Source organism: Myxine glutinosa, chromosome 1 (assembly GCF_964187855.1).
Source record: "Myxine glutinosa chromosome 1, kmMyxGlut1.1, whole genome shotgun sequence".
NCBI classification, from domain to species: domain Eukaryota; kingdom Metazoa; phylum Chordata; class Myxini; order Myxiniformes; family Myxinidae; genus Myxine; species Myxine glutinosa.
The window spans coordinates 209,922,753-210,064,224 of NC_136261.1; the positions used below are offsets into that span (position 1 = coordinate 209,922,753).

Genomic DNA, 141,472 nt, shown 5'->3' on the forward strand with positions numbered 1-141,472 from the left:
GATGGGTGTACCGTTGGTGGCAAGCAAAGCGGGGCCCCGGCCCGCGGTTTGCTTGTCGGACGTGGAGGCAGGTAGGACGCTTACCTGTGCTCCTGTGTCGCAAAGGAAACGGCGCCCGGACAAGGTGTCCGTGATGAACAGGAGGCTGCCGGAATGGCCGACACTCAGGGCCGCTAATGAGCGCCGGCCCGGTCGTTTCCCGACCCGTCAAAAGAGCACGGCGGGCGACGCGTTTTAGCCTTGCGGCCGAACCTGGCGTGGTAGGAGCACCAGGTTTGCGGCGGTGACGGCCTCGGCGGCCATGGTGGTGGCGTCGGCGGTAGTGGGCGGGGCGCAGCAACGGCCATGAGGGAAGCCGGGGGCGCTGTAGCCTCTGCTTCGGGATCCACTACGGCAGCACCGTAAACCGACCGCGTGTCGCAGGCCGCGAAAAACTTGTCGGCCTCTCCGGCCAGGTCGCGGGGTTCCGTGATTTTGGAACCGGCCAGCGTGAGGCGCACCTGTATCGGTAGCTGGCGGAGGAAAAGCGCGCGAAACAAGAAATCCGGGCGCTGGTCTCCAAGCAGCGACAGCATGTAATCCATCCGACGGATGGTCGTGTGTCGCCGAGGGCGGGAAGGTCCAGGAGGCGGTCGGCCCGTTCGATCTCTGTGAGCCCGAACGTGGCGAGGAGGAGATGTTTAAGCGCCTCGTACTTGTTGTCGCCCGGCGGGCGCCGAAGGATGGACACGACTCGGGCGGCAGTGCCGGGCCCGAGGGCGGCTACCACGTGGTAGTACCGGGTCTCGTCCGCCGTGATGCCTCGAAGCTGAAATTGGGCTTCGGCCTGCACAAGCCAAACGTCGGCCTGTGCTTCCCAAAACTCCGGGAGTTTGACGGCGACGGCGTTGGTAGCCATAATAATAATAATAATAATTCATTTATTTTGTATAGCGCTTTTCCAGAAGCCCAAAGGCGCTTTGACAGAGTGGCAAACATAATGCATAACAATACATGAAAACAACAATTTCAAAAAAGACAAGAATCAATAGGGAAATATTTAAAGCAAAAGGAGGGAGAAGGAGAAGAGATAGTCAGGGGTTAAATGCTGTGGGTTGAATGTTGAATGCAGTGTTGAACAGGTGGGTCTTTAGTGATGTTTTGAATGTGGTGAGTGAGGAGGAGTCTCTGATGGTGTGAGGTAGTGAGTTCCAGAGGGTGGGCGCAGCGATGGAGAAGGCCCTGTCCCCCCAGGATCTGAATTTGGTCCGGATGGAGGGGGTCAGGAGGTTTGTACCAGCAGAGCGGAGGTTGCGGGTGGGAGTGTGTCTGGAGAGGAGGTCAGCCAGGTAGGATGGGGCCAGGTTATGGAGGGCTTTGTATGTCAAGAGGAGGATTTTGTACTGGATTCTCTGGGGGATGGGGAGCCAGTGAAGCTTGTAAAGGACGGGGGTGATGTGGTCACGGGTCCGGGAATGGGTGAGTAGACGGGTAGCCATGGCGCGTTCGGGGGTCAGCAACGGCTGAACCAATCGGGGTCACCAGTGTGGTGCTGCGCACACACTACTCAATTGCCAGAGAGGTAGGCCACAACGCGTTGGTACAACAAAGAGTCTTTATTCAAAGCTCGCACTTCAGCACTGGGCGGGCTCGAGCTTAGAGCCCGCATATATGTCCCGAGGCCACGCCTTGCCCCCGGGCGTGGCCGATCGGCCGATAGGCGGGGCATGCGTTACAGTTCCCCGCCTGGACGTTCGCGCCACCTGCTGGTGCGCTGAATTATTGCCCCTTGTGTCCGCCACAATATAGCATTACATTTCACACCTTCACACCATAATTCACTCCAGGGCAAACAAGAGTTTGTCAGTATTGATCACCTGAAAGAAGCACACCTCGAGCCGAGGGTGATTACTTCACTAAATCAGAATCGGCGGGAGAAAATCGCCATTCCTCAACTGCGGGACGAACAACTCCTACTACGACATCGACTCCGGTGACTCAACCTGCTCTGTGCTTATTTTGCATTGCATGTAATTGTTTCGTCACACGACAAGTACAGGATCATCGATTGCTGCTTTCATCCTTTCACGATGGATTTACCCGCCGAGACCTTTGACCAGCTTCTGGGGAGCATTGGCTGCATCTCGGTGGAACATCCGGACCTTCACACCTGCTTCACCAGGTTTGTCGAGAAAAACGGAGACGGAGGATTGCCAGGAAGCACATGTAACCACCTTATGACCACACGTAACCACCTTATGACCACACGTGAGTAGAAATGTAACCACCTTATGACCACACGTGAGTAGAAATGTAACCACCTTATGACCACACGTGAGTAGAAATCTAACCACTTTATGACTACACGTGAGTAGAAATGTAACCACCTTATGACCACACGTGAGTAGAAATCTAACCACTTTATGACCACGTGAGTAGAAATGTAACCACCTTATGACCACACGTGAGTAGAAATGTAACCACCTTATGACCACACGTGAGTAGAAATGTAACCACCTTATGACCACACGTGAGTAGAAATGTAACCACCTTATGACCACACATGAGTAGAAATGTAACCACCTTATGACCACACGTAACCACCTTATGACTACACGTGAGTAGAAATCTAACCACCTTATGACTACACGTGAGTAGAAATGTAACCACCTTATGACCACACGTAACCACCTTATGACCACACGTGAGTAGAAATCTAACCACTTTATGACTACACATGAGTAGAAATGTAACCACCTTATGGCCACACGTAACCACCTTATGACCACACGTGAGTAGAAATGTAACCACCTTATGACCACACGTGAGTAGAAATGTAACCACCTTATGACCACACGTGAGTAGAAATCTAACCACTTTATGACTACACGTGAGTAGAAATGTAACCACCTTATGACCACACGTGAGTAGAAATCTAACCACTTTATGACTACACGTGAGTAGAAATGTAACCACCTTATGACCACACGTGAGTAGAAATGTAACCACCTTATGACCACACGTGAGTAGAAATCTAACCACTTTATGACCACACGTGAGTAGAAATGTAACCACCTTATGACCACACGTGAGTAGAAATGTAACCACCTTATGACCACACGTGAGTAGAAATGTAACCACCTTATGACCACACGTGAGTAGAAATGTAACCATCTTATGACCACACGTGAGTAGAAATGTAACCACCTTATGACCACACGTAACCACCTTATGACCACACGTGAGTAGAAATCTAACCACTTTATGACTACACATGAGTAGAAATGTAACCACCTTATGGCCACACGTAACCACCTTATGACCACACGTGAGTAGAAATGTAACCACCTTATGACCACACGTGAGTAGAAATGTAACCACCTTATGACCACACGTGAGTAGAAATCTAACCACTTTATGACTACACGTGAGTAGAAATGTAACCACCTTATGACCACACGTGAGTAGAAATCTAACCACTTTATGACTACACGTGAGTAGAAATGTAACCACCTTATGACCACACGTGAGTAGAAATGTAACCACCTTATGACCACACGTGAGTAGAAATCTAACCACTTTATGACCACACGTGAGTAGAAATGTAACCACCTTATGACCACACGTGAGTAGAAATGTAACCACCTTATGACCACACGTGAGTAGAAATGTAACCACCTTATGACCACACGTGAGTAGAAATGTAACCACCTTATGACCACACGTAACCACCTTATGACTACACGTGAGTAGAAATCTAACCACCTTATGACTACACGTGAGTAGAAATGTAACCACCTTATGACCACACGTAACCACCTTATGACCACACGTGAGTAGAAATCTAACCACTTTATGACTACACGTGAGTAGAAATGTAACCACCTTATGACCACACGTAACCACCTTATGACCACACGTGAGTAGAAATGTAACCACCTTATGACCACACGTGAGTAGAAATCTAACCACTTTATGACTACACGTGAGTAGAAATGTAACCACCTTATGACCACACGTGAGTAGAAATGTAACCACCTTATGACCACATGTGAGTAGAAATCTAACCACTTTATGACGACACGTGAGTAGAAATCTAACCACTTTATGACCACACGTGAGGAGAAATCTAACCACCTTATGACCACACGTGAGTAGAAATGTAACCACCTTATGACCACACGTGAGTAGAAATGTAACCACCTTATGACCACACGTGAGTAGAAATGTAACCACCTTATGACCACACGTGAGTAGAAATGTAACCACCCAATGACCACACATGAGTAGAAATGTAACCACCTTATGACCACACGTGAGTAGAAATCTAACCACCTTATGACCACACTTGAGTAGAAATCTAACCACCTATGACCACACTTGAGTAGAAATCTAACCACCTATGACCACACGTGAGTAGAAATGTAACCACCTTATGACCACACGTGAGTAGAAATGTAACCACCTATGACCACACGTGAGTAGAAATGTAACCACCTATGACCACACGTGAGTAGAAATGTAACCACCTATGACCACACGTGAGTAGAAATGTAACCACCTTATGACCACACGTGAGTAGAAATCTAACCACCTTATGACCACACGTGAGTAGAAATCTAACCACTTTATGACCACACGTGAGTAGAAATCTAACCACTTGGTGACCACACGTGAGTATAAATCGAACCACTTGGTGACCACACGTGAGTAGAAATCTAACCACTTTATGACCACACGTGAGCAGAAATCTACCCACTTTATGACCACACGTGAGTAGAAATCTAACCACTTGGTGACCACACGTGAGTAGAAATCGAACCACTTGGTGACCACACGTGAGTAGAAATGTAACCACCCTATGACCACACGTGAGTAGAAATTCACACATCATTTCAACAGGTTGTTTGTTGTTGTTCTTGTTGGTTGTACAGGATTGTTGTGTTTTCACCCCTGTCTGTGAACAAGGTACTGTATCTCAAAAAAAGTATGGACGGATTCGGACAAAATTTGCTGTGGAGGTTGGGTGTGTGACAAGGACGAATTTTTTAGATTTTGGTGAAGATGCGGATCCACATGTGGATCTGAGAATTTTAAAAGTCATTCTTCACCATTGATTGAAAGGGCCAAAAATGATAAATAGCATCATATTTCGAAAAGTTATGGACGAGTTATGACAAAACTTGGTGGACGAGTTGGGTCGGTGACAAGAACAAGCCGATTCGATTTTGGTTGAGGTTAGAATCCGGATCTGGCCTCTCAGTGGGATACAAACTGTAAACTGTTCAGCCTGGTGGTAGTTTAATCTGAAACAACTCGATCAGGGACAATAAAACTCATGCCATTTATCAAGGTCTTTGTCCGAGTAGTTCTGTGAATCTTGCGAGTTTGTGAAAGAAAACATCCAACATGATATGTACGATCCATGCTGTTGCTATTTCAATCACGGTTGCTGTGAAGTCAATGATAGTAAGATGGGGAGAGGGAAGAGTTCAATATTCCACTGTTTCAATGAGGTAATGAAGAAATATGAAATGATGGATAGGTGGAATGTCGAGAGGATAGGGGAGGACATAGTTGGGGTTGGGAGGTGTGCAGAGCAAAGATTGGGAGGGGCAGGTTGAAAAATTGTGGGGGGAGGGGTAGGCATTAAGGACTATCGGTGGAGGGGGGAGGTTGAAAAGTTGTGGTGGTGTGTGTGGGGAAGGAGTGCCGGGGTTTTAAAGCTTGGAGTATGCAGGGGATTAAGGTCTTATTGTTGGGAAGGGGAGGTTGAGGACTTGGGGGTTTGGGTTGGGGGGTTGAAGTCTTGAAGTCACATTTGACATTGCGTGGATGTTCCCAGGTCGCTGCCAGTGACGTCATAATATATTTTGTTTGGCTAAGCACCAAATGTGACAATTAGCATTCTTTTACAAGAGATAGGTGCTCCAAAACAGTTACCTGCATGGCAAAGAAATCGCTGGACATTCACAACAACATCCCTCCTAGAGCATGATGAATGCCTTGTATACAAACAATATTACGTAGTTATCTTTCCCCAGAGCACCCTAGCCATCAAGCAGCCTATTCCAATTCCCATATCCTACAATTCGATACCAATGTGTACCAATCATTCTCAGATTGGATAATTTGAAAGGCAGGTACGCCACTTTTGAGTTACCCTGCACTCATGTTTCCACATGAGTCCACACAAGATGGTCACAAAGTCCTCTGGCCACTCTGTGGTATTATTGGGAAATGGTATGGAAATCTGGGAACATCAGCACATGGGAGACAAGACGAGCTCAGATGTTGTTATTCAGCCTTGATAATTCAAGTTATGCAAAGTAAATTTCACAATTGTCTCCGTTTTGCTTGTACATGGTTTGCTTTGCGGCAGGTCAACAGGAGTACTGTGGGACACGAACCATCCTGGAGAAACGGCATAAAAAACATGATTTACACTTTGTTCTTATTTTTTGGTATACAGAAATCTCATTTCATGGTGGAGCATATATATATATATATATATATACATACACAGTATAGAGCCTGTGATTGATGCTGTGAAGAGGAACAGGTTGAGATGGTTTGGTCATGTGTTGAGGAAGGATGAAAGTGACTGGTTGAGAAGAGTGATGGAAATGAATGTATAAGGAAGTAGAGGACGGGGAAGACCGAAAAAGACTTGGCTAAAGATGGTGGAAGAAGAAATGCGGGCAAGGGGGTTAACAAGGAGAGATGCAGAAAATAGGGCAAAATGGAGAAGATCGTCATGGGGACCGCAAGGCTAACCCCCGCTCTAGCAGGGAAAATGGCCTTAAAATGCATGTTGTTGTTGTTGTTGTTGTATACACAGTGCATTCAGAAAGTATTCAGACCCCTTCACTTTTTTCACATTTTGTTATGTTGCAGCCTTATGCTGAAATCGTTGAAATTCATTTTTTCCCTCATCAATCTACACTCAATACCCCATAATGACAAAGAGAAAACAGGATTTTAGAAAGTTTTGCAAATTTATAAAAAATATAAAACTGAAATATCACCTTGACGTAAGTATTCAGACCCTTTGCTATGATACTTGAAATTTAGCTCGGGTGCCTCCCATTTCTCTTGATCATCTTTGAGATGTTTCTACACCTTGATTGGAGTCCACCTGTGGTAAATTCAATTGATTGGACATGATTAGGAAAGGCACACACCTGTCTATATAAGGTCTCACAGCTGACAATGCATATCAGAGCAAAAACCAAGCCATGAGGTCGAAGGAACTGCCTGCAGAGCTCAGACAGGATTGTGTTGAGGCACGGATTTGGGGAAGCCTACAAAAAAAAATTCTACTGCATTGAAGGTTTCCAACAGCACAGCGGCCTCCATAATTCTTAAATGCAAGAAGTTTGGAACAACCAGGACTCTTTCTAGAACTGGCCACCCGGCCAAACTGAGCAATCGGGGGAGGGGGGCCTTGGTAAGAGAGGTGACCAAGAACCCGATGGTCACTCTGGCTGAGCTCCAGAGATCCTGTGTGGAGATGGGAGAAACTTCCAGGACAACCATCACTGCAACACTCCACCAATCTGGGCTTTATGGCAGAGTGGCCAGACGGAAGCCTCTCCTCAATGAAAGACACATGAAAGCCCGCTTGGAGTTTGCAAAAAAGCACCTAAAGGACTCTCAGACTGTGAGAAACAAGATTCTGTGGTTTGATGAAACCAAGATTGAACTGTTTGGCCTCAATTCTAAGCGTTATGTCTGAAGGAAACCAGGCACCGCTCATCACCTGCCCAATACCATCCCAATGGTGAAGCATGGTGGAGGCAGCATCATGCTGTGGGGGTGTTTTTCAGCAGCAGGGACTGGGGGACTGGTCAGGGTTGAGGGAACAATGAACGGAGCAAAGTACAGAGATATCCTTAATGAAAACCTGAAACAGAGCGCTCAGGACCTCAGACTGGGCCGAAGGTTCACCTTCCAACAGGACAATGACCCGAAGCACACAGCCAAGACAATGCAGGAGTGGCTCAGGGACAACTATGTGAAGGTCCTTGAGTGGCCCAGCCAGAGCCCTGACTTGAACCCAATCGAACATCTCTGGAGAGACCGAAAAAGGGCTGTCCACCGACAGTCCCCATCCAACCTGACAGAGCTTGAGAGGATCTGCAGAGAAGAATGGCAGAAAAATCCCCAAATCCAGGTGTGCAAAGCTTGTCGCATCATACCCAAGAAGACTCGAGGCTGTAATCGCTGCCAACGGTGCTTCAACTAAGTACTGAGTGAAGGGTCTGAATACTTATGTCAATGTGATATTTCACTTTTTTCTTTTTAATAAATTTTCAAAACTTTCTAAAATCCTGTTTTCTCTTTGTCATTATGGGGTATTGAGTGTAGATTGATGAGGGAAAAATGAATTTAAACGCTTTCAGCATAAGGCTGCAACATAACAAAATGTGAAAAAAGTGAAGGGGTCTGAATACTTTCTGAATGCATGAGATATATATATTATATATATATATATATATATATATATATATATATATATATATATATATATATATATATATATATATATATATACACACACACACACACACACACAGACTTGGCATTTAATATGGAATATTTTTTTTTTCTTGACAGGTTTACTTTCTTAACTCAGTATATCAATCTGGTGAGTTTCTTTTACACTTTGGTGATTTATTTGTTAAAAGAACCATGTCACTGATTGTCTGTTGCAGCAAGACGTCAACAACAGGATTATATCACAGGTGGCGTGGCAAAATGTATGGGCAGGTGCATTTGATGATTGGCTTCACAGTCGGGTATACAATGGTTGTTGCGTTCTGTATTTGTGGAAAACAACTGCTGCCAGCTGCATGTCTCCAAAAGTTATTGCCGCTTCCTCTGGAGATGGTCCGTCAACTCGACAATGCTGTTTGTCATGGAGTGGTGGCTTTACGAAATTACGGCATGAAACAGCGTGCTATTGCTCGGCAGTATGGCATCACTCAAGGTCAGGTGTCAAAGATCCTGAAACGAAATGCTCAGAGGGGTGTCCCTACTCCAATACCGAGGCCAGGACATCCCCGCAGAACCACAAGGAGGGATGATCGCCAGCTGCACCGGTTAGTCCGCAATGGCCGTACCAAATCAGCTAATCGGCTTCGGGCTGAGTGGCAGCAACTGACAAATGTGCCTGTATCCAGAAGGCTAGTCAACCAACGACTGGTTCAAGCAGGCTATCGTGCCAGGCGTTCCCTGAGAAAGCCACGCCTGACCAGACAACACCACCAGCGCCGATTGCAGTGGGCCAGAGAGCACCATCAATGGCAGCCAGGACACTGGAATCACGTGATCTTCAGTGACAAGTCTAGATTTCTGGTCTATCGTCAAGATGGCCTCGTCGAGTGCGCAGACAAGTGCATGAAGCCTACAACAAAGATTGTATAGTGCCAAGAGTCCAAGCTGGAGGTGGTGGGGTGACCGTTTGGGCTGCTTTTCATGCAGGGGGCAAAACTGACCTGGTTGTTCTGAATGGAAACCTGAACCAGTTCAACTACAGGGCCATTCTGGAAGAAACATTGCTTCCATTTGCTCATGCAGCCTTTCGAGGAAACTTTGTCTTCCAAAATGACAATGCACGGCCTCATCGTGCTCGCATGATCCAACACTTTCTTGCTGACCGTAGTGTAGAGCATATGGAGTGGCCTGCCATGTCCCCGGATATGAATCCGATAGAGAACTTGTGGGCAAAATTAACGCGTCAAATCGACCACTTGGACCAGCAGCCGACCTCTGTGCGTGAATTGCAGCAGGCTATTGTCACTGCATGGCAAGCAATTCCTGTCCAAACCTTGGCAAATCTCGTGAACAGCATGCCTCAACGTGTACGTGCTCTACTGAATGCTCGTGGGGGTTACACGAAGTACTGAACTGTAATTTTACTGTCTGTAATCCCAGTCGTAATTTAACTTTTGTTTTTGTTAAAAAAAAAAATTGGCTAATGTGCAAAATAAAGAGATACTTCTGGAAAACGTACAGAAGTTTAACACAGTACTGTCCATGAATTGAGTTCGATATCAGTTTCCATCACTTTCAAGGATCAATTTATTTGTTTCGAAATGTAAAATGTGGTTTTTGTTTCTTTTAAAGGTCACATTAACAAAATCTAGAATAATTTCAACATAATTCCAATGAATTTTTGGTTGTAAGACATCTTGAAAAGTAAGTTCACCCCCACAAAAAAAATATTCCATATTAAATGCAAAGTCTGTGTATATATATATATATATATATATATATATATATATATATATATATATATATATATATATATATATATATATATATATTGTTGCAGTTTTGAGTTTTGTATAATAAAGGTTAAATTTCCCCTCATAGTTAGTCACACAACAACACGTAGCCTCGCGATAGTTCAGTTATTTCTTAGTATTTGTGAGCATAGTCCTTTTCCTGTGTTAGTTTTGCGTTGAGTTAGTATTTGTTTTTTAATAATGTTAGTTAGTTTGTTAGTTTAATAAGTTAGTTTGTTAGTTAATAATGAGAGTTAGGTCCTTTTCATTGTTTCATTGCCTTATGCCGCCTCCATTGCCTTACGCCTCTTTGTGCTGCCTTTGGCTTTTTGGCGCGAATTAACACGAGGCAGGCCTGGCACATCGAGCAGGGACCGAATGAGGGCGGCAGAGAAGCTGACGGTAAGCGCGAGCCGCCAATCAGGGCTCAGAGGGAGTGGCTGCGGCAATGCGTCACAGGGTGTGGTTGGAACGTTCGAGAGGGCTCAGGGCGTGGCAATAAAACCCGTCGCGCGAAGCCCCCACCAGCAGTTCGGGGAGAGATGAGCTTGTGCATTGAGCTATTGGAGAGGCGCGTATTGATGAGAGTTACGAGTTCGGAGAAAAGACGCACATGAACCAAGTATAAGCGCTCGTATTAAATGACGCTTGGTTGAGCTTGAGGCCGAGCCTCTATTGGGTTACGCGTGGGATAGCGCGCCGGTAACTCAACGCGCTGTGGAAAGCCGCCGAGAGACACGTACATTCCCTCCCGCCTTCCTGCCTCATCTGCCCTTTGTTCGAGAGACGCGCTACGAGGATCCTTTCCACCACCTGCTTGCCTTCATTGCGGGACGTGGTGTGACCGTGGAGAGCCACGCCGGGCGACGCCGTTCCTGGACGACTAAGGCAGCGCGTGAACATCATCCTGCCTGCATTTCCCCTTTGTGAGTGTGATCGGGCCCGTGTCTGGGAATAAGCATAAGACTGTATAAGGCTGCTCTGTGTCTCTGTCTTCCACCGAATTGTACATAAAAGTGTAAATACTAATTAAACCTGTTATTTCTTTATTCGACCGTTTCGTCCCTTCCATCATTGACGAAGCATGGTACGAATAGAACCGCTCGAATCGGGTTCCAATACTAACGGTAACTGCACGGACCACGTGGTACGCAATCCGCTCGGTGTACCCAAATTACACGTGGCTCGTGCGAGGCTTGCTTCCCCGCTTCCGTGGTGGCGCAGGTATTTAGGTACGTGCCAGACTTGTCCCAAAACCCTACCTTGCGTTTGCCCGGAAAGGACGTTTCAAGTCTCGGTTACGCCGGCCCAGGAAGAACAAGGGGCTTAATCTCCCCTTGGTAAGGGTAGGAAGGGTGGCGGAAAACCGTAACAATATATATATATATATATATATATATATATATATATATATATATATATATATATATATCCACAGGGCATTTTCAAAGTGATACGAAAAGTAGTCCAAGTTATGACAAAAAATATAATGATATTTATATATAATATAAAAAATATAAAAATATAAAAATATAATGAATTGATACTATAAGAGAGCCGTTTGTCTGTCTGTGTGTGGCTATTTTTCCTCAGAGATGACTGAACAGATCTTTGTTAAACTTTCACGAATTCATCAGTGACTGTCGCAGGTTGTTTTGGCAGAAAGAAAAAATGGGAAAATAATTGTTTTGGTATTTGTTTATGAAAAGAAAAATGTGATTTTTGGGGCATTTTTCTTTTAATTGCTCCATTGTGGGTGTTGGAAAGAGTGTAGGGACCCCATTCCTTAGTGGGTGTAGGGAAGTGTTTAAGGTCCCCACAAAAGTAGACCAGGCAATGCCAAGTTCCCCTGCTAGTATAATATAAAATATGTTTTTTCACTAATACATCTTACTATAATTGCAAAGGATCGTCTGAGACTGTTGTCTAAAGTTGTGGTTCACAGAGGTTATGTGTTAGCTCTTGTTTGTCTGTTAGCTGAGTATCTCAAAAAGTTATGGACGGATTCAGATGAAACTTGGTGGAAAGGTTGGGTGTGTGACAAAGACAAATTGATTCCATTTTGGAGAAGACCCGAATCCAGACCCAGCCTTTCAGTTGGATACAAAATGTAAACTGTTCAGGAGGTATGTGCTCTACCTCGTGCCATTCTCTCATTTACTTGTAAATTGTAGAAAGATGAAGCCATTGGAATTTCTTTGACTATTATGAGTATCTCGTTCACAGAACATTTTAAATGCACATCGTACATTGGATTGCAACAAGATGAACTGAAATGTGAGCCCGTCTAAAAAATTTGACATTTTATAAAACAACATGATGCAAATTAGAGTTTGGAGAGCTACAAGTTTTGTTTTGTTTGTCATCGCCATTTCTGTTGAGCAGAAGGGGATCTGCATGACGGAGGGAGACACGGATCAAGCAGAAAGAAAAGCGGAAGAAAAATTTTTTTTTAAAAAAGAAGAAAGAAAGAAAGCGGCAGATTCAAGCAAAAACAACATGAATTACCTGTTCTCCTCCCCCTCAAGGAGCTTCCTGTACGTGGCGATCTCTACGTCCAGCGCCAGCTTGACGTTCATCAGCTCCTGGTAGTCACGTACGTGCCGAGCCATATCGTTCTTGGCCTTTGCCAACTCATCCTCTAAGGTAGTAATGGCAGACTTCCCTTCTCGGACCGATGTCTGCCCACGCTCCTCTGCCTCCTGAATGGCACTTTCCATCTGGTTACGCTGTCAACACAACAAGAACATTTGTTTTCTAATCTCTTTCTGTTCGCACAACAAGACATGATCTGAAATATCTGGGTTGAGTTCATTAAAAATCATACAATCCTAGAACAAAACCTTTCTGCTCTGGCATCAGATGTGCTCCCATTATATCTCTAAAGGCACATTTATATTGCTCCAAATGGCGAAACAGAGGCAGACCAAGCGAGATGACGATCCGCGGAAGGCCAGTTTGGTTGGCATTTATTCAGTGAGAGGTTATCCTTGCAAACACTCATCAATTCTGCCTTTGTTCAAAGGTAAGAATAATGGGAAATGCCCAAATGTGGGGACGAAAGCACCCAACGTCTCTCTGGGCCACTCCTTGACCTAAATCTTGCAAATGACTCAAGGTTCCCACCAGGTTTGCCGATCGGATGGGTTTAAAACACATATAAATGCTTGCAAGTGGCCTAGACAGAATTGACTGTTCAAGCACAATATAAGCACACCTAAAAAGGCCACTAAGATCTTCATGCTAAGATGCTAATAGGTTCTTCATAGATAAGATGTTCATAGACAGATACTACAGATAAGTGATGTACCATACTCTGAAATTGCTTCCACAGCAGCTTCTTGGCAAGGGTTATACTGGATGGTTTGCCATTGCCTTCCCAGCAGTATTTAAGGCAGGAAGTTGGAATTTGACCAAGATGCGGCGATAACTCGCCTACTTTTCGCACAGGACAGCATGGGATATTTAACGTCCAATAACATGCCGGCAGAAGCAACACCCAGTTTAACGTCCATCCGAAGGAAGGCACATACATTGATGAAGCATGTGAAACACTGGGGTGACAGTTTATAGCTGGGCCGAGATTCAAACCCAGGCTAGACAGGTTTGAGGCAAGTATGAGATAAGGAAATAGAATAGTTATTTTCTCAGCTCGTCAACCAGCCTATTCCAATCCACAACAGTACAAAGGCCGCCCTCAACTTATGTTGAAGGGTGTTTGACATCTTCATCACACTTGCCAACATGAAGGGTGTTGGAAGCAGGGGGTGGCGGAGGGGCAAGTGTCTCCAATTTCCAATTGTTTGTGCTCTCCCCAAAAGAGAGAGGTGTGGGAGAAGAAAAAAAAAAACCAAAGAGAGCAATAGAAGAAACTTAAAACTTAGCAGAGAAAGGAACTCTTTATGGAAGTTAAAGTTTTTTTTAAAACAAGGAGAAAAAGACATAAAATGTCATAGTGCCCGTGGTTTTAATAATTTTGCTGTACGGAGTAAAAGGGCTTGCCCATATTTACAAGATTATAATTTATGTTTCTTTGGACAGATTACAAAACAAAATCTTCTGCATCTTTATACTCTCATCTCTCATGTCTTGTCTTTGTGCCAATGTTGAACAAAATTGGTTCATGCATGTCCGAGAAATGGATGGGGACACACTTGAGTAACGAAATGTCCGCCAGTCGGCCATCTTGGATCTGATATCGAAAAAAAAATGACACATATGTAAGCCATCATTCATTATCTGTGTGCCATGGATGAACAAAGTCCGTAAATGCATGTCCGAGAAATGGTTGAGGATGTGTTCAACATCGGGTTTTGTACAACTAAAATGGCCGTCAGTCTACCAGTTGGCCATCTTTGATCAGATCGTAAAATAAAGTGAGGGGCATGTGTATGCCGTCATGTACTGGGCTTGTACCAAGTTTGAACAAAATCGGAACATGCATGTCCGAGATATGGTTGGGGACATGTTTATGTAACAAAATGGACACCAATGGGCCATTTTGGATTTGATCTCGAAAAGAAATGATGTGCATATGTAAGCCATCATTCATTATCTGTGTGAAAAGTCTGAACAAGATCAGTAAATGCATGTCTGAGAAATGATTGAGAACGTGTTCAACACCAGGTTTTTATAACTAAAATAGCTGCCAGTCGGCTATCTTCGATCGCACCACGAAACAAAATTATGTGCATATGTATACCAACATGTACTGTCTTTGTGCGAAGTTTGAACAAAATCGGTCCATACATCTCCGAGATATGGCTGCGGGCGGATGGACACATGGACGGACGGATGAGACCCAATCCATAAGCCCCCTTTTTGGACTAGGTCCAACGGGGACTAATAGTAAAATGGGTGCCCTTTTCATGGTGAAAGGGACCATTTTTCGGGAGGGGGAGGCACCATATCTCAGGGAAAAGACACCCTTTTTGTAATGAAAAAAAAAATGCTCTTTTGATAATTTTCTTTGCCCCTTACCCAATCCTGAAATGCTTCCGGCACACCTCCTTGCCAAGGATAGGATGGCAAGAGTGAGCAGCCTTGGGAATAAAACCCACACCAGAAAGTGAAGAACGAAAGAAGCCTTCAAACACTCGACCAAACAGCAGACTCATATAGAAAGCCTGATATACTTATACAATGGATAACAAACTTTCCATGTCAATTTTCAGTTGACTTATCCCTTTTTAAGTTGGTCATTTTAATCAGTCGTATATTTTGAGTAATGATTTTCAAGTCACCAAATATAATAATTACCTCCACCCAGGTGCATCCTCGGAGACATGCTGAATGTAGAAGGTGGATCAGACTCGGCAACGGTTGCAAGAGTGAGATGTGCATGGAAGAAGTTTCGGGAACTGAGTGGCGTGCTGATGAGGAGGGGAGTGTCGTTGAAGCTGAAGGGAAAGGTGTATGCTGCATGTGTGAGAAGTGTTATGATTTATGGGAGCGAGACATGGGTAATGAACGTAGAGCAGCAACAAAGGGTGGAAAGGGTGGAAATGCGAATGGTTCGACGGATGTGCGGAGTATCGTTGAGAGAGAGGAAGACAAATGATGAATTGCGAAAGATGATGGGAATAGAGCCTGTGATTGATGCTGTGAAGAGGAACAGGTTGAGATGGTTTGGTCATGTGTTGAGGAAGGATGAAAGTGACTGGTTGAAAAGAGTGATGGAAATGAATGTAGAAGGAAGTAGAGGACGGGGAAGACCGAGAAAGACTTGGCTAAAGATGGTGGAAGAAGAAATGCGGGCAAGGGGGTTAACAAGGAGAGATGCAGAAAATAGGGCAAAATGGAGAAGATTGTCATGGGGACCGCAAGGCTAACCCCCGCTCTAGCAGGGAAAATGGCCTTAAAATGCCTGTTGTTGTTGTTGTTGTTGTTGTTGTACCCAGGCGTCGAGAGCCAGCATGGGCCCCCGAGGCAAACAACTTCGGGGCCCCCACCCTCACCCTTTCTCTCTTTTATAACTTTTTAAAGTAACTTTCTTGAATGAAAAACAAAAAACTTTTTTAACATATGGTCATTTTTATTTAGCTGTATGATCGAAAACAAAGGAGATAGCGGGACGTTTGGACCGATTGACTCAATTCGCACCCTTGACTGTTGAACAGGATTTTATCCATATGATTGGCAAAAAAAAATGCGTGAGAAGATGGTTAATATTTTCTTTGGACAAAGACGATATAAACCCATTTCTTTGTAACGCACATTTCTGGTTAATAACCATTTTCTGTAAAGTTTGAAACTGTACCATTAACACCGATAAATGTTCTTTTGTTTCCGGCAAGGAAAGCAAAATCAGCTTCTGGGTTTAAATGTAACGATGAGCAAGTGAGGGTGAGCCGATTAGGGGCTTCGCTGTACTGTTTGTCCAAACCTCGACTCCTTGCCTTGTTGGTCACTTATTTGCTTACCTGCCTCTGCAGGGTGTCCATCTCACACTTAAAACGCTGTACACGATGGCGAAGCTCCTCAATTTCACTCTTTGCGTTGCGGAGTTCACGGCAGTTTCGTTCAGTTGATTCATTCATGTCAGTGATCTAAATGCAAAAAGACAACGGTTGATATCTATCATTGTACAATGTGGAAGATAGTCAAAAAAATTTAAATCATGTTTTTTTATACAGGATCTAAGGCTCATGGAGGAGTTGGACCACAAACACGAAGACAAATACATGAGACTTGACTTCAGACCTGCACCGCCACTGAGCTTGGTGGAAGTGACATCTCTACCCAGAGCACTCTGCACAGGTGGCGCCATCTTTTTTTAAAGTCACTTTTTCTCTGCACTCAGTTAGGCAACTAAGAGGGAATTTCCTCCTCCCCATGGATGCCAACCGATGGGGTTTGTCAGTACTCTAACTGCTTTATCCTCATAAATGCTGTTCATGAAGCAAGGAGCAGCACATACAATTTTTAAGTCTTTGGTGTGAGGCATGACTCAGCCAGGACTTAAATCAAACCGTTCATCTCCCCCGAAACATAGCGGATGCTTTAACTAAAAACTAAGGTCATGGTAGATCGAGGTGACATAGAGTGATAAATGTAAAACACTGATATTGGGGTAGTGGAGCCACATTTGGACAAAACAAGCAAGAGAAAGAATGAACAAGACAAGAGGAAAGAGAGGAGGGGAACAAACAGTAGCCTGTAAGAGGTTGGGTTAGGTAAGGTTAATGTGGTAGAGATATTATGGTAGTGAGCTACCTGTGTGAATTCCTCGAGGGAAGGGTGGAATTGAATGACCTCTGGAAGACAGTTCCACAAATGGGAGAAAAGAGGAACACAATAATTGAGCACTACTGCTGTCAAGGCTAATTGGAAATAAGCGTGCTGGAACGTGGTTGAGAGAACATGTTTTTGCAACTTCCTTGCGAATGGGAATGATGTTAGCAGACAGGCAGATTGGTTGTGGCCAAACAAAGTGCGAGCAGACTGAAGAGAGCAGGCAAATTATAAGTATGAGCACATTATTCATAGGGTGATTGCGTCACCCCTCTACACACACATATGTGTACACACACACACAATTACATTTTTACTCTGAGTAAATTTACACATGCAATTCTGACAACTCCTCAAAAAGCCTCTTGTCGGAAATAATAGCAAGGACAAAGGGTAAAATAGGGTAAGAGGGTAAAATAAGGGTTCTAACGGGTAAATGCTAAATGGTTCTAGAGGGTAAATTCTAAAGTTCTAAAGGGTTCCTAAATCAGTGGCCGTAGTATAGAAATTGTGGGTGGAGTCAGGTGTACTGTCTAACCAATAGGTGGAACTCACACGCACGCACGCACAGCTCCTTTTATGTATAGAAGAGTAGCGGATCAGGCTTTCAGGGCATGGATACTGATGCTATTTTGGCTTGTCACAGATGAAGAGTTCAGGGTGGACACAACTTTTTATTTTTGTGAGTAAAAGACACAGAGACAAGTAGGCTGTGTTAATTTTGGCCAGAAATGGATTGGTTGAGAACATGAGATAGGGAGGTAAACACTGAGTTGCGACAATCTGCTTTTGCCTCTCTCGAGTCTGATGTGAGGTTGTTTAAGGTGACAAATGGGATGGAGAGGAGGGGAGAGGGTAGTAAGACACTAAAGATGGACTAGACATGGCACTAACAGAAAATTGAGGAAGGAGTCTGTCTGGAAAGTTCAATCTTGAAAGTAGAAAGAAGTTATTTTCTGGCTTGCCTAAGGATGGACACACACAATGTGAGCCTTAAATAGTGACCAAGTCTCCCTAAGCTGGGTTCACCTCCTATGTTGAGAAAACAAGCTGCATGAACACAACTGCCTCACTACAGGATTCAGTTTACCAGAGCCAAGAGGATGGATAGGATATCCACAGAAGGAATAGGTTAAACTGGTGCATGTGTGACAGTCGACATTTGTGGAAGTATTCCCAGTTGGCATAAATATCGGATGCTATGGAGATGGCAGCCCAATATCCTTGAGAGTGTGCAGATTGCCGTCCTAGCCTGGTGGCCTGTGCAAACAAGCAAGTCTCTGCAGTGTTCAGCTCATTCTATAACAATAGGCAATATTACCAAGAGGAGCCAAAGAGGAGAGATTGTGTGGAAAGCTAAACATGACCAGGTTCAGGAGGGAAGTCCAAGCAGTTGCAGAAATTTGCAATGGAAGTTTGTCGATTGGGTCAGTCCCAGAGTCACAGAAGGTCTTCGCTGCAATGCCGTGGCTGGTTGTTGCAGAACTGACTGATGCCTAGTCACCTGGAATGGTGGCAAGTCACCACAGATGAGGAACACAGTTGGGATGGATTGTTATGAGTTGGTCCATATTTGCAGAAATAGAGGTGTTTTAGAGTCATCATCATCATCTCGTCTGCCTGCCTGCCCGTGTTTCTCCCTTTGCCCTGTGCCTCGTCGCCTCCTCATCACCTCCTGTTCACCTCTTCATTGTCACCTCACCGTCTCCTCATCACCTTCTCATCGCCTGCTCGTTCGGCCTGTCCACGGCTGCTTCAGCGCCAACCTCCTCCCCCCCCTCCTACGACGTCTCCACCACCAGAGATAAGTCACCTGGTTCTTGTTCGTCTGTGATTGAGTCTGGAGTGAGGCGCCTTAGATTTCTTTAGATTGATTTTACTCAATTGTATATAGTTACATATTATTTATGACTTGTTGCATGTTTCCCCATTTTTTTCCTTCCCCCATCCCGCCATCAAATTCTCCACCGTCGGATTCAATCTTCCCTGTTTTGTTTGTGTTCAGGAATAAACCCGTTGGTTTTACTAGAGCTAAGGTGCTCGTGTTTCTCCTCACAACCCCATGTGCGTAAAGCCACCATAATTGACGCCGTTTAAGGGAGTAAAGCCAGTTCGGCCTATCCGCTCAGTGGTCTGTGTTAACACACCACTTGAACACAACAATATTTTCCTTCTGTATTAAAATAATAGTTTAAAGTTGGCTTAATCTGAGTTTGAGCTTCATGATCAAAACGTCCTTAAAAAGCATCGAGTTTGTACGCATTGATGCAACGTGTGGCAAAAACATACAATGGAGGTAATCTGGGACCATCATCGGTTTGAGTACATTTTTATCTGGTTGTAATGCACAATGGGGAGTGGATAACAACATTGACACTCAGCAGCACAACTGACAAGTAAACGATTTACAAGCAATGATGTTATGCACACAAGGTTCAAGTCAGTATCAAATGGTGGGTTGAATTTCACCAAAGTAGTGATGAAAGTGTCCGTAGTAGTGATGAAAGAAGTGATGGAATTGGAATGAACACCTATTTGGAACACCTATTCCAAAGTAGTGATGAAAGAAGTGGAATGATGGTAATGAGAAGGAAGAGTTGGGAGACGAAAACTGTTGCTACATCGACAAGGTTTTCAGATTGAAATGCCTCTTAGTTCCTCTGCTGCTGACATCATAAATGGCCACCTATATGGAGCAAAGATTATGGTGCCATCATATCCGGTGATACCTATACTTTCAGAGAGACGTTTCTCTGTGTGTCTGTCTGTGTCGCCATTTTTCTCAGGTATGGCTGAACAGATCTTTATCAAACTTTCAGAAGTTCATCAGTGAGTTATTGGGAGTGTTTAAAGGCAAAAAGTTTTTTTTTAATTTTTAAGAAAAAAAAAGTTTGATTTTTTGGGGGATTTAACAAAAACATCGCTCTGAACGTATAGTGCCTTAGCCTTTGTAGCTATGTGAAAGGTAATATAAAATGATCCCCAGTGTGTGTGTAATATTTTCCTTCGTGGGTGCAGGGAAGTGTTTTAGGTACCCACAAAAAAATTTGATTTCTTCAAAATGCCAACAGGATTAGAACATCACCGGGCAATGCCGGGTACTCTTGTTAGTTACCTCCACCACCGAAGGTGGATGGAGGTTGTTTTCACCCCTGTCTGTTTGTGAACAACATATCTCAAAAGTTGTGGACGAATTTGGACGAAACTTGGTGGAGAGGTTGTGTGTGTGACAAGGGCTAATGTATTCGATTTTGGTGAAGATCTGAATATGGATTCAGATACGAGAATTATTTAATTTTTGAAGTAATTCTTCACCATTGAGAGATCGGGCGAAAAGCGATATATAACATATTTTTAAATGTCGTGGACGAGTTATGACTAAACTTGGTGGACGAGTTGGTTAGATGACAAGAACAAGCCGATTCGATTTTGGTTCAGGTCCGAATCCAGATTCGGCCTATCAGTGGGATAGAAACCATAAACTGTTCAGCCTGGCGGAGGTATGCGCTCTTTCTCGGATTTAATATTTAACCTTACAATTATAAGGTACAGGTGAAACTGCTGAGATGTTCAATCTTCCGAGGAGCATGTGGACAACCCTCAACAGCGAAAGGACTGGACAAGCCAACATGGCCACCCGATGTACCATTGGCACCTCAAAACCTCACGTGGCTGCAACTGTGGAAACCCTGTCCAAACGATGGAGTACATCATAACATCCTGTCCCAGACATAAGTTTCAGGATGACATCTTGGAGGTAAACTCTCTCTCCAGCAGGGCATATTGGATTGTCTGAGGGATTTATAACTAAAACTGTGATGATAGCTTCCGCTCACCCATAAGAAGAATATATATGATCCAAAATTATGTACATGCAGATGACAACTGTATTTGACCACATACAACATTCGATTGGAGAGAGCTTGTAGAGAGCAGGGTGGTAAGTGGTGGAGTTGGAAGGAAGACAGAGATCTAACTATCATGAACCTCTTTTGTTTGATTTGAAAATTAACAATTCAATATTCATTCAGAAATGCCAAAAACATTTATCTATAGCTTGTTCACTGCAAAACTAAATCCAAGTTTCATATTGAAGCATTTATTAATTATTTTTAGAGATAATGTTTTAACCCATAAATGCAGTGTACATTTGGAACTGGTGAAATCATGTGTACTGATTGGCATTAGAAAGATCGCATTCATTGAAATGGCTTTGCACAAAGATGAGCATGTTATGTAGTCAAACTCACTTTACTTTTGTACCAGCATTCCACCTCCTGACGACTTTTCGATGCAATGAGTCCGTAGTTTGACCTCACTTCATCAACTAGTGACTCCAAGTTAAAGTTGACACCAGCATCTTCTAGCTCAAGTGTCACAGTCATGTCCTGCACACGTTGCTCCATCTCATGTCTCTCCTGCATTAACGCACTCACACCTTCACTTGCCATTTTTACGCATCATATGTGGCACAGTAAGTTATAGACAAAGTATGTACATGCGGTGAAACAAAACCCTTACTGCAATGAACAGATGTCTCAGGAATTCCAACTGAGAATTGAGTTCGTTCAATCTGGTCTCCATCGCAACCTTGGATATGTGAGATTCGTCCACAGCCTGAAGAGAATATATATACACGAGTGGGGTATGCTTACTCATTGTGTAAGCAAAAACAAACCATGGTTCGTACGTACGCACATAATAAATAGAAGCTTTATGATGATAGGCAAGCATCACCGACCTGCTGTAGAAATATAAATTTAGGTTTATTTATTTATTTTAAGGACGTATTACTGTTTTTATGTAAATTTTCATTGAGATTTTTATTTCACAGAGTTTACAGTTATAGAAATTACAATTTTCAAATGCTATATATTGATTGAGGTAAAAAAAAAAATTTTAATTTATGTGTTTGCAGTTTTTAACGTAAATTTTCATTTACAGACGCTTTCCAAAGGTTCTGGGATTTTCTCAGTGTACCTACCGGCTTTGCCAAATTTCAGCTTTCTCTGACACCCAGAAGGTACCAAATATTAATATCAGTCAGTGGTTAGAAAAAGCTTTATATTATAATATGTATATGCTGGCGTGACTCAGCTCGCTACGCTCACTTCACCAAACGTCGCTGCAGAGGCATGGGCTTGTTCAAACTGAGGATAATGACTATGTGAGTTGCTGCGTTATCATGATTTACACCAATCATAATACAAACTTTTTTTTGTCCAAATTTATTTGTAATATCGGTAATATTTATTTATAATTTATTTGTAATCAAAAAAGGTCCAAGTGGTGTAAAGCTCTAAATGGTCAAGGGTCGAAGCTGTCTAATTGGGTTGAAGGGTGTAAGGGGTCAAAATGGCGTTAAGGTCTAAGCTAAGGGGTCGAAAGGGACGTAAGGAACTTGAGGGGTGTAAAGGCTTAAAGGGTATAAAAGGTTGGAAGGGTGAAGGGATCTCAAGGTATCTAAAGTATTGAAAGGGTCTTAAAGGTAAAAGTGGTCTAAAAGATCTTGAGAGTTTTCAGGATATTGGGATTTCATGGGTCTAAAGGGTCTTACAAGTCTTCAGGGTCTTTTGGGACTTTTGGGTCTTTTTGGGTATTTCAGGATATTTTGGGTATTCGGGGTATATTGGGTCTTCTGGGTCTTTAAGGGTCTTCAGCGTATATTGGGTCTTCAGGGTCTTTTGAGGTCGAAGTCTTGTAATTCTACTGTCGAAGTCTTCTGCAAACGGTAGATTGTGATACTTTCACCCCTGCACTCTCGACGTTGTTGATGATGTCACTGACAGTTGTTTTAGAGTTTTTCTTCACAGCTCTGATGATTTTTCCATCATCAGCTGCAGTTGTTTTCCTTCGACGACCTGGTCGTTGTCTATTGCTAAGTACACTTGTGGTTTCTTTATTTTTCAAGATATTCCAAATTGTTGTATTTGCTATTCCCCAATTTGTGTGCTGTGGTTCTAATTTAATTATTCTATTGTTTCAGCTTCCAAATTGCTTGCTTTTCTTTCATAGGCATTATTTGTCTTAATGTTGACTCGTCTTAATGTTGGTTTTTGTCTACTGACTCCAAAGTCAGACTCCCAAGGGAAAAGCAAAGGCTAAAACCAAGACTAGACATCCACAGCTCTTCTACGTGTGAATAATCAATGCAACAAGAAACACCTGAGCAACAAGAAACACCTGTCATTTGTTGCTGTCAGTCATTTGTTCCAATACTTATGATGCTGACCTAGAATGGGGGGGTTAACATAAAAAGTGGTATTGTTTTACAATGGTAAACCATAAATGTATAGAAATACCAATAAATAAAAGCTGACCTTCTGTATATAGTCTTGCCTCATATTCATATTTTGATCTCAAATCAAAACTTTAGTATATACAAATCATAATAAATTTGACTTCACTGTTCCAATACTTATGGAGAGCACTATATATTGGTATACACGAGTGAAGGAGGGAAAGTTTGAGATTTAATTGAAAAAGAAATGGATGAGTGGGAAATATAAAGGAATAAGAGTATTTGGAATGGTAGAAGAAAGGTGAAAACTTGGGGGTTGGGGTGGAGAGTTGGGGAGTATTGGAAGGGAGTGGTATGGAATGTATGGAAAAAGGGTTGGGTCAAAACTTGCGTGAACCTGCATAAATATGAAGTAGACAGCCCATTTTACTTCTTGAATGGTCGTCATCTATCTATAATTCCAGTAATCTCTGTATGTCTGTGTGTATGTCTGTGTGTCTGTGACCGCTGTTTCTCGACAACCACGGGTCCGATATACTTTAAACTTGCCAGGTATATTGCTGGGGACCTGAGGATGTGCCTTTTCAAGGTTTCATATTAATCGGACAAGTAGTTACCGAGCTATGTCCAAAAAAACGATTCAACCAATCAGAGAGCAGCGAGCTATCACGTGTGCCGAACGTGCCGAACAGACTCTGCCTCGGACGGCACATTTGAGAGCGTATTCATTTATTTCACGTTGGCAAACTATGTTGCCGCTATGTTGGCGTTAAACTATGTTTTAAAACTAATTAAAACTAATTTGCGATTCTTTTGCTTTCCTGCGCGTTTGTGCACGCTATGGCGATTTCTTTACCAAACTCCGCAAGCCGTTCGCTTTGGACCAAACCATTTCATGTAAATAGAGGGGGGGGGGGGGGGGGGGGGATTGTCACCGTACTCGCAAGCCGTTCGCTTTGGACCAAACCATTTCATGTAAATAGAGGGGGGGGATTGTCACCGTACTCGCAAGCCGTTCGCTTTGGCTTTGCGAATGGACCAAACCATTTCATGTAAATAGAGGGGGGGGATATAATTTTACATATATATATAGTACGGGCATGCCCTAGTTTTAAATAATAACAATCCGAGTTATTTTCTTTCCAATGTATTGGCGTGAAATGAGTAGGTACCCACCGATTTAGTGCGCATGTATTCGTTTTCCAAGTCGATACGAAGATCGTTCTCCTTTTGATACCTAGAACATATTGTTTGAAATATTGGTAAGAGGTCAGAAATTCATGAACTTAAGAAGAAATATTTCTTGTAAATTATATATAAAAGATATAATGAAAAATAAAAACTGCATTTCTTAGACTATTGTGAGTATCTTGCTCCAAGAACATTTGAACGCCTCATGTATTAATGGTTCCGTCATCATAGTTACAATTATGTAAATTTTACAAGGGTAGTTATAAGTACATGCATGTTATTTCAATAAATACCTTGAAGGACCTTCCATTGTACTGTATATTTTTTTGGGTTATTTACTTATTTATCATATGATGCTGATGTCTGGACGTGTATGCGAGGTCAATATTTCGTATACCGGGCCAAGTCATACTAAGGATTAAAAAACAACAATAAGGTAAATCTCAAGTCTGTGGTGTTTGTAGTTATCATTTTATTCGTTTATAAAATGTAACTGCCGCTGGGGCATGCTCAGAGGGCCTTGATTTGTGCTAGGCCACAACAGGTATTAACTAATAAATGTGTCAAAATTATTATTATTTTAAACAAATAATGCATTTCATGTCATGCCTGACTTGTGTAGCTAAGAGATGATACATAGATGGTGCATGGATGGCTCATAATCCATATTTTAGGACTTAATATATAATCATGCAATAAAATCATGATCATGCCCTAAAAAAAATGAAGACCATGCAATAAAAACATAGGGGCAATACCCCTGGCGCTCACCTGGTAGAATAAACAGTATACTACACCGACTAAAGGTATTTTAAACCAATTTCAATGGTTGCTAGAAGACCGGGCAGCATGTAGAATCATACTAACATAATCATAAGACTTTAAACAAACAAACAAACAAACACCTATTTTGGGGGCACGTGAAAGAGATCACAGGAAACACATGTGAAAGTTTAGGTCTACAATTGGGGTCCTTCAGAGAACAGGAAAATAAACGAAAAATGATATTGCTTGATGAAGCATTCTTTTCGCAATAATAAACAAAAATTTAACTAATCTTGTGTATTTACTATTATTAGACAAAAACAAACAAAATCGACCAACAATAAAAAAAATTGTAGTTTAAACAAAAGCTGCACATCATTTTGAACCTGCCTTGTAAACCCACATCATGAAGCCAAAGAAGCAATTAGCAGCCTTTTAGAGGGTATTCGTGATTCATTCGGTCCCACCGCCCCCCGCACGTTGAAGGAATGACCCACTTGCTCTTTAACTCATCAACCAGAGCGACTGTCTGACTGAGCTCGCTCTTCAGCCGCGGCCGCTCCGCCAAGGTTCCCTCGTGTTCCTGTTTCAACTTGCCCGTGTACGCTCCCAGTATGCAGTCTGTGTCCACTGTGACGTTTCTTCTCTGCAAGCACTGCCACTGGGTCTCCAGCACCCTGTTCTGGTGCTCCAGGTAACGCACCTGTGCCACACCATCCCAATGTTCATGCAACATTAAGATGATCAATATTTAGGACAATGTAGCTTTATTACATACGCAATTATATATGGTGAATTATGTCACCTTCTCTCTCCCACCCCAATTACTCCTTTCCTCAAACCCCTATCTACTCTTTAACCTCATATTTATCCCACAACCCCAATCTCTTCGTTTTTTGTCAATCAAAATTTTCTCAATCAAGCGTTAATCCCAGAGTGCATACGCAATATACAGTATATACAGTATATACAGTATATATATATATATATATATATATATATATATATATATATATATATATATATATATATATATTACCTCTGCATATACGATAAAATGCTTTGTAAAATTTATTTCCCATCTAGATATTCAAGTGGCGCATTTTATTTACTAATCCAACCATTCCGTATGGGAGCGGCAGAAAGGGTCATGCTATGATTATTATTATTATTGTCCCCTCTGGGGTATATAGATTACAGTAGATCTAAGCTCGGGCCTCAAGAATGTCGGGAGTGTGTTCAGTTACCAAGTTTATTGTAGATCGCTCGCCAAGTGGCTTAAGCATTCCAGCAAGCACTCCATTCCAGCAAGCACTCCATTCCAGCATTCCAGCAAGCACTCCATTCCAGCATTCCAGCAAGCACTCCATTCCAGAAAGCACTCCATTCCAGCAAGCACTCCATTCCAGCAAGCACTCCATTCCAGCAAGCACTCCATTCCAGCAAGCACTCCATTCCAGCATTCCAGCAAGCACTACATTCCAGCAAGCATTCCATTCCAGCATTCCAGCAAGCACTCCATTCCAGCAAGCACTCCATTCCAGCATTCCAGCAAGCACTCCATTCCAGCATTCCAGCAAGCACTCCATTCCAGCATTCCAGCAAGCACTCTATTCCAACAAGCACTCTATTCCAGCAAGCACTCCATTCCAGCAAGCACTCTATTCCAGCAAGCACTCCATTCCAGCATTCCAGCAAGCACTCCATTCCAACATTCCAGCAAGCACTCCATTCCAGCATTCCAGCAAGCACTCCATTCCAACAAGCACTCTATTCCAGCAAGCACTCCATTCCAGAAAGCACTCCATTCCAGCAAGCACTCCATTCCAGCAAGCACTCCATTCCAGCAAGCACTCCATTCCAGCATTCCAGCAAGCACTACATTCCAGCAAGCATTCCATTCCAGCATTCCAGCAAGCACTCCATTCCAGCAAGCACTCCATTCCAGCATTCCAGCAAGCACTCCATTCCAGCATTCCAGCAAGCACTCCATTCCAGCATTCCAGCAAGCACTCTATTCCAACAAGCACTCTATTCCAGCAGCACTCTATTCCAGCAAGCACTATTCCAGCAAGCACTCCATTCCAGCATTCCAGCAAGCACTCCATTCCAGCATTCCAGCAAGCACTCCATTCCAGCATTCCAGCAAGCACTCCATTCCAGCATTCCAGCAAGCACTCCATTCCAGCATTCCAGCAAGCACTCTATTCCAGCAAGCATTCCATTCCAGCATTCCAGCAAGCACTCCATTCCAGCATCCCAGCAAGCACTCCATTCCAGCATTCCAGCAAGCACTCCATTCCAGCATTCCAGCAAGCACTCCATTCCAGCATTCCAGCAAGCACTCCATTCCAGCATTCCAGCAAGCACTCCATTCCAGCATTCCAGCAAGCACTCCATTCCAGCAAGCACTCCATTCCAGCATTCCAGCAAGCACTCCATTCCAGCATTCCAGCAAGCACTCCATTCCAGCATTCCAGCAAGCACTCCATTCCAGCATTCCAGCAAGCACTCCATTCCAGCATTCCAGCAAGCACTCCATTCCAGAATTCCAGCAAGCACTCCATTCCAGCAAGCACTCCATTCCAGCAAGCACTCCATTCCAGCAAGCACTCCATTCCAGCATTCCAGCAAGCACTCCATTCCAGCATTCCAGCAAGCACTCCATTCCAGCATTCCAGCAAGCACTCCATTCCAGCATTCCAGCAAGCACTCCATTCCAGCATTCCAGCAAGCACTCCATTCCAGCATTCCAGCAAGCACTCCATTCCAGCATTCCAGCAAGCACTCCATTCCAGCAAGCACTCCATTCCAGCAAGCACTCCATTCCAGCAAGCACTCTATTCCAGCAAGCACTCTATTCCAGCAAGCACTCTATTCCAGCAAGCACTCTATTCCAGCAAGCACTCTATTCCAGCAAGCACTCTATTCCAGCAAGCACTCTATTCCAGCAAGCACTCTATTCCAGCAAGCACGCTATTGCAGCAAGCACTCCATTGCAGCAAGCACTCCATTGCAGCAAGCACTCCATTCCAGCAAGCACTCCATTGCAGCAAGCACTCCATTCCAGCAAGCACTCCATTCAAGCAAGCACTCCATTCCAGCAAGCACTCCATTGCAGCAAGCACTCCATTCCAGCAAGCACTCCATTCAAGCAAGCACTCCATTCCAGCAAGCAGCACTGGATAACTGCTTGATAACTGAGCACACCCCAGGTTTCCTTCCTTTCAGTTTTGTGTTAAACAGCAGGGGTGACTGTTTCAAAAGACAATCAAATGTGTTTGTGGTTTATAATATTTTTACCTCTGGTAGGGGTGCTCCCACGAAATGCCACAATAAGCTATTTATTCACGTTTAACACGTTGTTTGTTCAAGGAGGAGAAAGCCCTTGGGGAGATGGGATATTATTAGTATTAATATTGTTCTGTAATAACATTAATATTATGATGTTATTAGTATCAATATTATGGCCATCAATAATGTTATTACTTTTGTTATTAGAAGCGGATTTGGAAAAATGCCACGATGAGCTATCTTAACACGGATTAACTTAACACCTTAGCACGGATTTTGCCCAAAGCAGAAAATGCACTTTGGGAATGGGGGTGGGTTATGCAAATGAATCCTCTACATCCTCCATCATGTGACCCTGAGTCCTGTCAAGTTTGGTTGAGATTGGATCAGTAATGACCGAATGTATTGTGGTCAGGCAGACAAATTATTGTGGTCAGGCAGACAAATTATTGTGGTCAGGCAGACAAATTATTGTGGTCAGGCAGACTCATTATTGTGGTCAGGCAGACAGACAGACACCAAATTGCGTGGTCTAGTTTGGTGATGATGCAGTGTACATAGTAACATCTCCTTTGAGCTTTACTGATAAATTACAGTGCCACCAATAAAATGAATGCAGTATACCGTACATGCATAGAACATATATATGTAGGTGTATAGTCTTTGGAGGACCTTGTCGATGAAGCTGGCGAAGCGGTTGTTGAGACATTTGAGAGCGTCCTTCTCCTGAGATCGAGCGAATTCTCCACTACGATCGAGCCTGATTCCGGGTGCCGGGTAGATTGGATCCACCTCCAGCTTCGGGATGCATACGGGGGCTGGATTGGTGGGATCATCCTGTACCCTGCGAGGAGACACGTGCAGCGGCGTGGATCGAGGACTCGTCATCGTGTGGTCACTGTGACTACTGCACGCGCACCTGGGACAGCAACACACTCCGCACGTGCACCGCCGACCGTCGGGCGAGCAAGGTCCCGAGGTGCAGGATCTTACGGGACTACACGGGGAGCAGTCACTGCGGGCCGGGACGTTATGGTAGCTTATAGGAGCAGGATGGTAGCTTATGGGAGCAGGATGGTAGCTTATGGGAGCAGGATGGTAGTAGGGCTTTCCGCCGAGGGTTCTATAGGGCGAGCTGGACGATGTAGGCCTATGTGTGCTCGGTGGGGAAGAGCTGTACGTCTGGCCGTTCTTTCGTGGCGAGCATGCGAGCGTCGGACACGTACAGTCATCGGACACATGCACATAGTCTCTCAACGACATTTTGTCCCAAATCTGGGACAATAATACAGTACAGTATATAAAAACAACAAAAACATGCACACAGTACAGTATAGCAATGGTGTTAATCCGGGAGAAAATCCGGTATTTATACTCCAGGTATAATTATGTTTAATCAGCTTTGTAATTGCAAAGTAATCACCAAAATAACGCTAACGCTTGTAATTAGGTTAATATTCATTTCACGGATTGTTTGTTGGATTCGTGAGAACATTCTGCATTGCATATGCATGACCACGTTCACAGGTATGCAAACCCTCCGTACAAGTACGCATGTCTACCCATTCGATTTGATATACTACACTCTTTTTACAGAGCTTGCTTTTACAGGTTTCTTGGAAAGAGTTATACGAGGTTGTTTGCCATTGCCTTCCCAGAGTTGTTCGTCCATGCTCTATCCTTTTTAAATGCTGAGCATCAAGCAAGGAATCAGAGCGTACTTTTTAAAGTCGGCATGACTCGGCCATGGTTTGAACCACTGACCTCTCAGATTCAGAACGGACACTAGAACCAATATGCCACGTCCCGTTTGTATGTAGTGTGTATGTATGTATATATATATATATATATATATATATATATATATATATATATATATATATATATATATATATATATATATATATATATATATATATATATATATATATATATAGTTGCGGATCTCTAACGTCGGCCTTCCCCTTATCAAGGGAGGATTAATCCCCTTGTCCTTTTACTGGCCGACGCGATCCCGGGGCTATCATGTCCCTTCCGGTCAGTGTTAAATAGGGTTGTTGGTCGAATTAGTCATATTACCTAAGTACTAACACCGGCCGTGAAGCAAGGAAATAACCCCACCCGAACCACGGCGTTAGTGGACACGCCGAGCGAAGCGAGCCACGATTTGGGCCGTTATCAGGAACTAACCCGATTGGAGCGGTTATGATCGTGCCACGCTTACCCAATGGAGAAATCACTAAGACGGTCGAATCAGGAAAGACAGGAAGAACAGATTGGTTTATTAACTATTTACACAGGAAGAAGAGGAAGATAAATGGCAATGTACAATGAAGAGGAAGAAGCAGATACACAGGGCAGCCTTATACAGACTTATACTTATCCCTGGACATGGGCCCGTTCGCACTCAAACTCGCTCTCAGACTCACTCACTCACAGGAATGGAGATGGTCGGGTTGAGGGTCCAAAGATGGTGTCCACAGCTCATCCGGTCCCCAACTCGTACCGTGCAGCGATGGAAGATGGCAGGCAGCTCTCCGCGTGGCGTAGGCGTGAGGCGGACAATTATATATCGGGGAAAGGTAAGCTGGGCGATTATATTGCGTATGTAATACTTGTACCGGCGCCTTTATACGCGCTCCCGGTATCGCTGGGTACAATATGCCACTTCCCCAAGTCCTCCGCAATGCCACGTAAACCCTTCAATGCTGGCGCCTTCCACAAAAGTCCTTCTCCACGCTGCAATCCTCTGCAATGCATGCCCACGCGCCAGTCCTTTGTAAAGCGCAATCAACCCTTTCAATTCTTGTCACAGCGCGTCTCTCCTCATAACTCAACTCAATTCAGCGCGTCTCCTCTCGTAACTCGAGCGCCTGCCTCTCCCTTCTCATAACTCGTTACACGAACCAAGTGCCTCTCCCATCATAACTCCACTCAATTCAGCGCGTCTCCTCTCGTAACTCGAGCGCCTGCCTCTCCCTTCTCATAACTGAGGTGTGGGCCTCGCGCGAAGGGTTTTATTGCCACGCCCAGCGAACCCTCTCGAATGTCCAGCCACACCCTGTCAGGCGATGTTGCCTCAGCCCTGATTGGCTGTTGAGGTCTTACCGGCTCCGCCTTTGATGGCTGGCTGATGTGGCCACACCCCCAACCTTGCGCTCCGCCCCTTGTCCAGGCCTTACCTTGTGGCATTTGGGCTGGTTTGAGCGAGCAACTGGCAGCTAACGCTGCCGGCCCAACGCGTAACAAACTGCGAGAGGCCATGGGGTACAGACTGGATCGGCGCAATGGAGTCGGTTGGAGGGAGGCTGCAAAATGGTCGGGGCCTACTCTTATTTGTTTTACACAACGCAGATGCAACTATTGGACATGGCCTTATCCTAAACACATACTAAGAAATAACTAACGTTCTAAGGTGACCTACGTGTTGCATGTGGCCTAACTATGGGGTGCAACCTTTAACCTTTAATGATGTTACCTGTGTGGGTTCTCAAAACCTCAACAATATATATATATTGTGGATATGAGGATTGTATTTTTTTTATTGTGTTGTATTGTAGTAAATTGTTGTGAATTATTGCTTAAGTCTGGACCCTCCTTACTCCAGTTATGTATAAAGGTCAAAGGGCGTCCCATAATTAGTCCATAAAGCATACACGTCAGCCAATCATAGATTTCCCCCTGGTTGATAGTTATATCTTTATTATGTGTATTAGGGTAAGGCCTTGTCTCCCATTAAGATGACACTCCATTGCACTGCATTAAATAAGAGTAGATCCCCTTCCTTTCACTTTCCCCTTTCATCATGGCCAAGCCTCGATTGCCAATTACATCCCCTCCAAAACCACCATTGAACATGTGCTCGGGTCGGGGAAGAAAGGCGTGCCCGCCCGTCGTCATCAAGGGCGGAGCCAGAGGGTCGCGCGACCAACCAGGGCCGAGGTGAGCACACCGATGGGCGTGTCCTGAAGGCCGGCGGCTTGATCGCCGGAGGCGCTATAAAAGCGCGCGCGCAAGGACGTTGTGGAGTGGAGTAGTTGCTGAGTTGTGTAAAAAGATCATCCAGAGAGAACCAACTGTAAGAGAACCAACTGCGAGAGTACATTGAGATCACCCAAGGAAGCTTTGTACACAGCAACGGCTGATCAAGTGGGCCGATGTTTGTTCCTGAGCTGGTGCCTTTCCGAGCAGAGTCCGAGGCTGGCATGTGAGCAAAAGAACATAGAGAACATTAAGGAGGTCATCATCCAGGGAAGCACAAAGCCTGTTGTAGTCCTGGCAAAGCACGCGACGTCCACAGCAGCAGCAGCATCGGCAGCCACAGCAGCAACAACACTCAACAGCCGCTTGGGGCCTGGACGGCGGTTTTGAGCAGGGCCGCGAAGGAACGGCGGCTGCTAAACACGCCGATCATGCTGCAGGACCCCTTGGACTTTCCTCTCCCTCCAGCCATCCACCTCCTGCCTTTCCATCCTTTTGGTGTACGTGAGTTTGTTCTGTTTGTTTTGTCCCTGGGTAGTTAATTAAGCTCGTATAAGCTAGCGTTGGTTGCACTGTGTCTCTAAAATCTTCTGTATATTATTTTCTTATCTTTCCTTCTCCTTGGTTTTTTTGAGCCTGTAAATAGCAAATAAATTATATTCGTATTTCCAACCTTTTTTTGTCTGCTTCTTCTTCACATCCGTGTCGCCTTAGTCTTTTCCCTATTGAATATCTGTGGCGCGATCCGGCCAACGTTCGGGAATCGGGTTAGTTGGGGTAACTGTACGACCGCGGGGCCATCCGCTCGGCAAACACAACATCTTATCCGCGGGCCGTAACAATTGGTGTCTGGGAGTGAGATACGAGGCCCGAACCAAATTTTTAAAACATCTATAAAAAATTTGGTCAAAATTTGGAGCGGCCGAAATTTGGTTTGTTTTAAAGAAAAACCCGAATTTTGAAATCGCGCCATGGCTGGTCAAGGCGACGGGATGTCGGTGGGAGAGATAGACTGGGTAGAATCGACCCAGGACCTGGGGGAAATGTATGTGGAGGAGGGCAATGAGGAGGTGGTTGAGGAGATTTCAGGCGCGCAAAATGGCGCTCTCGCGCACGAGGTTACGGGCGCGCAAAATGGCGCCTCGCACATGGCTACGGCGACCGCACCCGTGACCGTAGCAGCGCCACCGGTGGATTTGAACCTTTTTATGATGCAAATGAAGGCCCTTATGGACAAGAATAGTGAGCAATTGGGAAACCAAATCGGAGGATTGGAAAACAGAATGGGGGAACGGCTAGAAGCTAAATTTGAGGGGTTAGACAACGGGATAAAAGAGGTAAAACATGGGTTAACGGGGGTGGAAAATAGAATGGCTGCCCAGGAGAATCAGATAAAAGAGGTAAAACATGGGTTAACGAGGGTGGAAAATAGAATGGCTGCCCAGGAGAATCAGATAAAAAAGGTAAAACATGGGTTAACGAGGGTGGAAAATAGAATGGCTGCCCAGGAGAATCAGATAAAAGAGGTAAAACATGGGTTAACGGGGGTGGAAAATAGAATGGCTGCCCAGGAGAATCAGATAGAGGGGGTGAAAAATGGGTTAGAGGGGTTAGAAAACAAGATGGAAAACAAATTGCGGGAAATAGGGGAGCAATCCGCCCGAGAAATTAAACAAATGGGAGAGCAGATAGAGGAGGTGAAAATCGGGGTAGAAACCAAATTGGATGCTCAGAGGGATGAATTGGGACAGATGAGGGTGGCATCTACAAAAGAGAGGGAGGAGATGAAGGAGGAGATACGACGAGGTGTAAGTGAGGAGGTCTCGGGGGTACACGAGGAGGTAAAGCGAGGTGAAAAGCGTATGGAGAAAGAGGTGAGAAATGGGACGGCAAAGTTACAAGGGGGCATAGAGGACCTGACGGAGGAGGTGGAACAGCTGACGGTGGGACAGACGGAGTTAGTGGAGCAGGTTCAAAGGAACACTGCGGTACTAGGAGGGTTAAAAGCGACACAAAACGACATTAAAAATGACTTAATAGCGACACAGAGGCAATGTCAGATGGTACGTGAGGGACTGACAACGAGGTTGGACGAGGTGACAGAACTAATGGAGACGAAGGACCGGAAGGTGAGGACGCACATAGAGACGGTCAAGGTAGCCTTAGAGGACGAGATTGAGGAGACGCACCGGGAGATAAAAGAGGTGAAGCAAAAGTTAAAGGAGGTGGAAGAGGGGGTGAGTGAAATTAAGAAGAGACGGACAGAAACTAAGAGAGAAATACAGGAGGAGGTGATGGAATATGTACAAGGTCGGTGCTCAAATCGTGATGATGTGCTCGCTAACCAAATAAAGAGTTTGCAGGTGGCGAAGGAGGTGCGGAGACGAGGTGCCAAGGTGAGTGGCGATATACGTGGAAATGTACATGATGTGAGGGGAGCTTCAGTCGGCTTGGGGGTTGATTTGGATCCGGGTGTTCGTGAGAGGCCGTTGGTGAAGTGTGCGACAGGTACGGTGTGCGAAGGAGGAGGTGTGCGAGAATGTCCGACTATGGGGTGTGTGAGGAAAAAGTGCGCGCCGAGGAGTGAGTGTGCTGTCAAGAGTGAGTTGGTCGTAGCGCGTGTGCGAGGGGGCACATGGAAGCGCGGAGTGGGGAGTGTTACAGAGGATGTAACGAGAGAGTGTACACCTGTGGTGAGTGTTACAGAGGGAGTAACGAGAGAGTGTGCGCAAGAGGATGCGCGAGAAAGGTGTGTAACGGACAGCTGCATGAGGAAAGAGTGCGCTGTCAAAAGTAAGGGAGAATGCACGCCTGTGGTGAGTGTTACGGAGGGAGTAACGAGAGAGTGTGCGCAAGAGTGTGCGCGAGAAAGGTGTGTAACGGACGGGTTCATGGGGAAAGAGTGCGCGACCGAGTGTGGAGGTAAGAGTGACACAGAGCGTGAGTTGGTTGTGGCAGGTGAGAGAGGATGTACACCTGGAATGGAAGGATGCGCACCTGGAATGGTAGAGCGTGTGTGGGAATGCACACTTGAGTTGGTAGTGAGGCACGTGGTTGGGTGTGTGAGTGAGAGCACACCTGTGATTGTCACAGAGGAGGTGACCGAGAAGGGGGCGAGAAGAGGTGTGTTGGTGAGGTGTGCGAACGACGAGTGTGCGCAAAGGTGTGCGGTGGTCAGGTGTGTGACCAAGTCTGTAAGCGGATTGAGTGTACCTGGGTGTGTCAGGGAAGGTGCAATGACCAAGAGCATGGAGACGGCTGGATGTGTGAGCAAGGAAGGGGCTGCGGGATGTAAGCAAGCGAATGGAGCATCGACGGTGACCAGGTTAGCGGTTAGAGCGACGTATAGCCGAATCGGGCCTTCGGTGCGAACCGGGCAGCTTTGCGTGCCGCGGGGATCCGCGGCGGTTTCGAAAGGACCGCCGTGCGGGATCCACGCCGGCCGCGCTTTGAACGGCCGCGTCCGTGCTCCACTAGGCGGAGCGGGCAGCCCGATAGGAAGGGTCGTCATGGCGACCCCTTTTTGTTGAGGCGTTCCGGCAGGTCGAGATCGGGCCATTGGATGGCTCCGTGCCGAGGTGGTGCGTGGGATCTCGGCCCGGGTAAGCGTCCTTCCCTGCACCGAATGCCAGACGCATCCAGCCGCTGGCACCAAACAACCCGCATCCATTGCTCGGCTGTACGAAGCCGAGTTTTAGAGATGAATTGGCGCACCGAGAGGATCTAGTGAGTAGACGTAATGATGAGTATAGTGTTTTGGCCCCGAAATTAGAAAAACAAAATTTGATGATTGGCAAAGGATTGGCAGTAATGATTGGCAGATGATGGGTAGTGATTGGCAAATTTTTGATTTGTTGGATTTGGACGAGCAAAATTTATACTTTAAGATACCCGATGTGGGGGGATGGCAACTCTGCCATCTCTCACAGCGGGGGCAAAGGAGCACTAGTCTTATGGGGTTTATGGCAGTGAAAACTAGCCCGGGAGGGTTAGGATATAATGTGTAGGGACAGAGAAGATGACCTTAGGTAACGTTAAGGTTAGGTAGTGACTGATACCTGTAGTGGGGACGCAGGTAGATTAGAGTGGATGATAATGACGTGGTATGTGCTTAGTTTAAAGGGAAGACGGGGAGCACTAAGTTAGCAGGGCAACAGGTAGTTTAGATGATGCCGTGTGAGTGTTGGAAGTGTATTCAGAAGTGTATTGTGAAAAGTGTGTGAGGAACAGGTGTGATTGCACAGGTGTGCAACTGAACAGGTGTATGGAGCAGTGCTTGAGTGAGAGAAGGTGATTGTGCGTTGTGCTGACCAAATGGTCCAGGAAGAGGAGGAGGGTGCAGGTGGCACCAGGTGAGATTGCACAGGTGTGCAACTACAGGTGAATGGAGAATGGTTGTATGGAATAAATGGTCTGGAGTATATGGAGTATTGGAATGGATGGTCGTGGAGTGAGTATGGTGGAAACTATGGAGTGGAGTGGATGGTGCGAAGGTGTGAATGGGGGAAGGATGGACCCCCATCACGAATACCCGGGGCGGGTAGTGTAAGTGTTAGGTAGAGGGTATAGGTAAATTGTGGTTGGATATTGGCATCTGTGGTGCGTGGTGGAAGAATGATGTTTGGATGGGTGCATTAGTGTTGTGGAAATGGCTGGGCGTGTAGCCTGTTAGTGTGTGTAGTTGGTTTGGGCACTCCACCACTGTGAGGATGTCGGCCAGGTGAGGCCGCAGGTGGGCTCTGGGAGCCGGTAGAGTTGTTGTGGATGGGGCCCGAGGATCCGGAGGACGGACCCGGGTAGCCCAGTGCCAGAGGGCACCAAGGGGTGACAGAGCCAGGAGAGCCAGGAGGACCGCCGTGCGGGATCCACGCCGGCCGCGCTTTGAACGGCCGCGTCCGTGCTCCACTAGGCGGAGCGGGCAGCCCGATAGGAAGGGTCGTCATGGCGACCCCTTTTTGTTGAGGCGTTCCGGCAGGTCAAGATCGGGCCATTGGATGGCTCCGTGCCGAGGTGGTGCGTGGGATCTCGGCCCGGGTAAGCGTCCTTCCCTGCATTAGTTTAAAGGGAAGACGGGGAGCACTAAGTTAGCAGGGCAACAGGTAGTTTAGATGATGCCGTGTGAGTGTTGGAAGTGTATTCAGAAGTGTTAGATTAGATAGGTTAGGGTGAGGAGCTAGGTTAGCTCGGGTGGCAACTACAGTGGTGGAGGTGTGCAGGTGGGTAGACCTGCTGGGAGAGCTGCACGACCCAGCCTGGAAATTGTGCAAGGGCACCGGGAGATGAATCGGGGGAGTGAGACCCCAAATTGAGAAGCACCACAGTTTGGGCAATGGGAATTGGTTTTTAGAACCCATAGTGTAAGTTGGCCAATGGATTGGCATGGAAAGACCCCGGGTAGTGTAAAGTGTGTTAAAGTCATTTAGAGGATAGTTAGGATTGAAGTCTCCTCGCACCATCTGCATCCACTCACCTGAGATGACGTACCTCCACACCATGCCAGGTTGTTTTTATTATTTTTATTGATGCAAATGTTTGGAATGTGAGACGCATCATGACGTGGGTGTGACATTGTGCTTTGTTGTTCCATCTCTTCCTCCTTATGAGGATTTGATGATGAAATGGGTGATGGCAAATTTTGGCTAGAGGGATTGTGGGAACGAATTTGGTGTAGAAGAGATATGGGGAGACGTGACAGTAGCGACGGATTGGTAAATGTGTAGATTGTTGTACATATGGGGTAAGGGCAAGGGTAGTGTAGGTGACAAGGGGGGGTGACGTACGGTAGGGACGAGCTTTTCTCACTTCGCTCTCCGTACGCACTTCGCCTTGCATTGCCTTGTTTGATGTGTACCCTTGTGACCTTACCCCTCGCTCATCTGTCTTTCCCCCCTTTGTCTCCCACATGAGGACCTGTGCGCCACTGTGCGCCGAGGGGAGCGTGCGTGAGTCCGCCATTGTGCGCCCGGAACTCCCAGAACCAGCTGTCTGCATCGATGCACCACCTTATGGACCACCTGTCTGTGGCCGAGCACCACTTATGGACCCCATGGGTTGGGGCATGGCCCCTCTGCTGGAACCGGCCATGAAGGCCCGAGATCTTGCTGGCGGACCTTGGCCACAGGGCACCGATGCCCCACAGGTGAACCACACTAGTCGGCCCTGTGGGCCATAAATAAATAACAATGGACACGTTGGGTGCATTTTATTATTACAAATAGGCCGCCAGCAAAGGAAGATGACAACACCAGGAAAATAATAATAGCCAGCAGAGGGAGCCGAAGAGCAAGAGACCACCTGCAGGGTTAGGGGTTGTTGTTTTTATTTTCATGAACAATGATGACTGTGCACCGATTGGTGCTTGAGGGTGTGTTGGTGCGTTTTTGGGTGCTTTCATGGTGCGTCGATGCAGAGCAGACTGTCTCTCCCCCCCCAAAAGAACAATCACAGGTCCTGGGTTGCGTTTTGTAAATAAAGTAACGTCAGTGTAAATAATGCTCCCCACCGTCAGTGTATAGTTTGAAGACCATTCCGCAATTCGGTTAGCTGTGGGCGTGAGTCTGTTAGGTAGGGTGCAATGGAGCAGCAGGACATATTTATTTATGTTTTAAAACTGTCGCACTCAGGGTCAGGTTAAAAGTAGAGGGAACTACACCTACGTGTCACACTAAGGTAAAGTTATAGGCCCGGAACGTACCTAAGAGGAGGAGGGTGCAGTGTTGCGGATATGAGGATTGTATTTTTTTTGTTGTGTTGTATTGTAGTAAATTGTTGTGAATTATTGCTTAAGTCTGGACCCTCCTTACTCCAGTTATGCATAAAGGTCAAATGGCATCCCATAATTAGTCCATAAAGCATACACGTCAGCCAATCATAGATTTCCCCTGGTTGATAGTTATATCTTTATTATGTGTATTAGGGTAAGGCCTTGTCTCCCATTAAGATGACACTCCATTGCACTGCATTAAATAAGAGTAGATCCCCTTCTTTCACTTTCCCTTTCATCATGGCCAAGCCTCGATTGCCAATTACATCCCCTCCAAAACCACCATTGAACATGTGCTCGGGTCGGGAAGAAAGGCGTGCCCGCCCGTCGTCATCAAGGGCAGAGCCAGAGGGTCGCGCGACCAACCAGGGCCGAGGTGAGCACACCGATGGGCGTGTCCTGAAGGCCGGCGGCTTGATCGCCGGAGGCGCTATAAAAGCACGCGCGCAAGGACGTTGTGGATTGGAGTAGTTGCTGAGTTGTGTAAAAAGATCATCCAGAGAGAACCAACTGTAAGAGAACTAACTGCGAGAGTACATTGGATCACCCAAGGAAGCTTTGTACACAGCAACGGCTGATCAAGTGGGCCGATGTTTGTTCCTGAGCTGGTGCCTTTCTGAGCAGAGTCCGAGGCTGGCATTGTGAGCAAAAGAACATAGAGAACATTAAGGAGGTCATCATCCAGGGAAGCACAAAGCCTGTTGTAGTCCTGGCAAAGCACGCGACGTCCACAGCAGGCAGCAGCAGCGGCGGCCACAGCAGCAACAGCACTCAACAGCCGCTTGGGGCCTGGACGGCGGTTTTTGAGCAAGGCCGCGAAGGAACGGCGGCTGCTAAACGCGCCGACGTGCTGCAGGACCCCGTGGACTTTCCTCTCCCTCCAGCCATCCACCTCCTGCCTTTCCATCCTTTTGGTGTACGTGAGTTTGTTCTGTTTGTTTTGTCCCTGGGTAGTTAATTAAGCTCGTATAAGCTAGCGTTGCACCAAAAACCAACCAACCAACCAACCACCAACCAACCAACCACCAACCAACAAGGGGACCAAAAAAACAACAACTACCACGGTCCCCGAAAAGGCCAACCCCCGCTTTGCGGGGAAAAATGGCCTCTAAACGGTGGTTTTAAGCTAGCGTTGCACTGTCTCTAAAATCTTCTGTATATTATTTTCTTATCTTTCCTTCTCCTTGGTTTTTTTGAGCCTGTAAATAGCAAATAAATTATATTCGTATTTCCAACCTTTTTTTGTCTGCTTCTTCTTCACATCCGTGTCGCCTTAGTCTTTTCCCTATTGAATATCTGTGCGCGATCCCGGCAACGTTCGGAATCGGGTTAGTCGGGGTAACTGTACGACCGCGGGGCCATCCGCTCGGCAAACACAACATCTTATCCGCGGGCCGTAACAATATATATATATATATATATATATATATATATATATATATATATATATATATATATACACTAGCAGAAGTACTCGCATTGCCGGGCGGGGAGGAGAGGGGAGGGGAGGGGAACGGGGGGGAGGGGAGAAGAGGGGGGGAGGGGAGAAGAGGGGGGGAGGGGAGAAGAGGGGGGGAGGGGAGAAAGAGGGCGAGGGAGAGGGGAGAAGAGGGGGAGGGGGAGGGGGAGAGGGGAGAGAGGGGGGGATGGGGAGGGGGGGAGGGATGGGAGGGGGAAGGGAGGTGGGAGGGGGGAGGGGGGGAGGGGAGGGAGGGGGAGGGGGGAGGGGAGGGGAGGAGGGGGAGGGGGGAGGGGAGGGAGGGGGAGGGGGGAGGGGGGAATCTTCATTTCAACAATATTGATAGATAAAGGTGATATAACATAACAAATATCATGAAACATTTACATTTTGTAGTCCATTGTATAATTTAAATAAACATAAATGCAAATTTCGCATGTGGAAAAAGTAAGTACATCCTTGGCTCAAGTAGGCGTTTCTTATAACTGTCTACCAGTCTCTGACTGGGAGAAATCTCTGACACCCGCTCCTCCATGCAGCATTCTTTCAGCTTTGCGATGTTTGAGGGGTTTCTTGCCTGCACAGCTCGTTTCAAATCCCCCCACAACATCTCGATGGGATTTAGATCCGGGCTTTGACTTGGTCATTCCAGAACCCTCCATTTCTTCCTTTTCAGCCATTCCTTGGTGATTTACTGGTATGTTTAGGGTCATTGTCATGTTGCAAGGACCATCTTGGTTGAGCTTCAACTCTCCGACAGATGGCCTCACATTATCCTCAAGCACCCTCTGGTACAATGAAGAATTCATCGTGGATTCTATGATGGTGAGCTGCCCAGGCCCTGATGCAGCAAAGATGCCCCAAACCATAATATTTCCACCACCATGCTTTACAATTGGTATCAGGTTCTCTTGTGGTCAAATGCTGTCTTTGTTTTCGCCAACATGTCTTCTGGTACTGTGGCCAAATAGGTCTACCTTTGACTCATCTGTCCAGAGCACATTGTTCCAGAAGTGCTGGTCTTTGCCTAGGTGTTCATTTGCAAACTTTAGTCTTGTCCTGATGTTCTTTCTGGACAGCAAAGGTTTCCTCCTGGCACACCTCCCATGTAGATCAAATTTGTGCAGCCTCTTTCTAATGGTAGACTCATTGCACTTTGACATCAACAGTGGCAAGGCTACCTGTAGGTCCCGTGATGACATTCTGGGGTTATTCGAGACTTCTTTCAGCATCTTGCGGTCTGCTCGGGTCTCTGGGCTGAACTTGCTGGGGCGGCCTGGCCTGAACAAGTTGGCAGTTGTTTGGAATCTTCTCCACTTGAAGATGATCTTCCGGACAGTCGAATGATTGATTTCAAATTGTTTGGAGATCTTTTTAAATCCCTTCCCAGACTTGTAGGCATATATAACCTTCTTTCTGAAGGCCTCAGAGAGCTCTTTTGATCTAGGCATGGTGATGCCGCACACTTCAACAACAAAGAGCAAACCAAACGAAATGTCTGAGCTTTAAATCAGACAGGTTCCTCCAAGATCCTCTCTAACGATGTCCTAATCATTTGCACCTGAGCTGGTGCACGTGATTCTAATTTTAGGTATTTGAAGTAGTGATAAATGTAGGGGTGTACCTACCTGTAGGGTGTACCTACAGATGCTCTGCTCATAACCTGCTCATAGTACAAACTACCGACAAGTTGGAACTGTTCAAGACCCAGGTGGAAACCCCACACGGATTGCTATACTGTACAGTGCAGTGTGTGTGTATACAGTCAGGTGAAAAAGTAAGTACACCCCATGTAAAGTTTTTGACTTTTTCAACATATTCAACATACAGCTATTTGATCTTCATTTCAACAATATTGACAGATAAAGGTGATATAATATAACAAATATCATGAAACATTTACATTTTGTAGTACAAACTGAGTTCGGCTAGCTGAGAACGTTCTCCAAGTATTCCATTGAGCAGAGGAACAAGCCCTTCTCTCAGGTCCCTTTCCCAGTATTTTCAGCTTCTTTCAGAAAGTTTGGGTCATTTTAAGTAATAATACTTATGTCCAACACACATAAGTGAGGGCCAGTAACTTCAACAAACTGTTAATAATGTGCTTTTTAAATATACAAAACAAGAGTTAGGCCGTTGGCATATTCCCAAGGACAAAATGAGATGCAACAATCTTAAGGGTAATTATTCCATAGTTGATGTTACACCCCTCATTTAATAGTGCTATTGTGCCAAGAGAGTTTCCCATTTTCACGCGACACAGTGTTTCTTTGACATGAGGTTTTTCGCACCATGCATGATGGTCAAATCGCTATTCAAAAGGCCTCGATATCGTATTATAACATACTAGAAAAGGAGTACCCGGCATTGCCCGGTGATGTTCTACTCCTGTTGGCATTTAGAAGAAATCAATTTGGGTTTTTTTCAATTCTTTGTGGGTGCCTAAAACACTCCCCCTTCCTCTATCTACCCAATAAGAAAAGTTTATACTTTTTGTTGTTTGTTATACAGGGCAGTATAACATATTTAGCTCTTTCACGAGCCTTGATCTTGTATACAAAAAATAAATAAATAAGTAAATACAGTATAAGCTAACCCTAACACACACACACACACACACACACACACACACACACACACACACACACACACACACACACACACACCCCTCCCCCCCCCCCCCACACACACACACACACATCCCTCCCCCCACACACACACACATCCCTCCCCCCACACACACACACACATCCCCCCTACACACACACACACACAACACACACACACACACACACACACACACACACACACACCAACCCCCCCCCCCCCACCTACACACACACATCCCTCCACCCCCACACACACACACATCCCCCCTACACACACACACACCCCACCCCAACACACACACACACACACACACACACACACACACACACCACACACACACACACACACACAAATACACACACACACACACACACACACACACACACACACACACACACACACACTAATCCAGGATAATTTAATGTTACCTTTCAAATAGCTACAAAGGCTCAGGCATTATATCAAGCGTTTTTTTTGTTTGTTTGTTTTTATCCAAAAAATGAACTTTTGTTCTTCAAAATTTTTAATATTTTTTTTTTTTGCCCAAAAACACTCCCAGGCACTCATCGATGAACCTCTGAAAGTTTGACGAGTATCCGTTCATCCATCTCTGAGAAACATGTTGACACAGACACACACACACATAAACAGACAAACGGCTCTCTTATGATATACGAGCAGAAGTACCCGGCATTGCCGGGCGGGGGAGGGGAGGGGAAGGGGGAAGGGGAGGGGAACAGGGGGGAGGGGAGGAGAGGGGGGAGGGGGGAGGGGGAGGGGGAGGGGGAGGGGAGGGCAGAAAGGAAGGGGTAGGGGTAAGCTGCCACTTCCGGTCCGGTATGAAGAGGACGCAGGCGTCACATGCTCGCCGCTTCTTCGACCGGGCCACTGTCAGTTGCTTTCTTTTTTGGTGGTCGTGCGGATTTTTTGGCCATTGAGTCTGCCCTCTGCATAGCCCCGGCTCTGCTCCCTGCTTCGCCTGCCCGGCTCCTTCGCCTGCTCGCTGTTTCCTCGTGCGCGCTCTCGTGGGTTGTGACCATCGCAGCGGTTTGGTGGCGGTTTCCCGCCGTGATCAATCTTGGCCTCGTGATCGTCTCTTTGCTCCTGCCTGCCCTCTGCTTGGTCCCGGCTCTGCTCCTGGCTTCACCTACCTGGCTCCTTCGTTTCCTTGGGCCTGCTCTCGTGGGTTGGGACCATTGTTTCACCTCCTCAACCTTGGCCTCGTCTCGTCTCTCCGCTCCTGCCTGGCATGGCTCTGCGGTACTCCGCCGCAAGGCTCATTCTGCTCAATACCCGCTCCACCCCATCATGCATCTCTGCCATCAAATCAAATGGACTCCTCCGACGACCCAGGTACATTCACCGTGGCTCCGGTCGTAAGTTTGTTTATTTGCAATCAGGTCACTCCATCCCCGTCCTCTGGTCGGCTCAGCGCACTCTCACTCTTCCTCCCAGCGCACCTGGTCACAGCAACGCACACGATCGCACCTCCTGCCTACGAACCCTGGCTAAATCACCTGAATTCATCCCTGCTGTTCAAAACAACATCAAGCTCACCCTGTTCAACACCCGGTCCCTCAACAACAAATGCCTCATCCTGAACGAATACATCCTGGATAACAAACTGGACTTTCTCTGTCTCACCGAAACCTGGCAACAACCTCTGGACTACTACACACTCAACCTCACCACACCCAATGGATATTCCTACGTCAATAAACCACGCTCGGAGGGCCGAGGTGGTGGAATTGCTGTTATCCACCGTCAAGACATCAAGACCAACCTCATTTCCATCTCATCTGCTCCATCATTTGAACACCTGGCTTTTAAACTCTCTGGTCGCACGCAGTCAGTCATGGCTGTCGTCTACCGCCCTCCCAAACCACACCCATCATTCCTGTCTGACTTCTCCTACTTTCTGACCCAGCTATGTTCCCTCTCCCCCTCAATCCTCCTCCTTGGTGATTTCAATATCCACATGGACTCCACTGACTCCACAATAACCACTGACTTCACTGATTTACTCACCTGCTTTAACCTCACTCAACATGTCGACTTTCCTACCCATATCCGTGGTCACATTTTGGACCTTGTCTGCTCCACTGGATTAAATTTGCACCATCTCTCTGGCTCCGACCTCACCCTCTCTGACCACTTAGCCATCACTCTGACCATCAACATCCCCGCCCCAACACCAAGACGTTATCGCACTATCACCTTCCGTAAGCTAAACGCTCTTTCACCTACCTCATTCTCATGCACCCTCTCTGAAAAAATGTCCACTTCTCCCTTCATTGACCTCCACACCCCTTCCGACCTCACTGACTACTACAACCACACTCTCTCCTCCTGCCTTGACCAGCTTGCGCCTGTAAAAACCAAAACAGTTTCTTTCACCCATTCTGCTCCCTGGTTTACCCCTGAACTCCGCCTGATGAAAACTCGTGCTCGCCAACTTGAAAGACTCCGCAATAAAACGGGTCTCACAGTTCACTCCCAAGCCTACAAGGACCACCTACAACACTACAAAGATGCCCTCTCCCGCGCTCCGCTCAGCCTACTACTCTCAAATTATCCACTCTGGCTCCGGAAACCCAAAAGCACTCTTCTCGACAATAAACAAACTCCTCCGCCCCCTGAACACCACCACCCAGTCATTCACAGTAGACAACTGCATCTCCTTCCTCTCTTTCTTCCAACGCAAAATTGACAACATCTACAACAGCTTGACGACCACCACACCCGCTCCCCCTCCAACCACCTGCCCCCCCCTTGTCCTGCCATCCCCTGTCTCGGTTCTCCCCAATCTCCCCTACTGACCTCTCTGAACTCCTCATAGGAATGAAAACTGCCACCTGCACTCTTGACCCCATCCCCTCCAGCTTTGTCAAGGCCTCCCTCCCTGCTCTCTCTCCACTTATCATTGCAACAATAAACTCCTCCTGTCTACAGGCATCGTCCCACCTTCCCTCAAAATTGCTGCTGTTACCCCCATTCTAAAAAAACCTGGTCTAAACCCTGACACCCTAAACAACTTCAGACCCATCTCCAACCTATTCTGTCAAAAGTTTTGGAACGCGCTGTAGCCACTCAACTCAAACATCATCTCTCTGCCAATAACCTGTATGAAACATTCCAATCTGGATTCCGCTCCAACCACAGTACTGAAACTGCTCTCCTCAAAATCACCAACGACCTTCTCCTCTCCTCTGACGCTGGCAACCTCAACATTGTCGTCCTCCTCGACCTCAGCGCTGCCTTTGACACCATCGATCACACCATCCTCCTCACCCGACTTGAATCCACCTTTAACGTTACCGGCACTGCCCTCTCTTGGATTAAATCATACCTCTCTGACAGACGCCAGTTCATCTCCATCAATAACTGCAAATCCCCCACTGCTCCCCTCCCCCAAGGTGTCCCCCAAGGTTCAGTTCTTGGCCCCCTCCTCTTCATCCTTTACCTGTCCCCCCTCGGTCACTTAATCCGCCGTCATGGTCTCCAATTCCACTGCTTCGCCGATGACATCCAGCTTTTCATCTCCACCAAGTCGGTCTCCACCGACACCCACTCTATCCTGACAAACTGCATCACTGAAATAAAATCCTGGCTTAAAATCAACTTCCTCAAGCTTAACTGTGATAAATCTGAAATAATCATCATTGGCCCAAAAACGCTCACAAAATCCACCCATAACTTTGCCCTCAACATCGACGGTATCCCAGTATCCACCTCCCCTCACATCCGGGAATCTTGGCGTCATCTTTGACCAAACCCTTTCCTTCGACAAATACACTAAACAGATCACAAAGTCAGCCTTCTTTCACCTGAAAAACATTGCCCGTCTCCGCTCATCCCTCTCCTCCACGGCTGCAGAAACCCTCATCCACGCCTTCATCACCTCCCGTCTGGACTACTGCAATAGCCTCCTCTATGGTTCACCCTCAAAAATCACCAATAAACTCCAATACATTCAGAACTCCGCTGCCCGTCTACTCACCCATTCCCGGACCCGTGACCACATCACCCCCGTCCTTTACAAGCTTCACTGGCTCCCCATCCCCCAGAGAATCCAGTACAAAATCCTCCTCTTGACATACAAAGCCCTCCATAACCTGGCCCCATCCTACCTGGCTGACCTCCTCTCCAGACACACTCTCACCCGCAACCTCCGCTCTGCTGGTACCAACCTCCTGACCCCCTCCATCCGGACCAAATTCAGATCCTGGGGGGACAGGGCCTTCTCCATCGCTGCTCCCACCCTCTGGAACTCACTTCCTCACACCATCAGAGACTCCTCCTCACTCACCACATTCAAAACATCACTAAAGACCCACCTGTTCAACACTGCATTCAACATTCAACCCACAGCATCTAACCCCTGACTATCTCTTCTCCTTCTCCCTCCTTTTGCTTTAAATATTTCCCTATTGATTCTTGTCTTTTTGCAATTGTTGTTTTCATGTATTGTTATGCATTATGTTTTCCACTCTGTCAAAGCGCCTTTGGGCTTCTGGAAAAGCGCTATACAAAATAAATGAATTATTATTATTATTATAGGGGGGAAAGGGAGGAGCATGGGGGAAAGGGAGGGGGAGGGGAGGGGGGGATGGGGAAGGGGTAGGGCGGAAAGGAAGGGGTAGGGGGGAAAGGGAGGAGCATGGGGGAAAGGGAGGGGGAGGGGAGGGGAAAGGGGAGTGGGGAAGGGGAGAGGGTAGGGTTGAGGGAGAAGGGAGTGGGAAGGGTAGGGGCAGGGGGAGGGGGGAAAGGGAGGGGGAGTGGGAGGGTGAGGGAGGGGGAGGGGTGAGGGAGGGGGGAGGGGTGGGGGAGGTGGAGGGGAGGGGAACGGGGGGGAGGGTAGGAGGGGGGAGCAAGGAGGGGAGAGGGGGAGGGGGGAGGAGGGGGAGGGGGGAGGCTAGGGGGGAGGGATGGGAGGGGGAGGGAGGATTGGGAGGGTGGGGGGAGGGAGGAGTGGGAGGGTGGGGGGAGGGAGGAGTGGGAGGGTAGGGGGAGGTGGAGGGGGAGGTCGAGGAGGGTGGGGGAGGTGGAGGGGGAGGTGGAGGGCGAGGGGAGGGGGAGGGGAGGGGGAGAGGGGTGGGGAAGGGGTAGGACAGAAAGGAAGGGGTAGGGGGGAAAGGGAGGAGCATGGGGGAAAGGGAGAGGAGGGGAGAGGAGGGGGAGGGGAGGGGGGATGGGGGGAGGGGAGGGGGAGGGGAGGGGAGAGGAGGGGGAGGGGAGGGGGGATGGGGGGAGGGGAGGGGGAGGGGAGGGGAGGGGGAGGGGGAGGGGAGGAGAGGGGGAGGGATGGGAGGGGGAGAGGAGTGGGAGGGTGGGGGGGGAGGGGGGAGGTGGAGGGGGAGGTGGAGGGGGAGGGGGAGGGGAAGGGGTAGGACAGAAAGGAAGGGGTAGGGGGGAAAGGGAGGAGCATGGAGGAAAGGGAGGGGGATGGGGAAGGGGTAGGGCAGAAAGGAAGGGGTAGGGGGGAAAGGGAGGGGCATGGGGGAAATGGAGGGGGAGGGGAGGGGAAAGGGGAGGGGGGAAGGGGAGAGGGTAGGGTGGAGGGGGAAGGGAGGGGGAAGGGTAGGGGGAGGGGGAGGGGGAGGAGGGAAGGGGAGGGGAGGGATATAGATGGTTACTGGCAATTGATCACATCCAGAAATGATGTAATCCACACAATTTATGTACTTTACATAACGTTAATAGGAATACATGGCCGTGTAGATGGGAAATACAGTTTGTTTGAAATAAATCACAAATATCAGATGAAAGTGAAAAAAAACCTATGTGGTGTGAATGGCAATGTTCCTCGCTGAAATGTGAAAAAACTGAATTACGTGCGAACGCATAACTGTGAGATTATGGCGGCAAAGTTGGAACATCACGTGATCCTAGCAGAAGTACCCGGCATTGCCGGGTGGGGGAGGGGAGGCCCGTACATTCCCAACCCGGACATTCGCCCTCTCGACTCAAGCTCGTATTCGATTCGTATTCGAAATCGAAAGGGGAAAGGGGAAATCCTTCGTATTCGAATTCGTAAACACGAAATATGAATTAAAATTTAATTCATATCGCACAAAATCGACACAAAACACGGTCGCATGAAGGTGAAAAACGCAATGGCTTTTCGCCCTGAATCACGTGCAAACGTGTGACGTGTGACGTGATGGAACATCACGTGATCGCTCTGAGCGAATCAGCGAGCTGCTCGCACTGGCTGAGATTAGCGGGTACTTCGCTGAAATGCGCTCAGGTAAATATGAATAAAAAATATGGATCTCGTCAAATATGGTCTCAGCCATGTTCGTCCCAGGCTCAATGGCCATGTCTATGCCAAATATCAAGCACGTGAGCCTCTCCGTTTCGGAGTCTATCGGTAACATTACACACACACGCACACACACACACACACAAACTGTGTTTTATTTATATAGATACAAGGGTTGCCCAAAATGTTTTGCAACACTTTCTATACTTCAGTCAAAATCGACAGGAAATGTCTGCAACTTATTCTGTGGTTACTTTTGAATGTCCCGCTTACTACTGCAGCACAGCGGAACAATCCGTTTTCTCACGCATGCGAGGGGAGTGGGTCGTCAAAATGGCGCTGTGTTGTGATGAGCGTTTTAAACAACGGCCTGTTATTGAATTTCTTGTGGCGAAGGAATCAGTAACGAACGTTCACAGGCGGTTAGAAAATGTATATGGAGTCAATGCTGTTGACAAAAGCACTGTTAGTCGTTGGGCTTCACGAATTGCGGGTTCTGAGAAAGGCCAAGCAGAGCTCAGTGATGCACCTCACTCTTGCCGGCCAACAACAGCAGTCACTCCGGCGTTGCTTCAACGTGCTGATTAACTCATCTGAAAGGACCGGCACATTACAACCAGAAGACTTCCAACTGAGCTCTTGGTATCCAAGGGAAGTGTGAACAACATTATTGATGCCTTAGGATATTCAAAAGTGTGTGCACGTTGGGTTCCACGAAGCCTAACCGACAATCACAAAACTTTGCAGAAAGAGGTGTGTTCAGATTTGTTCTCCCGTTACGAGGCTCGTGGTGAAAGCTTTTTGTCATGGATCGACACTGGGGATGAAACATGAATCCATCACTTTGAACTGGAGACCAAAAGACATTCAATGGAATGGCATCATCCAACTTGTCCTCGGAAGAAAAGGTTTAAGGTTACCCCTTCAGCAGGGAAAGTCATGGCCATGTTTTGGGGATGCAGAAGGGGTGATTTTGGTGGACATGATGCCACGTGGTCAAACCATTAACTCAGATCTGTACATTCAAACTCTTAAAAAATTGCAGAAGCGTTTTAGGAGAGTTCGACCTCACAAAAATGTTGCAGAAATCCTCCTTCAACATGACAACACACGACCACACATAGTTTGAAAACACAAGAAGCAATCACAAAACTCGGATGGACTGTTCATATATATATATATATATATTGTTACGGAAACGGGGACGGCGCTCCCCCTTAGCAAGCGGGGGGGGGGGGGGGGTTAATCCCCCTTCTATTTGCACTGGCCGTCTCCGATCCTGAAGCTACAACGTCCTTTCCGGACCGACGGGAGGTATAGGGTTTGTTAGGCCGAGGGGTTCGCTACGTACCTAATTACTACCGCCAGCCGGGAACGAGGGAATAACTTCTGCTCGAACCACGGTTCTAGATGTTATCTGCCGAGCGGGTTAGCAGTCAGAAGATCGAGCCATTAACAAAGACTAAACCCGATTCATAAAGCGTTGGCCAAATCGTGCCACAGGTACTCAATGGGGGAAATCACAAAGACGATCGGGTGAGCATGAAGAAAAAGACGAAGGTAGGAAGAACAGATATTTATTAATTATTTACACAAACCAAAATCAAGAAGAGAAGAAATAAAAGTAATATACAGGAAAATGGAAGGAGCAGAAGGACACAGAGCAATTTCTAGCTTATCTACACAGGCTTACTTATATCCCAGACAACACAGAGGACAGATGACGAGCAGACTCACACGAATGGGGAATGAAGGCAGGGACGAATGGTTGGAAGGAGAGGAAGGTTCAGCTGGACGCAGGAGAACGGCCGGGCCGGGAGCGAGCAGCCGCCGACTCTCCACCCTCGGGTCCACACCGCCGGGATGTTCGCAGCAGCGCGTCGGAGCTTGACGTGGCAAGGCTGGTTGGAAACAGCGTCTCCCTCACTCGTACTCCCGCAGGTTGCACGTCTCTCTTCACCAACTCAAGCGCCTTCCTTACAGAAACTGCCTTCGTGCTCCCTCGCTCATCTGACTCCCTCAATCATCTCCCGGTGGGGGCTCATGCAACAGGTTTTATAGGCCACACCCTCGAATCTTCGCGAACCTCCTCGATGTTCCTTGGTCACGCCTCTCAAGCCAAACCCCCTCATCCTTCGTTGGTTGATCGGGGCTGGCTGACTCCTCCTCTTGATGACGAGGTGGGGCCACACCCTTCTTCCCCGGGTTAGAGCACATGGCATGGCGGCGAATGCAGTTGGTAATGCGGTTGGCAATGGCGTTTTGGGGAAATTGAAAGGGGATTCTACCTTATTTGATTTGGTGCAACGCAATGAACTAGTGGAAAAACAGAGCCTTATACTGACATATAATAAAGCTAACTAAAGGGACAATGGAATACTGCTCTCCCCTCTGGGCTGGTGCTCCTGCCTCACACCTAGCTCGTCTTCACGCTGTTGAAACCAAAGCATTCAGACTCATTGGAATCTCCCGCGATGAAGCTAACTCCAAGGGCCTCTCACTCACTCACCGCAGGCAGGTTGGTGGTCTTTCCGTCTTCTACCGACTCCTCTCTGGCCTTGCCCCCCCCAGCTCTCTCTGGGCTCTGTCCCGCAAATATTCCTACAGGTCGCACAAGATCTGCCTGCAACCCTCTTATGGTCAAACTGCCAAAATCAAGACTCTCTGCTCACCTTCACTCCTTCATTCCTCTTTTCTCCCGCCTCTGGAACAAACTCCCTCACTCTCTTCAATCCCACTCCACCCTCCAGGTCTTTAAAACAGCTGTTCACCACCCATCTCTTATCTTCCCCCATCCAAAACCTTGATCTTTTCTACCCCCGCTAATTTCACCCCAATTCCACTTTTTTGAAATACCAACTTCTGTCCTGGAAGTCCTTGGTGTCCTTGTGTTTTATACTTCTCCCTCCCCCCCCCTTCCCACGCCTCCTCCCCCCAAGCCCTCTCCCTTCCACACATCTCCCTGCTCTCAAATGTTGTGTTTGTGTGCTTCCCCTTCTCTCCCCATCTTGTCTTCCGCTCCCTCTTTTTATATATTTTGTTTGTCTGGTTGATTTGTTCGTGAAGTAAATGTTAGCTCTTTCACGAGCCTCGATTCAGTATACAACAAAAAAAAAAAAAAAAAAAAAAATATTTAGAAGGTCCTATTATTTTCTACGTGTGTGCGATGGACTAACTAAAGGGACGACCTTTGACCTTTACATGAATGGAGGTATTTACAGGAATCATTACATTATTTACAATGGGGGTATATTTACAAAGACGGGATTCTCAAATCCGTTACAATATATTGTTATGGACACGGCTAAAGATGTTGCTTGACCGAGCGGAATGGCCGCCGTGTTCGTACAGTTCCTCCGATTCTTCCCCAACTCACCCGATTCACCCCAAACTTTGGCCGTACCGCACCGCAGCTGCCCAATCTGGAAAACTCTAAAACGACCGAATGCAAAGAGGAAAAGGAATAAGATGAGAAGACGGACAGAAGAGTAATGGGATTTATTATTTACACATATAATCAAGAAGGAGCAGTCACGATTATGTACAGGGACACGAGACGCAGGTGACACAGTGAATTCCTTATACAAGCTTAATTACCTACCCAGGACAGAACAAACAAAGACGACTCACACGGGGAATTGCAGAGTGGATTGGCTGGAAGGAGGTGTGTGGCTGGAGGGGGAGGACGGCACGGAGCTGGCTGGAGCTTGATCCCGCACAGGACGTCGGGCTGGACCTCGACGGCCGCTGATGCCACCGATCCTGTCGTGTGCGCGGGATCACGGGTCGGATCACGGGTCGGATCACGGTCAGAGCCGACGCGCTCGTGGGGGGTCTGGCGTGACGGGTTCTCTTCTCTCTCTTTTGTTTGTCCAACCACTCTTTCTCCAACGCAACCACTCAACGCAATCACTGAACGCAACCACTGAATGCAACCACTGAACGCAACCACTGACCACCCCTGACGACCAACTCAGCTCTTGTCATGGACCTCTCTACGCGCTCTTGCTCTGACGACCCAGCTCTTTCCTTTGTACTCGTCTCTCCTCTGTAAAAGCTCATCTGCCTTGGACCTCCTCTCGTCTCAACGGCTTGGGCTCCCTTTCGTCTGCCGGTAAAAGCTCCTCTGCCTTGGACACGCCCTGCCTGCGGGTTATATAGGCCCCACCCCTCAACCTTCGCGAACCTCCTCGATGTTTCTCTCCACACCCTCTCCAAGTCCAACCCCTTGTTCGTGGTTGGTTGAGTGGGGCTGACTCACTCCTCCCCTCTATGACGAGGTGGGGACCCGCCTTTCTTCCCCAACCCTGCCTCGTGGTCAATGGCGGATGAAGGGAAAACCGCCCAACATGCAGTTGGAAATGCGAATTGCAATTGACGAAAAGGGGGGAATGGAAGTGTTGGGAGTGGGAATGAAGGGAATCTATCTCTTTCACTGGTGCAATGGAGTATTTAAATTAATGGGAGACACAGCCTTACCCTAAAACACAGAATAAGATATAACTATTGAACAGGGGTATTCTATGATTGGCTGTGGTGTGGATGCTTTATGGACTAATTATGGGATGCCCCTTTGACCTTTACACAGCTCCGGAGGCAGGAGGCGCAGAATAACAATAATAATAATAATAAAGCACACAATCAAAAAATATATATACAGTCCTCATATCCGCAACACTGCACCCTCCTCCTCTTAGGCACGTCCCGGGCCTACAACTTTTATTTAGTGTGACACGTAGGTGTAGTTCCCTCTACTTTTAACCTGACCCTGAGTGCGACAGTTTTAAAACATAAATAAATGTGTCCCGCTGCTCCATTGCACCCTGCCTAACAGACTTACGCCCACAGTTAACCGAATTGCGGAATTGTCTTCAAACTATACACTGACGGTGGGGAGCATTATTTACAATGACGCTATTTTTATTTACAAAACTAACCCAGGACCTGTGATTGTTCTTTCTGGGGGGGAGACAGTCTGCTCTGCATCGACGCACCATTAAAGCACCCAAAAACGCACCAATACACACCCAAGCACCAATCGGTGCAGTCATCACTGTTCAAGAATAAAAAATAAATCAACAACCCCTAACCCTGCAGGTGATCTCTTGCTCTTCGGCTCCCTCTGCTGGTTATTATTATTGTCTTCCAGTTGTTGTCTTTCTTTCATTTTCTTACTGGCGGCCTATTTGCAATAAAGCTTGCCCAAACGTATCCATTTTATTTATTTTATTTATGGCCCACAGGGCCGACTACGTGTGGTTCACCTGTGGGGCATCGGTGCCCTGTGGCCAAGGTCCGCCAGCAAGATTTCGGGCCCTCATGGCTGGTTCCAGCAGAGGGGCCATGCCCCAACCCATGGGGTCCATAAGTGGTGCTCGGCCACAGACATGTGGTCCATAATGTGGTGCATCGATGCAGACAGCTGGTTCTGAGAGTTCCGGGCGCACAATGGCCGACTCACGCACGCTCCCCTCGGCGCCCCATGGTGCACAGGTCATGTGGGAGACAAAAGGGGGACAAGAGAAATGAGCGAGGGGTAAGGTCACAATGGTACACGTCAATAAGGCAATGCAAGGCGAAATGCGCACGGAGAGCGAAATGAGAAAGCTCGTCCCTACCGTACGTCACCCCCCTGTCACCTACACTACCCTTGCCCTTACCCCATATGTACAAAAATCTACACATTACCAAGCCGTCGCTACCATCACGTCTTCCCCTTATTTCCCTTATACCAAATTCGTCTTCACTCCCCCACTATCCAAAATTTGCCATCACCCAATTCGTCATCAATCCTCATAAGGAGGGAGAGATGGAATTACGCACAATGTCACACCCACGTCATGATGCGTCTCACAATCCAAAACATTTGCATTAATAAAAAATAATAAAACATGGCATGGTGTGGAGTTACCTCATCTCAGGTGAGTGGATGCAGATGGTGCGAGGAGACTTCCTAATCCTAACTATCCTCTAAATGACATTAACACACTTTACACTACCCGGGGTCTTTCCCTGCCAATCCATTGGCCAACTTACACTATGGGTTCTAAAAACCAATTCCCATTGACCAAACTGTGGTGCTTCTCAATTTGGGGTCTCACTCCCCCGATTCATCTCCCGGTGCCCTTGCACAATTTCTGGGCTGTGACGTGTAGCTCTCCCAGCAGGTCTACCCACCTGCACACCTCCACCACTGTAGTTGCCACCCGAGCTTACCTAGCTCCTCACCCTAACCTAACTAACTGGGGAAGACCCCTCCTGGTTCTGTCACCCCTTGGTGCCCTCTGGCACTGGGCTACCCGGGTCCGTCCTCCGGATCCTCGGGCCCCATCCACAACAACTACCGGCTCCCAGAGCCCACCTGCGGCCTCACCTGGCCGACATCCTCACAGTGGTGGAGTGCCCAAACCAACTACACACACTAACAGGCTACACGCCCAGCCATTTCCACAACACTAATGCACCCATCCAAACGTCATTCTTCCACTCGCACCACAGACGCCAATATCCAACCACAATTTACCTATACCCTCTACCTAACGCTTACACTACCCGCCCCGGGTATTCGTGATGGGGGTCCATCCTTCCCCCATTCACACCTTCGCACCATCCACTCCACTCCATAGTTTCCACCATACTCACTCCACGACCATCCATCCCAATACGCCATATATCCCATACCATTTATTCCACACAACCATTCTCCATACCTGTTGTTGCACACCTGTGCACTCATACCTGGTGCCACCTGCACCCTCCTTTCTTCCTGGACCATTTGGTCATCACAATACACAATCACCACTACTATCACTCAAACACTGCTCCACACACCTGTTCAGTTGCACACCTGTGCAATCACACCTGTTCAATCCTCAAACACACGGCATCATCTCATCTAACTACTCCCCTCTGAAACTTGCGCTTCCCAGTCGTCCCTTCAAACTATTGCGCTCCCACGTCATTATCATCCATACTAATCTACCTGCGTCCCCTCTACAGGTATCCTTGTCACTAACTAACCTTAACGTTACCTAATGTCATCTTCTAGGGCCCTACACACAATATCCTAACCCACCCGGGCTAGTTTTCACTGCCATAAACCCCATAAACTAGTGCTCCTTTGCCCCCCCCCTTCTGTGGGGGGATGGTGGGCTGCCCATCCCACCACATCCGGGAGGTCCCACTATCAATTTGGCACACCAAATTTCAGCCAATCAACTGCCAATCACCGTACCAATCATCAAATTTTGCTTTTTTTCTAATTTCGGGGCCAAAACACTATCCTCATCACCCGTCTACTTATTAGATCCTCTCGGTGCGCCAATTCCCTTCTAAAGCTCGGCTTCGTACAGCCGAGCAATGAATACGGGTTGTTTTGTGCCAGCGGCTGGATACGTCCCGCATTCGGGGCAGGGACGGGGGCTTACCCGGGCCAAGATCCCACGCACCACCTCGGCGTGGAGCCATCCAATGTCCCGATCTCGACCTGCCGGCACGTCTCAACAAAAAGTGGTCGCCATGACGACCCTTCCTATCGAGCTGCCCGCTCCGCCTAGTGGAGCACGGACGCGGCCGTTCCAAGCGAGGCCCAGCGTGGATCGCGTACGGCGGTCCTTTCGAACCCGCCGTGGCTCGGATCCCCGCTGGTTCTCGCGGCACGCGAAGCCCGGCACGCACCGAGGGCCCGATTCGGCTAAAAGTCGCTCTAACCGCTAACCCGGTTACCGTCGATGCCTCACCTGCATGCTTAAACGCATACGCTACCCCTTTCTTGCTACTACCTCCAGCTGTTCCCATGCTCCTCGTACCTTTCCTTACACACCTCGGTACACTCATTCCGCTCACCGACTTGGTCACACACCTGACCACCGAACACCTTGGCACACATTCGTCGCTCGCACACCTCACCAACACACCTCTTCGCGCCCCCTCCTCGGTCACTTCCTCTGTGACAATCACAGGTGTGCTCTCACCCGCACACCCAACCACGTGCCTCACGACCAACTCAAGTGTGCATTCCCACACACGCTCTACCATTCCAGGTGTGCATCCTTCCATTCCAGGTGTACATCCTCGCTCACCTGTCACAACCAACTCACGCTCCGTGCCACTCTCACTACTCTCACCACCACTCTTGACAACGCACTGACCCTTACTCTCGACAGCGCACTCTTTCCTCATGCACCTGTCCGTTACACACCTTTCTCGCGCACACTCTTGCGCACACTCTCCCGTTACACCCTCTGTAACACTCACCACAGGCGTACACTTTCTCGTTACATCCTCTGTAACACTCACCACAGGTGTACACTCTCTCGTTACTTCCTCTGTAACACTCACCACAGGTGTACACTCTCTTGTTACTTCCTCTGTAACACTCACCACAGGTGTACACTCTCTCGTTACTTCCTCTGTAACACTCACCACAGGTGTACACTCTCTTGTTACTTCCTCTGTAACACTCACCACAGGTGTACACTCTCTCGTTACTTCCTCCGTAACACTCACCACACCGCGCTTCCATGTACCCCCTCGCACACGCGCTACGACCGACTCACTCTCGACAGCACACTCACTGGTCGGCGCGCACTTTTTCCTCACACACCCCATGGTCGGACATTCTTGCACACCTCTTTTTTCGCACACCTGACCTGTCACACACTTCACCAACGGCCTCTCACGAACACCCGGGTCTAAATCAACCCCCAAGCCGACTGAAGCTTTCCTCACATCATATACATTGCCGAATATTTCGCCACTCACCTTGGCACCTCGTCTCCGCACCTCTTTTGCCACCTGCAAACTTTTTATTTGGTTAGTGAGCAGCACATCACGATTCGAGCACAGACCTTGTACCAATTCCATTACTTCCTCCTTTATCTCCCTCTTAGTTTCTGTCCGTCTCTTCTTAATTTCACTCACCTCTTCTTCCACTTCCTCTAATTTTTGCTTCACCTCTTTTATTTCCCAGTGCGTCTCCTCAAGTTCGTCCTCTAAGGCTACCGTGACCGTCTCTATGTGCATCCTCACCTGCCGGTCCTTTGTCTCCATTACTTCTGTCACCTCATCCAACCTCATTGTCAGTCCCTCACGTACCATCTGACATTGCCTCTGTGTCGCTATTAAGTCATTTTTAATTTCTTTTTGTGTCGCCTTTAACCCTCCTAGTACCGCAGTGTTCTTTTGAACCTGCTCCACTAACTCCGTCTGTCCCTCTGTCAGCTGTTCCACCTCCTCCGTCAGATCTTCTATTCCCCCTTGTAACTTTGCCGTCCCATTTCTCACCTCTTTCTCCATACGCTTCTCACCTCGCTTTACCTCGTCGCGTAGCCCCGAGACCTCCTCACTTACACCTCGTCGTATCTCCTCTTTCATCTCCTCCCTCTCTTTTGTAGATGCTACCCTCATCTGTCCCAATTCATCCCTCTGAGCATCCAATTTACTTTCTAACCCGATTTGCACCTCCTCTATCTGGTTCCCCATTCGTTTGATTTCCCGGGCAGATTGTTCCCCTACTTCCCGCAATTTGTCCTCCATCCTATTTTCTAACCCCATTAACCCATTTTTCACCTCTTTTATCCCGTTGTCTAACCCCTCAAAATTATTGTCTAACTTCCCAAATTTCTTGTCTAACCCCTCAAAATTATTGTCTAACTTCCCAAATTTCTTGTCTAACCCCTCACCGGTACTCCTCGCTTCGTCCCTCATTGCCCCCTTTGGCCCTCTAATCGCTCACTATCAGCCCTCATTCCCACAATTTGGTTTCCCAACCGCTCACCCATTTCTCTTCGCTCTCGGGTGGACTTATCATTTTGGGCATCCATTTTTGCCATCATTTGAATCATAAAGACTCGCATGTACTCTGGCATCTCTGGCTCGGCTGCCGCGACCACGGGCGCAGCGCAATTTGGTGCCGCTACACCCACGTGCGCGAGGACGCCATCTTGTGCGTCTGATACTCCCTCAACCGCCTCCTCATTGCTCCCCTCCATTTGATCCTGGTTTACTCCTAACCCCTCCTCTAGCTCACCCACCGGCATTCGATCGCCTTGACCAGCCATGGCGCGATTTCAAAATTCGGGTTTTTCTTTAAAACAAAATCAAATTTCGGTACTTTATAATTTTGACCAAATTTTTTCCTAGATGTTTTTTTTAACAAAATTTGGTTCGGGCCTCGAATCTCACTCCTCGACACCAATTGTTACGGACACGGCTAAAGATGTTGCTTGACCGAGCGGAATGGCCGCCGTGTTCGTACAGTTCCCCTGATTCTTCCCCAACTCACCCGATTCACCCCAAACTTTGGCCGTATCGCACCGCAGCTGCCCAATCTGGAAAACTCTAAAACGACCGAATGCAAAGAGGAAAAGGAATAAGACGAGAAGACGGACAGAAGAGTAATGGGATTTATTATTTACACATATAATCAAGAAGGAGCAGTCACGATTATGTACAGGGACACGAGACGCAGGTGACACAGTGAATTCCTTATACAAGCTTAATTACCTACCCAGGACAGAACAAACAAAGACGACTCACACGGGGAATTGCAGAGTGGATTGGCTGGAAGGAGGTGTGTGGCTGGAGGGGGAGGACGGCACGGAGCTGACTGGAGCTTGATCCCGCACGGGACGTCGGGCTGGACCTCGACGGCCGCTGATGCCACCGATCCTGTCGTGTGCGCGGGATCACGGGTCGGATCACAGGTCAGATCACGGGTCGGATCACAGTCAGAGCCGACGCGCTCATGGGGGGTCTGGCGTGACGGGTTCTCTTCTCTCTCTTTTGTTTGTCCAACCACTCTTTCTCCAACGCAACCACTCAACGCAATCACTGAACGCAACCACTGAACGCAACCACTGAACGCAACCACTGACCACCCCTGACGACCAACTCAGCTCTTGTCATGGACCTCTCTACGCGCTCTTGCTCTGACGACCCAGCTCTTTCCTTTGTACTCGTCTCTCCTCTGTAAAAGCTCATCTGCCTTGGACCTTCTCTCGTCTCAACGGCTTGGGTTCCCTTTCGTCTGCCGGTAAAAGCTCCTCTGCCTTGGACACGCCCTGCCTGCGGGTTATATAGGCCCCACCCCTCAACCTTCGCGAACCTCCTCGATGTTTCTCTCCACACCCTCTCCAAGTCCAACCCCTTGTTCGTGGTTGGTTGAGTGGGGCTGACTCACTCCTCCCCTCTATGACGAGGTGGGGACCCGCCTTTCTTCCCCAACCCTGCCTCGTGGTCAATGGCGGATGAAGGGAAAACCGCCCATCATGCAGTTGGCAATGCGAATTGCAATTGACGAAAAGGGGGGAATGGAAGTGTTGGGAGTGGGAATGAAGGGAATCTATCTCTTTCACTGGTGCAATGGAGTATTTAAATTAATGGGAGACACAGCCTTACCCTAAAACACAGAATAAGATATAACTATTGAACAGGAGTATTCTATGATTGGCTGTGGTGTGGATGCTTTATGGACTAATTATGGGATGCCCCTTTGACCTTTACACAGCTCCGGAGGCAGGAGGCGCAGAATAACAATAATAATAATAATAATAAAGCACACAATCAGAAAATATATATACAGTCCTCATATCCGCAACAATATATATATATATATATATATATATATATATATATATATATATATATATATATATATATATATATATATATATATATATATATATACATACATACAGTATATATATATATATATATATATATATATATATATACATACATACAGTATATATATATATATATATATATATATATATATATATATATATATATATATATATATATATATATATATATATATATATATTAGGGTGGTGCTCAAAATAATTTTTTTAAAATATTTACTGGGACATGGCTTTATGTTGTTCCTTTTGTTCCAAAATGAAAAGACACCAAATATGAAAGCAATCTGATTTTATTTAGGGGTGCCACATCAGCCTTCAAACTAAAGGTGTCTACAAAACTTTTCTATATATGGATCGAAAGCAAAACCAGAAGTTTGTTTTATGAAAATCCACCCTCCACTCACTTTCTTTGTATTCTAGCAAACACAAGTTACAATAGCTGCACAAATAGCACTATATTGCTATGAAAACTCAAATTCAATGATAACAATCCAAATGTTCAGTTCATAAAATGAAGAGACACCATATCACATAATATTAAAAAACCCAAATATAATGAGAAATGCAACTCCTATTTCTGGGCCTGTTTCACCACTGTTACCTTCTTGGCATCTTCTTCTTCTTTTATACATCATCACAAGAAGTACATCTTCCTGTGAGCAGCAACAACTTGGAGCAGAGCTTGCTTTTGCTCTTTATCCTTTGTAAGGAGCTTATTGTAGTCTTGTATCAATGCGACACCCCTTTCTGCCCTGTCGTTCACCACAACTAAGCCACTGGCGGCTTTCTTTGCTTCCTGAAAGCTGGTTTCTTGCTCCCATGAACCAGGATCCTTATCCATCCAATCAGTTGGGGTCCCTAGGATGCTGAAGAAATGCTTGGTGTGTTTTGTTATGAGGCCAGCGATTGACAGGGCGGTTCCTCGTTTGATAGCTGGTCTCTTTGGAGAGGGGTTTTCACTGTCATTTTTCAATGCTTCAATCATATTGATCTTGCTTTCTTTGTCAATTCTGGTGTCAAAGAATGCAAATGCCACTAGTACTGGGCTCATGTACCACGTGTGGCGGCCAAGTGCCTTCAAGGCTGCGTGAGCCATCTTCTGATTGATTTGTTCAAACTTTTCCAACTTCTTGAAGAGGTTAATGTCATTCAGGGGAGCCTCAATAGCTTGTGGAGCCCGAAACCAAGCCTGTACATACACAAGGCAGACAAAAATGTTGAAGGCTCGGAGTTCTCTCGCCTCTCGAAGTGTCAAGTGGAACTCTGACCGAAACATGAACACCTGTAGTGAATATAGTGCTTTTGCCATCCATCTGGCTCTGTGCATTGCTCCTGGAGCCATGATCCGGATTCCACGAGGTGGGATTCCTCCCATGTAGATGAGAGTCAGTTCTAGGAGTTCACGATAATCATCTCGTGGCTGCTGATCTTTCAAACACACAAGAACGTTTTTGCTTCCAACACAGTGTCTACAGATCCCATTGAAGCCTTCCTCTCTGAGAATTGATCGTGAAGAAACTTCCTGTCCTCGGGGTTGGTGATTATGGCCTCCGAATCTGCATGCCTAAGATCAAACGTCTTCTCCAAGGAGGCCTTGAAGGATGCTTCCTTTTTCTCTTGGGTCACACCACCCCGCTTTGCACCTTTTTGGAGGCTCCTCCATTCTTCATATAGCCTCTCCAAACGATGGATGCAGTGCTGCTTCGTCGTTGTAGGTAGGTGAGCTTTTTCCCAGAACTTCACAACCTCTTCAATGGTGAGGGTTGCACTCTCCCGGGCAGTGCGATTCTCCTTCTTCAGGTGATGGAAAAACAGGACAAGAGATTGATGCACAGTCGGGAGCTTGGCACCTTTGATGGCATCTCCAGAAGTGGACCCAATGAGATACACATTATCCTGAGCCCGAGTTTTCAATGAAACACTGGTACTAGCACATGCCATATCTGCAAAATAAGCAAGAATGTGGGTAAAATCCTGTTAATTCTTACTCCACAGGGTCACTCTCTACAAAAGAGCCACAGTCAATAAGTTAGGCCTACATATTACACACTAAAAAAGCGTACCCCTGACCCCGGGAACCTGTACAAAACATGCATGAAAATTGCCCAGATAGTGATCATAGGAAGTCTCAAAACTGTATGTATAATATATTGTATATATATAATGTATAATGTGTATTTTTATCTTTAATATTATATTTAATGTATATATATAATTATGTATTTATTTTGTGTATATACAGCCCAAAAAATGGGAATTCCTATTTTTGCATGGGGGAAAATTCATCACTGATGTGGCACCCCTAAATATTATTGGATTCCATTCAAATTTGGTGTGGTTTCCTTTGACACCAAAAGGAACAAAAATAGACCATGTCCCGGAGAAAATCTGCATTTTGCTTTTTTGAAGCCCACCCTAATATATATATATATATATATATTTCTGTCAGTTGATTGTTTGTTTGACATTTGTATTACAGTGAACAGGAAGGTATAAATAAATGAATGACATGTTTATCTAACCATTTAATTGGGGGAAAATTATTACGGAAGTGTACCAAGCTGTTTTACTTGCAATTTTCAAAGTGCCCTCCCTCGTGATCGATGCACAATTGCAGCCGAGCAGGCACAGAGTGGCACACATGCTTGCAGAGTTCGATGTCAATTTCCTCAAACTTTGCAGTGATTTGAGCCTTCAATTTCTGAATGGTACGAGGCTTTTCACGATAAACAAGGTCTTTCATGAGCCCCCAAAGAAAGAAATCTGGAGGTGTAAGGTCTGGGGAGCGTGCCGGCCACTCGGTCGGACCGCGGCGGCCGATCCACTTTCCGGGAAAGTTTTCATCAAGCCACTGACGAACATGACGTCCATAATGAGGTGGAGCTCCATCTTGCTGGAAATAACAGTCCTGATCTTGTAACCTGGGCCAAAAGAAGGTTTGCAGCATATCCAGGTAAATTTCTGCAGTGACAGATCCCTCAAAGAAAAAGGGTCCAATTATCCCTGATGGAGATTTGGCTGCCCAAACTGTCACACCAGGTAAATTTACCTCCTTCTCAACTGTCACTCTTGGGTTCCCTGCAGCCCAGTAGACACAATTGTGTCTGTTAATTGTGCCGTTAAGCTTAAAACATGCCTCATCTGACCACCAGATGTTGTCTAGCATTGTGTCCTCTTCGTCAAGTTTAGCTAAGACCTCTTCGCAAAATTGAAGCCTCCGGTCGTCATCTCCATCATGAAGGGCATGCAGTAAGCGTGGAATGTCAGGTTTCCAGTTTTTCTGGTGAAGGATACGGATAAGACTTGATTGGCTCACTTCCAACTCTGCAGATAAACGGCGAGTTGACTTTTGCGGACTTTGTTCCAGTCTCCTGATGGCTTCTTCAGCCTTAGCTACATTCCTTGCCGTTTTCAGACGACCGGACTTCTTTGCAGTGGCTACCGACCCTGTTGCTTCAAATTTCTCGACAATCAATCATATGTTTCTTCCCTGGGGTGGGTTAATATCGAATTCCTGTGCCAAACGGCGTGCCGCCATCATTGGTTGTTCATTACATTTGTAGTAATGTTTCACGGCCGCAATGCGTTGATTCATTGAAAGATAATTCATGGTTCAATTTGGTGCAACTTCAGTAACTTTCCAAACTCTCAGCAATAACCTGCAAAACAAAACAAAAATAAATAAATTAAGAAAATTAATAATCTGCAAGACAATTATTAACAACATGACATCCCAGAAAGAATCTGACAGCTGAAAAAACAGAAATCGGGCACGGGCGCTACTTTTGATTCACCCTGTATGTGTATATATATATATATATATATATATATATATATATATATATATATATATATATATATATATATACGTATATATATATATATATATATATGTATATATATATATATATATATATATATATATATATATATATATATATATATATATATATATATATATATATATATATATACAGACTTGGCATTTAATATGGAATATTTTTTTTGTGGGGGTGAACTTACTTTTCAAGTTGACTTAGAACCAAAAGTTCATTGGAATTATGTTGAAATTATTCTAGATTTTGTTAATGTGACCTTTAAAAGAAACAAAAACCACATTTGACATTTCAAAGCAAATAAATTGATCCTTGAAAGTGATGCAAACTGATATTGAACTCAATTCACGGACAGTACTGTTAAACTTCTGTACATTTTCCAGAAGTATCTCTTTATTTTGCACATTAGCCAAATTTTTTTTTAACAAAAACAAAAGCTAAATTATGACTGGGATTACGGACAGTAAAATTACAGTTCAGTACTTCGTGTAACCCCCACGAGCATTCAGAAGAGCACGTACACGTTGAGGCATGCTGTTCACGAGATTTGCCAAGGTTTGGACAGGAATCGCTTGCCATGCAGTGACAATATCCTGCTGCAATTCACGCACAGAGGTAGCCTGCTGGTCCAAGTTGTCGATTTGACGCGTTAATTCTGCCCACAAGTTCTCTATCGGATTCATATCCAGGGACGTGGCAGGCCACTCCATATGCTCTACACCACGGTCAGCAAGAAAGTGTTGGATCATGCGAGCACAATGAGGCCATGCATTGTCATCTTGGAAGACAAAGTTTCCTCCAAAGGCTACACGAGCAAATGGAAGCAATGTTTCTTCCAGAATGGCCCTGTACTTGAACTGGTTCAGGTTTCCATTCAGAACAACCAGGTCAGTTTTGCCCCCTGCATGAAAAGCAGCCCAAACGGTCACCCCACCACCTCCAGCTTGGACTCTTGGCACTATACAATCTTCGTTTTAGGCTTCATGCACTTGTCTGCACACTCAGACATGGTCATCTTGACGATAGACCAGAAATCAAGACTCGTCACTGAAGATCACGTGATTCCAGTGTCCTGGCTGCCATTGACGGTGCTCTCTGGCCCACTGCAATCAGTGCTGGCGGTGCTGTCTTGTCAGGCGTGGCTTTCTCATGGGATGCCTGGCACAATAGCCTGCTTGAACCAGTCATTGGTTGACTAGCCTTCTGGATACAGGCACATTTGTCAGTTGCTGCCACTCAGCCCTAAGCCGATTAGCTGACTTGGTACGGCCATTGCGGACTAACCGGTGCAGCTGGCGATCATCCCTCCTTGTGGTTCTGTGGGGACATCCTGGCCTCGATATTGGAGGAGGCACACCCCTCTGAGCATTTCGTTTCGGGATCTTTGACACCTGACCTTGAGTGATGCCATACTGCCGAGCAATAGCACACTGTTTCATGCCGGAATTTCGTAAAGCCACCACTCCATGACAAACAGCATTGTCGAGTTGACAGACCATCTCCAGAGGAAGCGGCAATAACTTTTGTGGACGTGCAGCAGTTGTTTTCCACTAATGCAGGACGCAACAACCCTTATATACCCGATTGTGAAGCCAATCGTCAAATGTACCTGTCCGTACATTTTGTCACGCCACCTGTGATATAATCCTGTTATTGACTTCTTGCTGCGACAGACAATCAGTGACATAGTTCTTTTAACAAAGAAATCACCGAAGCGTAAAAGAAACTCACCAGATTGATATTCTGAGTTCAGAAAGGAAACCCAAGTCAAGAAAAAAAAAATATTCCATATTAAATCCCAAGTCTGTATATATATATATATATATATATATATATATATATACTATATATCTATATATATATATATATATATATATATATATATATATAATATATATTATATATATATATATATATATATATGTATATATATATATATATATATATATACTATATATATATATATATATATATATATATATGTATATATATATATATACTATTATATACTATATATATATATATATATATATATATGTATATATATATGTATATATACATATATATATATATATATATATATATGTATATATATAATATATATATGTATATATATATATATATATATATATATATATATATATATATATATATATATATATATATATATATCTATAAAAATAATTATCGAGAGTCGAGAGGCAAGAGAGTCGTGTCGTCCACGAGGCAAAATCCAAGGCAAAGAGAGAACAGAGCAGGAGGTCGTCCTGTGCGCGTGAAATCCCAGTCAAGGAGTTCAGAACAGGAGGTCTTAGCTAAGCAAAAATCCCAGGCAAAAGAGAATAATAATGTACTCCGCGTGGGGCTTTTACCAGATCCGCCCACGCCCCTCAAATAATGTTCCACAGGCTCCCATTAGCTGAGGCTTGTCGCATCATGGCGACGGGTTCCCGGTCGCCATTGGTCACCTGGGCCGTGCCTTGTGCCTTTGGCCATGCCTTCCTGCTCATTAAAATGGCTTCCCTTAACCGACGAGGGTTTGAAGATCCTGCCTAACTTCAACGCATATTGGCTTTGATTACTACACAATGGGAAAGGGCTAATCTTTACATTCAATAGAAAATAACTAACTACTGCAGGCTACATGTTGTCATGCAACGAACTATAGGGGGTTTGCCTTTATGGCACAACCGCAACACTACCTCCTTCTCTCCCCAAGACTCGACCCGAGTCGTCCACATGGAGCGGCTGGGGTGAGCTGGCATTCATTTGAACATTACTTTTAGTGTGACACGTAGATGTGATTCCCCTAACATTTTAAACTCTAATCCCAGTGTTTGCGACATTTTTTTATTTTATTTTTGTAAACATTTAAATGTACATTTTTAAACTAAATATGTCCCTCCTAATCTAATGCGTTGTGAAACTACCTAACAGATTCACTCCCACAACCTTATACTATTCACGTATTGCCGGAATTCTGAAACTGAACACATAACCGGTGGGCAACATTTTAAAATTTTACACTGCACACAATTTATTTTACAAAAACTATGACCCAGGACCTGGACTTGAGGAATAAAACTTGGAGAATTTGTTGCTGGAGTCATCTTCATGCTTCTTGCCTTGGTAGGCGGGCTAACAAAAACCAGCTGGCCCTGACCGGCATACAGGCCATTTCAAGATCAGGGCCATCTAATTCTTCAAAATTCCACACATGGATCACTTTTTATTTCTTGAGCAGGGCCACTCGAATCGTGGTCCAAATGTGTGGCGTCAATGCCACTCAACAGATGATCCATGTGTGGCAAGATGATGAGGCAGCCTAGAGGTGCAACCATGGAGATGGGTGTGGCCACAGAGCAAGTGGTCCAAAGGTGGGCTTCAATGATGGGATGATGGGAGTGAGTATGGATGGCAGGAAGATGCTGCGACAGCAAGGTGGGTCCTCGTGATGGTCCTGGATCGGGGAGGAAGAGAAGACGCAACGAGCAAAACAGGAAAAGACGCGGTGGCACATGCAAAACACAGGTATGACAAGCGGGTGAGAGGTACGCCGGCAGAGTGAAGTAGAGCCTGGCCCTACCCGTTCGTGCCCCCCACCATTAATTACACTACCCTAGCCCTCCTTGTATTTACAATTCGTCTCTACGTCTTGTCTCCCAGTTCCCCTCTTTATTCCAAATTTGTCCCCAACTCCCCCCAGGTTCTCCCAGGAAGGAAAGGCGGAATGAACACAATGTTCCGTACTCACATCGTGATGCATCTTACCAATCAAACATTGAGTCCCGTGGTGCGAAATCCATCCCCTTGTGGATGGTTGTGGATGGTGCGAAGGGGTCTTCACAAAATCCTGACTACTCTGACATCATTTACACATTTTAATCTCCCTGGGTCGTACCCTGCCAATCGGCCTTCTTTAAACTATGTGGTTCTAAGAACCCGAATTCCCATTGCCCACACTGTGGTGCCCTCCGAATTTGGGTTTAACCCCACAAATCTTTCTACCTGTGCCCTCGCACAATTTCGGGGCTGGGTCATGTGGCTCTACCAGCAGGTCGACCTACCTGCACCCATCCGTTCACTGGAGCTGCCTCCCGAGCTTGCCTGCTCCTCACAACTACCCTATCTGGGGAAGGCCCTCCCTGGCGCTTACCCCCTGATGCCCACCTTGGCATTGGGCAACCCGGGTCCCTTTCCTGGATCCTCGGGCCCCACTCACTCTAACCTAACGGGCTCCCTGAGCCGACCTGCGGCCTTACCTGGTCGACGAGCTACCAGTGACGGAGTGTCCCAATAACTATTTCTGCCAATTAAGCCACACGCCCAGCCATTCCACCGCCTCATGCACCTCACACAAAAAAAACTATTTCCACAATCAGCACCACAGGTGTCAATATCCATGCAATTTACCTGCAACCTCTATCTACCTTTAAACTACCCACCCGAGCCTTCGTGAATGGGTTCCACTCCCCCCATTCAATCCTTCGCACCATGCATTTCACACCATGCATTCCACACCATTTATTCTCACACCAAATATTTTCACACCATTTATTTCCACACCATGCATTCCATACCAATTATTTTCACTCCACAACTCAATTCCATTTACACTTACACACAGCATCATTCATCTAACTGATTTCCCCTACAACTCGTGCTTCCCGGTCGTCCCTTTACACGACGCACACCCTTTGTTAACAACCAGCTAAACTCTCTACGTCCCCACTACTGTTCATGGTCACTACTTAAATCTTGTCCCTATTGTCTCTCTAGATCCCTAATCATTATCCTAGCCCTCCCTCAGCTAGTGCTTTGGTGCCCCCCATGGAGCAACCATTGCTGGCCCCTCCATGGGCCTAACAATGCTATCCCCCAAAACTAGTGCTCATGGGCCCCCTATCATCGTGGGGAATGGTCACACCACCATACCCCCACGTGGGGGGCACAATACTCCCCAGTCCTCTACACAATGAGCCCCTCCCTATGGAGGTACCTGGTCGCAGCTCGGCCTCTCAGGCCAAAGCGATCCATGAGGTGGTTGGTCGCCTGTATGGGTTTTATCCGGCCGGCATAGACGATCCGGGGGGGGGGGGGGGTGGAGTTGGTGGCCCCAGGTGCCGGGTTCCATCCCTGCGCGGGGCCCTGCGGTCCCACGCACGATGATCCAACCGGCCACGGTTAGAGCACCTCAAGGTGCGTGCCTTCGACAATCCGAATTACCCCTCGAAACCCACCGATCGCTCTTGCCGTGGTACGGCGCCAACAATACAGTGCGGGTGCCGGAGGTATGAATCCCGCATGCGTACGGCGCCAACAATACCGTGAGGGTGCCAGAGGTACGAATCCCGCACGTGTACGGTGCCAGCAATACCGCGCGGGTGCCGGAGGTACGAATCCCGCATGCCGGTCCTTGTGAGACCGACGCCGCACCGATTCCCTCCGGTCCCCACAGCACACCATTCATCGGGGGCTCGCATACTCGACCCGTCTCACTAAGCACTACCCCGGTCGGCGTCGATGCCTGAGCCTGATCATTTCTCGCACTCCATTTCGTACTCACACACACCGGTGTGCACACTTCTTTCACACACTCCGTACTAGCACTCACCAGTGCGCAGACGCCTTTCACACTCTCCATACTCGCACCCACCGGTGCGCAGACTCCTTTCACACACTCCGTACTCGCACTCATCGGTGCGCAGACGCCTTTCACACTCTCCATACTCGCACCCACCGGTGCGCAGACTCCTTTCACACACTCTGTACTCGCACCCACCGGTGCGCAGATGCCTTTCACACACTCCATACCCGCACACACCGGTGCGCAGATGCCTTTCACACACTCCGTACCCACACCCACCGGTGCGCAGACTCTCCACACACTCCGTACCATTCGTAACCCTCACAATGGGCCCTTCACAAACTCCCGGGTCTATCCCGACCCCCAAGCTCGCCGAACACCCCATCGCACCAAACACATTCCCGATATCGCTACTCACCTTGGGACTCACCTTCTCCCGGCACCCTTCAAGAACCTGTAATCTTTCTATTTGATTAACAGGTATTTCATCACGGTCCGAGCACCACTCTTGCACACATTCTATCCATTCCTTCCGTAATTCGTCCCCGTCTCTCCTTCTGTCTTTTCAATTTCTATTATTCCTTCTTCCACCTCCTCCAGCTTCTGTTTTACCTCTATTTCCCATTGCGCCTCTACTATTTCCTGCTCGACCTCAACCTTCGTCGGTTTCTCTACCTCCCACGTCAATATTTCCATTGCCCTCAGTTTGGCCGTACTCTCCTTCAACCCTCGCCGGATGCGCAACTCACACCGCTTTACCTCATCACGTGCACCCGCGAACTCCTCGCTCATGGCATCCATCCGATTACTCATTTTATCCATTCCACATCTCGACTCTTCTCTCATGGTGTCCATCCAATCACCCATTTTGTTCATTTCCCTGGTTGATTTCTCACTCATCTTTTCCACTTGCACCTCAAAGGATGCTTTCATTTGAGTCATGAATAACTCAATGTTAAAACCCGTTTGCACAGCGGGCTCGGCCTCCGCCGCTGGCCCCGCGTGCAAAGCGCCGCCATTGTCTTCTCTCCCTGCCATGCCGTGATTAACTCCAAGGTCAATCTGTTCCTTTGTGTCCTGGGCCATTAATTTACCCTCTACATTCTCTACATTTTCTATTCCCACCGGAACCTGCTTGTTTTGGCCAGGCATCATGCGAATTTAATTTTAATTTTGTTTTAAATTTGTTTTAAACTAAATTTCCACATGCTCGTAATTTCGCAGTACGTGAAATGCACTGCAGGTCCAATCCCACTCCTGACACCAATTTGTTGCAGTAGGGTCGAGTTCAAGGTGCACACGTCAAGGTGCACGCGTGTCCCGAAGAACCGCATGATTGAACCCTCACTTTCCCACACCTTATGGGTGCCGAGCGGATTTGCACGGTGTGGAAAGCGGCGTTACCCCACAAGATTTATGGACTGGAGTCTAGCCAAATTCGGTCTCGGATGATGCTAGGCCAATGGAGAAAAGACGTACCGAACAGGTTGGAAAGTAACAACAAAATGTACAGCCTTTTATTTTGAAGGCACAGAGAAACAGAGGCGAAGATTCAGCTTATCAATTATTACCTAATAATAACCCCGACTTGGCGTCTTCACACTCTGACACACACACACAGGGAAAAAGACACTGGTTAAGGGCGTACCGATGTACATGCAGGTATTGCCTCGCTGGTGACCACGTGGTCTGGTGTGCGCGGCTCGCAGTTCGATGAGGTCAGGTCCGAAGGACGAACCGCCGCCTCGAAGTCGGCACGGACAAACTTAGCACAGGTAGATGAACTTCAGCACAGGTGAGTCGTGTAGAAATGCCAACGCTTGCAGGTCAGCCGGATGGCGCAAAAGATCGGCAAAGAGGCGATGGTGGTCGACTAAACACAACGGCCAGAACACGTGTCGCCTGCTGGAGCCAAAACAAGAGCAGGGTGTCGTCCACGAGGCAAACTCCAAGGCAAAGAGAGAACAGAGCAGGAGGTCGTCCTGTGCGCACGAAATCCCAGGCAAAGAGTTCAGAACAGGAGGTCGTAGGGCAGCAAAATCCCAGGCAAAAGAGAATGATAATGCGCTCCGCGTGGGCTTTTACCAGATCCGCCCACGCCCCTCAAAGGGATCGGCAAGCGTACATTGTGTTTCCTGCATCGAATGTGGACAAGGTGCTCAACGCGGTATTTACGTTTCGTGTGGATAATCATGAGTACCAGGTATATGCGTCCACGGAAACGTTAAAATGTTTTGGCTGTGGGAACTTTGGGCATCTAAAACGGTTTTGTCCACAAATTGCCCCCGCAGTGGCCGAGCAGACAACACCCCTGATACTGTGACAGAAAACGTACCATCGACATCGAAAAGCTCCGCGAATGATAACGCTTGGGATGGTTTTAAACTCGTCTCCTCTTTGAGAAAGAGGAAAACACCTCGGAATGTCCCTCCACCCCGTAAGGAAAAGAAGGTGGTGATAGACTCCGATGCATTGGACTCAGTACCACCTGATAAAACATCGATGAATTATTGATACTAGGGCATGCCCGTACTATATCTATATCTAAAATTATATCCCCCCCCCTCTATTTACATGAAATGGTTTGGTCCAAAGCGAACGGCTTGCGAGTACGGTGACAATCCCCCCCCCCCCTCTATTTACATGAAATGGTTTGGTCCATTCGCAAAGCCAAAGCGAACGGCAGTTACGAATCGCAGTTACGATGAATCGCAAAGTAGTTTTAATTAGTTTTAAAACATAGTTTAACGCCAACATAGTTTGCCAACGTGAAATAAATGAATACGCTCTCAAATGTGCCGTCCGAGGCAGAGTCTGTTCGCCACGTTCGGCACACGTGATAACTCGCTGCTCTCTGGATTGGTTGAATCGTTTTTTGGACATAGCTCGGTAACTACTTGTCCGATTAATATGAAACCTTGAAAAGGCACATCCTCGGGTCCCCAGCAATATACCTGGCAAGTTTCAAGTATATCGGACCGGTAGTTGTCGAGAAACAGCGGTCGCATACACACACACACACACACACACACACACACACACACACACACACACACACAGACAGAGATTAGTGGAATTATAGATAGATGAAATATTGCTAAATGTGAATGCAGAGCCTCTGCCTGTAGCCAATATGGAACCTCAGCCTAATGTGGAGGAGTTGCATGCGCTACCTCCAGATGAGGTTGGAGTGTAAACTACGTTAAATCCTTATGCGGATTATGACAAGTCGGGTCGAGACTCGACGGGGGGGGGGGGGGGGGGGGGGAAAGATAAAAATTCGACCCCTCAGTGTTCCAACGTACCTGATGGCGATCATTCAATTCGAATAGTCGTTGTACCGGCCAATTTAGAAAACGTACCTGAGCCCAATGATTGTCCCGAAGAAGAACCTCAAATTGTGCAACAGGTTGCAGAATCGCCCCCCCCCCCCCCCCCCACCCACATTACCCGGGGTTCTGGTGGAACCTCTTCCTCAAGCTGTTCCTACAGAAACAGGGCAGGATGACACCTGCACACCACAGAGTATTCTGGTGTCTCAAGAGCCAGGGGTCCCAGATAGTGCTTCTGACATGTCTGACGAGGAATCCTATGACATTAAGGAATTCCCCACATACCATGATTCCAACGTCTTACCATCGCAAATACTCAAGGTTCTGAACCAGACTTTTAGAAAAATATATTGAAATAAAAGATCATTTTTCTGATCTACATGGGTTTATTGAAACGGCAAGGTGTATTATTCGCCAACCCAGTGACCACAATTTCACGGAACCCCAATGCAGTAGGCTTAAGAAATACATTGTTAAGGCAAAAAATGAACTAAAAGGATGATACGCATATTTCCCTTTCCTTACCTGTTTTACATCTCCATGACTATTTTTGGTAGCCTCAATATAAATGGTGGTGCGAGCCAGTCTAGGATGCTCCAAGTGGTCAACCTTGTAAGGCAACGGAAACTAGATGTGGCTTTCTTACAAGAAAACCCCACTCGACTCCATCGTCTCACGCTATCTGGAATCGAATGATGAAAAAGGCCGGCTACTTTAGCAATTCAACCTCTCGTACAGCAGGAGTTGCCTTTCTAATTAATCCCCACTTTTGCCCACTCCAACTCTCATTTCAGGAAATAATCCGAGGTCACTTAGCTTCACTGGATTTTGTTGATTGAGACATAAATTTTACTTTAATAAATGTCAATGCCCCTTCAAAGGGCACAGACCGACGAACCTTCTATGACAGGTTACGACTCCACATGATGCAGTTAGACTTGCAGAAGTGCATTATAATAGGCGGTGATTTTAATTGCACCCTGCAACCTGAGTGCGATCGGAATGGCGCAGAACCTCACCCCAGACCAGCCAGACTGTTATCTAAAATAATAAGAGATTTTGGTTTTCAAGATATCTGGCGGATGCAAAATCCAGGTGCCCATCAATTTACCTGGTGTAAGGATGACAATAATCAAGTGGCCCTCACCAGGCTTTATAGATTCGATATAAATTTGCCCTTTGCCAACCTCTCCCCCACCACTGAAATTTCCCCATCTGGTTTCTCCGACCATCACCTCATTACCATGAGTTACCGTGTAGGGTTATCTCCAAATCGCCACTCTTTTTGGAAACTGAACATTTCGATATTAGATAGCCCCTCCTTTAGGAATGCCTTTGAGAGAGTGTGGTCCAATCTGATAGGCTCCAAATCCAGTTTTAAGGACCAGCGATTGTGGTGGGACAACACAAAGGTCCAAATTAGAAGTTTCTGTCAGCAGTTTTGTTTTCTATACACGCAAGTAGAACGCAGGATAAAAGTGGAGCTGGAGAAGGGGATTCTCCAAATTCAAACCAATTAAAATCCCCATCCTACCCCCAACAGAAACTAAGACTATGTGAGAAGAAGGCTCTTCTTAATAATATAATTGCCAATCAAACCCAAGGAGCGCTAACGAGATTACACTTTCAGCACCTTTACCTCCTGGATTCCTCGACCCGGTTTTTCTTTGATTTTGAATCAAAATCTCCTCATTCCCTAATTACCGCTTTGAAATGTCCTGATAATTCGATCACGACTAACCCTGTAGAAATTAAGAAGGATGCAAGACTCTTCTTCTCTACACTTTACCAGGCAACAGATGTCAATGCAGAACTTGTTCCCATTTTGGTTGATCGTGTCGGTACGCTAATCTTAAAGCAAAGAACGGATTTGGGGTCACCGCTCACGCTTGAGGAACTTTATGTTGCCCTTAAAATCCTGGACATAGGGAAATCACCTGGCTTGGATGGTCTGCCGGTGGTGTTCTTCGGGAAAAATTTGGGACTTGATTGGACCCAAATTGCTTCTGGTTTTCCTGGAGAGCTTGAAGAAGGGTGAACTTCCACTGAGCTGCAGGAGAGCCGTGCTTACTCTGCTTCCTAACAAAGGAAATTCATTGTTCATCTCACAGTGGAGGCCAGTGTCCTTGTTGTGCACGGACTATAAAATTTTGTCAAAGGCTTTGGCCTTGCATCTCTCACCCCCACTAAAAGACATTATACACATGGACCAAACTTATTGTGTTCCTCGTCACAATATTCAGGATAATATCTATGTTGTTCAAGATGTAATTGAAATCTGTGAGATTAATTATGAAAGTTGTGGATTGATCTTCCTAGACCAGGAGAAAGCTTTTGACTGTGTTTCTCATACATACCTTTTTAAAGTGCTAAAAATTTTTGGTTCTGGATCTCTTTTTCTATCCCATATACAGTTATTTTACTCAAACATATCACATCAGCTATTTTAAAGATAAATAATAAACTTGTACCTCCCTTTTGTGTTGGGAGAAGGGTAAGGCAGGGCTGCCCTCTTTCAGGAATTTTGTATGCTTTATCCCTTGAACCCCTCTTAAATACCTTTCATAAGTCCTTGTCTGGTGTTACTATGGCAACCCACCCCTTAAAAAGCATTGCTTATGCAGATGACATCTGTGTCTGCATCAGACATTCAGAAGACGTTGTTTTGATGATGAGTGTGTTGGATCGCTTCAGCAGGGCATCATCGGCCAAGATGAATTGGACAAAAACAAAAGTGCTATGGCTTCAACCCTCTACCTATCCCCTACCACCCCCCCTATTCCCTCTCCCCTCTCCTCTCCCTGCCAATCTTTCTTGGAGAGAAGATGCGATTAAGTTCCTGGGGGTGTTCCTTGGCCCCGGAAATTTTGTGAGGCATAACTGGGAAGACCTGTTGGCACACATTGAAGTACTTTTACTAAAATGGAAAAACTTGCTCTGCCAACTGTCCTACCAAGGTAGGGCACAAGTCATTAACAGTCTAGTCACCTCGATGTTATGGTACAAGGTTATTTCCCGACATCCGCCCACAACTCTGGTGGATGAAATACAAAAATGCATCACCCATTTCTTCTGGTCCAGAAAGCATTGGCTGAGACCAGAGATCCTAAACTTACCAACTGCAGAGGGTGGCCAAGGGCTTGTCAATGTCAAGTGCTGCATCATGGCTTTCCGTCCACGAACAGCATGGCGCTTCTTGTTTGAACCTTGTTTGGCCTGGAGACAGCTTACCAGTTGCATTTATGTCAAACAGGGAAGTTGGACCTTGCACAGGAGCTGTTCCTGATGAATTAGACCAAGATAGACCGATCCATGCTCCCTTCCTTTCACCAAAGCACGTGGCAAGCCTTTACCTGTCTCCGTGACCCCTCCACTAGTGTTCGATCCATGTTCTTCAACGAACCATTATTTCACAACTGTTTATTTGGTGAGTGTGTGAATGAAAGTACCTTCATTCAACAATTTATAAATGCCTCAATAACAAAAGTGTGTCATCATACAAAAATACGCCATTTGTGTCTGTCTGTCTGATGAATTTTTGATGCCAATACATTATGTCGTTACTTATCCAATCTCAACCAAACTTGACAGGATGACGAAGGGTTACATAATGAACGTTGTAGCGCATTCATTTGCCCCCCTCCCAAAGGGGGTTTTCTCCCCCCCCGAGCGAGTTTGCCGCTAATTGCTGTGAATGGCGTTGTATGTTGAGGTGTATATAAATGTTAAATTAGCTTTATCGTGACGTATTTCCAAAGAAGATTTATCGTGGCGTTTTTCCAAATACGCTTTTAATAACAAAATTAATGATAATCGCATATTGTTAATGTTATTACAAAACAATATTAATACTAATAATGTCCCACTTCCCCAAAGCATTTTTCCTGCAGTGATAGCCGGCGAAGCCGGTGTTGTCAATAAACGCGTACGTATTATGTTGAAAACCAGATTATGCTGTATCCCTTGGCTTGAGAATTCCGAAGCGCAATGGAGGCCGCCATCTTACGGATGCAGAAGTATGCATAACAAATTGAAAAACGTTCAATAGGAGTTCTTTCACCCGTCTTTGTTTGATTCACAATCTTATGCACCTCTTATTGATAATTAAAATACTTTAAGACCAACCTCGGCCCGCATGGGCCTGGTTATCTGAAAACGAAAAGCGTCACCAAACACCGGAACCAATGAGATTCGAGCATTTGAAAAAATATTTCTAAAACCAAATCGCGCAATGGAGGCCGCCATCGACCGGATGTGGAAGTTTGCATAAAACAATTGCGAAAAAGTTCAATAGGAGTTTGTTTCACCCGTCTTTGTTTGATTCACAATCTAATGCACCTCTAATTTGTAATTAAAATACGTTAAGACCAACCTCGTTATCTTCAACGAAAATCGTCACCAAACACCGGAACCAATGAGATTCGAGCATTTGAATGCATAAAACAATTGTTGAAAAAGTTCAATAGGAGTTTGTTTCACCCGTCTTTGTTTGATTCACAATCTAATGCACCTCTAATTTGTAATTAAAATACGTCAAGACCAACCTCGTTATCTTCAACGAAAATCGTCACCAAACACCGGAACCAATGAGATTCGAGCATTTGAAAAATATTTTTAAAAGCTTATTACGCGTTTCGGAGGGTGAAAACGGCGTCAAATATTCTAAAATTGACGAAGAATTATTTTTTAGAAATCTCGCGGCCGTAGGGGGTAGTTTTTCACGGCCGGAAATATCCGAAGTTGAGACGGAATTCACCGAATTAATCAAGAAGTAAATTTTATCAATTTTAATCTCATCCAGAATGTAAATGGTACCTACTACACCTACTACACCGACGGTACCTACTACACCTACCTACTACCAACTACCTAACCTACTGATGCCACAGTGATAGGTAAAATAGTGGCAAGAGGCTTTGGCTTCGCCGGCTCATTGCGGCTTTGCAGTCGGGTACTAGTAACGTGTATAAATAGCTTATAGTTACAATGGCGTTTCTGTGGGAGCAACGGCTTCTACAGGAAGTAAAAATATTATACACCACAAACACGTATGCTTAGCTTTTTTAAGTCGCTAATGCTCTTTATAACACTAAATGAAGAAATTTGGTGGAATCCCGACGTCCGTGAAGTAAGGTTTACTTACAGAACGAAGATCTACTGAACTCTATATAACCCACAAATGTTGGGTTAATGGCCCTTTCTGCCGCTACCGTGGGATTTTTCGTAGCGAACTTTTGAAACTCGCTCCTGCTGTTTCATACGAAACTGAAAGGGAGAAGCTCAGGTGGTGCTCCTTTACCAAGCAGCTAGCTAGCGCTTGCCAAGCCAGCCGTTCCATAACGGTTTTGAATGGAGTGCTTGCTCAAATGCTTAAACCACTTGGCGTTCTCTTCACAAGAAACTTGGTAAATGAACACACACCCAATGTTCTTGAGACCCACCCATAGATCAACTGTAATCTATATACCCCAAATAATCTATATGCCACCTTCCTGCCCCTCCCAGAGTCTGCGGGTGTACTAGTTTGAGAAATGCCACCAATGACAGGTGGATAAGCACTACCGCTCTGGCTTTGACGGTTGGCATTAGATCGTGTCGCAGAGTTCATAGCATTTTGAAATCGGTGCTTCACATCTACTGTTCCTCACATGGTTGGGCAAACAACCCTCCCGTACCCACCTCTGAATCTTCTCCATCCTTCCCCAATCTTTGTCTATCTGGTTCTCTTAGCTTGGAATCGATTAGGTTTGGCCGCTCTCTGTCCTTTTCTGGGAGCAATTGGAAGACCCTGTATGTGCAATGCTTGAAAGTCCTGTTTCGTTCGTTGTCCTCCCCTGTACCCTGTAGATGACCTGCAGTCCTGCCGAATGTTCCTCCCCTTTACCCTATTTGTGGGTGGTACTATAAACAGCCTGTGCCGAAACGTGTTGGGAATCTTCAATGGAGAATTGCTCATTGGATCCTACCTACAAATTCCCTAATTCACTGCTTCTCGCAAGCGATAAGTGAGCAATGTACATTTTGTGGACAAACTGAAACCTTGCCCCATGCGTATGTACACTGTGACTGGTTAACTCCGTTATTTGTTTTCTTTAAAATGTTACTTGGACGGTTTTCCTTAGTTTTTTATTTTCTCGCCTTTATTTTTCAACAACAATTTTAATTCATCTCTTTCTTTCATAAGCCAAGTTGGCGATATATAAGACCAGAAAATCAAAGATACGCAATGATTCTTATAGTACAGATGCTTTGGAAATGTTTAAAGCTCTCTGTGTTTCAAACGTTAAGCTGGAATTTTGTTGTTGTTCCGAGGTACAACTCTTTGATAAGCAGTGAAGTATAAAAAATGCATTTTGTAAAATAGCTGAGGGTCAGTTAATATTTACTATGCAGTTGATTTCCTTAATACTCTCTTGTTTGTTTGCTTATATTTTGTTTATTTATCATGTAAAGGTTTGTGCAACTTTTTGTGATTCTTTCCTTTGAATCATCATTTATTGGTTTTTATACTTTTGTAATAAAAGGACATAAAAGGTTTTTTTAAAATCAATCTCTCTCTCTCTTTCTCTCTCTCTCTCTCTCTCTCTCTCTCTCTCTCTCTCTCTCTCTCTCTCTCTATCTCTATCTCTATCTCTATCTCTCTCTATCTCTCTCTCTATCTCTCTCTATCTCTCTCTATCTCTCTCTATCTCTCTCTATCTCTCTCTATCTCTCTATCTCTCTCTCTATCTCTCTATCTCTCTATCTCTCTATCTCTCTCTCTGATCTGTCACAGCGATAACAACTCTGTCGCAGGAATCCCTTTCCTGGGAAACCCAAAGTTCCCTCATGACTGTCGTTCGCCAATCGTTCGCTCCAGACTGCAAAGCAACTATGCTTCTTGTCCGACTTCACTCGCTCCACCTTCTTTTCCTCCTCCTTCTCTTCGTCGTCGTCCGGTTCCCGATCCGGTTTCCGGTTTCTTTTAACTCAAACTTTTCACCTTTTGAAAACAGTTCATAAACAATAAACCTTTTGAAAACAATAATAGTACATGGAATCAAAATTGTTTACAGTGGATGAAAACCACCACAACGGAAGTGACGAATCCATAACACTTCCCCCCCTAAAGAAAGAAAGTTTGAACATAGTGAAAACTTTCTTTACAGGCAAAAACTCTTTTAACAAACAAAAGTAAAACTCACACCCAAATCATCAATTCACGTGAGCAACAATAATTAATATTTCCCAAAAATAAAGCAACAAAACTTCCAAACAACCTACAGAAATTTCCAAAGTTAGTTAACTCTGGACAAAGCATCAGCAACGACATTGTCCCTGCCCTTTACATGCTCAATTTCCAAGTTGAACTCCTGCAAAGCCAAAATCCATCTCATCAACCTCTGATTTTTATTTTTCATTTTTTGAATGAATTTTAAGGGGTTGTGATCAAAAATCCAAAACAAAGCAAATCTATAGCACTTTTTGAAGGAGGCCGAGCTGAGAGCCAGGTTTCATGGTGGTTGGGTGGTGAGGCCTGGAAGTATTCACTACATGGACGCCTTTAGGAACGTGGAGTTCACAGTTAATCCGTGTAGGAATCTTGGCTCGGCTGCTCCGCAGCATTCAGTGCTTCAAACTCTTCCTAACTTTCATAATAATCATGGTTGGAGTGCTTGTCGCTGTAGTCACATGAATAGCGGTCTCCTTCTCGGCCACTACCCTGATACTCATCCCTTCGGGAGCTGCCGTAACTCTGGGAGCCTCCATAGTAATCTCGACTGCGGCCACCACCAAAACTACTACTCCCACCCCGGGAGCCATAGCCACCCCTGAAACTACCTCCACGTTTTCCTCCTCTGTAGCCCCCTCGACGCCCATGGCCTGCCTTCTCTACTGTTATGGTCCGACCATCCAAATCCTTGCCATTCAAATCCTTTTCTGCATCTTTGGCGTCCTTTGTGTTTTCAAACGTGACAAAGCCAAACACTCTCGACTTTTGCGTCTCCCTGTCTTTTATCAGCAACACTTCCAAGAGTGGTCCATATTTGCCGAAGACAGAGTCCAGAACATCTTCCCTTGTGTTGAAGTTCAGTCCACCTACAAAGAGCTTGCCAACATTGCCTCCATCCCTGACTTGTGTGTGCTGACACTTAGTTTCAGGGTACTTGACAAGAAGTGTCTGTGCAAAGCGTGACGTCAGTACCTTCCTCTTCTCTTCAGAGCGCTTCCTACCCATAGCACGAGTCGCGATACAGGATGGAAAGATACCCGGAATCTCCTGCTCTAACTGTGCAGTGTTATTTTCCATACTAGGCTTTTCAACAAACATCGGGTTACCAGAAACTTGACCACCGGCCAAATCATTCCCGATAACAAAAGATATTCCCTCTACAGGTAGAGTGGCATGTAAACCTACGGTGACCGGTCCTGACACCAAATCAGACTTCAAATGGATGACATGAAGTGGAGCTTTAACATAGCCACCAACCCCCTGTAAAAGAACACTAACACCAGTTGCCGTCTTCTCTGACAATGGCAAAATGCCTTCAATCATCAAAGATAGATGTGCTCCTGTGTCCCTCAATACCCTAACAGGTCTCTGTTTCGTTAAATCTCCATCCAGTGACACAAACCCCTCTGAAATAAAAGGTTTGTAACCCTCTTGAACAAGGTCGTTCTGTGATGCCGTAACTTTGGCATGGGAACCTTCACAAGGCACTGTCGTGTCCTCCAAGGACGATTTCTCGCATTTGCCAATGCATTCGGAGTTGTGCTAGTCTGACTCCGCTCCTGATTTTTCCTTTTCAGGGCGTAAGATTGGGACGTCAAATGTCCAGGTTTCTTGCAAAAAGCGCAAGTAGACCCGGAGGAAAAACTCGTGGTCTGCCTCGGGCCCCCCGGAAGATTAGTCTGTCTTGGAGCTGTAGTCTTCTGATCCCCTAAACTCGCGGTATCAGATTTGTCCCCATAGTCATCTCTAGGCCGCCTCCACGAATATTTGTTCTCTGCCCCTGATTTACCATAACTCCCCTGGCTAACTCTAGGTGGGAAGTTAGGTTTGTGGAACCCCATCCTATTTGTCAAGGCATAGTCATCTGCCACGGTTGCTGCCTCATACAACTCTGGTACTTTCTTTTCATCCAGATGTACTTTAATGTCCGCTTGGACACACTGTTTGAATTCCTCCACCAAGATAAATTGTCGCAACAGTTTGAAATCTTTCCCAATCCCCTTCGAATCACACCACCGATCAAACATGGTTTCCTTCATTCTGGCAAACTCCACATGGGTCTCACTCTCCCTCTTCCTGGCATTCCTGAATTTTTGCCGGTAAGCTTCAGGGACCAATTCATAGGCTTTGAGAATGGTTTTCTTCAATATCTCATAATCTGCACATTGGTCAATCGGTAAAGCCGAATAGATATCTTGAGCTTTACCCACCAAAACACTTTGCACTAACATCGTCCAGGACCCCACAGGCCATTTTAGCATTTGAGCCACTTTCTCAAAGTGTTAAAAAAAACTTGGCTACCTCTTTTTTATTGAAGGGTGGAACCAGCCTCACATGCCTACCATCATCCCAGGTGTTCTGACTAGTTGTCGAACTAGCCGGCATGGATACGACTTCTCTCCGTTCTCCCATTAATTCCAGCTCCTTGAGTTTAACTTCCTTCTGATACTCCATGTCACATTCCTTTAACTCCCTTTCGGCTCTCCTTTCCTCGGCTCTTTCCTTTGCTCTTCTTTCTTCGAGTTCCCTTTCAGTTCTCCTTTCCTCTGTTCTTATCTCCTCGAGTTCTCGTTCCTGTTCTATTCTTCTTTCCTCGAGTCCTCTTTCAGCTCTCCTTTCCTCTGCTCTTCTCTCCTCGGCTTTCCATTCCAACTCTTTTAACCTTTCCTGGCTCTGCAGTTGCATCTCCATTTTCCGGAGCTCCACATTTTCTTTTTCCTCGGGTAACCAATCCAAGGCTCCCTCTGTCCATGTTCCCTGTCCCACCAGAGATTCTACCACCAATGTCTGCATCTCTGCTTTCTTCATATGAGCTCGGACCTCCAAGTTAAAATGTTTAGCCAATATCAAGAGTTCCGATCTTTTTAACGCTAGGAACTGTGCTTCATTAGGGGACGCTACAAAATTTTCTGCGTCAAACACCATGGTGACTATTAGTTAACACCTGTTAACCTTCACACAAAATTTTTTCCTATTTTTTGAAAAATTTGGGAATGTTAGAAAAATTCCAAATTTGGGAATTTGGGGAATGTTAGGGAATTATATCCCAGACGAGTGTTATTAGGGAATTTAATCAGCAAAGACGAGCCCCCAATTTCAATTTGGGCCAATCCCGGATGAGCCCCCAATTTCTGTTACGTGCTCCTCCCCAACCCCCTGGTCACGGTGTACCTCCGAGCCCCGAGAGGAGTCACGGCAGAAAAATGTGTTATTCTGTATGTCAAAGATCAATGGTGAAGCCACACGAATTGTTACTTACAAACAAATATTGTATTAAGATCACACAAGAATAACAGTACAAAAATAATAGTCATCAAAAGTACAATCAATATATCCTATGATGTTACCATCAGTTTCGTAATATATAACTCGTAATAATATATAACTCGTAATAGTTTCGTAATATTTTCTCTCAGCGATTCGTCGAATGCGCTGCAATTATTTTCGTTCTCTGTTTCCTCCCAGTCGTTCACCCCATACCTCCTTGTTTAATATCTCTACTCAAAAAAAAAAAAACCCCAAAAAATATTTCCTTCCCAGGTCTCATTCGTTTATTTGTTGTTCTTATTTGTTCGTTCGTTCTTCGTTCGCGATCACGCGATCACGTGGTGAGAAATGTATAATCTCTCCCCTGAACAACTATTTTCTCTCATATATTATAACACCCTTTTCTTCTTTTCCTACAAAAGGATGCTTTCATCTTGCTCACCAAATCTATTCATTCCAAAAAATATATATAATACCATCTCTTACAGTTCCTCCTTTCTACATTCCCTAAACTATCCAGAACTCCACCCCTCCTTCAGTGTCCTCAAACGTATTTTTGACTCGAAGGTCTCAAACTCATTTTGCAAAAAATGTTCGTTTCCCATGAATCGTACACTTTTCAAAATCCAATCTCACCCCTCCCCTCCAAATCCTCCCCATCACCCATCCCTTTCAAATCTCCCCCCTTGCCCCTTCCCTCCCCTCCGTCCTAAACTCCCCCCACACCCCTCCCCTCCGAGACTCTCCCTCGCTCCTCCCCTCCTAGACTCCCCTCTCACCCCTCCTCCTCAAAGCATCCTCCCTGCTTCTTCCCCCTTCCAACTTTCACCTTCATCTCCCCCAACCTTCTGCCTCGCTCTTCCCCCTCCTCAAATAACACCTCACTGTGCCTCACCCAATCTCCATCAAACCTTTTGTCCGCCCCATTCTTCCCTTTCTCCAAGCTATTCTGAAATCTCTGACACACCTTCAACAGCTCTCCCTACCTCTTCCCCCTCTTCCACATCTTACCCTACCCCTCCCCCCCCCCGCCCCCCTGTTCTGGACCCGATGCTCCCCCTTCCTCTTCATTAACGGTATGGACCTCAAACATCCGGGGCCTTCGCTCAAACTTGACTGATCTCTCCATACAGGTTGCTTCTGACAAACCAGATGTGATCTGCTTAACAGAAACTTTCCTCCTTCATGATGTCTCTGATGCCTTGGTATCTCTCCCAGGTTACTCCCTCCTCCGGTATGATAGACCTGAGCCTCGTCCTGGAGGTGGGGTTGCTATCTTTATAAAAAACTCTCTTCTTCACTCGCTCTCCACTGCCCTCTCTCCACCTCACCCCCAGGAATACCTTTGGCTACGGCTTCCCCTTCGCTCCCACCTTTTGTTCATATGTGTGTTGTACCATCCACCAAACAGCGATGACTCCATCTAAATCTCGCTGTCTGATAATATGGACCAACTTCTATCTACCCATCCCAACTCTCTCTTCCTCATTTGTGGTGATTTCAATTGTCACCATGCCAGTTGGCTGGGTGTGGGTACCTCTCTCACCAGCCATGGCTCTTCAGCAAAGGACTTCTGCGACTCACTGGGACTGACACAATCTGTCAATTTCCCGACCCGGATCTCAGTCAACGGGGCATCTTCTCTTCTGGATTTGGTTATGACAAACTTCCCTGAAAATATCTGCTGCTCTTCTTCTGCTCCAATCGGCTCATCTGATCATGTGCTTGTCAAAGTGGACATCTCTCTGACCATTCTCAGAGAGCCTCCTCAGCGTCGTCGAGTCTGGCATTTCACTCAGGCCAACTGGCACGGTCTTCAAGCAGCCATCAATCATCTGGACTGGTCTCCCATCTCTACCGCCTCTGACATCAACTCATCCTGGGAATTCTTTCAAAGTAAATTGCTCTCTCTCATGCACAGATTTATCCCATCTCGTCTTCAGTTGTCATACCCTTCCTCCCGTCCATGGTACACGGAATCTTGTGGTGAGGCTGTTGCCCTGAAACAACTTGCTTTCGTCTCCTGGAAAGCAAATCCAACGGAAGGAAATCTCATTTCCTTTCACAAAGCCCGAAACAAGTGTGTGTCCACCCTCAGGAGAGCCAGGAAACAATATCTCACCGTTCTCAAGACCGAACTCTCTTATCTGTCTCCCTCTTCCAAATCCTGGTGGCGTCTGGTCAAATCTGTTTCTGGTGTTTGTTCCCCCTCCATCCCCTCCCTCACCTCAAACGGCTTAACGGCTGACTCCGCACGTGAAAAAGCTGAATGCCTCAACTCTGTGTTTGCCTCTAAATCTTGTGTCCCAAACCCATCCCTCTCTGTACCCACCGTACCCAGTCGTACCCAGCTGCTCCTGGACTCTGTGTCCTTTCCTCCTGACAAGGTGGAAAAGTTTCTGTCAACCCTCGACTCTGATTCTGCAACTGGTCCTAACGGCATCAGCCCACGGGTCCTAAAATCATGTGCTTCCGCTCTTTCACTCCCTCTTTCTGTTCTCTTCAACCTCTCTTTTGCTCAAGGTCATCTGCCATCTGCTTGGAAATCAGCCAACATCACCGCTTTGCACAAAAAAGGTGCAAAAACAGATCCCAGCAACTACAGACCAATCAGCCTTCTCCCAATTATCAGCAAAGTCATGGAATCCATCATTGCTTCAGATATGAAATCTTTCCTCTTCTCCAATGGCTTGATCTCTGATCATCAATTTGGTTTCAGACCTGGTCACTCTACTCTGGACATGCTGCTTCTGCTTTCTCAACAATGGATGGAGGTCCTCAACGCCAAACAGGAAATTAGAGCTGTCTCCCTTGACATTTCACGTGCCTTCGATACGGTCTGGCACCCTGCTCTGCTCACCAAACTCTCCTCCTTTGGTATCCATGGAAATCTCCACGCATGGCTGGCGGACTTCCTCTCTGGTCGTAGTCAACGTGTGGCCCTGAATGGGTTTCTCTCATCTCCTCTTCCTGTTCAGGCTGGAGTTCCCCAAGGTAGTGTTCTGGGCCCTGTGCTCTTTCTGGTCTTCATCAATGATCTCTCTGACTCTCTTGAAAATCCTCTCTATCTCTTTGCTGACGACTCTACTCTCTGTCGCTCCATTCCTCATCCCTCAGATCGGGAGTCTGCAGCCTCCTCACTCTCTGCAGACCTGGACAAAATCACAGACTGGGCAAACAAATGGAACATGTCTTTCAATCCTGATAAATCTCACACTCTTATGATGTCTCTCCGAAAAGACCGACTGGAAAACCCTCCCATCCACTTTCTGAATAATCCTCTCCAAGAAGTTCTGTCACTCAAGCTTTTGGGTCTCACTATTTGCCATGATCTTTCCTGGGAAAACCACATTTCAAATCTGGCCTCCAAAGCCAGTCGCCGACTGGGCATCCTCCGTCGTACGAAGTCCTTCCTTGGCACACCTGAGCTCCTCACCACATACAAGGCTTTCATCCGCAGCTCTATGGAATACTGCTCTCCCCTCTGGTCTGGTGCTCCTGCCTCACACCTAGCCCGTCTTCACGCTGTTGAAACCAAAGCGTTCAGAATCATTGGAATCTCCCGCGATGAAGCTAACTCCAAGGGCCTTTCACTCACTCACCGCAGGCAGGTTGGTGGTCTTTCCGTCTTCTACCGACTCCTCTCTGGCCTTGCCCCCCCAGCCCTCTCTGGGCTCTGCCCCCAAATATTCCTACAGGTCGCACAAGATCTGCCTGCAACCCTCTTATGGTTAAACTGCCAAAATCAAGACTTTCTGCTCACCTTCACTCCTTCATTCCTCTTTTCTCCCGCCTCTGGAACAAACTCCCTCACTCTCTTCAATCCCACTCCACCCTCCAGGTCTTTAAAACAGCTGTTCACCACCATCTCTTATCCTCCCCCATCCAAAACCTTGATCTTTTCTACCCCCGCTAATTTTGGTCCCCTTGTGTTTTATACCTCTCCCCCCCCCCCTCCCCTTCCCACGCCTCCTGCCCCCAAGCCCTCTCCCTCCCATACTTCTCCCTGCTCTCAAATGTTGTGGTTGTGTGCTTCCCCTTCTCTCCCCATCTTGTCTTCCGCTCCCTCTTTTTGTATATTTTGTTTGTCTGGTTGATTTGTTTGTGAAATAAATGTTAGCTCTTTCACGAGCCTCGATTCAGTATCCAAAAAAAAACAAAAAAAAAAACAACTCACTGTGCTCCAAGTGAGTGAAACAAGAACATTCCCAATGTCTCTTTCCCGTTTTCACCCAAGTTGATTCCGGTTTCAAGCCAAAGTCGATCCCGGGGTCAAGCCAAAGTCTATCCGCTCCAGCGATTGTCAGAACGATGTCCAATCGAGACCAAAATCCCGTTTGGATGACAGTTACAGTCACGCGGCCAAAGCTGCACAAAGGTGCCCTCAAGGCGACTGGGAAATCCAAAGGCGCCCCCAGGCGACTGGGAAATCACACCCTCGGGTATTGACGTTTCACAGCTCACAGTCGGCGAAACTCAGATTTACCTTCAAAATCCGCGTTGCACACACACACACACCAGATAAACGTCTGAATGCGGTGAGAACGACTGAAGCGAAGCAAAGAAAAACCTTGCTCGACGCGCATAGCGCGCGAGTCAAAATGGCCGACGGCCCATTCTCGAGACGTAATGGCCCTTCGATGATTCTCTTCGGAATCAATCGCAAAACCTGACACGCAGGTTGATCTGTCACAGCGATAACAACTCTGTCTGCAGGAATCCCTTTCCTGGGAAACCCAAAGTTCACTCGTGACTGTCGTTCGCCAATCGTTCGCTCCAGACCGCAAAGCAACTATGCTTCTTGTCCGACTTCACTCGCTCCGCCTTCTTTTCCTCCTCCTTATCTTTGTCGTCGCCCGGTTCCCGATCCGGTTTCCGGTTTCTTTTAACTCTAACTTTTCACCTTTTGAAAACAGTTCATAAACAATAAATCTTTTGAAAACAATAATAGTACATGGAATCAAAAATATTTACAGTGGATGAAAACCACCACAACAGAAGTGACGAATCCGTAACACTCCCGATGAGGTTAGTGTGGAACACATTGTTATTGCTATTGGAAATATCATTGGGATGGAAAAGATCCGTGCAGCATCACGAATGAATAAACGTATCGTGGTTTTTTTAGCCAAGGAAAGCCTCGTGCATGAGGTTGTCGCGGCTGGTCTGTCCACAGACAATGGACATTTCGTCTTGGTTTCTCCACTCGATACCCCAGCTGTTAAAATACTCCTATCCAACGCCCCACCCCCCTCCCCACCCCCCCGTTTCTAAAAAATGAGTCGCTGTTAGCGCTATGGTACAGTCGTGTCCCAGATCAAGATGCTGCCGCTGGGCTGTCGGAGTGAACACGCGAAGCACGTCATATCTTTCCGATGCCAGGCATACATTGTACTTCCAACATCCAATGTGGATAAATCCATAAGATGTAACAGAAACTTTAAACATCAACGTACGTAATTGCATCGCAGTCTGCAGTTACTGTAAAACGAGACAAAGTCTAACAGCGGCATAGCCAGGCTTGTAAAATATTATAAACCACAAACACACATGATTAGCTTTTTATCGTGTGAAGTTCTTCCTTGGCACACCTGAGCTCCTCACCACATACAAGGCTTTCATCCGCAGCTCAATGGAATACTGTTCTCCCCTTTGGGCCGGTGCTCCTGCCTCACATCCAGCTCGGCTTCACGCTGTTGAAACCAAAGCTTTCAGAATGAATCTCCCGCGATGGAGCCGATGCCGAGGACCTTTAATTCACTCACCGCAGGCAGGTTGGTGGTCTTTCTGTCTTCTACCGACTCCTATCTGGCCTTGCTCCCCCAGCTCTCTCTGTGCTCTGTCCCCCAAATATTCCTGCAGATCGCACAAGATCTCCCAGCAACCCTGTTAGGGTTAAACTGCCAAAATCTAGACTCTCTTCTCACCTTCACTCCTTTATTCCACTTTACTCCCACCTCTGGAACAAACTCCCTCACTCTCTTCAATCCCACTCCTCCCTCCAGGTCTTTAAAACAGCTGTTCACCACCATCCCTTATCTTCCCCCATCCAAAACCTTGATCTTTTCTACCCCCGCTAATTTCACCCCAAATCCACTTTTTTGAAATACCAACTTCTGTCCTGGAAGTCCTTGGTGTCCTTGTGTTTTATACTTCTCCCACCCCCCCCCCCCCCCTTCCCACGCCTCCTCCCCCCAAGCCCTCTCCCTCCCACACATCTCCCTGCTCTCAAATGTTGTGTTTGTGTGCTTCCCCTTCTCTCCCCATCTTGTCTTCCGCTCCCTCTTTTTATATATTTTCTTTGTCTGGTTGATTTGTTTGTGAAATAAATGTTAGCTCTTTCACAAGCCTCGATTCAGTATGCAAAAAAATAAAAATAATAATAATAATAATAATTCCTGAGCACAATGAAAATATTCTAACCCCAACAGAACCTGTGCCGGCGGTCTTACATAACATGCCTGAGCACATTGGTGAAACTGACAGAGAACTTCAAACTGTCAAACCGGTTATGGTTTCCCCCGTCCTGTCCCTCCCCCCCCCCCCCCCCCCATCGCCCCACTACCCGAGGCTCCTTTAATTCCACTACCTCTCCTGCTACTATTAATATGGAGCAGGATGACACCTGCACACCACAAGTTACCTCAGAGCCCCAAGAACCAGGAATTGAAAGTTGCCCAGACAGTGGTTCCGACATGTTCGATGAGGAATCTTACGAAATTGAGTTCCCTACAATAAGCGAATCCAATGTCTTACCAACCCAAATATTGAAATTCCTCAACCACACTTTTAGAAAGAGACACGTAGACATTAAAGATCACTTTTCTGACCTGCACGGGTTTATCGACACGGCAAGGAACATCATCCGACGGCCTAGTGACCACCATTTCACAGAAGCCCAATGTAGCAGGCTAAAAAAATACATTGTGAGAGCGAAAGATGAACTAAGAAAATGAGTTTTGGAAGCTTAAATATAAATGGTGGCGCGAGTCAGCTGCACAAACTCCAAGTGGTGAACCTTGCACTACAGAAAACATTAGACGTACTTTTCTTACAGGAAACCCACACTACACCAGCATCCCATGCAGAATGGAACCGGATGATGAAAACGACCAATTTTTTTAGTGATTCCAATTCCCGAACTGCGGGAGTGGCTTTTCTTTTGAAATCCCATTTCCGTCCATCAAAACTTTCCTTTAAAAACATAATCCCAGGGCACCTAGCCCCCCTAGAATTTGTTATTAATAACATAAATTTTACTTTGTTGAACGTTTATGCCCCTTCAAATAGCACAGAGCGGCAACGCTTCTACGCTAGATTATGGCCTTATATGAGGCAAATAGACCTGCACAGGTGTATTATAATGGCAGGTGATTTTAACTGCACTCTGCAACCAAACCTAGACAGGAACGGTGCGGAACCCCATCCCGGACCAGCTAAATTATTAGCAGAGATAATAAGGGATTTTAAGCTTCAGGATCTTTGGCGGCAACAAAATCCCACGACGCATCAATTTACCTGGAGCAAGATCACAAACAACCAAGTATCCCTAGCTAGGCTCGACCGGATATATATAAATTCACCATTTTTTAAGCTCTCCCCTACCACTGGAATTTTACCCTCTGGTTTTTCAGATCACCATTTAATTACTGTGAATTACCATTCACATCTGTCTTTGAATCGCCATTCTTTCTGGAAGCTCAATGTCACCATCTTAGAAAACCCCTCCTTTCGGGCTGCTTTTGAAGACGTATGGTCTGTTTTATCAAATCAAAAACACCAGTTTACAGATCAGCGTTTGTGGTGGGACAACGTAAAGGCCCAATGTAGAGGATTTTGCCAACAATTTTGTTTCTTAAGAACACAAGAGGAACGTAGAATAAAGGCTACTTTAGAAAAGGAAATTCTACAAATTCAAACAAATTTAAAAACTCACTCTTCTCCCCAACAAGAACTGAGACTGAAGGAAAATAAAGCTTTCCTTAATATAATAATTGAGTATCAAACCCAAGGGGCATTAACAAGATTACGTTTTCAGCAGCTCAACCTAGTGGACAGGCCAACCCGATACTTCTTTGATTTTGAATCTAAGGTTCCTCACCCCCAAATTACTGCTCTAAAATGCCCCGACAATTCTGTCATCACTCACCCTGAAGGAATCAAGAGGGAAGCTAGACTCTTTTTTTCCAACGTTTACAAAACAAAGGAAGTTGATTTAAATGGTGTCTCTCACTTATTTGATGGTGTTTCCACCTTAACCCCAGAGCAAAGGCAGAGCCTGGAGAAACCACTCACACTTGAGGAACTCTCCATCGCATTAAAGAGCCTTGGCAAAGGAAAATCACCTGGCATCGATGGTCTACCGTCAGAATTTTTCGAATCTTTCTGGGACCTAATTGGCCCTGAACTGCTATCAGTCTTCCAGGAAAGCCTTGAAAAGAATGAACTCCCGCTGAGCTGCAGAAGCGCAGTACTTACCTTGCTTCCAAAGAAAGGCGACCCTTTACTCATCTCCCAGTGGAGGCCAATATCATTACTATGTACTGATTACAAGATCTTTTCCAAAGCTATTGCCTTGCGTTTTTCACCCTTCCTAAAGGACATTGTAACCATGGACCAAACTTATTGTGTCCCTGGTCATAACATCCATGACAGTATTTCTGTTATTCGTGATTTGATTGATGTTTGTGATATCCATCATGAAAGTGTTGGCCTTGTTGTCCCCCGTCGCACAGCGGAGCGAAAGGGGGACTATGGCTTTCCCCTCCGTCCGTGTGTCCGTCCGTGCGTGCGTGCGTGCGTGCGGGCGTGCATGCATGCGTGCATGCATAAGCGAAGGACCGCATTCGAATTTGGTGTGTGGGTGCAACCCATGTCAAAATCCAAGATGGCCGCCGCCATGTATGTCTGATGCCATGTATGTCTGAAACTTGTGAGATGAATATCTTGAAAAATAAGCGAAGTACCAACTTCTAATCTGGTGTGTGGGTGTACCTAGGCATAAGGAAGAACGCTATTGAAAATTGGGTCGCCACGTCAAAATCCAAGATGGCCGCCGCCATGTATGTCTGAACCTTGTGAGATGAATATCTTGAAAAATAAGCGAAGTACCAACTTCTAATTTGGTGTATGGGTGTATCTCGGCATCAGGAAGAACGCTATTGGAAATTGGGTCGCCACGTCAAAATCCAAGATGGCCGCCGCCATGTATGTCTGAACCTTGTGAGATGAATATCTTGAAAAATAAGCGAAGTACCAACTTCTAATTTGGTGTGTGGGTGTATCTCGGAATCAGGAAGAAGGCTATTGGAAATTGGGTCGCCACGTCAAAATCCAAGATGGCCGCCACCATATATATGTCTGAACCTTGTGAGCGAAATATCTTGAAAAATAAGCGAAGTACCAACTTCTAATCTGGTGTGTTGGTGTATCTAGGCACAAGCAAGAAGGCTGTTTAAAATTGGGTCGCCACGTCAAAATCCAAGATGGCCGCCTCCATGTATGTCTGAACCTTGTGAGCGAAATATCATATCATAGCATGTTTTCGGCGTCTTCCACTTTGTCAACTCACATCACTTCACCGACGGGGGACCTCAGCGTAACGCTTGTTTTCCTAGATCAGGAGAAGGCTTTTGATTACGTTTCTCATGAATACTTGTCCGAAGTCTTAAATCGATTTGGTTTTGGACCCTTTATTTTATCATGTATAGCTACATATGTGTTACTCAAACGTATCTGCCCTGCTAAACATAAATAATGAGCTTGTGCCCCCCTTTTGTATTAAAAGAGGTGTCAGGCAGGGCTGCCCACTGTCAGGTGCTTTATACACCCTTTCCTTTGAACCCCTCTTAAACACGCTTCGAAAGTCTTTGACTGGTTTCACTGTGAGAGGTTGAAACCACACTATAAAGACCATTGCCTACGTTGATGATATATGTGTTTGTATCAAAAACTCTGATGACATTGCTAAGATGATGCATGCTTTAGCACTTTTTAACAGAGCCTCGTCAGCAAAAATCAATTGGAAAAAGACTGAGGCACTGTGGCTCGAATCCCTTTCCCAACCCCCATTCTCCCCACCACCCCCCTCACCCCCGTTTCTCCCCGCAAATATTGCTTGGAGAAGAGATGGGATCAAGTTTTTGGGAGTTTTTCTAGGTCCTGGAGATTTCATCAGGCATAACTGGGAAGGTTTGCCTGAACGCATTGAACTGCTTTTAATAAAATGGAAAGGCCTACTCCGCCAATTGTCTTACCCTGGCAGAGTATTGGTCATAAACAACCTGGTTACCTCCATTCTGTGGCACCAGGTCTTGGCTCTGCAACCACCCGCTGGGTTAATCGACGGAATACAGAAGAGCGTCACTCATTTCTTCTGGTCTGGAATGCATTGGCTGCGACCGGAAAGATTGAATTTGCCGATATCTGAGGGTGGTCAAGGACTTGTCAATGTAAAATGCCGAATCATGGCTTTTCGTCTACGCACGATATGGTCCTTTTTGCACGAGCCTGTTATGCTTTGGAGGCAACTTGCATGCTGTATTTTGGGTCGTTTTGAGAATTTCGGTCATGCTAAGGAGCTTTTTCCTGATGGACTTGACAATGATTGATTTTTCTTTGCTCCCCTCTTTCTACCGAAGTTTGTTAAATGCATGGCAAGCTCTCAAAAGCCATCGCGATCATACTACATACGAGAGATCCATGTTCTTCAACGAGCCACTGTTTTACAACTCACTTTTTGAGGGTTTTGATAACAGCAGGGCCTTCATTCAAAAGTTTGTGGCCACATCAATAACTAAAGTGTGCCACCTTAAAAACAATGCCAATGATAAGTGGCTAGGTGTTGCTGCTATTGCCTCGGCGACTGGCGTCACATCATCTCGCCAACTAGACAGATGTTTAAGGGTGGTGCTTCGTGCCTACGGTACCTCCCAACCTTGGTTGGTTCGTCCTGTACCTCCCTCTGAGCCGAGCCTCTCTCCTTTCCCCAACCTTCTTTTGTCGGCCTCTGAAAACTTGGAGCCAAGAAATTTTGGCCGCTCCTTTTCCTCTTCCAGTGGTAACCGTAAAACATTGTATCTCCAATGTTTAAAAGCTCTTTTCCCCTCTTCGTCTCCCCCAGCACATTGCAAGTGGTCTGCAGTCCTGCCACACACTCCTCCTTTCTCCCCAAACTGGGGATGTTATTATAAAAATCCTGTGCCAAAACGTGCTGGTGATCTCCAATGGAGAATCGCACATTGGATAATACCCACAAACTCTCTCATTCACCGCTTTTCACAAGCGACAAGTGATCAGTGTCCCTTTTGTGGACAGAGAGAAACCTTGCCCCATGCGTATATTCAATGCAGGCGTTTAACTCCTCTTTTTATTTTCTTGAAAGTGCTATTTTTATTTTTTATTTTTTTTGTATACTGAATCGAGGCTCGTGAAAGAGCTAACATTTACTTCACAAACACATCAACCAGACAAACAAAATATATAAAAAGAGGGAGCGGAAAACAAGATACAAGATGGGGAGAGAAGGGGAAGCACACAAACACAACATTTGAGAGCAGGGAGATGTGTGGAAGGGAGAGGGCTTGGGGGGAGGAGGCGTGGGAAGGGGGGGAGGGGGTATTTGCACGTCTTTCCATTGATTTCAATTTTCCAATCTTCATTTTAGGTCCAAGTGGCCCCTTAAACATCCAAGCAACAATTCTTGCAAACTTTTTCATTTCACAAGCAAAATTGGCAATTTACAAAACCAGAAAATCTATATATATAAAACACAGTTTGTGTGTGTGTGTGTGTGTGTGTGTGTGTGTGTGTGTGTGTGTGTGTGTGTGTGTGTGTGTAATGTTACCGATAGACTCCTAAACGGAGAGGCTTACGTGCTTGTTATTTGGCATAGACATTGCCATTGAGCCTGGGACGAACATGGCCGAACTCAAAATATTTGACGATCCATATTTTTTATTCATATTTACCTCAGCGCATTTCAGCGAAGTACCCGCTAATCTCAGCCGGTGCCAGAGCAGCTCGCTGATTCGCTCAGAGCGATCACGTGATGTTCCATTTCCGCCGCCAGACTGATTCGCTCAGAGCGATCACGTGATGTTCCATCCCGTCACACGTCACACGTTTTTTCACCTTTTATGCGATCGTGTTTTGTATCGATTTTGTGCGATATGAATTAAATGTCTTTGAAACAGCTGTGAAACGTCTTTCCACAACCCTTCCGTAACCGATTGGAGCAGTTTATTGCCGCACAAAACGAGATCTGCGAAGCGAGTTGGTCGAGCCGTTTCGCTCAGAGCGATCACGTGATGTTCCATTTCCGCCGCCAGACTGATTCGCTCAGAGCGATCACGTGATGTTCCATCCCGTCACACGTCACACGTTTTTTCACCTTTTATGCGATCGTGTTTTGTATCGATTTTGTGCGATATGAATTAAATGTCTTTGAAACAGCTGTGAAACGTCTTTCCACAACCCTTCCGTAACCGATTGGAGCAGTTTATTGCCGCACAAAACGAGATCCGCGAAGCGAGTTGGTCGAGTCGTGCTGACCAAGATGGCGACACGGCGGCTTCACTTTTCACGGAGTATGAGCGTTCTATATATTTTCAATTCAATGCGCCCGTGATTTGTGGCATAGACATGACCATTGGGCCTTCACGGTGTAATTTGTGCGAGGCTTTTGTCCGAGTGAGCTTGAGTCGAGAGGGCTTGAGTCGAATGTACGGGTCGAATGTACGGGTCTCCCTTCCCCCGCCCGGCAACGCCGGTACTGGAGGACGTCACAGGATTGGTGAGTCTCCAAAATCCACTTCGTGCTGTTGCGAATATGCAGGACTATGTCCGATTGTTGTGCTGCTCTCCGACCATGAGAACTGCAACGTTATTGTTGACTGGCCATCCCCTTCCCTCCCCCTTCCCCCTCCCCCCTCCGTCCCCCCTTCCCTTCCCCCTCCACCCTACCCCCTCCACCCTACCCCCTCCCCTTCTCCCCTCCCCCTCCCCCCTTCTCCCCTCCCCCTCCCCCCTTCTCCCCTCCCCCTCCCCCTTCTCCCCTCCCCCTTCATTTTCCCCCTCCCTTTCCCCCTCCCCCTCCCTTTCCCCCTCCCTCCTCCCCCTCCCTTTTCCTCTCCCCCTCCCCCCTCCCCTCCCCCTCCCCCTCCCCTCCCCCATCCCTCCTCCCCTCCCCCCTCTCCCCCCTCCCATCCCTCACCCTCCCCATCCCCCCCTCTTCTCCCCTCTCCCCCTCCCCCTCCCACTCTTCTCCCCTCCCCCCCGTTCCCCTCCCCTCCCCTCCCCCCCGTTCCCCTCCCCTCCCCCCCGTTCCCCTCCCCCCCGTTCCCCTCCCCTCCCCTCCCCCGCCCAGCAATCCCGGGTACTTCTGCTAGTCAAAGATAAAGAATGATTTGTACAGTACAGATACTGTAGCAATGTTCAGAGCATTTTGCGAAAGCCGGATAAAACTTGATTTTTACTGTTACTCGCTTTCCAGTCAACTTGAACTCTTTGAAAGAATGTGGTGTGTAAAGGATTTTTGTAAAATATCTGAAGGTCATTTGGTGCTTTCTCTCTAGTCTTTACTAAATATCCTTTGTGCTTTTTTGGTAGCTTAACGGTTTGTTGGTTTTGATTTCCCCGATGGTAAAATTGTATGTCACTAGTTTGTTTATTTTGTTTTGAGTGTAAAAAATCTTTATTTTATACTTTTGGAATAAAAGGACATAAAAGTCAAGTCTCTCTCTCTCTCTCTCTCTCTCACTCTCTCTCTCTAACTCTGTGAAGGTGGGGATACACCATACTGGATGTGGGGGATCTCTGGGTCGCCCCTGGGAGATCGATTGGCTGTCTCCATGCCGCTGGCTTTTTTGAGAGAACTGTCCGGGGCTAAACAACCAACAACAACAACAACAACAACAATCCTTGGGAAGGCAAAGGCAAACCACTCGGTTTATAATTGCTGGCAATGAGGCTGCCCCAGCTAACATTTTAAAGTTAAAGGTGCCTTCTTTCAGATATGGTAATTTTCAGTTGTTGCCTATTTTTTCGTTTATGTACCCTCCCAGCATAGGTCCTGCAGGTCGTAGTGCTAAATTACCCAAGGATCATCCTGTATTTCCTTTTTTTCTTTCTCTGATCTCCCATCCTCATCCCAAGCTGGCCCCTGATTTATGGTGGCGGAATCACAGATTCTGAGCGCAATTCTGCAGCAGGTCTACTTTTTTTTACTCCTTAGCACCATGAATGATCTTCTGATCCTCTATTAGATTGCTACTGGTACTAATCACCACCAGATACAACATCACTGTTCATTTCTATAAATGGCTGATTTATTATGAATCGAGGAGTACAAACAATCTTCACCAGGCACATAAGATGTGGGCATTCATTCCGATGGCAGAGCATTTTTCGTTTGATAAACCATCGATGACTTATATGGCTATGGTGTAAGGCAAGATGTGGAAGAGAACAGGATGACAGATGGGTTAAGGAATATAACAACTATAAGTATAACAAATTCACAATGTTGTGATGGAATCTTCTTCGGTGCGTAGGTAGCGCAATGCTGCGGGGTAGCATCATTGGCTGAGGGCGTGGCCGTGCCTCTCTTAGGCCAACCCTCTGCTGGTTAGGACAGGAATTTGGAATTTGTTTGTGGTGCCGGACTGAGTGGTACACGATAAGTGGTGCTTGCTCTCAAAAGGTGACAAATGTGGTAAAATTAACGAACAGCTTTTTGTGGTTGTTTTTTGTATTCGTTTTTATATTTACAACAATAGTATTTACAGCTATGGAATCTTTTTTTCATCCATCTGAGGAATCAGTGAGGGTAAAACAAAACCCACATTACAGATTGATAAAACAAATAGGTTTTTAATTGGACGGCAAAAGCAGCAAGATTTAAGGGGAGGGTTGCTGATATCTTTCAGAGTTTCAGTTCATTCCCAATTCATGTAGGGAAAGAGAAAAATATGAACATGTGTTTTAATACCATTAACCAAACAACACAGAGGGAAAAAAATAACCTTTAGACAGAGATGGGTATGTATGTATCTTACACCCTCAGCTAAACAAAACGAACACACTTTTCCTTTTACATGGAGCTGGGATTCAAGCATATCCCAAATTACAGTGACTGGCATGCCTGGATTATAAAAGGCAAAAATCTGTCCAACTATCACTATTGTTAACTTTATCACAGCTGGGGGGGGGGGGGCGGGGGGGTGGTAGCCCCAGCCCCAGCCCGAGCAGCAGTACCTTGATGGGGGGCCACTTCTGCATCTCCAGTGTGCCTGCCAAAAACAGGTTCCCATGTGGACAGGGTCATGGAAACCAGTGTGATTACACAAGCGTGCATGCGTATGTTGCACCAATGATCCAGCGTCGTGAAAAGTCTTGCCTGCTTGTTGAGGGTGATTGCAGGTACGTGATGGATTTGAAGAGCGTGGGATTGAGACAGGAAGATGCGGAGGACAGAGGGGAATGGAGACGGCTGATCCGAATGGCCAAATCCTAACTATTGCGATTAAGCCACAGAGAAGAAGAAGAAGAAGAAGAAGACGAAGATGGAGGAGGTATATGGTGGAAATTGTCATAATTGGCATGCCCCATGCAATGTATCTAATAACCAGATTTTGCTTCGTGAAGTCCAGAAAGCTTCTTAAGCTGATTCGCAATTCAGATAGATAGATAAACATAAGGGAGATAATAGATAAACAGGACAATTAATAACTAGACCATAAAACTGTTCCACCATTGTGGTAATGGCAGGAGGTTTGACCCCAGTGGTCGGAGCAACACTCCCCATGTACTTGTGCACATTCGCATTTGCACACAGGACACACCGATCCAGCGCAATTCCCATTATTCCCACCTCTCAATTTGCCCAAGATCTCATTAGCCCTTCCGAATATACCATTTGGCTCCATGACGCTTTCATCCAATACGGTGTCAAAAGTTGCCTCGGATAGGTTGCTCACCGTGATTCCCTTGACCCTTGGGCTAGTGGCAACTTTCGCAGCTAAGTCATCTTTATTTAACATTGGTTCTTTGCGAGAATTTAAGAAGCCACCGGTTTGGGTGGTGCGCGAGTATATGTAAGTAGGAGGAGAACTGTTTGCGTTTGATGACATTGCATAACTACTACCCTTGAAGCTGTTGCTGCTCGAGGACCAATCTAACGCTCCAGATTTGCTTGTGCTGGTGCGTGTGAAGCCTAAAGCGATGGTCTTCTTGCTCTGAGTAGAACCACACTCTGTAGGACTGTGGGGACGGTTTCCCCCAGTGGAAGCGGTGCAACTGCTGGAAGGACATTTGTGTACGGGTGACCGGAGTCTTTCGTTTGGACTGCCTTTAGTCATGCATCGCCCCATCGAAGGAGTGGGTATTCTGGAGGAAGTCTGGTGGACCGTGAGGCCATCTCCACATCCGCTCGTCTTTGCATTGCACATGGTCTCACTTCCGACCCGGCAGATCCCCTGTGCTTTTCTTAACCTGCAACGGTATTCGACGATGTCGGATGGTCATCGTTAGTGAACTGTGGTGAAGTTGAGAGAAGTGCATGCAATTCTGCCATTTTGTACACATAATATGCAGATTGCCCATATTCAATAAACTCCATAGTCAATCACCTATTCTCCTCTCCCTCGAGGAGCTTCCTGTATGTGGCGATCTCTACGTCCAAAGCCAGTTTGACGTTCATGAGCTCCTGATGTTCCTGGACCTGCAAAACCATCTCTTGCTTGCTTGCCTTGATCTCTTCCTCCAGCATGGCACAATGAGTCCTCGCAGCTGTGACGTCATTCTCACCTTTTTCTTCAACCTGGGTTACAGCAGCTTCGATCTCCGCTCGCTGGATGACGTGGATGAAGAAATGGATACTTTAGTCAACGACAGAACTGTTGCATATAGTTCATTATGTAGGTTTTTCAAAAATAATGAACTTTATAATAAACTGTTTCTTCATTTTAGTAAACTTTATTGGTTTATAACAAAAGCATTTTATCAAATGTCAATTCCACAGGTTCTATTGGTGCAAAGTTTGTCATTTCCCCTGATGCTCACCTCGTTTTTCAATGCCTCGCTTGTTGCTGTGACAAATTCCAGTTGCTTGTTCAGGTTGTCCATTTCACCTTGAGTGTTTTCTAGTTCACTGCTGATATTTCTTGCCATGGTGGCTGCGTCATCAAGCTGAATAAATAAACACTCATCTACTGTAACTAGGATTCAGGAACTGTTTGGCTGGCAATGACAAAATTGTAGTTCAGCTTATTGGTGGAATCGGCCTGAATGATGATGAAAAGTACTGTGGTCGCGGTTGTTTTTTTGTTGTTTTTTACCCACTTTGAATACATGTTGCACTGGGATTCAATTACGAATTCGACTCGCTGGTTGCATCACCACAGAGGTGTGACTGTGCTGTCGATGCAGTGCCCCCTTCCTGCACATTAGGGCAGGAATCCGTAATTCGTTCAGGGCGCTGGCACATTGCTGGCACACACACACACACACGCTGGCACACTCTGCGAGCGACACCCTGAGATCTTTAACATCCACCAGCACATGCTTAGTAGAGTTTGACACCCTCTGAAGGAGTTCAACACCCTGCCTGGGAAGCACTTTCGGATAGAGAATTGAACCCAAGAAAAAAAAATTAATTAAAATAAAAAAATTAAAGTTAAGTATCCTCTGAGCTATCTTGTCAGCAAGTGTTGAACTGCAGCAGCAGTCACTTTGCATCTCTCTAGAGTCTAGAGTGATGTGAGGCTAATGGAAAGATTTTACAGATAGTACATGCAAACAGGAACATCAGGAAGCATCATTGTGCTCTCCATTAATTACAAGGATGTTAGTGATTGTGATTGTGACAATGCGATTTGAATCTGAGATCCCAGCATCATGAGAAGGTAAATATATACGGTATTAAAAAAAAACACAGGAGGAGGTCATTTGGCCCATCCTGCACTACAAGAATAATAACAACCATCCCTTTCACACTGTCAGGCCCATAGGCTGCCGAGGCAATGTCGTTAGTGAAGGAGGACAATCCTGGATGGGTCACCACTCCAACGCAGGATACTCGAATGGCTTATTACTCCAGTAACCGGGAGAGAGGGGGAGTGGGGAAGGGAGTGGGATGTGAGGGGAGGGAGAGGGGAGAGACTGAGAGAGGGGGAGAGAGGGCAGTGGGGAAGAGAGAGGAGTGGGGAAGAGAGGGGAGTGGGGAAGAGAGGGGAGTGGGGAAGTGGTGGAGAGGGGGAATGGAGGAGAGGGGAGTGGGGGCAAGACAGTGGAGAGGGAGAGGAGTGGGGGAGACAGGGGAGTGGGGAAGGGAGTGGGATGTGAGGGGAGGGAGAGGGGAGAGACTGAGAGAGGGGGAGAGAGAGCAGTGGGGAAGAGAGGGGAGTGAGGAAGTGGTGGAGAGGGGAGTGGGGGAAGACAGTGGAGAGGGAGAGGAGTGGGGGAGACAGGGGAGTGGGGAAGGGAGTGGGATGTGAGGGGAGAGACTGAGAGAGGGGGAGAGAGGGCAGTGGGGAAGAGAGGGGAGTGGGGAAGAGAGGGGAGTGGTGGAGAGGGGGAATGGAGGTGAGGGGAGTGGGGGCAAGACAGTGGAGTGGGGGAGACAGAGGAGTGGGGGAGAACAGAGGAGTGGGGTGGGGGAGAGAGGGGAAGGAAAGAGGAGTGGGGGAGAGAGAGTGTGGGAGGGAGGAAAGAGGGGGAAGTGTAGGGAGCCAGAGGAGGGGGGGGGGAAGAGAGTGGGGAAGGGAGGAAAGAGGGAGACAAAGGAGGGGGATAATTTTGTAGCTTTTCCTGTCACTTGGGACGGGTACTCTTTCTAATATAATATATGTAGGAGTGTTCGTGTCTGTTTGACCATTTATATATACTTCAAAAACTAAAAAAACTACTTAACCAAATCCAACCAAATTTTGCATTTGTTTCCTAAGGGTACCCCAAGTATGGTTTCTGTCAGGGTCGCATATCTGAGGGAAAGGGTTCAGGGTGGGGGGAAGACCCAATTTCTCTCTATGTAAATGTGTATCATATAGCACCACCTGGTGGTATCCAGTATTGCAAATCATCTTTTTATATAAGGAAAGTTTAAACAACTTGATATCATTTGCATTACGGTGATGTTGAAATATGAGTACGAATAATTCGAAATTTCCCAAATGTTTCATTTCACTCACTTTAAACGGAGGTTAAAACCAAAGCATCCAACACTGAGTTTTGCAGTAAAACAGAAGCGATCTTTTTCTCGTGTCATATAAGCAGCAAGGATGGTTGATGAAAGTTATGTTAACCGACTTCCAATCAGATGGAAGATGACCTTGGGCAAATTATAGAATGAATGGAGCAGAATGTGAAGTACAACATGCCGTCTTTTGATTATGGCCTTCAGCAAAGTGACGGGTACTTTTTAGCCGCGTCGCAAGACGCTGGTCATAGAGTGCCCTCTGCTGTTGTTGTTGTTGTTCTTCTTCTTCTTGTTCTTCTTGTTCTTGCAGGGAAGATAAAACCTCAAAGCTCCACCCATTCTGGGAACCATAGCTCCACCCATTGTGGGAGAGGCTTCATATAAACAAATATCCACCATTTTATTAACTCGCATAGCTTTGAGGCCTGTTTTGTAGGCCCGTGGTGTCTTCCTCTCTCACACAGTTTTATTTCAAATCAAATTCGATATATCATTTCATTTTTCACAGTCGCTAACATAGTTTTAGACTCGGTTGAAAAAAAACGGGAAGAAAATCCGATGAAAGTTGCCCTTTATAGAACGAAATGAATTCTCAAAGGCCTGTAACTTCAAGTCCATTGAGATTTTTTTTTTTTAATCGCGGCATGGTCAGTCATACACCGCCCGAAATAACAGACGGGAAAATGCCGAGATATATTAAAAATTCGTCCATTTGATGACAATCGTCACGATGAAATATTTAATTTATACGTCGTCACAATAATGTGGAGAGAGGAGCACAGCTTCGTTCACGTGTCGCCACACACGGGAAATTGCCGAGATATATATTTTTAAAATCGCGGCATGGTCAGTCATACACCGCCTGAAATAACAGACGGGAAAATGCCGAGATATATTAAAAATTAGTCGCCACACACGGGAAATTGCCGAGATATATTTTCACTTTGCACAAAAATAACATCAAGTAATCGAATCAATAGGAATGTCCTGTGCCTATAACATCGACGTTATAGGCACAGCTGCATCTAGGCATTGTGTTACATCGACCCGGCTTTTGTTTTAATTAAAACTTTTTGTACTTGTTCTTGTATAATATAATACTGTTTACGTAGTATAATACGCCAAGATGGATTGAGTCCCTCATAGTCAGCACGCCCCTTTTCTTTCTTACCTTCTTTGTTTGTTCCTCCTTCCCTTCCCTCTCCGAGGGAATGAATGATACCGTATAAATTTAACAAAATTATTACCTTGTTCTTGTAGTACATTTCAGCTTCCTGTTGCATCTTCATTAAATTTGCCTCGTATTGTTCACGCACATCTTCAATGATGTGGCTGAGATCAAGGCTTCGGCTGGTGTCCACTTCCACCGTCACGCTTCTGGACTTTGCTTGCAGTTGCGCTTCTTCCTGTATGATTGGTGCGTACAATTTTAGAATTCCTCACATTGAACCCAACATTGAAATAATCACCCACAATGCACCAAGAGGTTAGTGAATCATTTTAAAGAAATGCTTACCTCACAGAATATCTGACTCATGAACTGTATGTCAGTGCTTGTAAGCTCAATGTTTGATTCAATGTCAGCTTTACTCACAAAAGCACTGTCAGTTTCCTGTAATATAATAGAAATGATGAACATTGAATCTCGGCATGGTGTCTACCACTTCCGGCTGTTATTATAGCAATTCTCAAGAAATAGGGTCTTACCCTTTTAATATCTTGAAGTTTGTTTTCCAGTTCGACTCTGGAATTTCTTTGACTTTCCAACCTGGAGTACATCAAAACGATTGTATGAAATCACTTTTGAAGTAAAAGTCTTAAAAACCAACAATTCTTATTTATTTAATCTGTCCAAATGGTTAATCACTTTTCAAATCATGGCTCAGTCAAACAGTTGTCTATTATACTTAATTTTCTTCGTAACATACATAATAAGACAAAACAATGCGAAGATTTTGTTTAGAATCAGTAAGTTGTTTCACTCAAATAATTTTACTCCCGCCAGGGAGTAATGCATTCACTCGCGTCCGTGTGTGTGTGTGTTCGTGTGTTTGTGAACAAGATATCTGGAAAAGTTCTGAACGGATTTGGATGAAAGTTGGTGGGATTATTGCCCTTGGGATAAGGAAGAATTGATTAGTTTTTGATGAAGGTCAGGATATTATTCCGGATCCAGGAATTTTTTGAAGGATTTTTTTACCATTGGAAGATAGGGCTCATTTTTTTTTAACATTATCTTCTATATATTCTATATTTAACATTGTGATATGAAAATAGTTTTCATATTTGTTGTAAATGTAGTTTAAATTCGTGGTTATGCGTTAGAGCGGTGTATTTTTTTTTAGCAGCGTCGTCTTCAATGTTCTTTTTTTTTTCTAATAAAGACATATTCTGTCATTTTAAAACCACCAAAGTGTGTATTAGGTTTCGCCGTTTCATAAAATGTATCGTTTGATACGTATAATGCTTTAAAACTGTTGTTTTTTAGGTTTTTTTGTTTTTTTTAACCTCAGAAGAGATATCAACATTTAGCTCAGCGAATGTCATTCACGGTGTCAGTATTTGATGAACTTATAAAGACTTAGTTCCAGATTTGTCAATGGCTGAGGTATATTAACAAACGAATAAAACAGATTTGGAAAAATTCCAACTTTTTTTTTAAAAGATCGCATATTCACCCAGGGTTGTGAGAGGCTGAAGAAGAAGAAACCTCGCATCGGCTGCCCAGACCAAAAAATAATTCTGGCTCTGCGATTTTCAGGTTTATTACTCCCGACAGGGAGTAACGCATTCGATCGTGTCCGTCTGTGTGTGTGTTCGTGTGTTTGTTAACAAGATATCTGGAAAAGTTCTGAACGGATTTGGATAAATGTTGGTGGGATGATTGCCCTTGGGATAAGGAAGAATTGATTCGTTTTTGGTGAAGCTCAGGATATTATTCCGGATCCAGGAATTTTTTTTGTAATTTTTTTTGGGAAAGATTTTTTCTGTTTTACTGCATTAAAGCTTTTATTCTTATTCTTAAATGATGTTTTTCTCCTCTAATTCCGAGATATATCAAAATTAATTCTCTGACAGTTAGGGCTTACTTTCTTTTTCATTTATTGTTTTGGGGAGAGGGGATGTTAAACAAAACGTATTATCCCAACTAAACCCACGGCGGGAGTATGCGCTCTACGGAGTGGCGTTCTAGTTCAGATGTATAATGCTTTCATCATGCTATATTTGGGCTTGTAGTAAGCTATTTGTCTATTATGTACAAACTCTAAAAAAATCTCTTGCACTCAGTTGTGTGTTCGTATACCTATACGGGGGAAAACACACACACACACACACACACACACACACACACACACGAGGGTGTGTTGAAAAGTAATGCCTCATATTCGTTGTCTCCAAAACGGGTAAAAACATTTGAATGAAGCAAAGTGCAGTACGGACATTAGTTATTCTCTCCACTAAGTACGAAGTTTTGTGATACAGACACTGGATGTCTCATGCAGCACAGCATTGTCAGTGGTGTGCAGCATGAAGCGCTGGAGATGAAAGTTGGGATGGCTGAAGATGGGATTTGGGTGCACCATTACCATCCTGAGAGTAAAAGACGGTCAATGGAGTACCACCACAAAGGATCATCATCCCCAACTTGGCTCCATCACATTTTCATCTCTTCCCTAAACTTAAGAAACACCTTTGTAGAGAACACCTTTTCTTCCGACGATAATGTCGAGGCTTCTGCGAAGCGCTGGTTAAGTCAGCAGGATGCACAGTTCTATTGTGATGGCATCACAAATCTACTTGAGCGTTTGCAGAAATGTGTGGACGGTGCTGATTATTATATTGAGAAATAAATATCCACCATGGTAGAATAAAGACTGATGTTAGTATCTGTCTTTGTTTCTTTTGAATATCTTTACCTGTTTTGGAGATAAAGAATAGGAGGCATTACTTTTCAACATGACCTCATATATAATATACACATCTATTTTTGTTCAAAAAGTTCTACAAACGAGATATACAATAGTCCAAGACACGCCAACGTATTTATTTTTCAATATAAAGTACAAGTTGGGTCATCCGATCAAGATCGGGTCACTTAGACATTAGTAAAGCATGAAGAAGATTGTTGTTTACTGCAGGAGCAAAAAATATCTCAGGAGTGCAACACGGCAAAGATGGACCAAATGGTTTCCTCATTTCCTTGAGGAAGGTGGTGCAAGATTGTGCAACCACTCGTTACACTGAGTGTAGTCCAGAGACTGTGGACCCTTTGTATGTTAATTTCCATTCTACATATGGCAAAGAAGTATTTCAGTGCAATAGGTTTGATTCCTAACAATAACATAGACTTTGGGACTCATGCAGGCACAGTCAAAGAAGCTACTCTCATCAAGTGGAGCACCCGAAACCTTCATCGATCGCCGAAAGCATCATTATTTCATGTTTTCCATGTTTTTTCCATCAACTTGATTAATAATTTGAAGGTTACCTTGGATTGTTGAGCCTGAACCTGTTCAAATTATGTGGTACAGCAAATTTTGGGGAAATCGGCCCAGGGGTTTGGAAATTTACAAGGAACAAACGAAGAAACAAGCAAACAAACAAACCTCTCTTTTATGTATTTAGATATAGAGTAAAACTTCACCATTCATGGGGATTATGTTCCTGGAAAGTGCTGCGGATGGTGAATCCATGAATGGTGAGGCAAAGGGGCTATGGTAAAAAGCTGGTTAGGATTATGGCTTTTAACTAAAGCAAATGATTTAATTTTAAATTTAAATTAATTTAATTTTTAAAAATAATTAATTTTAATAATTAATTTTAAACAATAATTAATTTTTTAATTTTATTTTATTTATTGGCTTTTAACTAAAGGAAATAATAAATTTAACGAAAGAGGCGCACTGACCGTATGACATGACGCTGACATCATAACATTTTATTTACGCACATTACGTCACCATCATGTCATAGGGCCAGGGCGCTCCTTTCGTTAAATTTATTATCCTTGACTGAAAACCACATGACTGGTGATCAGCAGGGCAGAAACAGTGTGTTAATGTGGCAGGACGATACTTCTTACTAACAGGTCATGCAGTAAGTGCTGTGATTGGACTCGATCTGTATGCTGCTGCCCAGTCAAGTTAGGGGGTTCAATCTGTGTTTATTAACGAGCTTAGTATGGTCACAAATAAACGATTTAGCAGTATGTTGGCCTGATGAGCTCAAACAAGAGCGAAATCTGGATCGTCAACTCTGCTTTCATTTATTTGTGACCATAGGGGATTTCAATCTCAGTTTGAAAAGACATGCGTGCCTAGTGTGGAATTGATGTGTTGGTGTAATTTATGCACATGACATACCGTGTATATATATATATATATATATATATATATATATATATATATATATATATATATATACATATATATATATATATATATATATATATATATATATATATATATATATATATATATATATATATATATATATATATATATATATACGCACAAACACGTTCAATTTTATAGTATAGGTAAATTATTAAGAAGAAATACAAAAGGTATTTATATGTATATGACAAAACCTTTTTGACATGTCTTGGATTGTCTGACGTGTCTCTCATTTCATAGAACTCTTTTACGATGATTATATAATTATATAAATATATATACAGTGCGTATTAAAAAAAAGGTAATCCGAATTCAAGGGATTAATATGCAAAGGTTATTTATTTTGACAATTTACATGTGGTTTACTAATTAAGAGGAGATCCTCAGCTTTCCATTGATACCTTCCATGCATCATTGCTGTCACACATGACCGAGTACATGTTCATTGAAAATGACAAGTTCAAATCGCATTTTTACAAGTTTGGCTAATCGATGCAAGTCAGGATAATTGGTGCAAAATTAACGTCAGATGTGAACTTTTCTCAGGAATGATTGGCCTTTATGCACTCACACCTTCAACATGTCCACCTCCCCTTTCAACACAAAGCTCACAGCGGCGGAGCATGCCCTGAACTGCTCGTCTCACCATAGCCGGGTCATTGCGCAAAGCACCCACTTCATGTCGAATACGGCCCTGCAATTCATCAAGATCACGGGGAGGAGTTACGAACACCTTGTTCTTTAAATGTCCCCAAAGGAAATAATCACATGGTGTGAGGTCAGGTGATCTTGGCGGCCATTCCACTGCATGGTTGAGGGTGATGACTCGGTCTCCAAAGGGTTCCCTCAGTCGATCTCGGACAGCGATAAGAAGATGTTCTGGGGCGCCATCTTGGGCCCACCTGAGATATCTGAAGACACCACGAACCTGACGCTCAAAGTTCTCCTCCAGCTGCGGTAAAACTTCATCATTGATCATCTGCAGATACCTGTTACCATTGACATTCCTTTGAAAGAAAAATGGTCCGATAACCTGACCACTTCCACAAAGTCCCAACCAAACAGTCCACTTTTGTCGATTCATGTTGGTGTCAAAATTAAATTCTGGGGGTTGTCCTGTTGGTGCATATTCAAGAACATTATGGGTATTGACCTTGCTGTCCATGGCGAAAGCAGCTTTGTCGCCCATAACGAGATACCGCAGGAAATTGACATCTGCTTCGCAACGTGCTATCAACCATCTGGCAAGCACCAGCCTCTTGGCAAAATCCCCTGGCATAAGTTGATGCCGGATGTGAATCCGACATGGATGTTGGTGGAGGTCCAGTCTTGTGATTCGGTTGAATGTTGCCAAAGGCAATCCCGTCCCATTTCGTCTTGTGCTGGTATCACTAGGATGCTCCAAAACTTGCTGCCTTACTGCTGCAATGTTCATTTCCGATCGCCCAGTGCGCCTCCTACCAGAATTCCCCTTGTTGCGGTTGAGGCTAGTGCCATGCTCTTGGTATTTTCTAACATTCGCCCATATGGTTTTGGCTGCTGGAGGCTCCCGTTCTGGGAAACGTTCCCTGAACGCATCACGAGTTCGCTGCAAACTTCCAGTTTGGTGAAAGCTTGTAACCACGAAGGTCCGCTGTTCAGTCGTAAGTTGAACCATCTTTTCAATGACTCAGACTGTCTCAAAACCCATACACTGTAGGCCCATCTTAAATACCCATCTTAAACAAAGGATGATGCAACCGATGATTCCCAGACCAGCTTAACAATTTTACATAATCAACTTGGCAGTCGACAAGTAATGCGTCCATTTCAAACTGCTTTGCATCGATTAGCCAAACTTGAAAAATGCGATTTGAACTTGTCATTTTCAATGAACATGTACTCGGTCATGTGTGACAGCAATGATGCATGAAAGGGATCAATGGAAAGCTGAGGATCTCTTCATAATTGGTAAACCACATGTAAATTGTCAAACTAAATAACCTTTGCATATTAACCCCTTGAATTCGGATTATCTTTTTTTTGATACGCACTGTATATATATATATATATATATATATATATATATATATATATATATATATATACACACACACACACTCACACACACACACACACACACACACACACACACACACACACACACACACACACACACACACAAGCAAAATAGAGGACAATAGAGTACAAATGTCTGAGTCCACTTAAATCAACACCAAGCTTTCTCATACGACAATTACAAATAGTGATTTAAAAAAAATTGTATTGAAGATATTTCTTCGTATTCTTTCATTTATTATACTTGATATTATGGTATATGATATTAAATGAAAGGTCAATACATTTGAGAGAGATAACATTTATGTGAGCAGTCTGATTATGCTCTGGAGTGCATTAAAAAACTGTTGGGAAAAAAATTGAATCTTGAAGCATAATCCATAAACTAATTGGACTAATGCCAAACTGAGTTGAGGCAGTTTTCAAAGCAAAAGGGGTTCACATTGATTATTGAATATATCTAAAGACAGAATTGATTTTTTTTTCTTATAATAAGTGTTACTGTATCCTTAAGAGTTAATGGAAATTCTTATAGAATGCTTTTGGTTTCCCTCCTTTTGTTATCACATCTAATGTTGTACCCTGCTGTATACATATACATATATATATACACTACCAGTCAAAAGTTTAAGTGTTAAGTACGCCAGTAAAGTACCTAAACTTTTGACTGGTAGTGTATGTATGTATATATCTATCTATATATATCTATCTATATATATATGTATATATATATATATATATATATATATATATATATATATATATATATATATATATATAACTGATGTATTTTTACCCCATGCATGTGAAGCGGAACGCAGGGTTAAGCAATTGGTTAATGTCCTTCTGTCTGTCTGCCTACAGATGTCAGTTTATAATCGCGGAACAACTTATTTAAATAGAATGTTCTATTGTGAACACACATCGGAACTTGAATCGAAAGACAAACCTGCTGTTTAACAGCACTTAGGCTCTGAATTTATCCCAATCGCACATGCACAGAAAGTCGTCAAATAATAATTTTACTCTGTCTGCCTACAATCAAACAAAATTGAAAATCATTCTAAACAGAAAACCTACTGTTTTTAAGGACGTCATAAAGGACACAAACAAACAGGAACGAATAACTAATACATTGTGCTTGAAAGGGTGGTGTAATAAATAGATACTGCGTTAACGGTGGTAAAACGGCGATAAATTCTGGAATTGATGTATTCATAAAAGTTTAACAATCTTTATTTTATTACCCTCGCCAGAGGAGAGGGTATTGCATTTGAGTCCGTTTTTCTGTTTGCTTGTTTGTTTGTCTGTCTGTTTGTCTGCACAGAATAAATATGATTTTCTCTGCAACCGTTGGTCCGATTGATAGGAAATTTTCAACATATAGTCAGGTTCACGATGTATTTTTGTTCAAATTTTTTGGAGATTAGCAAACCAGTACATTTTTGAGAAGCTTATGGCATCAGGAATATGAAAATCAATGTTTACATTTGCGCAGATGCCTGCATAGCCGCCATTTTGGATTTTCAAAATGGCCGCCATAAAATAAGAATTTGTGAATATCTCAGCTTGTAATTGACATAGAAACTTCATTCTAAATTCTAATCCTATGTTTCCAGGCCCAAGGAATCCAAAGCTTATGTCAAATTAGTGATTATGAACATCAAAAACCAAGAAAAGAAGAAGTTTGTGAAATTATGTTTGTATTTTCATGAAAAAATGCACACTTAAATTGTTGGTAGTGACAACAGCATATGTATAGACGTATTTCCTATCTTCGTTTGACAAATCATTACACATGCATATGTACGACAAGAGTATGTTCCACAAATCTTGAACATTGATGACATCGGACAGAAGCTTTATGAAGATTATGTCACTGAATATGTCAATGGAGATGTTAGTCTCTGGGCACCAGTCAAAAAGCAGAACAACAGGATGTACATGTCTGGCAGCAAGAAACAAACTTTCAAGTTCCGTGACCAGACAGTTGACCTAAAAGAGACCAAAAATCTCCATGGTCGGCTGATGGTTCTCACCAGGTCGAGCAGGGACATCGATCAGAAGAATGCAGTTGGCAACTATGAGTTCACATTGACTCCGAGAGCACTATTTATGCCAGACGGCTCATTGCTACCATGCACTGACAAGTCCAAGCTGATACACAGCCATGAGAAGCTGGCAAAAACAGATGAAACCCAGGAACAGACAGAAGCTCCAAGCTGGTCCAAGCTCCAAGCTGGCCTCCAAAGCCAGTCGCCGACTGGGCATCCTCCGTTGTGCGAAGTCCTTTCTGGGCACTTCTGAGCTTCTCACCACATACAAAGCTTTCATCCGCAGCTCAATGGAATATTGCACTCCCCTCTGGGCTAGTGCTCCTGCCTCACACCTAGCTCGGTTTCACGCGGTTGAAACCAAAGCATTCAGAATCATTGGAATCTCCCGTGATGAAGCTGATTCTGAGGGCCTTTCTCTCCCTCACCGCAGGCAGGTAGGTGGTCTTTCTGTCTTCTACCGACTCCTCTCCGGCCTTGCTCCCCTTGCTCTGTCTGTCCCCCAAATATTCCTGCAGGATGCACAACATCTGCCTGCAACCCTCTTCCGGTGAAACTGCCAAAATCAAGACTCTCTGCTCACCTTCACTCCTTCATTCCTCTTTTCTCCCGCCTCTGGAACAAACTCCCACAATCTATTCGATCCTTCTCCTCCCTGCAGGTCTTTAAAACAGCTGTTCACTACCATTTCTTGTCTTCCCCCATCCAAAACCTTGATCTTTTCTACCCCCGTTAAAACACCTCAAATCCGCCTCTTTCAATCCCCAACTTCTTTCCTGAAATTCCTAGTAGTGAAATTCCTAGTAGTGTTCATTTGCTTTATACCATGTACCCTTCCCTCCTCCCCAGCCCTCCGCCTTCCACAGATCTACCGACGTCCTTGTTCTCTACTGTTGTTGTGCTTGTGTCCTTCCCTCTCTCTCCCCCTCTTGTCTCGCACTCCCTTCATTTTATGTTTTTGTGTCTGTGTATGTTTTCATGTTCAATGTGTTAGGTCTCACATGAGCCTCGATTCTGTATACAAAAACACCCAAAAAAATATAGCTCTGGCGGCCAAAAAGCAGGACGATGATAGAGGTCCTGTATCATCATCTCCATCGTCGTCATCAAATCAAAAGATCGCCATTGTTGATTTAATGGTGCTTGTCCAGAAGATGACAAATAAATCAAGGACAAATAAATCAAGATCCCTGGTGTTGGGCTAGCGGCTAGGGTGCCGGCTTAGGATCCTAGGATCCTGGGTTCGAATCTCGGTCGATCGCCGAATTAATGCCAGGGGGGTTGACTCAGCCTGTCATCCTTCCGAGGTCGGCTAATTGAGTACCAGTTCACTGGTAATTCCCTGGTTGTCGTTGAAGGCGGCAAAAAGGGTTGGCGTCAGGAAGGGCATCCGGCCGTAAAACATTGCTTCAAAAAGGGGACCAAAAAACAACAACTACCACGGTCCCCGAAAAGGCCAACCCCCGCTTTGCGGGGAAAAATGGCCTCTAAACGGTGGTTTTTAATCAGCACAGTCAAAGATCTAGCCCAGTGTTTCAATGACAGGCTCGTGAACTTGACAGCAGGGTTCAGTGAGGTCATCCTGGTCTTCGATACATACAAACTCACTAAAGGAGGAAACTAGAGAGAGACGACGACTAGGAAAATCTCCTACACAGTATCAGGTTGCAGATGATACGAACATCAAACACATCCCACTGGCTCGGTTTCTATCGCACGAAAAAACGAAAGCAGATTTGACAGACTATCTCGCCAAAGCAACCCTTGATTACCACAAAAACTCACCTCAGTTAGTCATCACATCAGCATCAGGTCACACCAGAAGCAACAGAAACATGCACTTTGAAGACAACAATCACAAGTCCTTTCTGGATCACATTGATGATCTGCCTGGCAGCGGAGGCATCACAGCGGTGTCCTGATGCACAGCTAGTATTCTTCACTCCTAATACTGACATATTGGTTCTGGCTGTGGCACACTATGACAAGCTCTGCAAAAAGACATCTATTTTGATGGTATGAGGTGCAGTCGAAATAGAGCCAATCTGGAGAGCTTTGGGCAAAGAAAAGGCGCAAGCTATACCTGTATTCCATGCATTCACTGGAGCAGACAATGCTGGAAAATTCTCAGGAATAGGCAAAACAAAATGGTTTCAGCAGTATATGAAAGCTGAAATGCACTTTGTCAGAACACCGATGAAACTACCGGAGGAAGGTGACTTAACACAGGAGGTGAAAGACGTATTGGCCAAATTTGTGTGCTCAACCTACTGTCCCAAGCGTATTCACATTGCAAGTATCCCTGATCTAAGATGGTATTTGTTTGTAAAGCTGAAAGCAACAACTTACCTCCTACAGTCGGTGCACTTGAGGAACACATCCAGCGTGTGCGGTTACAAAGCCGAGTATGGTGCCAAGCCAATGTGTGCAGCAACAGCCTTTTGACCCCCTGAAATTTGGCCACTTTCAGGACAAAAGTGGCCAAATACTGCCAGTCACCACAAAGGTTCCTCCTGCCCCACAAGCCATCATCGAGTTGGTTGGATGCTACTGGAAAACCAACTGTTCTACACAGAGATGTTCATGCAGAAGGAATAACTTGCCTTGCACAGAACTATGCTTGTGCTGCACAGAATGCGAAAACGATGCAGACTGTAATGTTGAATATGACACTGAGAGTGATGATGATGTGTAATGATGTGTCAAACTGAGATAGGAAATACGTCCATACGTATGCTGTTGTCACTACCAACAATTTGAATGTGCATTTTTTCATGAAAATAGAAACATAATTTCACAAACTTCTTTTCTTGGTTTTTGATGTTCATAATCACTAATTTGACATATAAAGCTTTGGATTCCTTGAGCCTGGAAACATGGGATTAGCATTTAGAATGAAATTTCTATGTCAATTACAAGCTGAGATATTCAGAAATTCTTATTTTAAGGCGTCCATTTTGAAAGTCCAAAATGGCGGCTACGCAGGCATCTGCGCAAATGTAAACATTGATTTTCAGATTCCTGATGCCATAAGCTTCTCAAAAATGTACTGGTTTGCTAAACTCCGTAAATTTTAAACGAAAGTGTTTTTATTGACATAATGAACCAGACTAATAGGTGCACCTCCTCCTGTAGAATTTTTTTATGATAATCATGACGTCATTAGTCACGTGGTATGGGCGCCATCTTGGAAAAACCGAAAAACTTTGCACCGTTATATCTCCAAAAGGGCTGCATCGAAAAAATTGAGACATGGCTCATTGTAAAGAACTCTCCATGGGGAATAGCATGTGTCAATGATGATGTCATAAGTAACTCCATTATGGCGTCATAATTCGACAAATACAAAACCTCATCCGATCAAGATGAAATTTCTTGAGCGTCATCTATGGATAAATGAGTTGAGAAAAAAGAAGAAGATGACGTCATCAGTCACATGGTTCGGTCGCCACATTTGTTTTAACACAAAAGCTTTAAAAAAAACACTAAAAACATGTCCTGGCGAGGGTCTGCAACCTCTGATTGCTCTTTCTAGTTCAAATTGAATTACATACTTCAACACTGTAGAACCCAAATCTCCTTCTCACTTCCAAAACCCTCTGTTTAGTAGTACTTGGACATGTTAAATAAGGCGGTGTATTGTGCTGATGTATATTAGTCTGCTTCAATTGCACTAAACTCCTGGGATTTTTTTAAACGGTCTTTAATATCATCATTTTATTTAAATTGAAGTACTGTATATACTTAACCGCTGCATAGGGTAACACTCTAGTTATCAGTGTAATCATCCATAAAATACTGTTGTCTTACATAATGCTCTGGAAACTTAAAAAGAACATGAAACAAGAAAAGAGCTTGGTTTGTGTCCAGGCTTTACTTGTTCCTGAGATTTTCCATGAGACCTTGGACTTCCTCATTTTCCTGCTGCATCCGCTCGTTTTCCTTGACCACTTGGTCATTGTTCTTCCTCAGGTCCTCTGAGTAGCATTCCAAGAGCCCATAGAATCTGGAACCTTGGGACTCCTGATGCTGCAACGCTTGTAGTTGGGCTTCAAGAACCTTGTTCTGTTGCTCAAGATGGCGAACCTGCAAAAAATTTGTACCAATCGCATATGTAGTAATTGTTTAAGCAATACCTTTACTGCGGAAAAATATTAAAATATGTAGGCCTATACTGCATTTGATAGTTATACCTTATCGATGAAGCCTGCAAACTGATTGTTGAGGGATTTAAGAGACGCTTGCTCCTGCACACGCACTTCCTGAGCACGGCGGCCCTTCTCCTGCACCGCACCAGCATCCAGAGTGATGCCCTCAAGGAATCCCACGTCCAGAGGCAACAGCAAGCCGAGCGGGAGTCTCGTGCTGCCCATGGCCCCGCAGCGGATCCAACAGCATCGGTGGTGGCATCCCGGCTCGGCGAACAGGTGGGCAGCTTTATAATGTTGTTATGGCTGGACGACCAGAACTCGTTAATTGTAGAATTATTCAACTTCTCACTTGTTTTCCTTTTAAATTAAGGTCACCATACACACCTGCATACTGTAGATGCCCTCAAGGTGTTTACAACTGACTTTGTGGTGCATTAATTTTCTCAGCGCGTCTGTTTGTTGGGCGCTCCCTGTCATTAAAAAGGCGGCAACCTTCTATAACCTTCCTTAAGAGGATATTTACGTTTCATGAAATCAGTAAATGGTGTCAGGCGTGGGATCACCCTCATTCAGTTGGGAAGAACGAAACACCTTTTTAGGAAATTAGAATCCCATTATTTCAAAGCACATTTAAACCGATATATATATATACATATATATATAAGAGAGATTGTTTTTAAGGAAAGAGTTTTCTCTTCGGGAAGAGTGTCCAAGCATAATGACGTCATGCACGTTCAGTTTGAGTAGCAAAGCCTCCGATGCTCGAGGTCTGAGGCTCACCGAGTCAAGCACTTGGTCCTCGTGGGGCCAAAAAGGAGATCCGCTCCAGCCGACTCCGAACTCCCGGTTTGCGTCTGAGAGCTTCTCGGCATCGGCGTCCGCCATTGGCAAGTGCATCTTACATGGAAACGAGAAGGAGCATTTACGCCAGCTCAATGACCGTCTTGCTGGCTATATCGATGAGGTGAAGCTTCTCGAGCAGACGAACCAGAACCTTGAAAACCAGATCAAGGAAATCTTCGCAAAAGTTAATCAGACCCCAGACCTCTCAAACTTCTATAACCAAGTGGAAGAATTAAAAAGCAATGTAAGTATATTCATAATTACTTCGAACTCACATTTAACTAATACGTAGTGCATAATTTTGAAAAATGGAAAAACAACCATTGTTTTTAAAGATCTTCTTTAACAGCTCCACCTATTCCCAGCTTCTCTTAGGGTGCCCAGGGAAGGTTGTTGTTTTTTAGGCCAAGTCTTTCACGAACTAACTAAATACAAATGTGTAAGTCGTTCAAGTTGCCGGTGATAACTCACCCACAGTTCATTCAGTTCATTAAATACCCAATGGGTATTGGGTGGAGAATGGGCCCACGTTAGGGTTAGGATTAGGATTAGGATTAGGGTTAGGGTTAGGATTAGGATTAGGGTTAGGATTAGGGTTAGGTGAACCACCAATCCAATTTAACGTCCACCCGAGAGACAGTGCATATGTTGATGCATCGCCTTGGATGTAAAACACCGTAGATTGCTCGGTGGAGATTCAAACCCAGGCTGGAAACAGCTCAAACACAATTTTTCATACCTCTAGGAGTCTAGGTTATCCGGCCAAGACTACAATTTTTTGAAAAATAAACATCTAACCATATACAATCCTCTTCTAGCCAACCCAACCCATTGCTCTTTTTTTGGCAGAGGTTGAAATAGCTTCGTTGAAGTCCTTCGAATATTTCACTGCATCGCTTTGGAAGTCTTCAACATAAATTGTTGCTATTTAATATAAATAATGGAAAAAAAAGCCGAGCCGGATTACATTTTTCTATTATATTTGTTTTACATATACTCCTGTATATGTTTTTAATGATAACTAGAACTGCCACTTTAAAACTGCTGGCAGTGATGACCGGTTTACTCGCACCCACTTTTGATACAACCCCACTTTTGATACAACCCCCCTTTTGATACAACCCCACTTTTCATACAACCCCACTTTCATTGGACATGCTTTGACACAACCCCCTTGGATACAACCCCGACACACACACACACATACACACATCCCCCCTACCCCCTCCCACACACACACCCACACCCCTCCCCCCACACGCACACCCCTCCAAACACACACACACACACACACACACACCCACACCCACACATCCCTCCCCCCCCACACACACACACATCCCTCCCCCCCCACCCCCCCACACACACACACACACATCCCTCCCCCCCCACACACACACATCCCTCCCCCCACACACACACACACATCCCCCCTACACACACACACACACACAACACACACACACACACACACACCAACCCCCCCCCCCACCTACACACACACATCCCTCCACCCCCACACACACACACATCCCCCCTACACACACACACACCCCACCCCCAACACACACACACACACACACACACATATCCACACACACACACACACACACACACACACAAACACGCGCACACCCCTCCCCCCACACGCACACACACATCCCCCTACACACACACACACACACACACACAACACACACATACACACACACACATCCCCCCTACCCCCACCTACACACACACATCCCTCCACCCCCACACACACACACACACACACATCCCCCCTACATACACACACACACACCCCACCCCCAACACACACACACACACATATATCCACACACACACAAACACGCGCACACCCCTCTCCCCACACGCACACACATATCCAGACAAACGCACATCCCCCTCCCCCCACCCCCCAAGACACATCCCCCAACACACAACCCCCCCCCCCCCCACACACACACACACACACATCCCCACATACACACACATTCCCCCTACCCCCCACCCACATACACACACACAAACACATGCACACATCCCCCCACCCCAACCCCCAACACACACACACACACACACACACACCCCACCCTAACACACACACAAACACACGCATACATCCCCCCACCCCCAACACACACACACACACACACACACACACACACACACACACATCCCACCCTAACACACACACAAACACACGCATACATCCCACCACCCCCAACACACACACACACACACACACACACACACACACACACACACACACATCCCCCCACCCCTAACACAAACACATGCACATACACAAACACCCCCACACCCCTCCCCCCACATGCACACCCCTCCACACGTACACACACACACCCCCACCTCGACACATACACACACACACACACATACATACATATACACACACACCCACACACAAACACCCCCACACCCCTCCCCCCACACGCACACCCCTCCACACAAACACACACACATCCCCCCACCCCATCCATTAAAAAAAAATTTCGTTTAATTAACGATATCTGCCACCCGTCGAAGAACGTCATGCCGTGGCATGACGTCATCCATGGCCCGTGCCGTGTGTCAGCAGAAGAACGAAGTATCCCGTCGATCGAACTTGGTCAAATTTTTCATGATTGTCACCAAATTTGTTGTGGTATTTTGTTAACTCATCCGAGGCAATACGACATTCGAAATCCGATTTGAAATCGGAGCCAAATTGACGCCGTAAGGTGTGCCTGCACGTGTGGATATTTTACCTGTGGAAGATTTCACTTTGGAAATACGACCCATTTAAAATGTTAGATTTTGGATAACTTCGTCATTGTAAATCGGATTTAGACAAAATAAAGGTCACCATTGCTTGCAGATACCTCTCTTTCTCCTTAAAATTGAAGACAGGATGAACTTCAGAGCGAGAAATAAGCCGAGGCGGCGGAGAGTTTTACAATGTTATTTTCCAATGTAAATGACAATATCGTGTAGTTTTACGAGAATTCATCAGAATTTGCCCAGATTTGTTGCATTCGAATGTTAACACCCTCTAGCGACTGTCAAATCCGAAGTCAATTTAATTTCGAGCTACCCTTAGCTCGTGAGGTGGTTATGTCACATGGCCTGGTCAAAAAAAAGTGTTGTGGTTCTTCTTCTTCAGGCAATAACAACTTCTAGTTTCCAGACCATACATCCAATCATCTTGAGATTTTGCACACTTGTTACTCTTCATGACTTCTACTACAGTATGAAGTTTCACGTCGATCAATAAAGCGATTCAAGAGATATCCATTAAAAAAAAAATTCGTTTAATTAACGATATCTGCCAAACCATGTGACCTATCGCAAATTCTAAAATGACATTTTAGTAGACTGACATGCTGAACAGATCTGTGAATTTTCTCCTCGATTGGATCAAAAATGAGGGAGGAGCTAGGTTTTAAAGGTTCATGCTTAAAACGTCATAACTCTGAAACCATGTGTCGGATGATGTCGTGCTCGCTGACTTTTTTTGTTCATCATGGGTATGCGATTCTGCTTGCAAAGTTTGGCCTCGATCTGTTCAGCCGTTGCAGAGAAAAAGGGTTTTTCGTGTTTTCACGAAAAACAAGATGGCGGCCGAACCACGTGACCTGCGACGTCATAATTACCATTAAAATATTCTACAGACCGAGTCCCTCCTATGGTGAAAATTTGATCTCAATCGGTCCAATTATTGCAGAGAAAATGGTTTTTAAAGGAAATTAAAACTTAAAATGGCAAGAGCACTGGGAGACGTGGCCTGGAAGGACAAAATGGTGTGTTTCTTCTTCTTTCAACAATAAAGACTTATAGCTTCGAGACCGTACATCCAATAATCTTGAAATTTTGCACACTTGTTCCCCTTGATGAGAGCTACATTGCATTAAAGATTCAAGTCGATCCATGCAGTGGTTCAAGAGTTACAAGGTTTTTAAATGTTAACTTCCATTATTTATTGCGGCCAAACCATGTGACATATCAAAATGTCTCAAGTAACGTTGAAACATACCCCCATGAGGAACATTTGTGTAAAGATTCCACTCGATATCTCCACAAATTATGGAGGTGATTCCATTTCTAGTTTCAGCTTTAAAACGTCATAACTCTGAAACCATGTGTCGGATGACGTCGTGCTCGCTGACTTTTTTGTTCGTCATGGGTATGCGAATATGCATGCCAAGTTTAGGCTCGATCTGTTCAGCGGTTGGAGAAAAAGGGGTTTTTGTGTTTTTTCACGGGAAAAAAGATGGCGGCCGAACTATGTGACGTATGACTTCGAAAATTTTTGCATTCTGAGTTTTTTTTAACTAAGCATCTGGAAAAAAAATCCCATTTTCGGGGGAGAAAATGTTTTGTTTGACGAATTCTAACCTCTTAACGTTAGCATTTTTAATATACTCGATACACATGTTTTTTGTTCCCGTTGAAGAGTTCTTTAGAATGAGCCAATTCCTCAAATTTTTCCATTGAGGCGTTTCGGAGATACAGAGGGGAAAAGTTGAATTTGTTTTACAATATGGCGCCCATACCACGTGACCTATGACGTCATAATTAGCATTTAAAATTTTTCGCAGCCTAGACGATCATTTGATGAAAATTTCCTGTCAATCCGACCAGCGGTTGCTGAGAACATTAATTATGAAGTTTTCGGAGGTGCAAAATAGGGCAGAAGAATAATAAGAAAAACTCTAGCAGTAATAATAGGTTTCCTCTCCATTTCATGGAGAGTAAACCTAATTATGATGTCACAGGTCACGTGGATGGCCGCCATCTTGGAAAAATCGAAAAACATTCCACCTTTATATCTCCTTAACCGCTCCATGGGAAAAATGTAAACGTGGCTCATTGACAAGTACTCCCCATGGAGAACAACATATATTCATGATAATGTCATCGGAGCCTTCATTATGACGTCATAATTAGACAAGTAGAACGCTCCATCCGATCAGTTTGAATTTTTTTGAGCGCGATCTACACAAAAATTGAATGGGAGAATGAAATTGATGATGTCATCGATCACGTGGTCTGGCAGCCATATTGGATTGAACATAAATCGATGTGGTCAATAAACCACACAAACACAGCACCTAATAAACACCACACAAAATACAACACATAAAACCATCGTGGTGAGGGTCTGCAATCTCTGATTGCACTTTCCTGGTTTAATTATAATCGGAATTATATTTAGTGAGAAATAAAATAAAAGGCATTACTTTTTTTACCGACTCTCGCATAATATAGGCTACTGTATATATTAACATAGAAAACATCAAGAGCATGAATTGGATGTAAAACTATCAATAGAATGGAGTCCTTTGATAGAATAGTATCAGAAAGCTCCATCCTGTTACCACCGAAGATGGACAGAGGACAGCAGGTTATGTTTTTACCTTATTTTATCAACTTAAAATGCAGTTGTCGATCCGTGCAGACAGAGGGCACTGGGGCTCACATTTCATAGCAGGTCCGATTTTATATGGAGACGGTATAGCAGGTCTGCTCTGTTTATAATGTACTTTTAAGAATCTCGGCTTGGGCTTAGCTACAACATTAGCATTATCTGCATTTTTGGGAGTGCTGGAATGTTTACTTGGCAAAGACATCATGGGGAAAATGATCATTATTTTGTGAATTGCTTTGTGAATTGAGATTATTTGAGCAAGACATTTTAACAGAGTCAGTTTCTCGCCTGAAGTCTGCTCACAGTGTTGTTGCTGTTGTTATTGTCGTCATCATTGTGTTGTCTTTCAGGCTCATCGAATTTCTGTGGAGAACACTCAACTGGCACTTGCGATAGACAATGGTAAAGAGGAAGCAAAAGAATTCAGGATAAAGTAAGTTGTCCGTGCCGTCTCTCAATAAAGGTATGAACCCTATAACATTGGCAATATTAGGAATGACACTTTACGTCTCTCTCTCTCTTTCTCTCTCTCTCTCTCTCTCTCTCTCCCCCCCCCCCCCTCTCTCTCTCTCTCCCCCCCCCCCTCTCTCTCACTCCCCCCCCTCTCTCTCTCTCTCTCTCTCTCCCTCTCTCTCCCCCCCCTCTCTCTCCCTCTCTCCTTCTCCTTCTCCTTCTCCTTCTCCCTCTCCCTCTCCCCTCTCCCCTCTCCCTCTCCCTCTCCCTCTCCCTCTCCCTCTCTCTCCCTCTCCCTCTCCCTCTCTCTTCAATGCTATGTACAAGGCGATAGTCAACACGATGTGAGATCTCACCATCTGCATATTGCAGTCATGTTATGTCCACTCTCCAAGGGAGTTACTGAACACGTGACACACGGAATATGCTCTAAAATACATTGTATCTGGTCATCTGTATCCAACATCACTCGTTTTGTAGATACTTGTATTCCTGTGCTTTCTTTACTCTTATGCCCTGAAAAGGGTCGAAGAGTTAATAAAGTTCAAGCTCACACGACACATGCACAGTCTCAGATGAAGACCACTTGCCTGTTGAGCAGCTATATCATTAGTTGGTGGTGCCTTCAGTTCCCAACTATGACCATTTTTGCTAGAGCGGGGGTTAGTCTTGCGGGCTCCATGACAATCATGGTTCCCTGTTTGAGGCAATGTTTTTATGGCCGGATGCCCTTCCTGACGCCAATCCTTAGTCGCCTCTTATGATGCGCAGGGATACGGTGTACCTATTCTAAACCGGGGTACACACCGGGATCATTCATCCCAGCAAGCTGGTACTCAATTTGCCGACCTCGGAAGGATGACAGGCTGAGTCAACCCCCCTGGCGTTAATTCAGCGATAGATCGGGATTCAAACCCAGGATCCTAGGATCCCAAGCCGGCACCCGAACCGCTAAGCCAACACCAGGCTAAATGTCCTGCCAGTGGCTGAGAAAAACCATCCAGTATGCTGCTGTTCTTACCACGAAAATTTACAAATGTTAACAGATGGCATAAGAAAGCTGCAACCAGATCTGCCAAACACTGATGCCCTAATCATCATGTCAGTCTGTAGCCCAAACATGTCAAGATATAACAAAGTTGGACGAAGAGCTGTTTAGGAGCAGTGCCAATGTTGACCCATCAACCCCATGTCCGTACCTGCAGTGGTCTGATAACCAGAAGGTCCAGACAGATGCCACATTGTCCAGAGCAAAACAGGAGTTGATAGAACAACTTCAGGGTATGAGGCATCACTCATACATAACCAAGATTCAGCTCCAGCAGATCAGAGCGATGAAGGAACATTGAATGTTGGTGAAGCTGTCCTTCAAGAGGACTCTTCAGAAAACTTTATATATATATATATATATATATCTCTACGTATATATATATATATATCTCTACGTATATATATACACACACATATATGTACATATTATGTATATACGAGCAAGTATATATGCTGACAGGTTGGCCTAGAGGTACACACACTCGCATCCAAGCTGTCTAGCCTGGGTTCAAATAACAACCCAGCTATAAACTGTCAGTTCGGTGTTTCAGAAGGAGGGTGATTCATCAACGTGTGTGCCGTCCCTCGGATGGATGCTAAACTGGGAGTCCCGTCTGCCAGCATGGGTTGGTGGACGTTAAAGATCCCATAGAGTCCTTTGCAAAGAATGGGCGAGTATCGCTGGTACCATGGCCAAATTCCAAATTAATGCCAGATCTAGGCGAATGTCAGGCCTAGGTAGGCCTGTTCGTGAAGACTTGGGCCAAGCTTCCCCCGGCTGACCCCACAAGGTGGGATAATATAGTCGTTGTTAAAAAGAAGAAAGAAAGAAGATATATATATATATAGTATATAAGGAGTATATATATATTTATTAGGTAGTAGGTTGTAGACAGCAACCGCCCATGGTAGTAATACCGTCCTGACTTATGAGCGTTAAAGTGGTGCTCGGAACCATCTTACACTCTCCGTGTCAGGATTGCTGGTCTTACTTTCTGTCTCACTCAAACTATAGCTACTTTAATCTCTATTTCTCACAAACAAACACCGTGCACTTTTCATCATACACTTTTCTTCTTTTGTTTAAGGCCTGGCCTCGATGAGGGCTATATAGCCTGTGCCTGGAGCTTCCAACATAAAAAAAAAAAAAAAAAAAAAAACGTGTAGCTTGGTGTTGGCTTCGCGGTTAGGGTGCAGGCTTGGGATCCTAGTATCCTCAGTTAAAATCCTGGTCAATCACTGAATTAATGCCAGGGCGGTTGACTCAGCCTGTCATTCCTTCCGAGGTCGGCAAATTGAGTACCAGTTCACTGGTAATTCCCTGTGTGTCGCAAGAGGCGACCAACAGGGTTGGCGGCAGGAAGGGCATCCGGCCATAAAACATCTCTTCAAAAAGGGGACCACAGTGCCAGAAAAAGGCCAACCCCTTCTCTGCAGGGAAAAATGGCCTCTAAAGGCGGCTCTATATATATATGGATTATACTAGTCATTCACTTTTTATTCATCTGGGAAATATTCACTCAAAAGAACGTCTCTGGTACTATCACTACTGATCACTGATTGACACGCATGTTTTTGGCAAAAGTTACTTGTGAGTTGTGATGCACAGCAGACTTATAAGGATGATTATATTGGTCGTTTTTTCCATAATTTTACACGTTTCATCACTAGGATGGAAATACATGTATTTCATCATCTATCAGAGAGTGCGCTAGTCTCATGGAGGGATCGCGTGGAAAAACATGTCAGTCCCATTCGCTAAATACAATATAATAAAGAAGGAATGTCTGTCTGTTTGTCTGTCTGTCCACGAACTACTCCTCTGTTTTTGGGCTAGCTCCGCCAAACTTTCTGTGGGACCTTTATGGTGGGACCACCCAGGTGGGACCAAAACTTTATGTGGGACCTTTATGGTGGGACCACCCAGGTGGGACCAAAACTTTATGTGGGACCTTTATGGTGGGACCACCCAGGTGGGACCAAAACTTTATGTGGGACCTTTATGGTGGGAACACCCAGGTGGGATCAAAACTTTATGTGGGACCACCCAGCGGGTGTCCTTAGGTTGGCGGGAGGCTTCATAAATTTATCAATACAATTCTGATTTTGAGTTTCCACCCGAACATGCTGCTTTTTCTCCAACCTAAGGTGAGTGGGAGGTTGTTTTTTTATACTTGGGCTAAGGCTCGTAATAGAGCTGACACACACACACACACACACACACACACACACACACACACACACACACACACACACACACACACACACACAAGGACAAACACAACACAGCCACTGAGCTTGGGGGAAGTGCTGATACCACCGTCACTTCCCGGGATACTCTGGGTACCAGCGATGCCACAACAATGGCGCCGCTTTTCTCACCGTACTCAATGGGACATTTCCTCAAAAGGAATTTCCTCCTCCCCATGGATGCCAACCGATAGGGATTTCCATGCTCTATCCTTTTAAAGCAAGGAAGCAGCACGTTCCATTTTAAAGTCTTTGGTGTGACTTTAACTGGTGCAAACCGGATGGGTGTTTTTTAGGAGACACCATCTCCTCACTGGATGACCGTTGGCTCCCTATGGGACCTCATCCGCACTTTTCCAGATGTTGTTTTTGGTCCTGGCAAGGTGTCACCGTTACCCTCCCAACTAGCAAAGCCAGTGAGGGGTGTCGTTTTAGTCGCTGACAACACGACCATGCGGCAGGGAGCACTGGGTTACATGTTAAGGAGGCAAAAGAGGTATATTTTGTGTCGCAGGTTGTGACCACTGCAGTCATTGTTGTTAAATGCTGAGAATCAAGCAAAGAAGCAGTTGTTACGGATTCGTCACTTCCGTCGTTGTGGTTTTCATCCACTGTAAGCATTTTTGGTTCCATGTTAGGGTGGTGCTCAAAATAATTTTTTTTAAATATTTACTGGGACATGGCTTTATGTTGTTCCTTTTGTTCCAAAATGAAAAGACACCAAATATGAAAGCAATCTGATTTTATTTAGGGGTGCCACATCAGCCTTCAAACTAAAGGTGTCTACAAAACTTTTCTATATATGGATCGAAAGCAAAACCAGAAGTTTGTTTTATGAAAATCCACCCTCCACTCACTTTCTTTGTATTCTAGCAAACACAAGTTACAATAGCTGCACAAATAGCACTATATTGCTATGAAAACTCAAATTCAATGATAACAATCCAAATGTTCAGTTCATAAAATGAAGAGACACCATATCACATAATATTAAAAAACCCAAATATAATGAGAAATGTAACTCCTATTTCTGGGCCTGTTTCACCACTGTTACCTTCTTGGCATCTTCTTCTTCTTTTATACATCATCACAAGAAGTACATCTTCCTGTGAGCAGCAACAACTTGGAGCAGAGCTTGCTTTTGCTCTTTATCCTTTGTAAGGAGCTTATTGTAGTCTTGTATCAATGCGACACCCCTTTCTGCCCTGTCGTTCACCACAACTAAGCCACTGGCGGCTTTCTTTGCTTCCTGAAAGCTGGTTTCTTGCTCCCATGAACCAGGATCCTTATCCATCCAATCAGTTGGGGTCCCTAGGATGCTGAAGAAATGCTTGGTGTGTTTTGTTATGAGGCCAGCGATTGACAGGGCGGTTCCTCGTTTGATAGCTGGTCTCTTTGGAGAGGGGTTTTCACTGTCATTTTTCAATGCTTCAATCATATTGATCTTGCTTTCTTTGTCAATTCTGGTGTCAAAGAATGCAAATGCCACTAGTACTGGGCTCATGTACCACGTGTGGCGGCCAAGTGCCTTCAAGGCTGCGTGAGCCATCTTCTGATTGATTTGTTCAAACTTTTCCAACTTCTTGAAGAGGTTAATGTCATTCAGGGGAGCCTCAATAGCTTGTGGAGCCCGAAACCAAGCCTGTACATACACAAGGCAGACAAAAATGTTGAAGGCTCGGAGTTCTCTCGCCTCTCGAAGTGTCAAGTGGAACTCTGACCGAAACATGAACACCTGTAGTGAATATAGTGCTTTTGCCATCCATCTGGCTCTGTGCATTGCTCCTGGAGCCATGATCCGGATTCCATGAGGTGGGATTCCTCCCATGTAGATGACAGTCAGTTCTAGGAGTTCACGATAATCATCTCGTGGCTGCTGATCTTTCAAACACACAAGAACGTTTTTGCTTCCAACACAGTGTCTACAGATCCCATTGAAGCCTTCCTCTCTGAGAATTGATCGTGAAGAAACTTCCTGTCCTCGGGGTTGGTGATTATGGCCTCCGAATCTGCATGCCTAAGATCAAACGTCTTCTCCAAGGAGGCCTTGAAGGATGCTTCCTTTTTCTCTTGGGTCACACCACCCCGCTTTGCACCTTTTTGGAGGCTCCTCCATTCTTCATATAGCCTCTCCAAACGATGGATGCAGTGCTGCTTCGTCGTTGTAGGTAGGTGAGCTTTTTCCCAGAACTTCACAACCTCTTCAATGGTGAGGGTTGCACTCTCCCGGGCAGTGCGATTCTCCTTCTTCAGGTGATGGAAAAACAGGACAAGAGATTGATGCACAGTCGGGAGCTTGGCACCTTTGATGGCATCTCCAGAAGTGGACCCAATGAGATACACATTATCCTGAGCCCGAGTTTTCAATGAAACACTGGTACTAGCACATGCCATATCTGCAAAATAAGCAAGAATGTGGGTAAAATCCTGTTAATTCTTACTCCACAGGGTCACTCTCTACAAAAGAGCCACAGTCAATAAGTTAGGCCTACATATTACACACTAAAAAAGCGTACCCCTGACCCCGGGAACCTGTACAAAACATGCATGAAAATTGCCCAGATAGTGATCATAGGAAGTCTCAAAACTGTATGTATAATATATTGTATATATATAATGTATAATGTGTATTTATGTATATTTATTATTTAATGTATGTTTACTATATATTTATCTTTAATATTATATTTAATGTATATATATAATTATGTATTTATTTTGTGTATATACAGCCCAAAAAATGGGAATTCCTATTTTTGCATGGGGGAAAATTCATCACTGATGTGGCACCCCTAAATATTATTGGATTCCATTCAAATTTGGTGTGGTTTCCTTTGACACCAAAAGGAACAAAAATAGACCATGTCCCGGAGAAAATCTGCATTTTGCTTTTTTGAAGCCCACCCTATTCCATGTACTATTATTGTTATCGTTTAAGTGAAATGGAGATAATTGTTTTCAAAAGGTGAAAAATTAGTGTATGAAAAGAAACCGGGAACCGGATTGGAAAAGACCGCAAGGAGAAGAGGAGGAAGAAAAAAGCGGAGCAAAGTGAGGTCGGGAAGAAAAAGCCGAGCTGCGTTGAGGTCTTGAGGAGACACTGGCGAACGTGGGTCACGAGCGAACTTTGGTTTTCCCGGGAAAGGGATTCCTGTGACAGAGTTGTGATCGCTGTGACAGATAAACCTGCGTGACGGGTTTTGCGGTTGATTCCGAAGAGAATCGTTGGAGAGCAGGTAGGGCTCCATTATGGGCCCGCCCGCCATTTCGCCTAGCTCCCGCCATTTTGCATCACTCCAGCCTTTCCACCTCGCTCCAGCCATTTCACCGCACCCAGCCGTTAGCCTGGTTTGCATGTGTAACGTGGATTTCGAGTGGGAATTTGCGGTCCTCCGTTTGGGAGCTGTTGAACGTTCATACCCGAAGGTGTGATTTCCCAGTCGCCTTTTGGGTGCACCTTTGCGCCTCTTTGGCAGCGTTGTCTGTCAGCCGACCTGGATTCTGGTCTCGATATGACCTTTTTCTTGCGATCACCGGAGCGTGGATCGACTTTGGCTTGGTGCCGGGACAGAGACTTTGGGGAATGTTCTTTTCGCTCACTTGGAGCACAGTGAGTTATTGAGTAAGAAACTGATGGTACCGTCATAGGAATTATACGGTATTTTGGTTGTGCAATTGAAAGTATATTGTACTTTACTTGTGCTGTTATTCTTGTGTGACATTAATACAATACTTGTTTTTTGGTAACAATTGGGTGGTGTGGTTTCACCATTGGTGATTGACACACATAATAACACATCTTTCTGCCGTGACTCCTTTCGGGGCTCGGAGGTACACCGTGACCAGGGTTTGGGGAGGAGCACGTAACAGAAATTGGGGCCTCTTCCGGGATCGAATTCCCTAACATTCCCAAAATTCCCATATTTGGAATTTTCTAACATTCCCAAATTTTTCTAAAAATTTGTAAATTTTTTGTGTGAAGGTTAACAGGTGCTAACTGATAGTCACCATGGTGTTTGATGCAGAAAATTTGCGACGTCCCCTAATGAGGCACAGTTCCAGGCGTTAAAAAGATCGGAACTCATGATATTGGCCAAATATTTTAACTTGGAGGTCCGAGTTAGTATGAAGACAGCAGAGATGCAGACATTGGTGGTAGAATCTCTAGTGGGCCAAGGAACATGGGAAGAGGTAGCCTTGGATTGGTTACCAGAGGAAAAAGGAAATGTGGAGCTCCGGAAAATGGAGATGCAACTGCAGAGCCAGGAAAGGTTAAAAGAGTTGGAATGGAATGCGGAAAAGGAAAGAGCAGAGGAAAGGAAAGCAGAAAAAGAACTCGAGGAGAGAAGAGCAGAGGAAAGAGCAGACGAAAGGAGAACTGAAAAGGAAAGAGCAGAGGAAAGAGCAGAACTGAAAGGGAACTCGAAGAAAGAAGAGCAAAGGAAAGAGCCGAGGAAAGGAGAGCCAAAAGGGAGTTAAAGGAACGTGACATGGAGTATCAGAAGGAAGTTAAACTCAAGGAGCTGGAATTACTGGGGGAACGGAGAGAAGTCGTATCCATGCCGGCTAGTTCAACAACCAGTCAGAACTCTTGGGATGTTGGTAGGCATGTGAGGCTGGTTCCACCCTTCAATGAAAAGGAGGTAGCCAAGTTTTTTTTTAAACTTTGAGAAGGTGGCTCAAATGTTAAAATGGCCTGTGAGGTCCAGGACTGTGTTAGTGCAAAGTGTTCTGGTGGGTAAAGCTCAAGATATCTATTCGGCTTTACCGATTGACCAATGTGCAGATTATGAGATAGTGAAGAAAGCCATTCTCAAAGCCTATGAATTGGTCCCTGAAGCTTACCGACAAAAATTCAGGAATGCCAGGAAGAGGGAGAGTGAGACCCATGTGGAGTTTGCCAGAATGAAGGAAACTATGTTTGATAGGTGGTGTGACTCGAAGGAGATTGGGAAAGACTTCAACCTTTTACGACAATTGATCTTGGTGGAGGAATTCAAACAGTGTGTCCACGTGGACATTAAAGTACATCTGGATGAAAAAAAGGTACCAGAGTTGTATGAGGCAGCAACAGTGACAGATGTCTATGCCTTGACACACAGGATGGGGTTCCACAAACCTAACTTCCCGCCTAGAGTTAGCCAGGGGAGTTACGGCAAATCAGGTTCGGAGAACAAATTTTCATGGAGGCGGCCGAGAGAGGACTATGGGGACAAATCTGATACCGCGACTTTTAGGGGTCAGAAGACTGCAGTTCCAAGACATACCTATCTTCCGGGGGGCCCGAGGCAGACCACGAGTTTTTCCTCCGGGCCGACTTGCGCTTTTTGCAAGAAACCTGGGCATTTGATGTCCCAATGTTGTGCCCTGAAAAGGAAAAATCAGGCGTGGAGTCAGACTAGTGCAACTCCGAATGCGTTGGGCAATGCGAGAAATCGTCCTTGGAGGACAGTGCCTTGTGAAGGTTCACGTGCCAAAGTTACGGCATCACAGAACGACCTTGTCCAAGAGGGTTACAAACCTTTTATTTCCGAGGGGTTTGTGTCACTGGATGGGGACTTAACTAACCATAGACCTGTTAGGGTATTGAGGGACACAGGAGCACATCAATCTTTGATGCTTGAGGGCATTTTGCCATTGTCGGAGAAGACGGCAACGTGGGTTAGTGTTCTTTTACAGGGGGTTGGTGGCTATGTTAAAGCTCCTCTTCATGTCATCCATTTAAAGTCTGAGTTGGTGTCAGGACCGGTCACTGTGGGGTTACAAGCCACTCTTCCTGTAGAGGGAATCTCTTTTATTATCGGGAATGATTTGGCCGGGGGTCGAGTTTCTGGTAATCCGATGTTGGTTGAAAAGCCCAGTATGGAAAATAACACAGCACATTTAGAGCACGAGAATCCGGGTATCTTTCCATCCTGTGCCGTGACTCGTGCTATGGGTAGGAAGTGCTCTGAAGAGAAGGAGAAGGAAGGTGATGTGGATTTGCGTTCCATAGAGATATTGGAGGAAAAGTCTGGAAGAAATAATAGGAAAGGGAGTGACATCAAGGAACCTAAGGAAAAGGTGGCATCTGGACCAAAAGAGAAAATGGAGTGTCCGTCGGAGACATCTGGGAACGAGGCTGAACAAACGGTGCTGGTCCAAAAGAGACTTGTTGAAGAACAACACAGAGATTCGGAGCTCCGGAGTTTGATTGGTAAAGCCGTTACAGAGGAAGAGGCTATGAAAATACCTGTGGGTTACTTCATGAAAGGGGAAATACTCATGAGAAAATGGAGACCACCGGAGGTGCCAGCAAATGATGAGTGGAAAGTTCATTACCAAATTGTGGTGCCACCACCGTACCGGAAGGAGATATTGAGTTTGGCACATGAGACACCTTTGGCCGGGCACCTTGGAGTGAATAAGACATGTGACAGAATATTGGTACATTTTTTCTGGCCAGGATTGCGACGTGATGTGGCGGAGTTCTGTCAATCTTGCCACTCTTGCCAGCTGGTGGGAAAACGGAATCAGAAAGTCCCATCCGCACCTTTAAAACCAATTCCAGCTTTTGAAGAGCCATTCAGCCGTGTCATTATTGACTGTGTAGGCCCTTTACCTAAAACTAAGGCTGGACATCAGTATTTTCTGACCATCTTGTGCGCTTCCATGAGGTTCCCAGAAGCAGTGCCTCTTAGAAAAATTACTGCGGCAGTTATTGCGAAGGCCTTGATTAAATTTTTCACTTTGGTTGGCCTACCTAAGGTCATCCAGTCTGATCAGGGTTCCAATTTCATGTCAACGCTTTTTCAGCAAATGGTACACCTGTTGGGAGTGGAGCAAGTAAGATCAAGTACTTACCATCCCGAGAGCCAAGGGGCCTTGGAAAGGTTTCACCAGACATTGAAGAATATGATCAGAACGTACTGTTTTGAATGTGACAAGGATTGGGATGAGGGAATACCCTTATTGTTGTTTGCTACGAGGGAATCTGTTCAGGAGTCATTGGGATTCAGTCCTTTTGAACTTGTGTTTGGACACGCAGTTCGGGGACCATTGAAATTGGTGAAAGAACAGTGGCTACAGGAGGAGTCGCAGTCAACAGTGGTAGAGTATGTGTCAATGGTTAGGCACAGATTGGCAAAGGCTTGTGAAGTTGCGAGAGGAAACTTGAAAGTGACACAGGATAAAATGAAAGTGAGACATGACAAGAAATCTCAGATAAGAAATTTCAGTCCTGAGGACCGAGTGTTCGTGTTGCTTCCTGTTCCAGGTCAGCCACTACAGGCTAGGTATTTTGGTCCCTATGCAATCGAAAGGAGGGTTAATGAAACAGATTACGTGGTGACAACTTCCGACCGACGGAAAAAGCGGCAGCTGTGTCATGTCAACCGACTGAAGAAATATTATGAGGAAGCCTGTGAAAAAAATGGTTCCTGTCTCACCTGTAGTCAGGATACAAGATAATCCAGAGTTAAAACTCTTCACTGATCACAACCCCTTAACCTTCTTTCAAAAAATGAAAAATAAAAATCAGGTTGATGAGATGAAGTTTGGCTTTGCAGGAGTTTCTCTTGGAAATTGAGCCTGTAAAGGGCAGGGACAATGTCGTTGCTGATGCTTTATCCAGAGTGAACTAACTTTGAAAATTCCTGTTGGGTGTTTGGAAGTTTTGTTGCTTTCTTCTGGGGAATATTAATTATTGTTGCTCACGTGAATTGATCATTTGGGTGTGAGTTTTACTTTTGTTTGTTAAAAAGGGTTTTTGCATGAAAAGAAAGTTTTCACTTTGTTCAAACTTTCTTTCTTGAGGGTGGGGAGTGTTATGGATTCGTCACTTCCGTAGTTGTGGTTTTCATCCACTGTAAGCATTTTTGGTTCCATGTGCTATTATTGTTATCGTTTAAGTGAAAGGGAGATAACTGTTTTCAAAAGGTGAAAAATTAGTGTTTTGAAATAAACCGGAAACCAGATCGGAAAAGACCGGAAGGAGAAGAGGAGGAAGAAAAAAGCGGAGCAAAGTGAGGTCGGGAAGAAAAAGCCGAGCTGCGTTGATGTCTTGAGGAGACGCTGGCGAACGTGGGTCACGAGCAAACTTTGGTTTTCCTGGGAAAGGGATTCCTGTGACAGAGTTGTGATCGCTGTGACAGATAAACCTGCGTGACGGGTTTTTCGGTTCATTCCGAAGAGAATCGTTGTTGGAGAGCAGGTACGCCTCCATTACGGGCCCGCCCGCCATTTCCCCTTGCTCCCGCCATTTCGCATCGCTCCAGCCTTTTCACCTCGCCCCAGCCATTTCTCCGCACCCAGCCGTTAGCCTGGTTTGCGTGTGTAACGTGGATTTCGAGTGGGAATTTGCGGTCCTCCGTTTGGGAGCCGTTGAACGTTCATACCCGAAGGTATGATTTTCCAGTCGCCTTTTGGGTGCACCTTTGCGCCTCTTTGGCAGCGTTGTCTGTCAGCCGACCTGGATTCTGGTCCCGATACGACCTTTTTCTTGCGATCACCGGAGCGTGGATCGACTTTGGCTTGGTGCCGGGACAGAGACTTTGGGGAATGTTCTTTTCGCTCACTTGGAGCACAGTGAGTTATTGAGTAAAAAATTGATGGTACCATCATAGGAATTATATGGTATTTTGGTTGTGCAATTGAAAGTATATTGTACTTTACTTGTGCTGTTATTCTTGTGTGACATTAATACAATACTTGTTTTTTGGTAACAATCGGTTGGTGTGGTTTCACCATTGGTCATTGACACACATAATAACACATCTTTCTGCCGTGACTCCTTTCGGGGCTCGGAGGTACAGGGTTTGGGGTTTGGGGAGGAGCACGTAACACAGTACATACCATTTTTGAAGTCTTTGGAATGACTTGACTGGGGTTCAACAGACAATCGACCATCCCGGATTCAGAGCAGATGCTTCAAGATTCTAACCATTCTAGAGCTGGGTAGTGTTGGCTAAGATAAACTCGTGATCCTATGCAATATTAGATGGTTAATGTCGATTGATCAAGAAAGTCTATACGTGGGTTTTCCAGATAGTAATTCTGGAAAGAGAAAGAGAGAGTGGATGTGAGATTCTTCTGGATTGAACGACAGGTTCCATTTGTTAGACCAGTATCTGATCCTTTATTAGTTAGAAGAGGGGAGCAGCTACAACTTACTGTAACTGTGCCAGCAAATTTGCAATCTTTCAAATTCTTGCCCTAACAAATGTTTGGGAGGCAATAACAAACCACCTTCTGCCGAACTAAACCTTTTGGGTGCATCTAATCTCTGTAACAGAGGAGAGATGAAACATAAACGATATCAAATCATTGAAGGATGAAATGGACAAATTGTTGAAAATATGACACAAGACTTCATTTCTCATTCAACAACCAATTACACATGCTGGTAATTTAGGTAAGTTGAGAAAAGTAAAGGTAAGTTGAGGGCAAAGGGGAATAAGGGGAAAAACGTGAAAACTGCAAAACAATGGAAGGGAAATACATGGCACGACAAATAATAAAAGGAGTGGAGCAGGGATGGGGGAGGTTTTTCCTTTGCTGTTTTCATGATATGCATATGAAGCCTGTTGGAGGCTTAAAGACTGAGGTGGCTGGTTTATGTTATTAAGATCCTGAGTTCAAGGCCCTGTTTGTGTCGCTACCATAACACCAGGTGGGCTGACTCAGCCTGTCATCCTTCTGAGGTTGGCAAAATGAAGACCAGCTCTGGGAAAAATGAGCTATGAGAGTTTCCTACATTGGAGTGGTGACCAATACAGTATTGTTCCCTCTAGCCAATGTTACATACAGACTTGGCATTTCATATGGAATTTTTTTTTGTGGGGGTGAACTTACTTTTCAAGATGAATTAGAACCAAAAGTTCATTGGAATTATGTTGAAATTATTCTAGATTTTGTTAATGTGACCTTTAAAAGAAACAAAAACCACATTTGACATTTCGTAGCAAATAAATTGATCCCTGAAAGTGATGTAAACTGATATCGAACTCAATTCACGGACAATACTGTGTTAAACTTCTGTACGTTTTCCACAAGTATCTCTTTATTTTGCACATTAGCCAATTTTTTTTTTTAACAAAAACAAAAGTTAAATTACGACTGGGATTACGGACAGTAAAATTACAGTTCAGTACTTCGTGTAACCCCCACGAGCATTCAGGAGAGCACGTACACGTTGAGGCATGCTGTTCACGAGATTTGCCAAGGTTTGGACAGGAATCGCTTGCCATGCAGTGACAATAGCCTGCTGCAATTCACGCACAGAGGTAGGCTGCTGGTCCAAGTTGTCGATTTGACGCGTTAATTCTGCCCACAAGATCTCTATCGGATTCATATCCGGGGACATGGCAGGCCACTCCATATGCTCTTCACCACGGTCAGCAAGAAAGTGTTGGATCATGCGAGCACGAGGAGGCCGTGCATTGTCATCTTGGAAGAGAAAGTTTCCTCGAAAGGCTGCACGAGCAAATGGAAGCAATGTTTCTTCCAGAATGGCCCTGTACTTGAACTGGTTCAGGTTTCCATTCAGAACACCAGGTCAGTTTTGCCACCTGCATGAAAAGCAGCCCAAACGGTCACCTCACCACCTCCAGCTTGGACTCTTGGCACTATACAATCTTCATTGTAGGCTTCATGCACTTGTCTGCGCACTCGGACGCAGCCATCTTCACGATAGACCAGAAATCTAGACTCGTCACTGAAGATCACGTGATTCCAGTGTCCTGGCTGCCATTGACGGTGCTCTCTGGCTCACTGAAATCGGCGCTGGCGGTGTTGTCTTGTCAGGCATGGCTTTCTCAGGGGACGCTTGGTACGATAGCCTGCTTGAACCAGTCGTTGGTTGACTAGCCTTCTGGATACAGGCACATTTGTCAGTTGCTGCCCCTCAGCCCGAAGCCGATTCGCTGATTTGGTACGAACATTGCGGACTAACCAGTGCAGCTGGCGATCATCCCTCCTTGTGGTTCTGCGGGGACGTCCTGGCCTGGGTATTGGAGTAGGGACACCTCTCTGAGCATTTCGTTTCAGGATCTTTGACACCTTACCTTGAGTGATGCCATACTGCTGAACAATAGCACGCTGTTTCATGCTGGAATTTCGTAAAGCCACCACTCCATGACAAACAGCATTGTTGAGTTGACGGACCATCTCCAGAGGAAGCGGCAATAACTTTTGTAGACGTGCAGCAGTTGTTTTCCACTAATACAGAACGCAACAACCCTTATATACCCGATTGTGAAGCCAATCGTCAAATGTACCTGTCCGTACATTTTGTCACGCCACCTGTGATATAATCCTGTTATTGACTTCTTGCTGTGACAGACAATCAGTGACATGGTTCTTTTAACAAAGAAATCACCGAAGCGTAAAAGAAACTCTCCAGATTGATATACTGAGTTCAGAAAGTAAACCCAAGTCAAGAAAAAAAAAATTCCATATTAAATGCCAAGTCTGTATATATATACAGACTTGGCATTTAATATGGAATATTTTTTTTGTGGGGGTGAACTTACTTTTCAAGATGTCTTAGAACCAAAAGTTCATTGGAATTATGTTGAAATTATTCTAGATTTTGTTAATGTGACCTTTAAAAGAAACAAAAACCACATTTGACATTTCGAAACAAATAAATTGATCCTTGAAAGTGATGTAAACTGATATCGAACTCAATTCACGGACAGTACTGTGTTAAACTTCTGTACGTTTTCCAGAAGTATCTCCATATTTTGCACATTAGCCAAAATTTTTTTTAACAAAAACAAAAGTTAAATTACGACTGGGATTACGTATAGTAAAAATACAGTTCAGTACTTCGTGTAACCCCCACGAGCATTCAGGAGAGCACGTACACGTTGAGGCATGCTGTTCATGAGATTTGCCAAGGTTTGGACAGGAATCGCTTGCCATGCAGTGACAATAGCCTGCTGCAATTCACGCACAGAGGTCGGCTGCTGGTCCAAGTGGTCGATTTGACACGTTAATTATGCCCACAAGTTCTCTATCGGATTAATATCCGGGGACATGGCAGGCCACTCCATATGCTCTACACCACGGTCAGCAAGAAAGTGTTGGATCATGCGAGCATGATGAGGCCGTGCATTGTCATCTTGGAAGACAATGTTTCCTCGAAAGGCTGCACGAGCAAATGGAAGCAATGTTTCTTCCAGAATGGCCCTGTACTTGAACTGGTTCAGGTTTCCATTCAGAACAACCAGGTCAGTTTTGCCCCCTGCATGAAAAGCAGCCCAAACGGTCACCCCACCACCTCCAGCTTGGACTCTTGGCACTATACAATCTTTGTTGAAGGCTTCATGCACTTGTCTGCACACTCGGACGCGGCCATCTTGACGATAGACCAGAAATCTAGACTCGTCACTGAAGATCACGTGATTCCAGTGTCCTGGCTGCCATTGACGGTGCTCTCTGGCCCACTGCAATCGGCGCTGGCGGTGTTGTTTGGTCAGGCGTGGCTTTCTCAGGGGACGCCTGGCACGATAGCCTGCTTGAACCAGTCGTTGGCTGACTAGCCTTCTGGATACAGGCACATTTGTCAGTTGCTGCCACTCAGACCTAAGCCGATTAGCTGACTTGGTACGGCCATTGCGGACTAACCGGTGCAGCTGGCGATCATCCCTCCTTGTGGTTCTGTGGGGAAGTCCTGGCCTCGGTATTGGAGTAGGAACACCCGTCTGAGCATTTCGTTTCAGGATCTTTGACACCTGACCTTGAGTGATGCCATACTGCCGAGCAATAGCACGCTGTTTCATGCCGTAATTTCGTAAAGCCACCACTCCATGACAAACAGCATTGTCGAGTTGACGGACCATCTCCAGAGGAAGCGGCAATAACTTTTGGAGACGTGCAGCAGTTGTTTTCCACTAATACAGAACGCAAAAACCCTTGTATACCCGACTGTGAAGACAATCATCAAATGCACCTGTCCGTACATTTTGCCACGCCACCTGTGATGTAATCCTGTTGTTGACTTCTTGCTGCGACAGACAATGTGACATGGTTCTTTTAACAAATAAATCACCAAAGTGTAAAAGAAACGCACCAGATTGATATATTGAGGTAAGAAAGTAAACCCGTCAAGAAAAAAAAATATTCCATATTAAATGCCAAGTCTGTATATATATATATTTATATATATATATATATATATATATATATATATATATATATATATATATATTGTATATATATATATATATATATATATATTTTTTTTTTTTTTTTTTATATGCACATGGGCTATCCAAAACTTATTTGTGATTTCAGGTAATCTGGCAGGTGCTCAACATTTATCTAAGTGTATAAACTACCATCTACCATATATAACACAATGTTAGTTTGTGTGTTAGTACAGATGTCTGTCCCCCTTCATAAGGGTAGGTTTTACAGGCCGATATTTAACATGAATGTATGTTCACTATGATCTATTTTGTGGATAAAAAAAACTCATAAAACATTTTCCATAAAGGAGTAATTATGTCTCTTCGATTGGAATTGTAGATGGTGGCTTGCAAACCATTTCAAACCATAACCAAACCAAACCATACCATTTCACCTCAAGGGTGGTATACACAAGCGTTAAAAAAAAAAAAAAAATACAAGGCGAAGGGAGGTGAAATTCGC

The 141,472-nt window shown here is 45.3% G+C and overlaps 2 protein-coding genes across 2 annotated transcripts; both read right to left on the reverse strand.

Moving 5' to 3' along the window:
• Positions 1-5,387: 5,387 nt before the first annotated feature.
• LOC137416372 (intermediate filament protein ON3-like) lies at positions 5,388-90,657 on the reverse strand. The gene is made up of 9 exons (XM_068101923.2): positions 90,558-90,657; positions 29,668-29,839; positions 26,199-26,404; positions 24,922-24,982; positions 22,026-22,121; positions 21,755-21,922; positions 16,694-16,819; positions 12,780-13,000; positions 5,388-6,393 (listed from the first exon to the last, which is right to left on the reverse strand). Exons 1-9 carry the CDS (start codon positions 90,560-90,562, stop codon positions 6,363-6,365), a joined length of 1,086 nt encoding a protein of 361 aa, XP_067958024.2. The 5' UTR covers positions 90,563-90,657; the 3' UTR covers positions 5,388-6,362.
• A 9,544-nt stretch (positions 90,658-100,201) lies between these two features.
• LOC137416370 (keratin, type II cytoskeletal 8-like) lies at positions 100,202-118,105 on the reverse strand. The gene is made up of 8 exons (XM_068101921.2): positions 117,850-118,105; positions 117,534-117,742; positions 105,856-105,916; positions 105,665-105,760; positions 105,396-105,554; positions 102,015-102,140; positions 101,582-101,802; positions 100,202-101,444 (listed from the first exon to the last, which is right to left on the reverse strand). The coding sequence occupies exons 1-8, from the start codon at positions 118,027-118,029 to the stop codon at positions 100,676-100,678; spliced, it is 1,821 nt and encodes a 606-aa protein (XP_067958022.2). The 5' UTR covers positions 118,030-118,105; the 3' UTR covers positions 100,202-100,675.
• Between the last annotated feature and the right edge of the window lie 23,367 nt (positions 118,106-141,472).

Bases quoted from the DNA above. Each gene is read 5' to 3' on its own strand.
- LOC137416372 (XM_068101923.2), bottom strand. The intron at 24,983-26,198 runs GTGGGTCATTCC...AATATGTTCTAG, and splicing joins GTTGATGAGTTAAAGAGCAA to GTATCAAAAGGAGAACGATC. The intron at 13,001-16,693 runs GTAAGCAAATAA...TTGTGTTGACAG, and splicing joins TGGACACCCTGCAGAGGCAG to CGTAACCAGATGGAAAGTGC.
- LOC137416370 (XM_068101921.2), bottom strand. From the start codon at position 118,029: ATGGGCAGCACGAGACTCCCGCTCGGCTTGCTGTTGCCTCTGGACGTG. The intron at 117,743-117,849 runs GTATAACTATCA...AATTTTTTGCAG, and splicing joins TTGCAGGCTTCATCGATAAG to GTTCGCCATCTTGAGCAACA. The intron at 105,761-105,855 runs GTAAGACCCTAT...ATTATATTACAG, and splicing joins AACTTCAAGATATTAAAAGG to GAAACTGACAGTGCTTTTGT.